At 34.2% G+C, this 142,852-nt stretch overlaps 16 protein-coding genes, 3 long non-coding RNA genes and 4 pseudogenes across 27 annotated transcripts; 14 read left to right on the top strand and 9 right to left on the bottom strand.

Annotated features, from left to right (window-relative positions):
- The first annotated feature begins 3,893 nt into the window (after nt 1-3,893).
- Nucleotides 3,894-4,866, top strand: LOC140828111 (transcription repressor OFP13-like). The gene has a single exon (XM_073191092.1). The coding sequence runs from the start codon at nt 3,986-3,988 to the stop codon at nt 4,514-4,516; it is 531 nt and encodes a 176-aa protein (XP_073047193.1). The 5' UTR covers nt 3,894-3,985; the 3' UTR covers nt 4,517-4,866.
- An 11,462-nt stretch (nt 4,867-16,328) lies between these two features.
- On the bottom strand, nt 16,329-17,357 carry LOC140828109 (transcription repressor OFP13-like). Its single transcript, XM_073191090.1, has one exon. It carries the CDS (start codon nt 17,277-17,279, stop codon nt 16,515-16,517), a length of 765 nt encoding a protein of 254 aa, XP_073047191.1. The 5' UTR covers nt 17,280-17,357; the 3' UTR covers nt 16,329-16,514.
- A 4,172-nt stretch (nt 17,358-21,529) lies between these two features.
- On the bottom strand, nt 21,530-23,940 carry LOC140828686 (jacalin-related lectin 3-like; annotated as a pseudogene).
- A 373-nt stretch (nt 23,941-24,313) lies between these two features.
- Nucleotides 24,314-25,432, top strand: LOC140825760 (uncharacterized). The gene has a single exon (XM_073187708.1). It carries the CDS (start codon nt 24,471-24,473, stop codon nt 25,317-25,319), a length of 849 nt encoding a protein of 282 aa, XP_073043809.1. The 5' UTR covers nt 24,314-24,470; the 3' UTR covers nt 25,320-25,432.
- Nucleotides 25,433-27,265: 1,833 nt separating this feature from the next.
- LOC140825759 (uncharacterized) lies at nt 27,266-31,553 on the top strand. 5 transcript variants are annotated; one of them, XM_073187704.1, is made up of 7 exons: nt 27,266-27,586; nt 28,714-28,855; nt 29,930-30,077; nt 30,356-30,431; nt 30,510-30,621; nt 30,717-30,808; nt 31,187-31,553. In XM_073187704.1, the coding sequence occupies exons 1-7, from the start codon at nt 27,554-27,556 to the stop codon at nt 31,256-31,258; spliced, it is 675 nt and encodes a 224-aa protein (XP_073043805.1). In that variant the 5' UTR covers nt 27,266-27,553; the 3' UTR covers nt 31,259-31,553. The 5 variants fall into 5 exon arrangements, 3 of the variants coding, with proteins under 3 accessions (XP_073043805.1, XP_073043807.1, XP_073043808.1); XM_073187706.1 differs by having other exon boundaries at nt 27,267-27,586; nt 30,717-30,846; XR_012116739.1 differs by having other exon boundaries at nt 27,268-27,586; nt 30,717-30,870.
- Nucleotides 31,554-32,945: 1,392 nt separating this feature from the next.
- Nucleotides 32,946-35,909, top strand: LOC140828685 (probable GTP-binding protein OBGC2; annotated as a pseudogene).
- A 3,633-nt stretch (nt 35,910-39,542) lies between these two features.
- Nucleotides 39,543-41,759, bottom strand: LOC140825758 (protein WALLS ARE THIN 1-like). Its single transcript, XM_073187703.1, has 6 exons — nt 41,439-41,759; nt 41,295-41,357; nt 41,040-41,156; nt 40,541-40,958; nt 40,296-40,447; nt 39,543-39,935 (listed from the first exon to the last, which is right to left on the bottom strand). The coding sequence occupies exons 1-6, from the start codon at nt 41,660-41,662 to the stop codon at nt 39,758-39,760; spliced, it is 1,152 nt and encodes a 383-aa protein (XP_073043804.1). The 5' UTR covers nt 41,663-41,759; the 3' UTR covers nt 39,543-39,757.
- Nucleotides 41,760-52,191: 10,432 nt separating this feature from the next.
- On the bottom strand, nt 52,192-54,405 carry LOC140828108 (protein EXPRESSION OF TERPENOIDS 1-like). Its single transcript, XM_073191089.1, has 2 exons — nt 53,183-54,405; nt 52,192-52,689 (listed from the first exon to the last, which is right to left on the bottom strand). The coding sequence occupies exons 1-2, from the start codon at nt 53,826-53,828 to the stop codon at nt 52,310-52,312; spliced, it is 1,026 nt and encodes a 341-aa protein (XP_073047190.1). The 5' UTR covers nt 53,829-54,405; the 3' UTR covers nt 52,192-52,309.
- A 9,024-nt stretch (nt 54,406-63,429) lies between these two features.
- LOC140828107 (S-type anion channel SLAH4-like) lies at nt 63,430-65,263 on the top strand. The gene is made up of 2 exons (XM_073191088.1): nt 63,430-64,379; nt 64,823-65,263. Exons 1-2 carry the CDS (start codon nt 63,531-63,533, stop codon nt 65,108-65,110), a joined length of 1,137 nt encoding a protein of 378 aa, XP_073047189.1. The 5' UTR covers nt 63,430-63,530; the 3' UTR covers nt 65,111-65,263.
- Nucleotides 65,264-68,658: 3,395 nt separating this feature from the next.
- Nucleotides 68,659-70,727, top strand: LOC140828105 (floral homeotic protein DEFICIENS). Of its 2 annotated transcripts, XM_073191086.1 has the most exons (7): nt 68,662-68,948; nt 69,054-69,120; nt 69,372-69,433; nt 69,509-69,608; nt 70,006-70,047; nt 70,144-70,188; nt 70,390-70,727. In XM_073191086.1, the coding sequence occupies exons 1-7, from the start codon at nt 68,761-68,763 to the stop codon at nt 70,558-70,560; spliced, it is 675 nt and encodes a 224-aa protein (XP_073047187.1). In that variant the 5' UTR covers nt 68,662-68,760; the 3' UTR covers nt 70,561-70,727. The 2 variants fall into 2 exon arrangements, with proteins under 2 accessions (XP_073047188.1, XP_073047187.1); XM_073191087.1 differs by lacking the exon at nt 70,144-70,188 and having other exon boundaries at nt 68,659-68,948.
- Nucleotides 70,728-72,027: 1,300 nt separating this feature from the next.
- Nucleotides 72,028-73,393, top strand: LOC140828104 (B-box zinc finger protein 20-like). The gene is made up of 3 exons (XM_073191085.1): nt 72,028-72,331; nt 72,420-72,833; nt 72,920-73,393. The coding sequence occupies exons 1-3, from the start codon at nt 72,146-72,148 to the stop codon at nt 73,148-73,150; spliced, it is 831 nt and encodes a 276-aa protein (XP_073047186.1). The 5' UTR covers nt 72,028-72,145; the 3' UTR covers nt 73,151-73,393.
- A 1,567-nt stretch (nt 73,394-74,960) lies between these two features.
- On the bottom strand, nt 74,961-77,881 carry LOC140825756 (pentatricopeptide repeat-containing protein At3g26782, mitochondrial). Its single transcript, XM_073187702.1, has 2 exons — nt 76,707-77,881; nt 74,961-76,614 (listed from the first exon to the last, which is right to left on the bottom strand). Exons 1-2 carry the CDS (start codon nt 77,643-77,645, stop codon nt 75,571-75,573), a joined length of 1,983 nt encoding a protein of 660 aa, XP_073043803.1. The 5' UTR covers nt 77,646-77,881; the 3' UTR covers nt 74,961-75,570.
- A 151-nt stretch (nt 77,882-78,032) lies between these two features.
- On the bottom strand, nt 78,033-81,682 carry LOC140825755 (SH3 domain-containing protein 2-like; annotated as a pseudogene).
- A 4,371-nt stretch (nt 81,683-86,053) lies between these two features.
- On the top strand, nt 86,054-89,740 carry LOC140825754 (uncharacterized). The gene is given in 2 exon segments (XM_073187701.1): nt 86,054-87,597; nt 87,600-89,740. Coding segments are annotated over 2 exon segments (3,384 nt in total). The 5' UTR covers nt 86,054-86,231; the 3' UTR covers nt 89,618-89,740.
- A 3,983-nt stretch (nt 89,741-93,723) lies between these two features.
- Nucleotides 93,724-95,651, bottom strand: LOC140825753 (V-type proton ATPase 16 kDa proteolipid subunit-like). Of its 2 annotated transcripts, XM_073187699.1 has the most exons (4): nt 95,415-95,641; nt 95,047-95,332; nt 93,974-94,137; nt 93,724-93,894 (listed from the first exon to the last, which is right to left on the bottom strand). In XM_073187699.1, the coding sequence occupies exons 1-3, from the start codon at nt 95,491-95,493 to the stop codon at nt 94,005-94,007; spliced, it is 498 nt and encodes a 165-aa protein (XP_073043800.1). In that variant the 5' UTR covers nt 95,494-95,641; the 3' UTR covers nt 93,724-93,894; nt 93,974-94,004. The 2 variants fall into 2 exon arrangements, with proteins under 2 accessions (XP_073043800.1, XP_073043801.1); XM_073187700.1 differs by having other exon boundaries at nt 93,724-94,137; nt 95,415-95,651.
- Nucleotides 95,652-99,978: 4,327 nt separating this feature from the next.
- On the top strand, nt 99,979-101,817 carry LOC140825752 (aldehyde oxidase GLOX1-like). Its single transcript, XM_073187698.1, has one exon. The coding sequence runs from the start codon at nt 100,005-100,007 to the stop codon at nt 101,637-101,639; it is 1,635 nt and encodes a 544-aa protein (XP_073043799.1). The 5' UTR covers nt 99,979-100,004; the 3' UTR covers nt 101,640-101,817.
- Nucleotides 101,818-106,439: 4,622 nt separating this feature from the next.
- LOC140828103 (uncharacterized) lies at nt 106,440-108,763 on the top strand. 2 transcript variants are annotated; one of them, XR_012117121.1, is made up of 5 exons: nt 106,440-106,573; nt 106,690-106,765; nt 107,095-107,513; nt 107,875-108,138; nt 108,266-108,763. It is a non-coding gene; the product is annotated as an uncharacterized lncRNA (long non-coding RNA). The 2 variants fall into 2 exon arrangements; XR_012117120.1 differs by lacking the exons at nt 106,440-106,573; nt 106,690-106,765 and having other exon boundaries at nt 106,905-107,513.
- Nucleotides 108,764-112,942: 4,179 nt separating this feature from the next.
- On the top strand, nt 112,943-120,272 carry LOC140825750 (uncharacterized). The gene is made up of 17 exons (XM_073187697.1): nt 112,943-113,146; nt 113,258-113,443; nt 113,585-113,646; nt 113,745-113,812; nt 113,968-114,089; nt 114,913-115,018; nt 115,464-115,515; nt 116,111-116,228; nt 116,351-116,381; nt 116,491-116,514; nt 116,597-116,721; nt 117,153-117,234; nt 117,941-118,063; nt 118,204-118,257; nt 118,331-118,400; nt 119,386-119,419; nt 119,699-120,272. Exons 2-17 carry the CDS (start codon nt 113,269-113,271, stop codon nt 120,037-120,039), a joined length of 1,587 nt encoding a protein of 528 aa, XP_073043798.1. The 5' UTR covers nt 112,943-113,146; nt 113,258-113,268; the 3' UTR covers nt 120,040-120,272.
- On the bottom strand, nt 118,416-119,223 carry LOC140825751 (uncharacterized). The gene is made up of 2 exons (XR_012116737.1): nt 118,620-119,223; nt 118,416-118,499 (listed from the first exon to the last, which is right to left on the bottom strand). It is a non-coding gene; the product is annotated as an uncharacterized lncRNA (long non-coding RNA).
- Nucleotides 120,273-121,944: 1,672 nt separating the features above from the next.
- On the top strand, nt 121,945-125,159 carry LOC140825749 (zinc finger CCCH domain-containing protein 6-like; annotated as a pseudogene).
- A 547-nt stretch (nt 125,160-125,706) lies between these two features.
- Nucleotides 125,707-127,189, top strand: LOC140825748 (uncharacterized). Its single transcript, XR_012116736.1, has 2 exons — nt 125,707-125,976; nt 126,301-127,189. It is a non-coding gene; the product is annotated as an uncharacterized lncRNA (long non-coding RNA).
- On the bottom strand, nt 126,804-132,995 carry LOC140825747 (auxin response factor 5-like). The gene is made up of 14 exons (XM_073187695.1): nt 132,036-132,995; nt 131,776-131,888; nt 131,200-131,298; nt 130,992-131,048; nt 130,764-130,916; nt 130,593-130,677; nt 130,341-130,431; nt 130,051-130,215; nt 129,783-129,905; nt 129,629-129,704; nt 129,393-129,528; nt 128,142-129,313; nt 127,795-127,982; nt 126,804-127,636 (listed from the first exon to the last, which is right to left on the bottom strand). The coding sequence occupies exons 1-14, from the start codon at nt 132,136-132,138 to the stop codon at nt 127,480-127,482; spliced, it is 2,718 nt and encodes a 905-aa protein (XP_073043796.1). The 5' UTR covers nt 132,139-132,995; the 3' UTR covers nt 126,804-127,479.
- Nucleotides 132,996-136,527: 3,532 nt separating this feature from the next.
- On the top strand, nt 136,528-139,913 carry LOC140825745 (uncharacterized). 2 transcript variants are annotated; one of them, XM_073187693.1, is made up of 7 exons: nt 136,528-136,735; nt 136,899-137,050; nt 137,143-137,252; nt 137,349-137,434; nt 138,339-138,443; nt 138,534-138,727; nt 139,654-139,913. In XM_073187693.1, the coding sequence occupies exons 1-7, from the start codon at nt 136,626-136,628 to the stop codon at nt 139,788-139,790; spliced, it is 894 nt and encodes a 297-aa protein (XP_073043794.1). In that variant the 5' UTR covers nt 136,528-136,625; the 3' UTR covers nt 139,791-139,913. The 2 variants fall into 2 exon arrangements, with proteins under 2 accessions (XP_073043794.1, XP_073043795.1); XM_073187694.1 differs by having other exon boundaries at nt 136,530-136,735; nt 138,534-138,779; nt 139,654-139,878.
- Nucleotides 139,914-142,852: the final 2,939 nt, after the last annotated feature.

Raw genomic sequence — 142,852 nt, 5'->3', positions numbered from 1 at the left:
CAAAGTAAAGCACTCATTTGATTTATCAGGTTTCACTCACTTCTGATTAAAATTTAAATAATTGTGTCATGTTCATCTGCAGGTTTTCATATCTATCTCCCTTATTCTTGGGGATGGTCTTTACAATTTTATCAAGACATTGTTTGTCTCAACTAAGAGCATTTACACTACATTTAATGTGGATCATCTTAAATCAGGTGAATCAGAACTTTTACTCACAACCCTTTCTTTTTTCCCCACCGCATAACGGGAGAACGGAACCGGTATGTTATAATTTTTAGTGTGTATTTCTTATCGTGCTATTATTGTAAAATAGTTTTGTATTGATATATCAATTTGTAATAACTTCATATATTTTATTTTTTAGTATGATGTAATTTATATTTACATTTTTTTACCAATTTTTTGAATTTATTAATTTTTTTATACAACCGTTCCGCAACATAACATTGGAACTAGAACGGTAGTTGACATTCCAATCACCGCAACCGTTCCGGCGAACCATGGTCCTTATGACCCAAGATAACATTGATGCTCTATATGCTAGTGTTACGTTTTGACTTGTTTATTGACAGCATGAGGGTCATCAAGTGATGGGATTTGGTATAATTATGACACATATAAATGACATACATTGTAGTTGAGGATTCATCATTCGTCTATGAACTAGATGTCATATGTGATCTATTAAGAGCATAGTGTATTTGTTGGGTGTAATAATTGTCCATGTTTGGTAGAGCGATCGAACTGTGGTGCTTGAACTGTTGTGCGGTTTAAAAGATTTGAGTTGTACCATTACTACTAGCTATAGCTATTGGTAAAGCGGTAAGCACTCGGTCCTACAATTGGTATCAGCGCCAAGGTCACGGGTTCGATTCCCATTGATCGCAAGGAGTGCAATTATTGGGAGGGAGATTGTTGGGTGCAATAATTGTCCCTGCTTGGTAGAGCGATCAAACTGTGGTGCTTGAGCTGCTGTGCGGTTTAAAAGATTTGAGCTGCATCATTACCACTAGCTATAGCTATTGGTAAAGTGGTAAGCACTCGGTCCTACAGTATTTAGTATCTGGTCAGAGTAAGATACGTTGTTTAGGAAAATGAGGTTTTCTAGTTGTAGTTGCGATGCCATTATGAGTGGGCAAAGATATATGCGATGAAGAGACCTTATTGTATGCTAATCATGATTGATTGATTTTGCAGACAATATCAGTTATACGTAGAAAATAATAAGACGCTGTTACTAGAAGCTCTTACTATTATTTGATATGTACAATCAGAAAAAAAGTCGATATTCTTAATAAAAAGCAATATGTTACAATTAGAATAAATAAGACATAGATCGGACTTTTACACACAAATATTCAAACACATGCATATTTATAAAGTTTCTATTTTTTTATAATTTCTATTTATTATTTTCAATAAAAAATCAATTTAGCCCCTCGGAACATTTCATGTCCATTGACCATATCGTATATTCCCAAAAAATACAAAATTGAATATGTTACGTACGCATTTAACATTTTTGTTTATTTATTATTTTTATTTAATTAATAAATAATTGATAAATAAATTTAAATATTTATATTTATATTCGATAAATATATGTTATGTTAAAATACAACACGTGATTATTTTTAGATATGCTATGATCCTCACTAACCTATCTGTCTATCTTATGTTAGGCATGGTCAGCTTCGAATTCAATAATTATTTCAACCATTATTTATTATAAATATTTGAAAATATATATAATATTTGAATATATATATATATATATATATATATATATATATATATATATATATATATATATATATATATATATATATATATATATATATATATATATATAATTATTTTAGCTCTAATCGATATACTTAATTATAGAATCATGTAATTAGATCGGTCTTTAAAAAAAAAACTTAGACTAAATGAGATTAGACGTTTTGAATGAAAGTGGAAAAAACTATCAAAGAGTCGATCATACGAAGAACGCGTCATAAGCAAATTAAAAAGCGCAATTTTTTGACAAAATAAAATGTTCACATTTTCAGAGTGTTCTAGACAATTAGAAATTCTTTAACCTGGGGCGAATTTCTTTTCTCTCAACATATAATATATATTCTTTTAGTCTTAAATTATAATTACGCTTATATAAATTTTTCTAACTAAAAGTATCTAATTTATTATCTATATTTATCAATTTAGTTATAATAATCTAACATATAATATCTACAAGTACATCAGATAAAATCTTAATAATAATTTCTATCGTAATTAAATTTGATTAGCAATTTTGAATAATATGTAACAATTTAAGTTATTAATTATAAAATTTCATGCATATATACAGTTTAATAAAACGTTCAATATATTTAATATACATATTCATTTAAATTTCAAAATTTATAATATTTGATCTCGATATTTCATAACGCTGTATATTTTATGCGAACCTTGAATCAGAGTCAGCCATGAAGGTAATTCCTACAGTACAAAGTTAAAAATATGAAAAAATTTAATTTATGTTTTGTCTAAATCATAGAGTACACTGCCAAATATAAAATGTCAGTTTTTGTCAATGAGTGCTGGTGACAGTGGATTTAATGGGATTTAATTATACTTTCTCAGACGTATAATAATTGTTTTCATGTGGGGATTAGATTCAAATTATATATATGTATATACACATATATAATAACTGCAGCTTCTGACAAAGAGAAGCTTCGTAATCTTAATTATTACATGTAATCTTGCGCGCGCGCGCGCGCACATATAAAATAGTCAACAGATCTGATATTTCTTAAATTAATGATCCCAAGAAAATCACACCTAGTTTAGAATTTCAACGCCTAAATTGACAGCTTTTCATATAATTTGTAATCCCGCCCTCTAAATTTGTTAATTGTGAACATGTTTCGATCTATCCTATATTTAATATCAAGAGACATTTTGTTAATTTCTAAAGTATAACTTGAAAATAAATCACATATTTTCATTAATTCATTTTCAAATAGTCAGTCAATACAATGTTCATAAAAATTGATGAAAACATACAATTAAACTATTCTTTAGTAGCATCATTCTTAATAACTTCATTTGTTAGACGATGAGTTGATTTGTTCGACGCTCTTCTCACATGTCGAAGTGATATAAAATCCGAAGATTCCAAGCAAGATCTGATTTCCATAATGATCCACTCATCTGGACTACAATCTTCACTAGATTTGATTACTGTCTGAACCACCTGAATTGAATATGAAAAAATTCAAACATTCCTAAAACTATTATAATTATCTAGCACTGAAGAGAAGCTCATCGATTATCTAAGTATCAACCGCGTGAGCCAAAAGTGATTCGATCCAAGTGAAATAACTTTAGAGTGAGAGTGGTGAGACAATTAATGACACAATGAAAATAATGAGAAGTTGAGGTAATTCTTGCAAGCCCACAATTTAATCGCTCAGATGCTCTGCAACTATATATGCAAAATATCATCGCTATACTTTCCAGTATTTTCCTGCTTTTCATAATCATGGTCAATCATTTTCCGATGTTGTTTTCGATCGATCAAATAATTTGTTTTATTTGAATATATTAAGTTTAGAAAACTATAACTGATAGTTGAATTTGATTTTCTCGTATTTAATTAGAAGATAGTTTTTTTTTTTAATAATGTTTTTCATTTAATTGGATAAATTGCACTTACACGTCCACATTTCCAAATTTGGAGTAAACAGAAATTAATCAAAACCACCCTTCCATTTGTATGAAAAACAATGTAAAAATAATATTACCTCACTCAATTTTCTTACACACAGACTTGCATGAAAGGGTCCCTCAAAGCTCACGTGAAGAATATAAGCATCACCACATGCACTCTCCAGACTTCAAGTTCAATGCTTTGCAATAACTTTCTACCCTTTCCACAAACTCTCACAAAAACACAGTGAAAAAGGCATCCATTCCTCCGAATTCCACAATGTCCGCCCCCAAGAAAAAGTACATCAACCTCAACACTGTGAGCGTCAACCTCGGCTGCAGCAGCAGCTGCAGAGGGCTGAAATTATCCTCCCTCTTCCATCCACGGCCACGGCGTCACCGCGCAAAATACCCCGGCCACCACCACTCCACCTCCTCCAGCTCCTGGGCCTCCACCACCACCACCTTCTCCTCCGAAGACACTGACTCGGACATCAAGAGCCTAAAGGCTGTCCAGGGATTCGGGCGATTCGGCGGCGAGAGCGTGGCGGTAGAGAAAGACTCCGACGACCCTTACCTCGATTTCCGCCAGTCCATGCTGCAAATGATCCTGGAGAAACAGATTTACTCCAGAGATGATCTGAAGGAGCTGCTCAACTGTTTTCTGCAGCTGAATTCGCCCTACTACCACGGAATTATTGTCAGAGCTTTCACAGAGATCTGGAATGGGGCGTACTCGTCGGCTAATTATGGCAACGGCGGCGGCGGCTCCCGTAACATGCACGGCATGTGGATGTATCAGGATAATTAATGACTGCTGGTAGTGATTATCGACTAACTCTGTTTAAATTGTCACATGATATTAATTAATTCGCCAGCTTTAATTATAGTTAATTACTGTGTTTATCCTGATGTTTAGCGTTGTATAATTAATTTAGTAGTCGAAGGATTGATTTTCACAGCCTTTTTTAAGACATTCAACTAGTTTCCGTCGTTATTTATCTTCCAATAATATACATATGGAAGATAAATAAATGCACATTAATGTCTTCAAAAATTCTGTGAAAATTGTAATCATATATATATCTAGCATGTTGTAACAGACAACTGTATTAATGAGCGAATGTTGATTTAAATTTTAGTCTATGTTATTTGGTTTGAGTTCTCGCGTGGGCATTTTCTTGATTTATCCATTCAGTTTTAGAAGATTAATACAGTATTATTCAAGTTCAATGAATCATTCTCGAATAGAAAAATTCGTGCTGAATTCGAAGCGATGAGTGTTTGGATAAATTCGTGTATCTAATTCATTCATTAATTACGAAATTGATTAATAAACATATACATGAAAATTAAATTATTTAATTCATTCATTAATTACGAAATTGATTAATAAACATATACGTGCAAATAAATCAAAATCAAAATCAATATTAATATTAAGAGTAGGTCTCATGTGAGACCGTCTCACGGATCTCAATCTGTGAGACGGGTCAACCCTACTCATATTCACCATAAAAAGTAGTACTCTTAGCATAAAAAGCAATACTATTTCATGGATTACCCAAATAAAGATCCGTCTCACAAAATTTGACCCATGAGACCGTCTCACACTTGCCTAATATTAATACATCAAAATATACGATTTGAAAATCTCTGGTCAAATAGTCTCTCGGGTGTGGAAAGATAGACGTTGGGATTGGGGAAAAAATTTATTATTTTCTGGAACCCCTCACCCTATCCCTACAGTACTGTCATTAACGTTAACAATTTGTCTTCATCCGGCGTATCCACGTGTCGAGGTCCCATTCGTTTATCTGCTTGATTGTTCTTAATCTATTGCATGTGAATAGGGACTCTCTCACTGTTCTGGGGTTTTTCTAGCAGTTACTTTGATTGATGGTTACCCCCCCACCCCCCCCCCCCCCTCCCCTCCGTCCAATCCCAACTTGGAATATAATGAATATATATACAATTGATCGAGACGAGAACCAAATGTAAAAATAAGAACTTTTAAAAATTTTCGTTTTTCCACTTATTGTTATTTTTTTGTTTGATTTTTAGTGTCTTCAATTGTTAAATTTGGTATTAATCTAATACGGTGTTCTTTTTTTTTCACTTTTAATTTTTTATTGATTATATATTGATATGACACCGATATTATTAGCATAATTTCATAATATTGTCAATATAACTGATACAACGTAAGTGATAAAAGGAAAAAAAAACTAAAATAAAGAAAAACTAAATATGTTAAGATTTAATAAATTTATTGTGACACCTTATTATAAATTAACACGAACGTTGTTCACAACCCGAGATGGAAAAGAGATAAAAACAGAGTAAATTATGATTTTCATTAGGTGTAAGATCGGGCAGGGACTCGTCTCGTGACTCTCTTGCTCATTTTTTGTCCTGATAAAAATTCAGAGTCTTTTTTCTTTCCGATCGCGTACTCGAAAATTGATGAGACCCAATCATTCAGGATTTCGTCGGGTGGGTAAAAATATTTAAATAAATATTTTTTTTAAGACGCAATGTATAATCCTGGTATCAACATATTTTTGGGCAAGTCCGTATAATTATTTTTCCTGCTCACTACCCACTGCCTAGGAGTGCGAATAGCATTGTGAGAAACTATATCTGTCTCCATGTGAAAAAAGTTGGAACACTTCGAGTGCACAACAGAGTCATAAAAGCTAGATTTCGAGAAAACTATAAGAACAAAAATATCAATAAAAACTAGAAACCGCAATAAAAAAGAAATTAATAATGGAAGAAAACAATATCAAACATCTCCATGACAAGATTTATGCACAAGTTACCAAGATGTTTAATCACAAAGATCTCTTTTTTCCTAAAAAAAAATAACCGAAAATATAATTTTAAAACAAAAATGAGTAGGAAAAACAACCAAAATTTGCACTTTGTTCATTATTTGATACGAACAATCATCTAATATAAATCTTCACACGATAAAAATACAAAAATACAAAAAAAAAAAAACACAGGAAAAAGATCTAACTGAGCGATAAATTTGGGAATCGATGACATTCCTTTTTCTCGAAACTAAATATTTAGGATAAAAACTGAATGTATCAATGTAAACTTTCTTTTATGCTAATGTATTTATTTGGATGAATTACTTAACAATTTAATATAAATGGTAAAATTTTCATATACGGACTAGCTATTTTTAAATGTTATAGCTAATTTTTGTATAGGCTTGGGCACAATAACATTATATTAATAATTATAATCTCCTAGTCCAATATGTTAATAATATTATTTCTAATTTTTAAAAAAGTTTCGGGTAGGGACAGAAATCCCATCGAGAAGATATTATACTCTCGACCCCTCTCCCGGGACGGGAAAAATCCTATATATTTCATTCTATCGATATCGATGGACATTTATTGCTTTTGATTGTGATTGTGTGAGAACCTGAAATTCCAGCAGTAGCAGTAGCTGGCCAATTTCAGCAGAAGCTAACAATTCCAGTAGAAAGATGACAAAATCCAGCAGACAGAATCCAGCAGATAAAATCCACCAGCAGCAGCACGAAATTCCAGCAGACAGTTACTAATTCAGCCATGACTTGTAACTGAAGCATTTAGCACGGAATAAAGATTGTTAATGGCAGATTATGGCCATTAATTGGGAGGCTAACAGTCAGAATTTTTGCCTATATATAACATTCTCAAACCCCTGAAATGGGTTACACAAATCTTGATATTATCATTTGAAAATTTGAGCTAAGAGAGTACATTTTCGAAGCTGTAAAATCCAGAAGCAAGGCAAGCAGATTTCAGAATTCAACCGAAACACTTTTAGCAAACTACGGTAAGTGGGATTATGTATAAATATCTTGAAAACTGTAGTAGCCCGAATTCCAGATTGGGTAATTAACGGATTAATGGTGATTAAGAAGGTTTAATGTGTAATTTTGACCGTGGTCATAATCGAACGGACCGAAGATGGTTCGGTAGCACCGAAGGGTTCGGACGATCCGAAGTGGGTTCGGTGGATCCGATCATTAGGTGTCAAGAGTTGATCGACACGTGGGAGTTCGGACGTTCCGAAGTGTAGGTTCGGTGGATCCGATCATGAGGTGTCAAGAGCCGATGGACACGTGGGAGTTCGGACGTTCCGAAGTGTAGGTTCGGTGGATCCGATCGTGAGGTGTCAAGAGCTGATGGACACGTAGGAGTTCGGACGTTCCGAAGTAGGTTCGGTGGATCCGAACATAGCCTATAAATAGTGCTCGGATTTCCTCATTTTGTATTGACAATCCTTGAGTTGTGTCTCATATTTGAGAGATTTGGAAGGTTTCTAGGGTTAGTTGCCGGTCGAGCGATAGCCAAGAGCTGCCAGGATTGGTAGTGTAGCGACGCCTGAGTTACGAGGCAATCGACATCAAAGGGCTGTCGACGGACGAAGGTAAACCCTAAACCTTTGGTAGTACTGGTTTTGCTAGTTGAGCATGGTAGTATTGTTCATTGGGTGCTTTTGATGCGTAGGCTTGTTCTAGACCTGATTAGCGGTGCTGCGTAAGGCTAGGCTTGCTGTGATAGAGGTACGAAAGTACTATCCGAGATATCCTGGTTGAGTATACATTCTTATATGTGTTGCATGATTATGTGGTGCATTGATATATGTCATATGATGCATGCTATTATGTCACGTTTATTACTGCACGTTGCATTTCATGTTGAGCCGTATCTCCTTCGATATAGCCTTTACTGTTGAGCTGTATCTCTTTCGAGATAAGCTATATATCTTGTGGGGCCGCTCAGCCCTGTCTTGTCTTGTGGACGCATGGACACCGAGAGTACACAGTGGCCGACGGGTCGGGAGGGCTTCGGTGATCCGGGACATTTTAGGTCCACGTCTGTTCTTGCAGTGGATGCAGTGACCCAGAGGTTGGACCGCGCGGCACTATCCACTTGGCGCCTCTAGACTGAGCATTTTGAGATCTTTTGTGACTCCTGTTTCTTGACTACCCTGGTATCATATCATAGCATGTGCATTTCATATAGGTTTGTATACTCATGCTTTTGTACTGGGCGTTCTTATCGCTCACGTCCTCGGTTTTGTTTATCTTGGACACCCCATTCCCACGGGGCAGGCCTCAGGTTGGACAGCTCAGGAGGAGGAGGAGGAGGACGTTGAGTAGCTGGTTGGTTTAGTTCTTCAGTACTTTTTGTTTCGATATGGTTGTACCGTATATTTCAGTTTAGTTGAGTTGTTCTGGATTTTCGATTGGGTTGTATATCTATCATTTGTTGGTATTTCCGCTGTTATCTCTGATTATTATTAATTAAGTTAAGTTGCATGCTTAGTTCTTGATTAGTAGGTGATTCTGGAACGGGTCACTACAAAAACCGTTTGATGATTTCTGTTTTAAAGCAAAGTATATTCTTGATTTCTGATATCTGATTTTGAAGCACTGAAACTTAGTGAACTAATGGTAGGAATATATATTCTGAACATTACTGATTACTGATTACTGATTACTGGCCTCACCCCTTAGAGGAGAGAACATATAGGGGACTGATATCAGTTTAGCCATGAAATTCACGAACGTGCTCAGTGCTTACTTGATAAATTTCTGATTACTGATTACTGAATACCGAATACTGATTACTGATTACTGATTTCTGAATACTGATTCCTGTTCTGAAAGTAAAAGTTCTGTATATTCTTGAATTACTGTCCTGTATTAAAATGATTTCGAAAACTGGGAGTTATTCCCGTCCCCCGCTTACTGAGTGACAATCATATCACTCACCCACCGAAATATATCAGATAAGAACGATGAGGAAAGGCTGGAAGAAGAGGAGCAGATCCAGTTCTGGGGCTGGTAAAGAAGATTGTTAATTCTCAGTTTTATTTATGATGTATTTCCGCTGCATCTGTAGTAATGTTGTGTCTGTTTTATATTTCCGCTGTAAAACATTAGTAATTCGAGTTGTATCAGACCATGAATATTTCATATTATGAATAAAAGATTGGTTTCTGAAATTCTGTACTTCTGAGGCTTTTTGTTTTCGAATATAAATTTGAGAGCAATGTCGGTGTCAACCAACTCCCGTTTCGGGGCGTGACAGATTGTATGTCAAATCTTTAGAACAAACCATTGCAACGTACAAAAGAGAAAATCTTTTTAGGTGTGAAAGGCTAATCCCGAATAATCATGCCAAATCTTTGGATAGGATACTCATTAATTAGCAAACAAAGTGACGCATATATATAGATAAAATATGCATCTATACATATATAATTTTATATATCTGATGGCAGTGAGGCTGCTTAATAAGCGTAGGGTTTTTACCTGCGCTGCTGGGTAAAGGTTCTAATGATACTCTCTGCACGATGGCTACTTATTGCTCTGCAGGCTCTCATTATGTAGTTTGCTCTCTTTTTTGTTGTCTTCGGACACAACCAATTATTATATTTTTGTTGTCTTCTTTTAATATATCTATATATATAATATAAATGTGATTTTTGTCTTTGATTTGGGTTCTTTTTCTTTCTCTGTTTCTGTTTAGCTTATTGTCTGTTTGAAAGATTTGTTTTTATTTGGGTATAATATTGAACCAGAGTATTACAAAGGAAAGTCCAAACAAGCCATTGTCAAATCACAAGAGCCATTCAAATTGTAAATAATAATAGATAACTAAGTGGTGAAATTGTGTGCGTGTGTATATATTAATATCGATATGAAATTAAAACAATAAGGATGACTTATGAAAACAAACTAATGATATTCTAAAGGATTTTTTTTTTCCATGATACGAGTCAAATTTTTTTATATTTACGATAAAAAGTAATATTTTTTATCGTGAAAAATAATTTTTTTATTAGTGATCCAAATATAAGATATGTCTCAAAAAATTAACATATGAAGAAATCGTCTATGAGAATTTTTGTGTAATTTGTATTACTCATATTTTAATAATGTATATAAATTTGAAAAAATGGAATATCTATGACATAAATATAAAAATAATATTTTATGTATCTAATACACTCTTCAAAATGTGCCGTCACTATCCATAATCAAAATATAGATTCCAAATTTTAATGTTGAGTGGATCCAGGTTGACTCTTTCTGTACAAACATTTTTTATCCATGATGATCATACAATGCACAAGTCAGTAGTTGCTAAATCAGCTTCAGTGAATGGACATGGAAAAATGCGACTTTACTAACATGAAAATTGATTATCATCTCCGGTCATCTACTTTTTCAATTTTTTCCTTTCCGAATCGAAAGAGCTAATACTGAGTATTTAGTATATTCTCATAGTCAAAACTTGTGTGAGACGGTTTCACGGGTCGAATTTGTGAAACAGATCTCTTATTTATGTCATCCATGAAAAAGTATTATTTTTTATGCCTAAATTATTACTTTTTATTATGAATATGGTAGGGTTGACCCGTATCACAGATTAGTATCCGTGAGATGGTCTCACATGAGACTCACTCATTCTCATATTAGGTAATTATAATTTTGGCTTTTATTTTTTATGTTAGCTCTTTACTTTATAAAATTATAATTTTAATATATTATCTTCATTTTTTTAATTGTAATTTAATTATTTTTTCAACATGACAACTGAAAAGGGGTGAGTTTTTATAAACTTAAACTTGAAGAACTTTCTTCTCTTTTTCTCTTTTTTCTTTTGCCCTTCATTGATACTGATATGTAAGCTGAATTTTTTCGTCAAATTTGGATCTCACATCTATTGGTTCTCATCCCAGGTCCGACTCTTACACGAAGCTTGGGTCACTTTCCTCGTCAATTCCCCACAAAAAAAAAAAACAAATAAATTACCAAAAATCGTTTACTGAATCATAATAGTGTCTCAGAATGAAGTTGAAAGACTTATCCCCATCGACAGTGCTTGCTTCCCGAATTTATGAAATTTGCCAATTCATTGTCTAATATTAATGCTGCATTCATTGTTTGCATGTTTGACCGATTGATATATTTGCCAGTGCAGCTGTCCAAATTAACAGTGAAATATTTATTGGTGTTATCATATATATGTAACCCGCTAAAAATATATATATATATATCTCGTTCGGTGGACATAAAATCATCACACATTGGAATTTGGAATGGTGGGGTCTCGGTTCATTTTTTCACTCAACATAAACTTAAATGTAAAATAGTGTAGGATCCACCATTTTTTGTTTCTTCGCAAATTATAGTAAGAAATTACAGTATAATTTTAATATTTTGTTTGTATATTTTTCTATACACCGTGTTTTGTTTACTTTCTCAATATAGATAATTATTGATTCTCAACTATATTTCTTCTAATAGTTAGATTATTAGAAGTGTTTTTTACTTTGTTAAAAATTATAATTGATAATAACAGTATAATCCAAATCTTTTAAAAACCACCACAACATAGGACAAATGGTAGTTGGAGTCAACAATATAACTCTAATATTTTTATTCGTGCATGGGTCTAAGCACAATCCTTCATTCGTTTCTCAATATAGATAATTACTTCCCGATAATCCTTCTCATAGTAATTGGATTAGAACACGTTTTCTTAAACTAATTATAAAATTGTTATTTGTCTCTATATTAAAAGTTACAAGCCACATGTAATAACGGAGCAATATTAAAAACCAGACGACTTATGTAGTATCTTTTGATCACTATCCACGACCTTAATATGGATAATTTAATTTTTCACAACAAACGGGATGATACGTACAAGAACTTGATTTTTTTATAATTCATTAATTATTGACTCTATTACCCCTAATTACAATGTAATTTGATATGGTTATAAATTTTTATAAAAATAAAACTTGCTAGTTGGCCAAATTGTTTTTGGAATTAAGAATTTTGTTTGTTTATGAAACAATGTTTCTTAAATTGAGGGCTTAATATTTTTCAAATTTCATCACTGCCTATGAAAACGAGTCGTATTTAAGACTGAACTTAATTTTTTTTTTAAATTCATTTTATTAAAGACCGAGCCACTAAAATAGGGGCCTTATTTTCGGGTCAACTTTTGGCGTTTCGGGCATGATTGGTTGTATTTGGGATATTCAATAATAAAAAAGCATTTGATATTTGATTATTTGTAAAAATATATACATATATATCTATACTATTATATTAAGTATGAGGCCTTAATAATAACCGCTCTATGAAGACACCAACTTTCTTTCCTGTTTTATCTTTTTTAATTTTTTATATTTATTATTTACTATTTTATTATAGTTGAGCCCTTAATAATAACCGCTCTACGAGGACATCAACTTTCTTTCTTATTTTACCTTTATCATTTTTTATATTATATATTTTCTTAACAAATAATATTATATTTACCGCCATAAGGAAATTGCTCACGTGAAAAATAATATTATTTCTTCTCCAAACTAGTCACCGTGAAAAATAAACTCTCTTCTTTATGTTGTGACGTCATTATTTTGTAATATCATGAATATTTAATATATTAGCCACATGTATTCAGGACACACACAACGCGTGTGCCACGGTTACTAGTATATATATATATATATATGTATACGCGTTAAAGTTTAAGTTTTGAACTTGATCCCGGGAGGGGGGGGGGAGGTCGGCCCATAAGATCCGACCCCATAAAGCTAGGTCAGTCCACAACCCGAAAAGCCAACCCGCTGAGTTTGCTTCAGTAGGTAGCCGAAGGAAGATACAAAAGCGATTGTTGCAGAACTTTTTTCATTTTAAAGAAAGTTTCATTTTCCTCATCCGGCCAAAGGAAGAGGTTAGGGGTAATCAAATTTTTTTACTAACCGTCCGAACCGTCCGAACCGAATTGTACCACATCGTGTTTCATAATATTTTATAAAAACCGCGATTAAAAATATTAATCATAAACCGCACCGCATACGCGATTCGATTATTTTTTTGATCAAAAACCGCACCAAACCGCACCGCCGAAATCGTTTGTCATAATATTAGGCCTAAAATTATAATAATTTGTAAATAACATATTCTTATAAATAAGTCATCATTCATTATATCACAACTCTATTCAAAATTATTATTTTTACAAATAAAACTTATCTTTTTCTTAATTATTCTTCAAATTAGTCTTTTATTAAATATTTATTTCTTTTGTTATAATATTTGTTTGAAGTTGAAAGTAAAAAATAAGATAAAATAGTATAAATGTCATTTTTGTTGTGAATGTGTTGTGTTGTTAAATTATTACCTTGGTTTTGAATCTTGATTATTGTTTTATCTATTTTGATTTTTATATGTTTTGTACTATACTTTATATTTGAAGACAATATATTGTTGTTGTTTTCAAATAAATTAGAATATATGTTCTAATATTTTAATTTTCATTTAAAAAACCGTAAACCGACCGCAACCGCTTGAAACCGCGCAAAACAGCAAGGCTAATTTTTCATGTAAAACCGCAATTAATTTTTCAAAATACTAACCGACCGCATATGTCAATTCGGTTTGAATTTTTTCAAAATAACCGCAAAACCGCACCGTGATCACCCCTAGAAGAGGTGATTCTCAATAAAGAGGTCGGCCTAGTGTCCAAAGCGCGACTAGGGACGATTTCATTGTCAAATTTGAATATTAGTCTTATATCTTTCAATTTTTGATAATTATAATTATTTTTCATCAGGATTGTGGACGTGACAATACACACTTCAACGTCGAAAAATATTAAATTTTAAAAACAACAAACAAATAAAGATACAAAATACAACTAAAATTTGATTACACAGAGTTCGTACCAAAATCACAAAGAAAAAAAAAAAAACTCTTTAAAAATGTCTTATCCTCATTATTTTATTATTGTACAAATATTTGAACATTATATTTTATACAATTGTTAACATCCAGCGCCGCCTGTGAAAATTTCAAATGACATAAAAACCTATAAGAAAAATTAGTAAGTTGTGGTTGAACCTCCAATTTTTAAAAAATTAGCTAAATATACCCGTGTAGTAAATTATGGCATCTTTTTTTATATATATATTTGACATACATTGACAAAAACATCCTCAAATTAAATTTATTTAATCAAATATTTACATCAAAATAATTTAATAATATTATTAGTTATAATAAACTTAATTAAGAGTAATAATATTTGTTTGTCTTATATTGTGGTGATAACAAATAGTTGATAGAACCTGCTGAATAATAATGTTGTGTTGCACTTTACAGCAACAATCGGAGCAAGCTCGATTGTGATCTAGGTCATCAAATTGGTCCATGCCAAGCTTGTTAGAAGATATATATATATATATATATATATATATATATATATATATATATATATATATATATATATATCATCAAGCTGCCTTCTGAAGATGTTGTTTCAAGATATTTTAAAAATTCACATAATAACAAGATTATAATAATATAAACAAAAACCATAATTAATGTAATATATTATTCGTACGTGATGTTTACGTACATTATTATTAAATTATTTTTTCTAATTTGATTTAATCTTTGCAATATGTTAAATCTGAAAAAAATTAAAAACAATCCAACTCAAAACCCTCTATTAAATTCCCCGGCAAAGGATTTTATCAAAAGCTAGAGGGTATACTGTCAATTTATAACAAAGAAAATAAATAGGACAATTTTCCATTCGAGGGTTTTCAAACACCTTTTTTAAAACTGCATATAAAAAAGGACTTGATGAATAGCATAAATATGAATTAGATAACAAAAAAGTTTCCAAATTTGAAGATCGACTAGGAAAAAATTAGATGTATTTTTTATTTTCAAACAATTTATTTTTATCATCATCATCATCTCCCCGCCATCAACTCATAATCCTCCAAGAAATGAATATATATACTTGATTTCTGTTAGTTTCATAGGGTTGAAAAATAATTTAACAGCTCCTTGATTATGTATAAAGACTGCCTATATGAATCCATACGTGTATGTGTCTTTTTCTTAATTTCTGCATTTTCTTTAGATTTATTTATATAGACAGAACCGCAGGCAGGCAGCACCACTGAAAACTGTGTGTGTATCATTCAGTACAGAGAACAGGCAATAAATTGACTTTCTGATGGCCTGTCGCAGACAAATTTAACTTATATTTTTATTATTCTGGGTTTGAATAACACCAGGACAAATATTGAGTGAAGCTGAGACAAGAGTTCAACTATTTTTTTTTATAATTAATCGTAATCGTGTAAATTAAATATTTTCATAAATTATCTACTAATCATGATTTGATAAATTCGGTAGAGATCAAAGACAGGTATTTAACTCTACTACCCATTATAAGTCGGATGTAATCTGTCTCACCAACACTACAACTATTGATACTATTTGGAAATTTATTTAAATAATAAGTATTTTATTAGACGATCTTTATCTATTATAAAATTAATTTTTTTTTTCTATATTATCAATAATAAATAATATTTTTGACATACACCAAATTTTTTGTATTAATTAAATAATTTCACAAAAATATTATAATTTGAGCTAGCATATTTAAAATATATGAAATTGTCAACTATATAATCAATAATAAAAAACAATCTAGTAATTAATCAGTTTTCATCCCTAAAAAAAGATTATTTGCGATCTCTAAATCAGAAAAGTGTTTCTTAAATTTTCTTTTACAGATTTACAAACAAAAATATAAATATAAAAATAACGTTTTTTTAGAAGTTCCATCGCTCCCTGCTGTAAAATATCATCAAACACCAGGAAATAAGTATGGCTGAACCGAACAATAATATTGATGGTGACCCATTGACGATGCGGAGGGCGATGGTGTCACATATCATCAAACACCAGAAAAGTTAGAAGAAGAAGAACCTCCATTTTTCTCTACACTGATTAACTCATCTTCATTTTCCAGGGAAGATAAACAGGGGCTAATGGAGGAACAGCTGGAAGAAGAAAACGAAAACGGGGAAGTGAATGAACCCAGAGTAGCATTTGAAGATGAAGAACAAGACGAGCAAGGTTCATCAACGACGGGGTTCGAAGCAAAAGCAAGATGCAACAGCAAGTCCACGAAAGCTCCAATAATGTAACCGTGGCTACTTCTGCCATTGATTCTGAGATAGCAAGCTAAAAGCTCCTCCAAACCTTCGCAGTCTTTTAACCCATGGGCCTCCACCATTTCGTCCATTGAAGCTCTGAAATCCGAGAACGGATCGGTGGAGTCCATGGCTAAGACTGACACACTGTCTCTGTAAGGGAAATCATGGGTTTTCGCTTCTTCTAGGATGGAACTCGTTTCCCCAGGCTCGAAGAACAGCCTGCCTGATCTCAGCCCGCGAACCACAGCGGACTCGTCGGCGTCAGACCTCTGCTCGCCGGAGAAATTTTCGTGAAGACTGTCACGCTCGAAATGGTTGCAGATGCTGGAAAATGAGTCTGGGGTGTCATCAAGAGAGGCGGAGTTTAGAGTTTTGATTATGCTGTCATTGTTGGTAGCACGGAAAGAGAGGGTTTTGGGAGTGGTGGTGCAGGGCGGCCACGGCCAGGAAGGGGCGGTTTCGGTGGCTCTGAACAGAAATGGAAACTTCGTTTTCTTGCCCATTTGGTGGGTGTTTCGGGGGGTTTGAGACTTGGAGGAAATGGGGTTCCAAACATTGAAATAATTCAAGTGTTTTCTGATTGATTTGGTATGGAGTATTAAAAGCTTAGCAGGCTCAGTTCATTTCAATATTTTTTCAAAATATTAACAAAATGAATTTTTCAGTGGTAAAACGTCAATTAGGGGTAAACAACGTACAGTGTCACGCTCCGAAACGGAGGTTGGTTGACACCGGTATTGCTGTCAAATATTAATTCGAAAACAATAAGCCTCAGAAGTACAGAATTTCAGAAACCAGTCTTTTATTCATAAAACGAAATAATTCCTTGTCCGATACAACTCGAATCACTAATGTTTTACCGCGGAATTGTAAAACCAAATATTACAGTATCTTAACAGATGCAGCGGAATAAAAATAAACATAAACTGAGAACAATAGTCTTCTTCACCAGCCACAGAACTGGATCTGCTCTTCTTCTTCTAGCATTTCTTTAGTACTCTTATCTGATATGGGTTTTGGTGGGTGAGTGATATGATTGTCACTCAGTAAGCAGGGGCTGGAATAACTCCCAGTTTTCGAAAATCATTTTAATACAGAAACAGAAATACAATAATATAGAGAAAAACTCGTATTTCATAACAGAAATCAGAATCCAAAATTTACAGGTTTCAGAACATAAATCATAATTAGTAAGAACTGAACACGTTAGTAAATTTCATGGCTAAACTGATATCAGTCTCCTGTATGTTCTCTCCTCTAAGGGGTGAGGCCAGAATCAGAATCAGAATTCAGAAATATTCAGAATATATATTCCTACCATTAGTTCACTAGGGAGTTTCAGTGCTTCAAAATCAGAAATCAAACATACAGAAATTGAACTTTAAAACAGAATTATCAAACGTATTTCAAGATATTTATATATAAGCACACTTACCATAATTTGCTAAAAGTGTTTCGGTTGAAGTCTGAAATCTAATTGTTCTTGTTACTAGTTCTACTGCTCGAAAATCAGCACTCTCTTAGCTCGAAAATTCAAGTGATAATCTCAAGATTTGTGTAACCCAATTCAGAGGTTTGAGAGTGTTATTTATAGGCCGAAATCTGACTGTTAGGCTCCCTAATAATGGTCATAATCTGCATTTAACAGCCTTGATTCCATTTTAAATGTTTCAGTTACAAGTCATGGGTTGGATTAGTAACTGTCTGCTGGAATCTCGTTCTTCTGCTGCTGGATTATATCTGCTGGAAACTACATGTCTGCTGGAAAAATACCAGCTTCTGAATATTATCTTCTGCTGAAAATTTTGCATTTTTTACTGAAATGCTTTTGCTACTGAACTACTGGAAATTCGGGTTCTCACAAACAGATTTGGATCTTTCTGATGTATTGAAAACACATCAATAAGTGCTGTGTATTTTTTTGTATGAGATGATCACATGATCATTTCGTTTAATCTGATAATTTTTTAAATTTATCTCACATGATATGATGTCTACAAGATGTTCATGCGATCATTTCGTGTAAAAAGTGCACAATATCTGGTGCTATATTTTGAACACAGTTGAGGATCCAAATCCGTAATACATAAATAATTTATATTATATATATTTAAAAATAAATTGATATTTTCACTATTTTTAAATTAGAAATAAATGTGGTAATTATAAGTGGTAAATAATATATTTATTGAAATATGAAAGAATTGATATGTTTGTCCATCTATTAAAATGACAAATTTGATTACTGTAGAGAAATATTTAAAATATGTGATAAACTTAAATAAAATACGAAAATAATTTTAAAAATTATAGTTCAACTTCGAATGCTTTAAGTTTGATTGATATAAAGCTTAAATTACTAGAAAACAATTCGAGTCGATAAAAAATTAGCTAGAGACAAACTTTTATATAACTATTCATGACTGACTCGATTGTACATTTACCATCTGAATAATCAAACTATTTATGAATTATCTTCGATTTGAGATTACCTATTGCCTTGAATAAAACAAGTATATAAGAGGAGGAAACGTGCTTTGTAACATAGAGTATAGATAGATATAGATCAAATTATTCATGGAAAAAATATCTGATTAAAAAAAAAGTAACATGCATATACTCAGCACAAAACATAATTTGTGGAGTGAGTCTCATGTGAGACCGTATCATGAATCATAATCTGTAAGACGAATCAACCCTATTTATATTCACTATAAAAAATAATATTCTTAGAATAAAAAGTAATATTTTTTTTATGGGTGACCCAAATAAAAATTTCGTCTCACAAATACGACTCGTAAGACCGTCTCATACAAATTTTTGCCTAATTTGTGATGGATAATTTCCAAATCTTAAAAACCTAAGTATTTCTTGATTATTGTAAACTATTAATTATATTATTTCTTTAATATTAAATTTTTTGGATGCACAATATCTTAAGTTTTACTTATATAAAATTAAACATAAATAACTAAAGAGTCACTAGAAATATATCTTAATTTAAGACACTGACTAGAGCGACAAATTCTTACGTGAGTTTTATATGACAATTTTGACATTATTTATGATCAATGATTTCGTTTTGATTTAATGAAAAAAATGCGACGATTTCTATAAAATAATAATAATAATAATAATAATAATAATAATAATAATAATAATAATAATAATAATAATAATAATTTAGACAGGTTGTTGACATAAGTTGGCCCATGCTAAAATAATTACAGTCCGTACCCCCAATCACTAAGTCATATCATGATTTATGAAAGGAAATACACTTTTAATATTCGAGGGAAATTTCCAATGTCAATTGTCAAGTCTATATCTTAGTCACATTATTAATTTTTTTTTAAAAATAACTTCTTTGAAACACTTAAATTAGAAGTATATGAAATATGGTAAATTTGACAAAAATATCAATGTCAATATTTGAATGTATCTAACCACAAATTTTTTGAAATAAATAGCTGACAATACTATAATTTTAGTTTTAATTATCTACGAACCCAAATTTACAATTTTACTCTTTTATTATTTAAATAAATATATTATTTTATTCGCCAAATTTACACTTATCTTCTCCATGTAAAATATGATTTTTAAAAAAATATTGTTTCTCAATTATCATGAAATAAGAGTAAATACTTATTTTGACAACAAAATACTTATTATAGGGTTTCAGATACTTGATTTCGCTCTTTGAATACTCAAAATGTATAAAAAAATATTATATTTTCGAACAATCACCATAAATTCAGTCATTGTTGGACTTTTAGATGGAGAATAATCACCAAAAAAATTATATTTTAGATGGAGAAAGACACATGTAATTTTTGTGAATAAAATAATATATTTATTTAATTAATAAATGATAAAAAAAAGGTAAATTTGAGTTTGTAGGGAGTTAAACTAAAAGTATAACATTGTCAGATACTGATTTTTAAAAAAATTGTAGTTAAGTACTGAATTTTAATTCAAACATTGACCGATTTTTCACAAATTTACCCTATAAATTAAACAAAATAAAATAAAAAGTATACAAAGTAAATAAATAATTATTTTTAAAATTAAAAATCGATTTTAAAAACAAGAATTCCTTTTCATAATAAATTAAGACCGATGACCACTTTCTTGCTGCCCATGCACCTGCTTCGTTTATGAATATTTAATTTTACTACATCAAATGCGCAAAATGAATGGCAATCATTCAATTCGGCACAGTGAGTGAAATTGTATTTTACAAATATACCATTCTTGCAACTATTTCATTGAGCTCACTAAGGGTAAATTTATATATTTAGAAGCATAAAATGTGAAAAACACAATATTTTGAGCGTGTGAATTTTCTCCAACTTTGTGGTATAGGATGGGTTTATGAAATGTTCTCCTTTTTTTTTTGGTGTGAGGTTGATTGATACATGATAGATTCTTGGATCGAATTGGTTAATTTAGATGCTGTAATAATGATTTTCCATTTCTGTACCATTGACTCTTCAATTTCTCCGTCTTGTTTTGTAGTTTTGTTGATCAATTGTTACCACCAAGGCCCACTCATTGATTAAAGTATCTGTACAATCTTGATGAGCTTCAATGGACATCTATATTTATTGCTCAATTTCTCACATGCCTACCAGTCCAGCCAAGATTCAAATTTTTTTGAACAAGGAGAATCAAACTCGGTGGAAAATAATGATACCCATTAAGCGTGAAAAGCAATTAAATGATAATTTGAACTAGAAGATTACTGTCAAATTTCATTATTTAGCCTAAGAAACATATGGTGGACAGAAAATATTCAACATAGTAGTGGTTACTTGGTCTCTGATATCCCAACCAGTGTTGCGAATGAACCCCAATTGCATCCAAATACATGCTGCTTCTACCATGGAACCCAACCACCATGCCTTCAGTAATCACCGATGAAAAATACCTGCCGGTTTCCTCCCCGAACGTACCATATTTCCCTCTACAGCTAGAATAAAAACTCAAGGATAGGATCACTTGTATTATTTTATGATCTTTTCTATCGGGATGTTAATATCCATTCATGCAAGTTAAAACTTCGTAAGGGTACTCGAATTTCACCTGCAAACGTTGGCAAACATAGTAAAAGCATTCAAACTCGAGTGTCAATGTACTGAATCAATGATTCTTGATTAGGGTGTTTGATACATACCCGAATTGTAGCTTGTCCGTTGCTGCTGCACCCGTGCTTAACCGACCGAACAGATTGCCCATTTCGTCATACTCGATTTTCATGCAACAAATGACATCTGTTTTTGTTAAAAACGATGATCTGTTTAACACCTAGTGAACAGTACTCCATCATCCCAGGGCTGCCCTCCATCCCCACCCCACGGTGCTGGTTCATATGGAGCGGGATCTTTCACACTTCGCTGGACCACGTAACAGTATGCGACGTTTGAAAAAAAATTCACTCGGGACAGCAACCAAGAATTCGATAGATGCATAATATATACTTAAGACGTTCTAATATTCAATCGAGGGATGACTGTCTTTACTCACTTTCTTTCTGTTCAATCCATAGATGCCACATCCAAGTATTCAACAGTAATACTCACGCATGCGTAGATTGTATATGCAATATAGTTAACTATGAATTATATACCTCAATAGTTTGTGTATTTTTATTTGATGCATACTTTTTGCTGCCAGGTCTAAGCAATGAAGCCATAATCTGAGCTTTTCCTTCGAGCTCGCGGACACCAATTGCAACGATAAACAATCCTTTCCTCCCATGAAATCCAACAATGACAGATCCTTCCCTTAACTTGGATGAGAAAAACTGACCTTGTTCTTTTCCGAATATTCCCTTTGTTGTGTGAAAGGTGAGTGATTTTATCACCTCTTGACCCAACAAGACTGCAAGACCATGATAGCCTGTAATTTGAGTCAAGAGTTCTGATGGCTAATCAAAGAATATCTGCACACACATATGGAAATACTTTCCGAAAATATTCATGAACTGATTAGTAAATCAGCAATATTTCTTTCACATAATACAATCACCTTATCAGATTTGAATGCTCCCGTGCCACCATTCTTGCTTCCCATTCTTGAATTGAAACAATCCCCACGTTTCGGGTTAGGATGATCTGTCTAAAGCCATCGCATGCTCCATCGTCGAACAGGCTACCACCGGTTACCACCCCATGTTCCAGACTTTACAATTCGTTTCACATTCTTGGAATGGTATCCATCAATCTTGACAATATGCAGATATTGCTCAATCAAATTTCGCATTTTGAAAATTGAACACAAAATAAGCGAAAGTTTAGTAAAGTTTGCAAATGCATATTACCTCATTCTTCGTTTCTTTATTTGAAGCAATTGGTGGTTGAATGGGCTCTAAGTGAACTCCAATGGAATCCAAGTACCAGCCACAGTTTCCATGGAATCCACAACAATATCTTGTAGCCTGTGCTTGGAATCGAAAAAAACGTCTCTTCTTCTACCGTAAGGTCCAAACGATCTTTTATTGCTTTCAAACGTAAGAGATCGAACACAAACCGGCCCCCATTCGTGCAAGTTACCATAATGTCCATGCAATGAAGCTAGGAATTCATCAGGCCAATCAAGCCTAATCTGAAGAAAATTTCAACTCGTCAGATTGATCGATCAACTAAAAAACGTCTTACATGTGAATATAACAAAAAGAGCTCGAATGTTTGTAACATGTTAATGAAAATTTTGAGTAAAAAACTATTGATTCACCTTGTCAATTTTAGTTCCTCCACCGCCCCCGTGCTTTCTTGACCAGACCGAGGTTCCATTTTTATCATACTCAATTCTCATTGAGTCTATATTGACGCCATGAGCTATCTGTAATTTCCTTACTGTCGAGTGTAGGCGATCGTCCCAATGAAAACCCTCTAGCCCTCCTCCCCAAGGCCCGATCGACATGGTACGTTTTCCATGTTTATCCAAAACTTGCACCCTCGTCATGCACCCGTGATTGATCAATCAACTATTAGTAGCGTACGGTGTGTTAAACGAAATTGGGTGGAATTTATATTAAACCATATGGAGGAGTTTCTGAAATGAAATTTGACGGTTCATTTGGATTCTTGAAAATTAAGCATATTCTTGGTTCTCCACTTCGGAGGGAGTGGATATATAGTAAAGAAGAAGAATTTGATTCCATTAAATTGAACGTCTAGTAATTATCAAAACCATCTGATACATTATTTATGTCAAATTGAACTTCAGAATTATTTTTTTATTAAATCTAATTTTCAGACCACCATCTAACAATTTGTAGAATCCGTACAAGTTACACCTTCATGCATGCTTCAGTAAAATGAAACTAACATACACAAACTAAAAATAAAATCATTTAATTATTTATCATTTGCCACCAACTCAGTTACTAAACTTGACCTCAAAGAAAAAAAATATTTGGAATTAAAAGTATATGAAAATTTATTTTGAGGTCAAATATTAAGAAAGACATGTTTGTACGTGTAAAGCTTGAAGACCACATGCCCATTGGCAGCATCTACCGTTATCCACAACCGAGTGGCAAACATTTTATTCACTTCACCATTTCACTTGGACTACCTCCACAAAAATCCCCATTTTACACGACAGGCCGCCGTTTCCCTTTCAATTATTGGCCTGTATTTTTGATTTCCCCTTTCTGAGACCTTTGCTTGAGTAACACTTGTGCAATGGCTCTGCCGCAGCTCTTGCATTCCCCTACTTCTTCCTCTTCCTATGCTATTTCTCGCAAACCGTGCTTAAACTCAGTTAATCACCTGGAGCCCAGTTATAGTTTTCCCGCTCCGCCTCGCCCCCGCCGCCACGGGCGGCGGAAACCCGATACGCTTTGCTGCTCGGCCTCGTCGTTTTCGGAGAAACATCGTACCAACTCCCCGAAATCTGATGATGTAGTTGAATTGCCGCTCTTCCCTCTTCCCCTTGTTCTGTTTCCGGGCGCTATCCTTCCCCTCCAAATCTTTGAGTTTCGTTACCGCATAATGATGCACACGCTCCTCCAAACCGACCTCCGATTCGGCGTCATTTACACTGACGCTGCCACGGGCACTGCCGATGTGGGCTGCGTCGGAGAAGTGATAAAACACGAGCGCCTAGTTGACGACCGGTTCTTCTTGATTTGCAAGGGGCAGGAACGTTTCCGGGTCACGAAATTAGTCCGCACCAAACCCTACTTAGTGGCGGAAGTGACATGGCTCGAGGACCGCCCCTCCGGTGAGGTGGAGGATTTGGACGCATTGGCCAGTGAAGTAGAGCTGTACATGAAAGATGTGATTAGGTTGTCGAATAGGCTGAATGGGAAGCCGGAAAAGGAGGTTCAAGATTTGAGGAGGAATCTTTTTCCGACTCCATTCTCGTTCTTTGTTGGAAGTACTTTCGAAGGCGCACCCAGGGAACAGCAGGCATTGCTGGAATTGGAGGATACTGCGACGAGGTTGAAAAGGGAGAAGGAGACGCTGAGGAACACATTGAATTACTTGACTGCTGCGTCTGCTGTTAAGGATGTTTTTCCATCCTCGTAACAAGATGGAGAGATAGGGGCCATGGGTGCTATTATATTCTATTAATGGTATTTGTGACTTCATATAGATTTTCAAATTTTATAATTTGTGTGGGAATATGTAAATTTTGATGCCGCGTAGATGGAAGTGGTAATCCTTTGGCAAATTTTTCTTCTTTTTATGATCATGGACGGGTTACACTGCCAATATGATATAGATTAATAAGAAACTATAGGGTGCATATGGGATGCTTAAAAGGCTAAAAATTTGACATCAAGTGGATGGTTAAGCTAGGAAAGTTCTTATACCAATATGTTACGATCTAAGGAGGGTTGAGATTTAGGAGCATGTTGCTTTGCTTATAATATGTTTCCTCTTAGCTGAGAATAGGATGTGACATAACATGTGTTTGAATATAGGACCAAACACTTATTGTCCGAAACTGTAGTTTATGGTTAAGGTATAACTCAATTTTTTTAACTGTGAAGTCTTAGCATCATATTTCGATTGTTGTGTCATGTAGAATAAGGTTCAATTGTTAATCTCTGTAAATTCCCCACCTCATAGTTGCACCAGTTGCATGCAACTCAGTGAAATTAAACACAGATGATTAGTTTTGAGGTTTGATTGCAATTACTGGACTGAGTGTTTGCGGCTATATAAAATGTTGTAGATAGTGTTTATGGTGTGACTCGAATGGCGAATGAGCACATCTCCTTAAGGATGAAGAGGTTTCGGAAAATGAATAGACATCTTATTCTCAGCATTTCCTTTTATGATGATTTGGTTTAAATTATCGTGTTCTACATCCGTTTCCCTTCACCATACCAATTATCATGTGGGAAGTTGAATCAGGTGTAATTTTTTTGTTATGTATAGTAAATTTCATTTTGCTATTAATATTAATGCACCATTATGTCATGGTGAACTCGTAAATGTATAAAGAATTGCCAGACCCAAGCTCTTCTCGAAGTCTAAGTTGTGCCGGCATACCTTTGGAATCAGTTACTTTAGAAAATGCTTGCTAATTACTTGTCCTTCTACTCGTTTTTAGCCATTCTATCATGCTCACCAGCATTCCCTATTGTTTAAAACAACACAAGATCATTTTTGGTCCAGTAAGTATGTTGAATATTGCTGGTAGACGTGATCGAATAGATTTATTACATGTCATACCATCATAGATTCAGAATTTCAAATATATAAAAACTATACTTAATATGTCTCAACAATTCATATGTGAGAGAAAAAGCGAAAGCAGCAAGTGCTTTTTCGCAAACTGTCATGTCAGCATTTCTGGCAAATGAGCGACAAACTCAAAAAGAATAACGGCATGCGCCACGATCCACACGCTGCAATAAGGAAAATATTTCTTAACTGCCATTTTCATTACTCTTTATGAACCCAAGTGAAAGATGATGGAGATCCGGACGGTACTGCTCAATAAAAAGCTGTCCCAGAGGCTATTAGGCACTTTGTATATTTTAAATTTAACGTTTTATGATTAGTAAAGGGTTTTTCAAATTGTAATTTTATGGAAATATTTTTCGTCATCTATTCTATTCTATGTTATTTTATGATTAAATTTGAGACATTTAGAGTCATCAAATTTTGATATCATGATCTGTTTTAATAATTATATATATTAATAAATAGTTAAAATTTTAATACAAATCACATGTGTATAAAATCAACTTCTACTTGTTTTTATTCTATTTATTTTTTAAATTCATATATCAAAATTACAATTAATATCTTTTTTTTTTTTTATATTTTGATACTTATTTAAATATAAATCAAATGAATTATAAAAAATATTATATATATATATATATATATATATATATATATATATATATATATATATATATATATATGAACATGTAACTTACGTCGATGTACTAATATAATATCATGTTTGAATATTTTTACATCATTTTCAGGAAAAACAAAAACAGTGTAGAAAAATTTGATTTGAAAATCGCATTCAGTAGATATTTCCACAACCACCTTACGCTTTTAGAAGGGCAGACAGGCCAGGCCTTCTCGCAAAATTCCTTTCCGTCTTCGGGCAGCGATCCCCTCCGTTTCCTATATATGTAATGTAGTTTTAGCAAACGCTTATAAAAGCTGCATATTCTGGAAGGTTTTTCAACTCTCGCTGTAAATTATCTGTCTCTACTTCCTTTTCTTTTCACTTTTTGGTTCTCTCCCACAAAATAAAGGGGAAAAAGTTTTCCTTGCGAAGCTTACAGATGGATGATGATTCTCGGCAATACGAGAGCATTGTAAGACACTCTAGATTGTATTGGCCTGTATTATGCAGTTTGTGGTGTGGAACAGAGTTTCTTTTTCTTTTCTATCATAGACAATTTCCTCCGAGGTTTGAGTTTTTGTCCCCATTTAAACTTTCTTGATGAGTTATGATTGTCATTTCAGTTTGATACATGTTTTCTGTTCATTCTTTTTAAATACATTGTGGAAGTGCTGTATCTAATTTGAATGAAGTTTATAGTAATTTCGTTTTGTCATTCTATTAAAGTAATTTAAAATTAGATGATTATGGGCTTTCAGCTTTATTGTAGTGAAGTGACTAATTTGGCTTACCCTTCATGGTGAATGAACCTCGGTTGGTTCGTAGATGTAAGGTTTTTTGGTTTTGTTTACTGATTTATGCTGATTTTTTACATTGTCTAATTCAGAAGTTCAACGCCAACCATCGAAACAACAATTTTTTTGACATTGGGTGCCTCGATAACGGTGGGAAGAACAGCATTTTTTAGGTTGCATAATATTTTTCTGAGTTGCGACAAAAGTCATTGTTTTTAACATAGATTTTATGCTTCACACTCTTCAGAGTCGTCTTAGATTGCATTTGGATGGAATGTTTTGAGTGGATTTGATTTCAAATATATTTCAAGTCCAAGAAAGAGGATTTGAAATACCTTGTGTTGCTCAAGTATGTGTTTTTGCTCTAATTTCAAATTCACTCACCAACCTAGTTATTTGAAAACAAATTCAAATCCTTTCATCCAAACACAACCTTATATAATTCCGTTTTCAGATTATTATATATGGTTGAAGACAAGCTAATGTCCATTTTCTTGATCGTGAAGGTGTCCATCAAACAGGGAACTGTGTTTTGCCAATCAACATTTACATAACAAATTGAAATTTTGCTAACCACTCTCATCTTATGGTGGCCTGATCACATATTAATTGTCCTTATCGCACTAGTTTATGGTTTTTACACGCACCAGTGCTTATGGAGTAAGATTTCTTCATTTTTCGGTATATTCTATGTGAATCGACAACATTTATTGTATGAATTGATCAGGGATTTACTCTTACTTCTTTTGTGTATGCTTTTAAATGTAAAATATATTATTGCATAATTGTTTTTATTTCCTAACAGGCTGTGAATGAAAAAGACATTCATAAGGTCGTTCTGTCATATCTTGTGCACCATTGCTTCAAAGATACAGTGGATTCTTTCATTACTTGTACTGGGATGAAGCATCCTACCGGTCATCTGGAGGACATGGAGAAAAGGAAAAGTAAGGGATCTCCACACCCCCTCCCCAACCCGACACAACACCACACCCTCCCAAACCAATCGGTTTTATGGAAAAATTTAGTAAAGTTCTAGTGGCTATCACTTTTCCAATGTATTTATGCTTCCTTTGTAGGAGTAATTGAAAAAGCACAGTCTTTAGGTGAGAAATGTTAAATCAGCCTAAATGTTAGCGTGCTTGACATCAGTGAATCAATTTCTCAGTAGAGGAGGTAAAAAAAGTTATGTTTCTTACTTTTGCTGGTGAGTTTCTTTCAGGAGAAATGAGTCAAGGATAAGGCATTTGAAACATCTGTCAACAAAAAACATAGTTATTTATCTCTCTCAATCTTATGCTGGGAGAAACTAGATGTGCCTGATGTCATAGCTGGTGTGGGTAGTTCAATTAATTTTCTATCCATTTCCGATACCGTTATCTATGATAATATATCCTGTACCTTCATGATTAAGTGGTCTTGCTTAAGGTTTAAAAAATTTGTACACAAGTGAATGCAACTTCAGAAGAAGATGAAAAGTTTGATGGAGGATGGTAGGGGTACTTTCTATGAAAACATTTGGATGTAAGGTAGTGTTTTTGTAAATATATTTTGAAATGATGGTCACAGTGATTTTGAAATTGATATGATATGTGTTATGATTTATGGTGTTGTAATATAATTTTATGATAAAGGTACAAATTGATATAAGGATAAGTTAAAAAATGGGGAGAAAAAGTGAGGGTGTCATTAACTTTATATCAACATTTAATTTGATGTGCGTAAGAATGCTTTGATTTAAATTTTTGAAACAAAATGAAATCATAGAGTTTTTGGTAATTCAATGAGAGGAGAATTGATCTTTAATTCTACACAGAGTCAATTCAAGAGGTGCAAAACGGTTGTTACCATTGCATGACTACTTAAAACGTACACTAATCTTCCCAATTCTTAAGTGCACGTGTTATCTTTGTAATAAACTTCACAATAACATTTTTCTAGTTTCAGCTAACTGAAGAAACTAAATGTGAGAAGAATGTCCCACAAGTATCTATTGCACTAATATGGCAGTGCGTTTACAGGAATCTTCCACTTTGCATTGGATGGAAATGCATCGAAAGCTATAGAATTGACCGAAGAATTTGTTCCTGGTGTACTGGAGGAAAACAAGGATTTGCATTTTGATCTTTTGAGCCTTCGTTTTGTGGAACTTGTGTGCTCTAGAAATTGGTGAGTATGTTGGGTCAATAAATGCCAAATTTTAATTATTTAACGGATAATACACTGAAAGCATGTAACATATGATATATGAAATTTGTCGATAAGGTCTAAAACACGGGGCGAGTGGCCAGGGGATAAATCTCTTGTTATTCTCCCGTAATTTGGAACTTAGGCTAAATCACCGTGAAATGGGATAAAAAATTTGCTAACATCTTAATAATGTCCAGTGTCGTTTTATGATATCATCTTTACTTTCACGCATATCAAGGTTTAAATTTTACTCGCAGTACCGATGCTCTGGAATTTGCCCAAACCAAGTTGACTCCTTTTGGGAAAGAACAGAAATACGTCGAAAAGCTTGAAGTATGTTGTTCTGTCTCTGATTTAATTGGTTCATACCCCGTGAATCGCTAAAGGATGGAGTAATTGTTTTGTATATAGGACTTTATGGCTCTGCTTGCTTATGAAGAACCAGAGAAGTCCCCGATGTTCCATCTTCTCAGCATGGACTACAGACAGCGTGTTGCTGATGGTTTAAACAGAACAATTCTCGGTACTTTGTTCATAAAGTTGTAGCCTGGAATTTTATTTAGTTTTTGTGAGTTATGGATTATTTCTTTAATATGTGTCTACACATTGTGATTTCAGCACATACTAAGTTGCCGAGCTATTCAGCAATGGAAAGGCTAATTCAGCAGACTACAGTTGTCAAACAATGCTTGGATCAAGAATCTGGCAAGGTTTGAAGTTTGCTGCTAGTCTGTTGCTGAGTATCCATGTACTTGATTCCTTCAGACGCTGAGTAATCCATGTACTCTCATTTATTGCACCTTGCTCCCTGGTTCGAAAAGTTTTTTACTCTATGGATTTGTGTCGTAGACTTGTATATAGTTCTTACCAAGCTTAAATAGAGCACTGAGGATAAAAAAAATTTAACCGTAGAACTCGTCATGTATAAATTCTCAACTCTGTTGATCCTTCCGTCTTTTGACAGCAATTGTACCTTTATACGTGTGCTTGCCGATGAGACAAATTTACACGCTGTTGGCCTTTTGTTTCTTCCAAGTCTCGTGCTCTGAAATTGCCTTCGGTTTTTTTTTTTTTTGAAATTTTTGCAGGATGGGCATCAACCCTTCTCTTTGAAAGACTTTCTCAAGAGCTCCTATTGGGAAGTCTTCACAGGAGACTGATAAAAGACAGATATTTGGTGCATTGGCAGATTGGCTTGTGGTGACTCGGGCACGGTACCCGTCGATGGAACCTTTGTATTTGTTGAATTTGTGGTCATACAAACGAACCATGTCTGTGTTTCAAGTAAAGGAGGCAAGATAGTATGTTCTTATGTGTAGATAAAATACTTTGGGAAAATGCCTTCGATTGTAATCTAGCTTTCATTATTAGATCATACTACTACATGCATCTTGACATGCTAATGTTATAATTATCAATCTAATTTTTATTTTTATCATAAAACAATTATTTTAACTAATTCTCTATCGTTAAGGAAAAAATTATGTGTAATGAAACAAATTTATTTCAATTATTTCGAAAAGTGATTATACTCTCTCTGAATTATAATAATTTATTGTGACCAGAAATGGGAAGTAAAAAATATTTTAAAATTTATTAAACTACAAAAGACTATATTGATAATCTGACATAAATAATAATATTTTTAAAACACAAAACTATTGTAACATCATTTTATAGATCAATTTTGTTTGACGTATGTTCGACTTAATTTGATCAATAAAAAATTATTATTTATTTAAAAAATATTATTTTTTTATTATAAATATAAAATCACATCGATTTTCCTTAGGAATATAAATATATATAGTCTAATGCCACTCGGCCACTCCCAAAATAAAAAAATATATCAATATAATAATTTTGTAAATTCACGTAACTAGAAAATATTGAATAAGTTTAGACGTCGAGTTTGGATACTTCCGCTGTTGAAGAGAGCTGCGGTGAACTCTGCTGACAAATTGTTAGCTTATGTATTAGGCAAAAACTTGTGTGAGACGGTCTCACGGGTCGTATTTGTGAGACGGATCTCTTATTTGGATCACCCATGAAAAAGTATTACTTTTTATGCTAAGAATATTACTTTTTATTGTGAATATGAGTAGGGTTGACCCGTCTCATGGATTATGACCCGTGAGACGGTCTCACATGAGACTCACTCTATATATTATATATAAGTGACACCCACATATGTAGCTGAAGATAAAAATGCTTACATGGACTCCGCAGCAGTATTCACTTCTCAACTTGTATGATAAAAGATTGCGGGCCTTCGGTTTCTGCAGTTTCCTTGTTAGCGGGTATGTAATATCTTCTCTATCAAGAATCCAAGGCCAATGCTGCTGGGTTTTTCCCCTAATTTTGCCCCCTTTCTCTCTTTTACTATACTGATTTCTTCATAATCAAGATTTTTGTTAATGAATGGAAAAGGAAAGAATTGGCGACTGTTATGTTTCTTTTTTGTTTGGTTCTGTTGATTTTCAAGGGCTGGAAAACCGAAATATGTTTTGCCTCCACCGTGTGATGAATTAATTCTTATCTTTATGTTGATCTGCATATTGTTGTTTTATTTTCTTGTGATATTCCTTCACTTCTTATATCATGGTTTTGGCTATTCTTCATAGCGAATATAATTTACAGCTCCATTTAGGGAATTGGAATGCCCAACTGTCTCAGTAATTGAAGATTATTCTACTTCATATACTACTGGGAAATTATTAAGCTTATTGTTTGCCTGTTGTGTGAGATTCACTTTGTGTTGATTAATTTTTATGAAATTGCACACTTTTCATAAATTTTGGGATGCTTTAGTAAGTTGCGTTTCGTTAACTCTGTTGTGTACGGTGACATTTGTTGTATTGGTTTCTAGTTTTGTTTATAATTCACAGCAACACGGCTATTCTTAGTTTCCGAAGGGGATTTTCAATTTTGTCTTCTTGTATAGTCCAAAGCCACTGTTTTCATTACCGTTTTCATAGGAAATCAACAGCGCAAAAGAAACATCAATGCACAATGCTGAAAAACATGCTTACTAAGACAAAGAGTCCTCCATCTCCAAGCCAGGAAACTCTGGTGAAGGAAGGTCATAAACATTTTGACGAAGTGATTGTTTCTGTTCGAGCTGGAGATGGAGGATATGGTGCTATTCTTAGTCTTCCTAACCAAAAGGCAACTTCTAAGTCTCAAAGAACATTCGGAAAGGACAAAACAAAGAAAGGGGATTCTTATAAGCGAGATTTTGATGGTTCACTTATCCTCCTGTGGACGGGAACGGAGGCAATGTTGTGATTTATGTGGATGAGTGCACAGATACACTGTTGGAGTTTCACAAAAAGAGTCCGTACAATGCAAAACATGGTGGGAATGTCGATTTGATGGGTGTCTTGTCCTCTCAGTTGCATAATGGACTTGCTGCCCCAACATTATGTATTCCAGTACCTCTAGGTTTGTTGTCTGTTGAGTCCATAAATGTCCATTCCAGAATGCTCTTTTTGCAGCAAAAATATGTAATCCAAATATGAAATCACTACCTGTGTATTTTGTGAATTATATCAGGTACGGTTGTGAAAACAAAAGAGGAAAGCTTCTAGCTGATTTAACCCATCCAGGCAATGAAGTAGTTGTTGCGAGGGGTGGACAAGGAGGGGTAAGGATCCATGTTCTTGACCTTTTTACATAATTTTTAACTTGTAAATCTTGTGAATATTGGGGAAAAATGTAAATCTTGAAAGCATTCTCTGCAACTTACATGAAGCTTGTAGCAACATATTTTTCAGACGTCAGGGTTGATCTGAAAATCCATGTTTTCTTGAATTTTGTTCATCATTTGGTTATGGCAGATCAGTTTGCTGGAAGCACTTGAGCACAGGAGGAAAAATTGATAAATTTAACCGCCAATTTAACGCGAGATGAGAGCTATAAGGTGAGGATTTGTAAAAAAAATTGTATCATCTGTTAAGATGTTGAATACAAAATCTCTTTTTCGCTTTTTTTTTTGTTTTTCTGACTACTCCCAAGACTTTTTGTTCATCTCATCGTCCTTGGTGCTATTTTCCTAAGAAGATCAGGGAAGTGTGAATGCAATTCTGTTAATACTTTAGTTTTCTCGTCTTGACACTTACTCAACTGATTCAGGTTATAGTTCTTGGTCATCCAGGAGAAGAGGTCACTCTGCAGTTGATACTAAGAATCGTCGCTGATGTTGGTCTTGTTGTAAGTATAACTTGTGTTTATGCCCCAAATATCCCTCAATTTCTCATTCTTCTCAAATTTTATGGAATTTTTATAAATTTAATGTCGAACTTTGATAAATATCGTTTTCTTAATTTCTAATTTGATGCCTTGTGATTTTAAGGGACTCCCGAACGCTGATAAGTCGACCCTACTGGCAGCTATCACATTTGCGAAACCTGATGTAGCAGAATATCCATTTACAAACTTGATGCCTAATCTAGAACGTCTTAATGGTGATCCCAGCTTGGGGGCTGGGCAGTTTTCATCTGAGGCGACTTTGGCAGATTTGCCTGGCCTCATTGAAGGTGCGCATTTGGGAAAGGTATTCATTCTAGTTGTATTTCTTTTACAATCTTGATGTTTACATTTCGTACTTTGCATATAAAGTTTCTCGTTCTTTAGTATCTGGTTTTGTAAATTTTATTTCTTTGACTGTGTAAATTTTATGCATTACTCGTTAATTTCCAGGGTCTTGGTCGCAACTTCCTGAGGCATTTGAGGAGGACTAGGACGTTGGTACATGTTGTCGATGCAGCTGCTGAGGATCCTATACATGATTACAGGACACTGAAAGAGGTAAGACACCAATCTCTACAAACCTGTGAGCAACAAATTCTCGGTACTTCACCAAATCCTAATGCTTTTTACGGTTTAAATTGTGAGTGCTTATACATTTTCTTTTTATATGGTTGTCTGGATAATTTTTGTGATTAGGATTCTTATGCGTTCCTATTAAGTTCTGAAAACCTCAATTTTGCAGGAACCGCATATGTACAATCCTGATTACCTTGAACGACCTCACATTGTGATTCTAAATAAAACATGAGGTATGTGCTTGGGTTTTCTTTGCATGTAGAGATGTTCTTTTCTTAACGATGAAGGAAAGTTGAAGGAAATTGATGAATACCCACAACGTCTTTCAGTCGTCGGTGTCAGTGTTCTGTATTTGAGTTTTTTAATATCTGCACAGCTTTTACTCAGGCTCATTTGAATTCTTGATACATCGTATCTTGTAATTTTCTTTATTTCCGATTATTGAGCTATAAAACGGTGATGCTTGGGGATTTTATTCTGGTTTTGAACAAGTCATAAACATTTGTCTGTGTCATTTGATGCAGGAAAGTTATGAAGGTTAATGAAATGCCGAAGGAGATAAAGGCTGCCTTGCTTGCAGAAATGCAGAGATAGTAGTGAATCAGAGCAAATGTCAGCAGCACCTTCATGAATCCCACCAGCAAACGGGGTGATAGATGATTTCAAATTTTTGGTTATGAAATTCATTTTTCTCACACCTTGATCGATCTGGCTCTCACTAGAATTTTCTGGTCCACAACTCGAGACTCACACTTTACTTGTTGGTTCGTTGTCTGTCTGACAATGCTCGGATTTGGATGCCTTGAACCAACGCCTTGATAGCCTCCACGAACTTTTGAGGGACATTGGTTTGGTTAAATGTCTTGTTGGAAATGAGCCATTTTCACTATATACGTGGAGAATCAATGTATTTAGTTTGATAGTAAATGAATAGATAACTACTGTCTTAAAAATGCGAACTTTTTAATATCAAATATTTCTTATTTCGACAATGATTCCTCGTTATGTACTAGGTAACTGTACCAACGGCAGTGATATCTCATCATAGTAAAATGATGAAAAAGTGTCATAAATCAGGACTTTGCCCTCAAGAGTTAAGTTAAGGATGTCAATTTTCTCCACGGGTTTGGGGCCCCGCGGGGAAAACCCGAAACGGGGATGGGGATCCTCGATTTTTTCGATTTTGGTTTCGGGTTCGGGGATTTTTTAAAATCCCCGATATAGTTCGGGGCGGATATGAGATTATTATCCCCATCTCCGAAATCCCCGAACCCGCCCCGAAAATAATATCAATAATAAAATAATAGTATTATTAGTATTAATAATATAATAATAATATTGTTTTTTAAAATATTAATAATATTATTATTATTAATATTGATATTGTTATTAATATTAATATTATCTCTAATAATAATAGATAACAATAAATTTTGGTTTGAGAAAATCTTCGAATCCATCATCGTCTTGTCATATTAATATTTTTGAAACGGAGATGGGGACGGGGATGGGGGTGGAGATGGAATTCGGAGATGGAGATGGGAATGGCAAACCCGCCCCGATCCCGGCCCATTGCCATCCCTAAGTTAAGTTATCCTTGTATGTCATAAATAATTTAATTCTAACTCGGAAGCATAATAAATATTTTTAATATATATAATACTTTATAGGGTATAATATAGAAATATATGATTTTGATCTTCTTCTTTTTTTAATGAAGGGTTTCTAGAAGGTGTTAAATGCTCTTTTTTGGTGTCATTTCTGAAATTTTCTTGTGATAATTAATACATCCATATATATATCCTACCAGGCTTTCGAAATATTTGAATCACTTTCCATCGTTGTGGGCTGAGGCTGCCAAGGATACCTCCTCGAGGAATGTGGAAGATCTCGGGGCTTTTGGGAGTTATTTGGACTCGGCAAATGGTGTGCCTTCCGCGTGGATCTTTAAATAACTCTACATAATAATTTAGACTATATAATATAGGTTTATATGTATACGAAGATTAGAATTGTCAAAAATAAAAATATACATAGTCATTATTTAAATAAAAATATTAGAATTGTTAAAAAATCGAAATATACTCAACGAGAAGAGGCTAAAAAATTTCTAGAAAAAGATACCAGATAAAACAAAATCAAAATAGCTAATATTTCTTCTATAACTAAAAATAATGAAAAGCAGACTCAATTTATATTACATCATAACATTGATCTGATATCGATGTAATGCAGACAAGACATCAATGTGACACTTACATATGTTGTATCACATCGACACTCCGGTAGAATAAATTACTAAAATTGTTAAAATTAGAAATACATAATAAAAATGAAATTTGACGATATCTGAAAACGAAAATCGCAATGATGCAAACATACATGTGACATTCTAGACATCTTGTAGTCTTACTTTCATTTTCTTAGTGCAGAAAAATTTATATAAAAACAAAACATAATGTATCACAAGATAGATACAGAAGAAAAACATATGAATATCAAACATAAAAAATCATTTTTTAATGCTTCTAGGCAGCAAGGGCATCACCCCGACCTCCAAAAACGGGCAGCCCAACGCCCTGGTCAGCTTTGGATTAGCCCCCTCTCCCGAGCTCATCCCGGAATACTATTCTCGTGGTATCACTATAAGGCCATGTATAACATAAAAATATCTTTTTTATTGTCATATCTCTCATTCCATATAAAAATATATAAGTCGTGTAAACCAATATTCATGCATACATATAAGGAAAAAAGAACCATGTTGTGAGAACCTGAAATTCCAGCAGCTAGCAAATTTCAGCATAAGCTAAAAATTCCAGCAGAAGCTAATATTTCAGAAGCTGGTATTTTTCCAACAGATTGGAATCCAGCAGCAGACAACAGATAAAATCCAGCAGCAGCAGCAGCAGCACGAAATTCCAGCAGACAGTTACTGATTCAGCTTGAACTTGTAACTGAAGCATTTAACACGAAATAAAGATTGTTAATGTCAGATTATGGCCTTTAATGGGGAGGCTAACAGTCAGAATTTCACCTATAAATATCACTCTCAAACACCTGAATCGGTTTACCAAAACCTTGAGTTATCACCTGAAATTAGAGCTAAGAGAGTGCATTTTTGAAGCTGTAAAATCCAGTAGCGAGGCAAGCAGATTTCAGTAGACTTCAATCGAAACTCTAGCAAATTACGGTAAGTGGGCTTATATGTAAATATCTTGAAATCCGTTTGATAATTCTGTTTTAAAGTTCAGTTTCTGTATGTTTGATTTCTGATTTTGAAGCACTGAAACTCCCTAGTGAACTAATGGTAGGAATATATATTCTGAACATTTCTGAATTCTGATTCTGATTCTGATTCTGGTCTCACCCCTTAGAGGAGAGAACATATAGGGGACTGATATCAGTTTAGCCATGAAATTCACTAACGTGCTCAGTGCCTACTAATTCTGAATTCTGTTCTGTAATTTCTAAATTCTGATTACTGTTCTGAAAACAAGAGTTCTCTGTATATTATCGTATTACTGTTTCTGTTGAAAACGATTTCGAAACTGGGAGTTACTCCCGCCCCAGCTTACTGAGTGACAATCATATCACTCACCCACCAAACCCATCTCAGATAAAAACGAGGAAGAGTTGATAGAAGAAGAGGAGCAACGTCAGTTTTGGGGCTGTTGATGAAGATCGTTGTTATCAGTTCTTATTTATGTTTATTTCGCTGCATTTGTTAAGACGATGTTGTAATTGGTTTTACATTTCCGCTGTAAAACATTATTATTGAGTTGTATCAGACAATGAATATTCAGTATTATGAATAAAAGACTGGTTTTTCTGAAATTCTGTACTTCTGAGGCTTGTTGTTTTCGAATGTAAATTTGAGAGCAACGCCGGTGTCAACCAACCCCCGTCCCAGGGCGTGACACATGTCCTATACGATTTTCGTAAAACGTAGTCATGTGTTCGTAATAAATAAGTTTATCATGAATTAATGGGGAGGGAAAGATGGGGAGAAGTGGAATGTTGAATGGGGAGGGAAGGGGGAGGCTTTTTCTTATATATTTGAGAATCAACTAATGCAAGACTGTAGGCTCGTGAACTGGACATTGAGTCCATAGATCTTCTTTTAAAGAAAACAGGTTTTTCTGCCTCCGAAATCTCATAAAATAAACCATATTTTTCTCCCATAATTTTCAATTCAAAGACACGTTTGACTTCTATAATTCAGCACTCTCATTTTATAAAAAAAAAATGAAATATTTTTAGTTAGTACCCGAAGACTTGAAGTTAAAATATTTGGAGATTTGGAGATCGAGATCGATTTTCAACTAGTCTAATTTTTACCGCAAAATGATTCTTTTAAGCATTTGGTCATGCTGATTAGAGTATAAAGATTTGGTTGGTGAATTTCGACAAAAGAAAGACCACCCATCAGTCTGATCACGTCGCCCCATAATTTCAACTTTGATTTAATTGCTATTTTGTGTGTTTTTTCGTCTCTGTATCTTTTTAATTTATTCCGAAAATTTCACATTAAATAAATATCTTTTTTCGTCTCTGTATCTTTTTAAAGCTTTAATTACCATATTAAAAAAAACAATATCACACTTTAATAATTAGAGAAATCCAATTTCACAAAATCATAATATATGATTAATCAACATCACATGCAAAAAAACAAAAAACAAAGAGAGAGATTAACCCTGATATAATATAACTAATACACAATCCAAGCCATATTATATATAATATTATAGCATATATATATAGCTGAACTGGATTGAAAGATCGTTGATTCCAGAAAAAAGGTCGTTAAAATCAGGAATTTTTCCCGGTCAAACATTTTCGGTTGACTGAGGGAGAAGTGGCTGGGTGATGGAGGACTTGATTTGAGGGGTTGTTCTGTCAATCCCGTGCTCCGCGGGGGATTGGATCGCTGCCAACTTCCTTTCCTCATTTTTGCCCCACAGTACAAAGTACAATCCTGTTATAATCACCGCTGCGCCAATTATCCTGTGCAACATAATTAAATATTTCACAAATTAGAGACAGAGAGTATCATTATCTAAATGAAATTTTAGAATACTTTATTTTCGAGGAGGGGAATAAGTTTGTAATAATTGGTAACGAACGCGATATTTCGTCTATTATACTTACATTCAAAGATATACTATATATCTGGTTACATATGAGTTTGCGGGATTTTAAAAAAATGCACGATTGATCATTATCTTACAAATGAAAAATGGTGATCCATATATGTAACAGTTTATGAAAAAACAAATAAATAGTACATAAGCCCAGGTAGCTATTTGAATTTGGAAATTAGTAAGACGAAAATATAATAAGAAGAATAATGATGTAAATATGTACCCTCCCAGGTAAAATTCCTCCCCCAACGCGACGGAAGCCATAATTGCTACAACGAGTGTCTGAACCGGCTGGTACACAGCTACGAACACCGGGCCACCCCTGTCAATGCACCATATTTGTACAGCGAATGCGATCCCCGAAGCCACAACTCCCTGCAACGACCATTATTAATTTTCATGTGATCGATCGAGACAGAATATTGATATAATTTTGAAAGCGATCATGTTTATATTTCAGAGTCTTACAGCATAGAAAACGCTGAAAAGCTCAGCGCCAGAATGCACGAGCCAAGCCTGAGGATCCCTCTCCACAAAAGCAGCGATCACAAGAAACTGGATGACCCCGAAGAAACACTGGCAAGAAGTGAAGGAGAGCCGAGCCGGGTACTTCTTCAGAACCGGGGCCTGTAACACGAGCCACCCGGACCAAGACAGGCAGTGGCCTATCAAGAATATGCACCCCAATGTCCAGTTCTTGCCCTTAGCGTCACCAAGAGCAACCACCGCCGGAGCTGCCACCTCCACCGCCCTGCGCAGATGGGGAGCCGGGCTGTAGATTGTGGGGCCTTTGTATAGTGTGATGACGGATGCCCCCGCCACGCAGAAGATTGTCCCGGCCACCTTTGAGATGCCATCTTTTCGATCCAGTCTCACTTTCTCTATCCTGAAAACTAATATCATTGCTCAACAAAAACGACTTTCTTGAAGTTGAAAGTTTGAACTTTAGTCGGTTAATTTTGCTTGCCTGAGTAGTGCAGCCATGAGAAATGTAATGGCTGGAACCGAATTCTGGATCGCAGAAGCAAAAGTCGGTGATGTGTTGTCCAGTCCCAACAAGTAGAATCCTTGGTTGGCTGTAATCCTGCCATTTTTTGTAAAATAATCCCTCAATTTTTTAATACATGCATTATTTTCTATCAAGTAAAACATGGCATGTTCTCTCTCTTCTCTCTCTCACAACACATCCGTATATCATATAAAAAAAATAACATAATCATACCCAACAATGGCAAGGAGGAAGAACTGGAGCAGTAAGTTCCAAGAAAGAGGTGGTCTTTCTTTCCTGAGATCATTCATCAAACAAAGTAAGAACCCTTTACTCGAAAATAATTAGGATCAAACGAATTCAAGAAAAGCCACCTACTTTTCTAGAAAATAGGCAAAAGGCAATAGAAGAAACAAGGCAAGAATGTTTCTGTAAACCGGGAACACAATCTTGCTGATGCCCATGTTAAGTGCAGCTCGTGAAACCACATGAAATCCCGCGTAACCAAACTGCAAGGCTAACATGGCCAAGTGCAGCTGGAACTTTTCCGGTATGGAGCACATTCTTTTTGCCACCGCCGAGCTACCGCCGGAATCCGCCATTATTGGACAGATACGAAGAAGCTTGCAATAATGAGTGATTGAGGGTATATAGTGAGAAAAAAGAGTGGTGCTGAATTGTGATGATTCTAGGCTAGAGGTTAGGGTGATATAAATACAGTTGAGAAGCAGAGGAATGTACCCTACCCGAGGGCCCAAAAAAATTGTATTGTCAATCCGGATCCAAAATCTTTTCGGACGAGTTTTTCACACCAGACTTATTTAATGTGGTTTACTAACTAAAAAATTTGCAGATTATTTGTGTTAGTATGAGGGTTTATCATTGCGATATATATATCAACTTTTATGTATTTTCATCTGCCAATAACTTTTTCAGTCTTCAAATTTCCCCTAATGACTAAAGCGCATCTTTTTTATAATAAAATTGAAGATGTGGGGGAAAAAGAAAAGAAAAGATTTTGTTTAGTTATGTGTGCAATATATCAATCGAATTTTTCGATTTCAATAGAGTGAGAGATCCTTTTGTCTTTTGAGTTATTAGGGACCCTAATTAGAATTTAGAAAAGTAAACAAATCATAAGGAGATATCATATATATTCAAATTTAAATTCACAAAGCGTTTGTGCTTATTAATTAATTTTTTTTTTTTTACAGAATACCTTTATCTACTTTTGAATATTGTCGGGATCATAAAGCATTTCAATGATATAAATGTTTATATTCTACTGTTAATAAACAGTTCTTAAAATTTTAATTAGTTTATGATTATTTAATTCGAATTTGAATTTGATGTGATAAATATAACTTTTGGATCCTCTATCTAGAGGTAAAGCCTCCGTGTGATATATACACTCTTTGAAACCTAATAACCAAATGTTAGATACATATAATGTAGAGTAGGTATCTTATGAGATAGTATCACGAATCTTTATCTGTGAAACGAGTCAATCCTACTGATATTCACAATAAAAAATAATATTCTTAATATAAAAAGTAATATTTTTTTATGAATGACCCAAATAAAAGATTTGTCTCACAAAATACGACTCGTGAGACCGTCTCACACAAATTTTTGCTTATAAAAAATGTCATACTCATGAAGTATGATTATTAATATTTATGTTGTGGGACGGACTAGAAAACCCTCCAAACCACAAAAAGGAAATTTTGGAGCTCACATTCACACAACTTGCGTACATGTATCCATTATATTGGCATCCTTAAATATTCGAAACTGCAAATAATTAAATAGGTTGTGATTAGATTAACGAGTTTCAGTCGTGTGAATTTAAACTTCATGATCCAAATATATTTTGCAACGAGATATTTACCTTGTAAATACCTGAACACAAAAATCATATATGTTTCACGTGTCTTTTGCCATACTGAAATCATGTGTTCAGGAAATGGATTAAATCATGAGTTTGAGACCTTATAAACCTCCTCTCCCAATATCAAAATAATAATAATAATAATAATAATAATAATAATAATAATAATAATAATAATAATAATAATGTGTTAATGAATTTAGTGAATATATAATATTTAAATAGTAGTTGTCCGTCTCACATTGAAAAACGTGTCAAAAATAGTCTTTTTTAATAGCTCCAAATTTGAGCTAAGGGTTCAAGCCTCAAATGGTATCAGAAGTTTTTAAAAAGAAGAATATGTTAATAGACTGTGTCTCGTTGAAATACACACGCGACCGGCCGGCTCGACCGGGTGTGGTGTGGTCTGGTCTGTTGACCAAATTAATCTTTTTAGACAAAATTTATTTGGAAAAACATTTTTTATTTTCAGAATAAAGACTGCACCCGTTTGGAAACAGTAGCTTATCACAGTTCGGTTCGGACCAAACAACGCGTCTGTCTGGATACAAACAGTGTGTCCGTCCAGAAAGTTGCGTTTGATCCAATGCGTCCATTGGCCTTTCATAGAAAGTTGCACTCCTTCTATGCAACTTGTGGACTACTACAAAAATCCCTCCCTCTGCATTGATCACACTTTTTCACTCTCGCATCTTCGCTGCATTCTCTTTCTTGTTTACAAAGCTTCAAAGTTCAGACATATTTCGTTTTGTGTTATCAAGAGTCATCGAGCTGCGTTCTCTTGATTCGAAGTCATTATATTTTGGAGACGATTTCCGACAACGTACAACACTGTTATACCGACAATTTCGTGTTGTGAACAAATAATACATTCTTACTTCGATTTACTGTTGTTCTGTTGCTGCACATTATTTCTATATAAGAGATCTAGAGTACTCACAGTAGTATCTGTTTAGAATTAAGTGATGGAGGCCACTATTGGGAAGCATGCTATTAATGATGAAAATTAGATGGTTGGGAGGTGGTGAGCCGCCATCAATAGATAACGCACACGAGTGTCGAAGGTGGGTTACCCCATGCCCGCTATCAAACCCCCACTTAACCACACATTATTTTCTATTGAATTAAATAACATAAAATACGATTGATAAAAAACAAACAAACATTAAAATAAAATTATATGTAAAAAGTTACTTTAATATAAAACACTAAGTTGGGACAATAACAACCCTCTCTACAATCAACCAACCTTTTTACAAAAAGCTGCAGCCATCTAAAAAGAAACCATCACTTTTTCTTCCCCATTTTATGCGATTTAAGTGGTGATCATACGAAATTAATAAAGAGCAATGAGGGGAGATGCGCTTTTGTTTCACGAGGGACAATAATTAATCATCTTTTACTTAAAGTAAATTATTAGTTTAATCCCTTGGTTTTCCACTAACAACCCACTCTCTATATTTCACTCCATTTTCAGAGTGAGTCTCATGTGAGACCGTCTCACGGATATTATTATGTGAGATAGGTCAACTCTACCCATATTCACAATAAAAAGTAATACTCTTAGCATAAAAAATTATATTTTTTCATGGATAACCCAAATGAGAGATCCGTCTCACAAATTCGACCCGTAAGACCGTCTCACACAAATTTTTGTCGCATTTTTAACTCCCTTGCTTTAAAGGACATTGTGTCCCCTCTCTTTTGACACCATTATCATCCCATTTTAATATGGGATTAAAATTTTTTGATAAATAAATATCTTCAAATGAGTGATTCGGGGGCAAGAGATCATATATACTAGTGGAGATGAAATTTATATTCTTTTTAAATTCAACTTAATCATGTGTACGCAATTTCAAATACATCTAAAATAAACGTGAAACAAATGATAAGAGATGTACAATGAGAATGTATCAAATCGATATTAGTATTAAAGTTGTCGACTAATTGTTTCCAATAAATAATGTAAATTTAATTGCAAACATATACTTATTGGTTATTAAAAAATATTGTTTGAAAATATAAATTTTAGACAGAGTTAAGAGGGTTTAGGTAGAAAGAGGAGAGTGTAGGGTACATGGGCTGACCCGAGCAGACCAACCAGGTCGGACATTTGCCTGACCAGTACAGGTTGGAGTCTTGATAACCTTCTCCATATCTTATTCTTCTTCTTTTAATGGGCCATATTCGCACAACTACATGCTTGACAGCTTTATTTTATATATATATATATATATATATATATATGTATATGTATATATATGTATATGTATATATATATGTATATGTATATATATATGTATGATTTCGATTGCAAGAGAAAAAAACTAGTGGCCAGGGCTTGAACAAGGAGATGGCTCCAATTTCAGTACTTCAATAAATTTTAAAAACATATAGTTTAGATAAAAATAAAAAATATATGTGATATCGTCTTTCATGTCACTTATTGCAGACAAATCTTCTATTTAATTCGATCTATGAAAAAATTTTGTTATTTTATGTTAAAAATACAACTTTTCATTACATGTATAAATCAAGTCGACCTGTCTTACAGATATCGATATGTGAGACCACATACTTACTGAGTTAATTATTTAATTATTATATGCAATAAATTAATAAATCCATAATACAATGCTTACACTCTATATACTCATACAATATATATACGTATGTATCATAAGGAATAAAATTTATGACTATTATTAAGGTTAAATATACATGCTTGTAAGAATGATTAGATATGAAATTATAATTATCAGATTGATGGGATTTGACTGGTGATATCTTGGAGTAGGAAAAATAAGTACAGACATGGAGATTCGAAAATCAAGAGGCGTGACACTTTTTTTATTTTTACTATTATATTTTCCTATTACCACCATTAATCATAACTTATATTCTGCAGCAGAGAAATGAAGAAGAGAAAGTAAAAAAGAAAACACAGTAATATTCCACCTGCCAAAAGAGATTAAAGTTCATCCATTTCGATTACATCAATTGATGAAGGCGTGCATAAATTTAAAAATGAATATGATCCAGATTTTTGTTACATAATGCAATATAATACTTAAATCACCAACCCAGTTCACGTAACTTAATATAGAAAAATAATCTTCAAATTTTAATAATTCCAGCAGATGATGCATATATTTTAATTCTTTGAACTCGTTCCCTTTCCGATAATTTCGAAAATGGGTGAGCCCTCCTCACTATTAAAGATTCCCTGGTTTTTTAGCTAGTCTTCGGCATGATGAATTTGCCAAAAAGTTTTCTTCATATTTTTCCACAAATATTCATGCAAGATTTTGATACCAAGTTTGAATTTTTTTGGGTTTTGCAGATCATGTATAAGCCCCTCCATGCATTAAAAATTTTAAAACTTGTATTGAAGTAATGATAGTCGTTCATAGTGCTATGTCCACTTATCCTCTGTCGTTCATTTGCAAAGGAGCTAGTGGGTCACAATATATATAGAATGCAGCATTGTCCAATTAGTGGCAGTTGCCTAAATCTTGATTCACAACTTTGTTTCAACTTAGCATGTCTACTCACCCGATAAGTTTTACTTACTATTTTCATTAATAATGTGAAAAATTATGGTCATTGCTTTGAGATTATTGGTGGATGAGATCCAACAACTCTATGATCTTGTTGAAAATTTCAGATTAACGATATCAAATGAACAGAGGTGGAGCTCTTTTGACACTGTTGCTGCCGTCTCCTACAAAGGCACTTCGAGCTCTCTTGCGAAGCTCGAATCCTCCCCGAAATCTGTACTTTAAACATCAAATAAATGGAATCAAACTCGTAGATCTCAATCGAACATAAAGTGATGAGACAACATAATACCAAACATAAAAGTTTGTGTTAAGACATGTTGTTAACCCAATTAATAATGTTACTTTTATCTCCGATTGATATATCAACATCATAAAATATATGATTTCAACTTCTCTTTCCGAAAAGGATTTGATATTTTTTAGAACTCTCTTTTTGGGAAGGTTTTGCTTGACTTCATTCAGTTTGGCCACTTTCTGGTATCGACCTACTTACAGGAAAGATGCACTTCACCATTCTTCAATGCTTTTGTTTGGCATTTTTTTACACAGAGATTCCACCCACACCCAGAGATTCCACCCACACCAAAAACTAAACCAGAAATCAAGTAAAAACACTGATTTTTTTCCTTGTAAAATGATGTGGTCAAGTTTATATCCTTCCAAGTGTGTATTTTGTGACCATTTTTCCAATACAGAAGGTTAAAGTATTCATCAGAGGTGGATAGAGTGAACGGAGATCGCTCTTTCCTACTTCGAACCCAAAAACATAAAAAAAAAATCTGCCAGTCGGTTCCCAAAGATTGAAAGCCAAAACAACGATTCACTGAAATAGTGAATACTCTCATGGTACGAGCTTTCTAAATTTAATTGTCCTAAAGGTTGGATAAAAAAAAATGGTTCCCCCATATAAAAAAATAAAGACAACGGTTTTTTACCGTATCAAGGCAAAGTAACTCATGTTATAATTCCACCGTTTTAAGACAGGAAACAACGCAGAGATATATCAACAAAAGAAATATTTAGAAACCAGTTAATTGCGCCTACGTTTCACAAATAAAGTAATGCCCCCTTCAAGTTCTCACAACGGTAGGGTAGATAATGAGTTTCCTCAATTGTGCATATATTTCACAAAAGCAATGTTTAGAAACCAGTTAAGAATTCCAACCGCTCAAAGCATCATACTGACGGAGATGTACACATATCAACCTCCAAAATTTTGCCTTTGAATAGCATACAAACAAGAACACTGCAGCCATGGAACAAGTAGCGATGGACTGCGTCCAGTAAAGTTAACAAGACTGACATACTAAGTTATTAGCAAAACCATCACGGTAATCATAAACTTGCCTAAAAAAGAAGAGTTTTTGAAGAAGCCATCGATGGTAGGACCTCCACTAAGCTCGATCAATAATCTTGACAAAATTTCTCAATTATTTCATTTGTTACCCATTTTTGACATCCACGTTCATGGGAATGACAAGTTCTACATTAACGGTCCTTTCACAATGCACCATTTGGAAAAAGGGGGTCCCAAATCAGGCAGCCCCTGGAGCCACCATTACAAGGTATTGATCAAGAACAGTTCACCCTACTAACAAATAGAACAGGTGAGAAGATAGTGCAAGTGTTCTTAATCCTAATAAGCACTAAAGACCTTCCAAATGGGACAAAAAGATTCCTCGTTCGTTTTCATGATACTAATGCTGTTACGCATGCATAATACAAGCTATACGAGTGGGAGACACAAGCACTCATTCTAATATCTAGGTAATTTGCTTCCCACTTCTCTTGATGAGACTTGTTTCAATAATAGATTCATGTGAAATAGATAGATGACATGAATCGATGAAAATCCCAGAAACTTAATTCAGTATGTGACATCCAACATTTGATGATAGAGATATTTATCTAGAATTTACCCAGAGAAAGTGATAGTTAAAAAGAAGAGAGAATCCAAATGCTGTAAGGATCAGGAAAAGGCCATCCTAAAAAATGAGAGTTGAAGATAATGTTTCAAATTTGTCAAAAAAAAAGGGGGCAGTGCTATTTTTAATTTTTCACATAGTGAAATCTTAGGTTTACACAACAACGACAACTATAGTAAATATTTTTCGCAACCGAGAGTATGCTCTTGTTATGCGCAGGATTCCAAGTTTTCCTACTCCGAGAAAGAAACACGGCACATCACAATGAGGCTCCCTAAAATAAGTTATCCCCTAGGCATCAAGTAAAAATGGCAGGTTCAACTGCACGGGCTTGGAAATATTAATGGAATCAATCAAGATCAACGCATTGGAACCCATTAAAGTAAGCATATTCAAAATGGCGCTGATTGACACAAATGCCGCACTAACACGAAAATGCACCTTGGAACATCAAAGAAAAGGACCGCTACTCCCATGATGAGTTTTAGAAAATAAGAGGCAGTTTTGTCGTATTGAGTAATCTCAACGTGATGCTCTGAAAAATTGAAATAGCCATAAAACAAAGAGAGTGAATCTTCCACCAAAAGCCGCCACACCCATCCCGTCCTCCCAAAAAGAAGTCATATGTAGTAGAAAAAGATCGAGCAATGGGAACTATTTTCAAGAATTTATCATCCTCAATCTAACTCCTTTGCTCTGACGTAAGGATAAAGAGCAACCATCTCCTTCACTTGATACTATTTGTGCCTTACTCGCAGAGCATTATTTCGTTAAACATTCTAGATTGGGTTATCTCCTAATCGATCATTCCAAGAGAATTGCAATGTTTGTTGATACATCAAAGGGCCTTTTTAAGAAAACTTTTATTGGGAGGCATTGGGCCTTGTCGGGTTTCTGTAGCATCTTTTTTTTTTAATTACTTTGGGCCTTCCTGTAAATCCTTCATGTAAATAGACTATTCATATTATGATTAAATAATATAGCCCGTAAGAAGTAATTTAAGAAGTCACAAAGAATTTCATCATTCGAAGTTTTCTAATAAAAACAAAACATTTTTATACAAGTCTCTGAAAAAACATAATTAAGTATAGACCTAACGAAGAGTCTGGTTAATTAGCCAACTTTATCTTGAACATCTTATAAGTTTTTAGATCCTAATTACAAAGTGTTTACATTAATTATTTTGAAATTAAGCTCTTATTAAAAATAAAATTCATATAGTCTTAACTCGAAAGAACTAACAAGAACTTATATTAACTTCTTTGAAAATATTATAAGATTATTTATTAAAAAAATGTTTATCTAGTACTTATGTATATCTCATAAATTCAAAAATTAAACATCTTACAAGATCCTGCCAAAAAAATATCTTTAGTACTACGAAATGCACATAATAAATGGTCTTATGCAAGTGGACTAAACAAACAATAGGTCGAAGCGTCAAAGGGAACAAGCATGTCTACGTTCACTAGCCTGGTCATCGTATCTCCGAGTTACAAAGTATCCAAGGGCGGAGACATCTTAAAAACCGCGCAGGCTTTTTAGTTTTTTATATCGAGATTTCGGTCCAAACTTGTGCGTAGCCCATTTAAAAAATAAAGATGCAAAAGTTATAGTTTCTGTACTTAGTCCAAGTATTTCAAGTAGAATAAAAAAAAAAGACAGGCAAGTTAAATTAAATTTTGGTTCAAGCATAAAGTTAATTGACATGTTTTATTTTGTATTTAAAAAAAATAGTCTCAAAAAATATATTTAGTATGAAGTTAATTGACATGCATTATTTGTATTGGTAAAAAAAAAAAAGAAGCTCGAGTAGTATTAAATTTATGGCTCCTTTACACTAAGTATCAACCCAATATTTATAATATATATATTATACATACTTCTTTGACTACACGTACGTATACATATCGTATGGGTTCGATTACAAGTGGTGTATATATATATATATATATATATATATATATATATATATATATATATATATATACTTCTTTGACTACACGTACGTATACATATCGTATGGGTTCGATTACAAGTGGTATATTAGGACCACATAAACAACCATGAAAGCAAACACCATAACTAAGCACGCGCCTGTGCCCCTAAACCACCCTATCTTCCCAGAAATTTCCACACCCTAGAACCCTAGTCTAGGATCGGTTGGCCTTTTTCTTCGTCAATACCCGAATTTAATTCAACCCCTATTTCTTTTAATAAAAAAAAAGAAAGAAAGAAAAATAAGATGTCAATCCTCATAAGGTGCATGTTGACACATGATCTCGCCAAAGGAACCTTTTGATCGAAACATTTGAGAAATGAAATACTCTCAAAAACATGTCTTATCGCATTCAAATTTTCTGAAATACACACACATCATATATATATATATATAGCATGCATCATATATAGTAGCCATCCAACCAAATATTTATTATAATTAATTGATTTAATAAGCTCTACTTTGATCCAACCACTTCATTTGATGAATGAGATTTATTTCACATTAAAGTCCCTATATAAAAAAGAATAGCGCTGGAGTCACTGCTTGATTCAGTCTCCCAGTTTGAGTGTATTCATGAAAAAAAATTCAACTAAAACACCAACACGTAGAAGATCAACTAACAACAAGAAAAGATCGAGAATATATTGTACGTATCATATATACACAAAAACTAGAGGAAGTATAAGATATAAACGTGTTGTGTTCTTAATTTCTTGTCTCAACTCCTCAAGAACCGAGTAGACCATATCTTAAAAGATCATGGTACTTTTTCTAAGGTACAGTGATTCAAATAATAGTAACTTCTCAATTTTTCTGTGTCCTACACATGGTACAATATCTTGAAGGCCCATAAAAAAAAGTAACTTTAATCTTGCCATATCATATGTACCTTGATATTTACTTCCATCACCATTTATGATATATATCATCACATGCATATATAGTTGCATAAACACTAAACTTCAACATTTGATTACAATATAAACTATGAGATTAGCATGCATATATATATATATATATATATATATATATATATATATATATATATATATTATAACAGATGATACACAGAATCGATTGTTTCGGATGAAAATTGAAAAGTTGTCTAAGGAGAATACTGAATTTCGTTGCACTCTATATTGGGGAATGAATTATCAAAAAGTGGTATTTGCAAACGAATGGAAAACTAGCAATGCATAGGATCGCCCACACTGTATGAATAAATTATTATTGCCACTCATTTAAAAGAAATTACAGGCGTCATGTCATGACAAGATATAACCTAGACATACAAACTTCTTGTATACTTTTACTATTTTTACAATGTAACGCAAATAAATATATAAGATAACTAATCGTGTACCCTAGAATTTATTATTATTTGACAAGACATTGACCAATTGAAGAAAATGGCAAGCAGCATAGAATTCGAAGACAAACAAGAAAGCAGATAGGTGAGAAAAAACCCCAAGGTAGGGAAATGGCCGGTAACATAGATTTATGAACCAAATTAAATAGAACATGCAAAATGAATAAATCTTCATGCCGCAAAAAATGCAAAACAAAATATTTAAACCAAGAGAATAAGGGGAAAAAAACTAATATTTAGGTTTAATACTAACACAAACATGTTTCTTGAAATTCCAAAAAAAAAAAAAGTAGCAAACATCCCAATGGCATTCTCCACTGATCCATTTACTCAAAACACTACTCACATTTAATTTAACAGATGTTAAAATGAGAGTAAAATATAAAGGATAATATATATCCACTTGAACTTGAATAGAAGAAGCACTCTAAGGTGAGAATAAATCTCTCAGCCAAAAACCCTTTTCAAAAGCTTATCAGATACAAGTTAATTTTTAAGGCCTTGGCGGTGGGAAGAATTGCGTACCAGCCATGAAAGCGCTAAGAGGAGCCGGGTAAATGGAGGGGTCAAGCATCGTAAAATTAAGTTGGCTGGTGGTGGCTGTAGTGGCGGCCGAGGTGGTGGCTGACGCAGCTGCGATGAAATCTAGAGGTTGCTGTGAAACTCCGCAGCCGGAAGAGCTCTCCCCGCCACCTCCAGGGTACCGGCTTTCGAGTCCTTGATCATATAGAATTCCCTTGAAGACATGGCCTCCGATGCTTACAGCAGTCTGATAAGCCAAATGTTCCTCCGCGTCATCCATTGCACTAACTCTCACGCAGCGGAAAACTGCTGGAGAATTAACTTCTGGTGGAAACTGTCCCAAATCAAACCCTAATCACAGACCAAGAAAGTATAAATAAGAAAAAAAAATTCTTCCAGACACAGCTTTAAAAAACAGAAATTCTGAATAAAGAATCAATTAAATTTTCTGCTGTAGTAGTTCCTTTAGAAATTTTCACGTCAGTTTTACTCGGTAACAGTAAAAAGAAAGTGAAAGTTAAAACGAGTGGTTGGACGATATGGAGGTTAGAGTTCATCGCACGTAAATGATACATATGAATATATATTTATTGATATTATGATCATCATCAAATTGCAGTTAATATCGTTGTTGAATGACCTAATAGTGTAGGACTGTTTTGCATTTCTTTGCTGTCCCGCAGATTTGGTAAGTATTACAGTTCTTGAATGAACATTACCTCAAATCGTTCGACACCATTAACATACAACTCAAGAATTCAAATCCATATGATCATTACTGGCCCCTCTTGTTTCAAAGATCCGAATTTTCTTTAATGACTATTTGTAGTTACGACAGCACTACCTGATGTGGTAACAGGCAAACGTGTAGTTGAAGCAAGAATCGAAGATCCACCTCCACCAGTACCTCCTCCTCCGCCTGAATTCTCTCTCAGCCGCTTTGTATTCTCCCCTCTGATCGTCAACTGCTGCTGTTCCTGCTGCATAGCGGAGATCTGTTGCTGCCTCTCGCGGCGTTTAGCGGCGGGAACCCACGTGCTTTTTACATGTGTCTGGCACGGCAAGCCGCGGCTCTTGCAGCAGGTCCTGCATCTCGAATGCGTGCAATCTTTCTTAGCTTGGTTCCCGCAATCTTGACAGTTTATTCCCTCGTTTGCACCTCTACCTTGCCTTGCCATCCTAAACCCTGACGCTGATCTGAAACTATTACTCGTAGAATCATCACCAATATTACTTCCGAATATGATACTGTTCCTTCCGATGCTACTACTACTTGGCCCAACCGAAAAGCACACATCTTGAAAATTGTGGTGCTGATTTTGCTGCTGCTGAACTCTCTGTTGATGCAGTTGATGACACTGTTGCCATATCTCGAAACCCTTGTTATAGATCTCTTCGTTCTTGAACAGAAACGAGCTATTGTTATTAGTATCTGTTTGTTGCTGGTCTTGTTCTTGGTCCTTACCTCCTAGTGAGAAAAACCCAGACATTTCGCAACCCAACAAGCTAAATCTAAGCTCAAGTTTGAAAAAAAATCCATAGCCAGCAAGAACAAGACCTCAAGCTAAAAGGGCGGAAAAGGGGTTATTGTTACCCCAGAAAAAAACCAAGAAACTCGGTGTTTCCGGGTGGGTTGAGTGGTAAATTCGCAATTTATGTAATCACAGCGATAAAAGTTTATACTAGGAAGCATGGGGCGAAAGATGCGACTGACACGCTGTGTGTGTTTTGTGTGTGATTTTTTGGGGGGTTGGTTCTCTGATTGCAGCCTTTTTTCAGAACCAAAATTAAGGAATTCTTCTAGGGTAAGAGTGAGTGCATAGGAAAGGAGAAACAGATAAAAGAAACTCTTTGATAGCGGCCTCCAGAGAGTGCTGGATTAAATTCTTTTGTCTTTCTTCTTTTTTGATGCATTAACTAAACAGCCCTGCAAACGCCGCCATTAGCCACCTCCTCTGCAACCTCAATTTAAGGCATCCTTGTTTCTCTCTCACGCCAGGACTCACTCTGTGTTTCTCTCTCACGCAGGACTGACTGTGTGGTGAATCTTGAATGGGACTGCCACTGTGCTTTATTTTATTTCTTCTTTTTTTCCTTCCCAGAAGAAAATCTTGGCCACTTCCTATACAGTTCTCTCAGTTTGCAATGAAGGAAAGATTCAATCCCAGCCCTTGCATGTTCATCAAAGAGCCCATCATTCACCCACGTGTCATTGCATCAGCTTTTGCTTATTCGTCCCTTCACCGTAAAACACGCTCGCCCTTTTTCCCTCGTTGACCAATTATTTTTTTAGACATATTCGATTTAAAGAAATGTGCAATTAAGCACTTTTAATCAAAATTGAACGGTTTTTCTCGAATTTGATGGTAAATAATTATTTTAAATTTTTGATACGATAATTCGAACACCAAACTTCTAAAGTTGATGACTTTTATAGTACTACTCAGGCAACAAAATAAAAAGAACCCATAAAAATCATTTTGAATGTATTGATAATATTATGTGTTATACAAGTTAATTTGTAATTAAACAAAGTTTTTTCACTCAATACATAAAAATAATAACAATTTAATTGTTTCGGCATGCAACATACAATTATAGCAAATATGATATCAAAAAGGGGCAAATTATTGGAGTATATGGTCAGCATCTTTTTATCATGTGGTAGAAAATATAATGTAAAAATCTTTAAGAATATTTGATAATCATTAACATATATATACTAAGGCATATCATAAGTACATCGATAAATATGTAATGACTCGATTAATTAATAATTTTGCTAAATAATTTTTTTAAGCTCGACTTGGCTGGTGTACAAGTAATAATTTCGATAAATTAATAAGATAATAATTTGTTGTGAAACTCATATATAAAACTATGGTATAGTCAAAATCATAAATTAATAATTTTCTAAAATTACAAGTATAACTATGAAATTTTAATAAAAAATAATGCTACTGTTGTTTTTTTTTCATGAAATTTAATTTTATTTTTGTTTTTTTCTTTGTTTAATTTATTTGATTAATCAATATAATAAATATTATTTAATTATTAAAATAAATGAATATCACTTCCTTATTTTATAAATATATATATATATATATATTATATATATATATATATATATATATATATCTGTGTGTGTGTGTGTGTGTGTGTGAACAATGAATTATTTTATATAATAATCTAAAATATGATACAAACATTGATGAATATGATGTAGGCCTTTTAATGTAGTTAAATTTATTTTCGTTGAATAAAAAAATTGTTCTTTAAAATAATAAATGATTAATATATCAATTAATTAATTAATTAATAACTCGTTCAATTAATAAATTTTAGTGATCATTCCAACATTATTAATTTATGGAAGTTTTATTATATTATATAACTCGAGAGAAGGTTGAGATTTTAAAGGATAAATTAACATTTCAATAAATTAGAAATATATAATTAACTTTCTTGAATCCCTTTGTGTTACGTACCCTCTGCCAATGTGATAAATTAATATTTAACTAAACTCATAGTTCGAGGATTTTAAAAAAACCTACTTTTAAAAAAATTATTGATAAAATATATTATTATAATAAATAAATAATAGCGCATAAATTATTGTACTGGACGTATCTGTGGTTGTGAACGTAATAATCAATCAATTGCTGTTCTTTCAATTTCAAAAGCAATTAACCAAATGAGGAAACACTGGCAGCTATCGAGTAGGAAAGCCTCGCATCACCGGCTAATCAAACAAGCATAATTAGGCTTTGTCATGATAAATACGTCACAGTCAGTGAGATTAACCCAAAATTTTCTTTGCTGCTTTCGGGAAATTTAAAGAATCCTCGAGTGTATAAAAACCAGCAGACTGTTTCCTTGTATGCTCATTTCGGTACTATATATAATTTTTTTTTTATTTCATTACCCTTAAACGCCTCGTACTCCACCAATTCTTCCCCTAATCATTTCTCTTTGACTCGTCTTATTGTTTATTATATTATATTATATAATTTCATGTTCTTTTTTGGGTAATATAACACTACCAATTTGTACACATAGGCACTTTTCAGTGGTAAATCACCTTTTCGTAGCAACACCAGAATTGATTTAATATAGTTGAATAATTGATTAATATTGAATGATATTTAATTAATAAAAAGAAAATAAAATATTTAATAGATCAAAAAAATTTGCTGCGAGCCTCTACCGATTACAAGGAAAAGGGTTGCTACATTTACACATGCAAGGAATTAGTGAGATTGTGAACTAGTGGAAGCTACGTTAGTATTTATTTATGGAAATAAATGGTCACCCATTGTAAAAACATAAATAAATAAATAAATCGTCAATATTGCTTTAGGATATCCTCAAAAGGGATGAATTTCTCGTGTTAATTTCGGACACCAAGTTTCAGAGAAAAGTAAATAACTAGCAAATATTCATTTTTACAAAGATTCTAAATACAACGCAGGTTTTTTCATAGTCACTCTGTAAGCTTTCTAAAGATATTTGAATTTTTTAAAAAAAAATGAATGGTTTTGAATGAAAATTTATATTATTAAATTAAAGGTTGGTTTTAATTTTCAAATATAAATGTGGTAATAAAAAATTATACAGTCAGCCGACTGACTTTTCAAAAGGCGGTATTAATTATTTATTGTATTGCACAAGGTTTCCAATTACGGCAGTTTAAATTGGAACATAATAATTTTCTTACAAGTAATTCACCAACTTCGTCGTATTAAATGTTTTCAATGTCACCATTTTCTAGTTCCATGTGATGATTAAATTTTCGATTTATTTCATGAAACTAGTGTGCGCCAAATTATACCAAGTCGTACATTGTCAAGTTGCAAACATCGATCCATTAATATTCTTAACTCGAACTACTTCTTTGTATAGCTAGGTGTCATAAATATTGAAAGATGACTATCGATATATCATTATTACATTTAAAAATGTTGGGTTTTTTTTTACCAGAAATATTTATGATATTGTCCGGTGAAGATTGTAACATTCTATGAAGGAACAAACATTTTTCGTGGTGATGGGATTGTGGAGTAACTTTTTTATTCCAAAAAATGTAATTCATTGAGTCAAGTCGGAATTTAAGGAAAAAAAACCCTTATATTTGGTGGGAGATTTGTGGTTGCAAATGAAGAAGTTTTCTTTTTGTATTCGATTTAAAGGTTAGTAGGAATCTTTTACTATTTATTAAGTTTAAGCATATTAGAATAACTGTTTTTGGTGTCTTTGGTCTGTTTTTTGGTTTCCCTATTTTGCCCCTATTTGATATCAAAATTACATTTTTGTTTTTTTTTAATTTCAAAAAACATTTTTGTTTTTATTTTTTTTATTACAATTATTCAAATAGCACTTTAGTACCTCGATAATTTGTCAAATTTCATTTTAGTCCATAAATAATTATAAAAAAAATTGTACACACACGCACCGCGTGTGCAGAGTAGCTAGTATTTATTATGTAATAGACAGACATGCGTAGCATGTGTTGTAATAAGGGATACAGTAGCTAATATTTTTCAAATAAACAAATCAGCTGAAATAAAATAAAGTAAGACATTAATTCATGAAAACTAAAGGATAAAAGCGATGCAGCCGTTTGACAAGACTTACTCGGAGAGAGGAGTGACGAAAAAACAAAAATAAATAAAAGTTTGAGAAGACGAAAAATTTATAATATTCTTGCGTATATTTTAATATTCTATTAACTAATTTACATTAAATTTGATGAGATATTATTTAATTTAACAAAATATCTTTATACTTTTATTTTATTTTAAACATTACCAAAACTTATCTTTGATAATATCTCTTCACTTGTCTGTTATAGTTTATAAACCATCACCTCTTTAATCAAATCTCTGGTTTTTAAAAATAATCGGTTCACTCCCACAAGGAAGAAGGGGGAAGCGGAAAAAAAAAAAAACAAACTCTTGTAGTGTCACGGGTCGATATTGTGGGATATATATTCTATTTAGATCACCTATAAAAAATATTATTTTATATCAAAAATATTAAAATTTATTGAAATATGAACATAATTAAATCGTAAAAGGAAAAATAAGAAGCTTTATTTGGTGAACTCATTTGGAAAGACATATACAACGGGTATATTAGTCTTAAAAAATTTAGAATGATTAAATGGGGCTAATTTATAAGAACTAATTTATAAGAAAGCACATTAAACGTAAAAATGGAATATGAATATAATATTTTGGAATGTAAATATCATTACCATTATTATTGCTCAAAAGGTGAAATCGCTCACCTTAGGCACCCCTCACTCCCGGTCCGACAAGAATTTGACATGAGGTAAGTCATGGTGACTTAGCGAACCAGCAGCAGCTAGACCTTATGCTACACCGCGCACAAGAAGCTCCCCCTCATTGGAGGGAATTTAACTCCCACACTGCCGCTTGCGAGACTCGATCCCTGGTCATTGCTCCAAGATTCACTGTTGCTGACCAACTGAGCTAAGCTCATGCAGGTTCATTACCCTTATTATTACTAGCCTACTCAGGCACGTATTATAAACTTAATAAAGCATTATTTTGTGGATGATGCTCCGGAGAATAAATTTATATCTATTAACTTTTGGGTATGATGTTGCTGAAATTCAGGATGGTAGTTGGGAGGTCAGATCTTCACTTGGAGAGCTCGGTTCAGACTTTCGAAATCTAAAACACAAACAAGAACGTTAGAAGAGGGCCGAAAAGTTGTTCCGGTGTAACCCCTCCGCCACTGAAGTCATGTAATAGAAAACAGAAAGAATACTGTGTGTATAGAGTGAGTGAGTATATGAATGAATAAACAATGAATGAAACTTGGTTTTATAGGAGAAGAATAAAGTCATGATTTGACAGGTATTGATTCTCAGAATCTCGAACAAGATTAGATTAAATCTTGTGAGCTTTTTCTTTTTGAGCTTTATTTCTGTGGACTACCCGTTAATGTTTGATAAACTCTCCTACGCAGGAGCCCGTCTATAGTCTGGATCCTGTGGGAACTCGGCTTGGGAGCTCGGCCGAGACATTTCTAATCAACACGTTACCATAATCTGAGAGGTCGGCTCGGTTCGTGATGGGAGGTCGGCCACCTCTTTCTGATTGACGAGATCACCGACGTTTGGGAGATCGGCCTAAATGACCTCCTACCAGCTTCGTGTGAATGAGGTGATCTCATGATTGGCTCTGTCATGAAAATGACCTTCCGGAACTTTATGAATACTTTTGTGAGCTTTCGAGAGTAAGCAGAGCCTATCCCATGAGGTATCAAGGCCCTAGGACAATTTTCTTGTATAAATACGGGATAAGTTCTATATTTTATTAATTTTTTATTTATATATTTTTTAAATATTCTAAATATTTTTATGACGCTTTTTTGTGTAGCGAAATTTTAATATAATCAATTGATTGTATATTTATTTACTCAAGAACAAACTCTTGCTTTTGAAAATATTGGGTTTAACTTTTTCCTTTTTGTCTTCCGGTTGTCCACAGCAATGGATATACGGAACACGATTATGGCAGACGAATTCTTTCAAAAACCTTTTTAAAAAATTATTCTTTTTGGGTTTTAACGCGTAAAAAATCTATTTCTTTAATTTAAGATGCATCCCATCCGCCCACCACAATAACGTGTAACTCTAATTTAATTTTCACAAAAAAAATTTGTGAGACGGTCTCACAGATAAATTCGTAGGTCGAATCTTTTATTTGGGTCATTCATGAAAAAGTGTTACTTTTTATGCTAAGAATAATACTTTTTATTGTGAATATCGGTGGGGTTGACCCGTCTCACAGACAAAGATTCGTGAGACCGTCTCACAAGAGACATACTATTTTACCCTAGCTAATAATGGTAAAACATGTTGGTTAAATATTTTATCCCATGTTTGGATGAAATGTTATGGAATATTTAATTTCAATGCATATATATCAAGTACTTATATTCTATATCCATGTATTTTTTCCAACCACATATGAGTCATTTTTTATCTGTGGTGATTGAGTTCATTGAAAACTTGTTCTTTAAGATGAACTCCTGAAAATTAGATGTTTTCATGTAAATTTAATTTACTTCTAAAATTTGGCCTAAATATTATTGAAGTGGGAAAAGAGAAAGAGTCCTGATCTATAAGATGAATAGTAATTGCAATAATCCGTTCAAAAAAAATAAAAATAGTAAATGCAATTATTAAAATAGAATGTCGCGTGGCATTTTTATCCCACGATATTCTCGAGCCCCGAGTTCGATTACCTTTCTTATGGGGTTGACTCTCTGCCTGCCCGATCTGTTCTTTTTCTAGATATTTATTTATTATATTATTTACAGGCAAAAAGTTATTTTCGTTAAAAAAACTTTAAAGTAACAAAATCATTACACTAAAATTCTTAATTATCGTCCTAAGCAGGTCAAATTACTGAAAACGAGGAATCATGGGCACATAAAGATATGCGAATGTGACAATATAAATCCTACATTGTATACTAATTACTTTACTGTATGCGGCTAAGTGTATAATAAATTGTCATGACTTATGATTACCATTTTTTTACAATAATTTTAGCATGTGATCTCGATTAATCATAAAATATTGCCATGAGATATAATCATTCCCGGTACGACAAATAGAAAATAAAATGATTATCAATCACCTTAAAAATTAGTAAAATCGGGTTGTCTCGATTTATTAGAAAAATATCCCGATACCCTCTAACCCGATCTATTTTCAAAACTTAGGCTTCCTTGGCACAGAAGGAGTGACTTTATGAGGGAAATGATATGTCACACCAATGAAATTTGTTCGGTGTTCAACAGGAATACGAATATCATGACACGTCAGATGTAACATATGATTTATCATGAGAAAATGTGAAATTTGTTAGTTAAATAGATTAACTAGATATGTTGGTGAAAAGATACTTGTACATGTATTTTGGTTCCAACAAGAGGTTTTTATAAAGTTGGTTTCGGTTTTGATAATTTATATTATTAAATTTTAATTTTCTGTTCAATTTCCTCCGGTTTTACCCTTGCAAGATGTACCAGTTCTATAATAATGTTTCATATAGTGAAGTTATATTTGTACACAATTGATGTCTGCTCGTGTTTCGTTAGTCACAATCGCACGGATGATAGCCCTTGCTAACTAGCAATTTTAACTAATTAATTGTTGATTATATGAATGAAATATTTGGATGCAATCCTTGTCATCACATGGTGGGTCAATGTGAACTTTTTTGGGTCCTTTCTTGCCGTCCATATGCCAAACATCATTCCAAAATAGATCACACAGAGAATAAAAAATTGTGGGTAGTTTTTTGTACTCGTTATACATTAAGTATTTGTTGCATTTAGGGGTCATTGTAGGGGTACCTAGACCATATTAGGTTTGGGACATAGACATTATGTTATACCAACACTCTCATGAGTTCGAATATGCTACCAATACGTCAACAATTGTCTCGATATTAAAATTGAATTTTGATAATATAAAAGATCATTATCATAATAAATCAACATGTAGACGGCCAAAATTTCAAATTTCCCAATCTAGGATTTTTCACGTCGAAAACTATCATCGTTACCCGGCTTAAACCTTTCTTCTACCGGTTTACGCACCAATTATGTTTTTTTTTTGGCCTATTATTATTATAGTTTAAATAGGTGTAAATGATCATGTACGTTAAAGAAAAGTATATTGATGGTGCACTCACGTGGATTCAACTTTCAACAGCATTTGACAACCCTTTATTTCAAATATATATTTGACCATTTTCCAAATTGGTTCTCATGGTATATAGAAAGTTGCAACATAATTGGGTCAACTGAAAGTTTAGTAAAGCGTGGACCTAGAACTTGGACCTTTTCTTTTTTGGGCCTAGAACTTGGGCTTTAACAAGGCCCAGAAAGGTAGTCCGTATACATACTCTCTGAGCAGAGCAGGCGAAGGAAGGGACAAGAGGAATTGAAGACTACAAAAGAAGTTGGAAGATTACATGATTTAGTCATAATATTTTGGTTGGACGCGTCACCCCGTAACCTGCTGCAACTCGTCCTTATGTTGGCGTGGTAGGACGGGCCAATCCAACCCGTTTTGTACCGTTGGTTAGGTGGGTCGGCTTACCTAATTTTTTTAAAAAAATATTTTTATTAAAAAATTATAAAAACATTTGAAATTCTGAGAAAAATCGAAAATAAATTTTATTCAAATGATCCAACTTATATTTAAAAGGATTATTTTAAGAAATCAATAATGTGTAAAATTAATTAGTTAAATAAAAAATTAAAAAAAAAAACCACGACAGTCGAACAAAATTTGAAAACATATATTTCTAAAACATAAAAATACAAATTTATTATTTTTTTAAAAATAATAAATTCATATCCGCCCTGGCAACTCGCACTTAAAAAAATTCATATTTTGTGGCCCTCCCTAACTCACACAAGCTCAACCTGTTTGGCTGCCTACAAAAGGGTTGAGATTTCTTCATCTCAACCCGTCCTATTTATATGGTGGGGCAGGTCAATAATTTTTTTTATTTTTATTTTTCATTTTTATGTTGCGCACTCTATTTAACGACGCTTAATATAATGATACTTTCAATCTATGTTTGACGGGTTTTTCTTTTACTGATTTTTAGCCAAAATCAAAGCATATTAGGAAAACTTCAAACCTAGGTGTGATAAAGCGAAGATTAATTAAGATTTTATAACACTGTGACTTATATCTACCTACACAAATTCTCCGGCGAGTATGTCTCTTGTTTAGACGGTTTCACGAATCTTTATCTGTGAGACGGATTAACCCTATCGATATTCACAATAAAAAGTCATACTTTTATATATATATATATATATAGACACACACGATACTCCTCTTCTTGCATGTTTTGGAAATTGGGGCCCAAATCCCCAAATCGATTACTCTTGATATCCTAATCACAATTGAATAAATAATTGATGTTATAATAAAATAACATCGATAAACTAAAAAATACAAACACGAGGTTTAGTATTTAAATTAGTAGTATATAATTGAATAAATTTGCATCCAACATCATCCAAATGATTCCCTTCCCCTCTCTTTCCATCAACTATATGACCAAGAAACCAGATAACCCTCAAACTTGAAATTTTATGTATCCCCCATAGTTAGCCACTTAATAATGGAAACCCAGAAATCGCAGCCCCAAATCGGACTCGAAATCCATGAAATCACCATGCTTAAAGGCACCTTAACCTCATCTTCCAACCTTGTGATTCTAATATTAACTAGGATCCATGCAGGTTATTTCAGGATCTCTCTTTCCCTAGGTTGGCAAGCTCTGTTATGGAAAATTCTCCTTCACCCCTCTCAAAGTTCGCCAATCACATTTCAAGTCCCCAAACTTTACTACTCTACCATTTTGACCATAATATGGGCTTTCTCCTTATTCACTCTTGTTCTCCTCTCCCTTCTTTACGGCCTCAGATGCATCCTCCGATTCAAGCTGGTGCAAGCGGAGTTCATGCACCACGTCGGAGTGAATTACTTTTTTGCCCCCTGGATATCCTGGATATTGATCCTTGAATCCGCCCCCTTCGTCACCCCTAAGCACGTCTACTTCGTCGTCCTGTGGTGGTTTTTCGTTGTTCCCATCGTGATCCTCGATTTGAAGATCTACGGTCAGTGGTTCACCAAGGGTAAAAATATTCTGACGGCGGTGGCGAACCCGACGAGCCAGCTGTCGGTGATCGGGAACTTGGTGGGGGCTCGAGCCGCCGCCAAGATGGGGTGGCGAGAAGTTTCCACGTTCTTGTTCTCGCTGGGAATGGTGCATTACCTGGTGCTTTTCGTGACGCTTTACCAGCGGTTGTCCGGTGGAGATCGGCTTCCGGCGATGTTGAGGCCGGTCTTCTTCTTGTTTTTTGCTGCTCCGAGCGTGGCAAGCTTGGCTTGGTACTCCATTGCAGGACGCTTCGATACACCCGCGAAGATGCTTTTTTTCCTCGCACTCTTTTTGTTTGCGTCTCTGGTAAGGCATTTCTTTGTTTTCGAAAGCGACATGTTTTTAAGATATACGTACATGTATACACACCCGGGCGCACACATATATAATACATGCATACACCGATACACGTAAATATAAATAGATATACATGTAGTCGAGTTGAAATTAAATTGTTTGTCCAAATACTCGACAATATGAGAGGCGACACAGTCAGTAAATTGTTACTTAATACCCAATATTCAACTTACTTGTCGCCTTGATCGAATATCAATTTCGAGCACATAAAATTGATATCGAATTATTGATTATTATGTTTCCCGTGATTAGCTAATTATAATCAAACGATTTTTATTAACAGATGAATGCTTGATTACTAATTTGATTAGATATATATTTTTCCTAGTATCATAAACTATCATGTCATGAACTGCTAGTATATAAATATATTTTTTTCTTCTCGAAATTAGATATGCAGGCCAGCCCTTTTCAAGAAAGCAATGAGAAGATTCAACATAGCGTGGTGGGCATATTCGTACCCCATAACAATTCTGGCTCTGACTTCGGCCAGGTACGAACAGGAGGTCAAAACTGGAGTCTCTCACGCCATTAGGCTCGCCCTCTCTATTTTATCTGTTTTGGTCTTATTTGGACTCCTCACTTACACCGCAGTCAACCCTAAATTGCTTTTGCCTGCCGAAGACGATCCACTTATTGTCAACACTCTGCCCACCCTACAATCCGAGGAACTGAATTGATGGATATTATAAATTTCTTGAAAAATTAATATTATGTTCTAATTAATTGGCAAATAATCGAATGAACTTGAGGTCGAGTTTAAATTGTTAAGGTTTGGCAGAAACTGATGAGTTTTAAATATATGAGTTAGATGTTTCACAAAGTTTGCATTGTGATACGTCCATATACAGTACTAAAAAGTCGTCATTTGATATGACTAGCAAATCAATATAGGTCGTGAACTTAAAATAACTTTTATATACAAATCAAGAAAATGATATTATTAATATAAAATAATTTTGAAATCAGGAGTATCTTGACTTCTGACTATAATACAAATATTCAGAACTCCTTGAAGACAGCTCAACCGTTGACAATGTCAAAATTACAAACAAATACAAAAAATAATAATAAAATCACCGTCGAAAGATGGAAAGTTGTCAAATATAAAGAGGACATGACATGATGTGTTCGGAGGCAAAGTACGTACACCGTTGAGTCCATTTGATCTTTGATGAACTCAAATATTTGTATAAAACTACGGAAACAAAAATGAAAATTTGATACGTCAAGTTTGGTCGTAAATTTAAGGTTTCTTGCGTTCAGAACATCTACTTGTCTTATAACTAGAAATATGATGTCTTTGCATGCATAGAGTGCCTTATTATACACGAAATTAGATATATAAATGAATCAAATCGTTTGTGAGCTATTCGAAGCTCGGCTCGATAAAAAGCTCATTTAAGTTTGTTTGTTAATCATATCATGTAAGCTCAAGCTAAATTTCAAACTCGAAAGTTTAATCAACCAAGCTCAAGCCTAATGATATTCGGCTCGTGAGTTCGCAAACATGCTTGATAATAGGCTCGCAAACATGTTCACTAGTAGACTCGCGAGCTCGAGCTCGACTTGTTTAGGTTGCTCGTAAGCTCGAACTTGGCTCATTTGTTGAGTTGACAAATAAAAATATTATTACGCATGTCAATGAAAGGAATTGAACACAAAATATAGTTGAAAAAAGATGAATTTATTTCACATAGTCACAATTACATTTTTAATCTTAATTACATATCATTATAATAAAATGTTCTTTAAAACACAATAAATTAACATAAATACATCAACTTATTCTTTTTCCCCAAAAAAATGTAATCATCTAGTTATATACATGTTGAATAACTACACAAATTATTATATTAAATTGAATATGATGGATTTATATTGATTAAAAATAAATTTAATTTTAGAAATTTTTTTATGAGTTTATGATGGTTAACTAAAAAATTTTAATAAAATTTTCACTAATGTTCTCTCGACTTTCTCACTAGACGTAGCTGAAATATTAAAGAAAAGAAATTATTGTAATGTTATTTATATGGTGATATAAGCGCTGACAAATATTTTTTATTTGGATGCTAGATGTATTATTTTGAAATGTTCAATAATATACCGAGTTTATGCTTACATCCCTAGTTTCGAATAAAAAAACTTGGCGCCAGTGGGTATGTAGCTTGTAGGTGCCAAAAAAGATGTATTAATTTGTCAATTATTGTCCATCGTTGTTGAGATATAACTATAACTATATGGAAAAAGTAGACAGGAATTGGCGAGGAGTCCTCGGGAATGAATCATCTCAGCCACACACACACGCAATTTGACAAAGCCTCGCATCACAATTCGTCCATCGATTATAAAGCATGTTCATAACGCTGTACTTGACATTAAGAACTTTAGTTTGAATATTAAAATATAAAAAAACTAATAAATTTTGCTTTTATACATTTAAATTACATAAATTAGATCTAAATGACGTATTTAATGTTTTTATAGAATAACGCTCTCCTAAATATAGGAGTAGCACCTAAATTTATTTTACCCTAATGGCCCGGTTTCCCTGATTCTCTCCATGGGCTGGGCTTGGTCTTATTTTATTTGGACCCAACAAATTTTAATTTTCCTATCTAACAATAGCAAATATTTGTAAAAAAATTATAAAAATGTTTTTTTTTTTATAATAAGTTGTTCGAACATATTTATTCTCAAAACAATTTTAAAATATTTTAATTTTTTAAAAAAACACATTTTATAAAATCGTTTTATAAGTAATTGACCAAACAGAGCTTGCACTTGTTAATCGTGGCATATATAATTTGTACACATTAAATATTATTTTATATAAAATTTTAATAATTTGAAATAGAATTAAAAAAAAAAACCCTTTTTTGTGCCAACGAATTTATTTTGTATAAATTCGACATGGTTTTGAAAAATCATATACATATACATACATACATACATACAAAAAAGTGAAAAATAATTTGAAAATTTAGTTATCGAATTTAAAATCTAAAATTTAACTTTAATATTTCATTTTCTATAAAACTTGTAACTTGTATGTACTAGTTGAAACTAACATAATGTATCTTTAAGGAAATAACAATGTTACATCTAAATTAAAAACGTGTTATTTTAGAAGAATTATATTTGATGATAAAGATAGTTTTTTTTTTGATGATAAAGATAGTTAAAAAAAAGGTTTGACATTTCATATAGAAACAAACATATACATTTCTTAGCCGGTTAGGTATTGTGATTAGACCCTCCTATGTATAGAACAAAATTTGTATCCAACAGTATATTAATTGATAGGAAAGTGGTATGAACCAAAATGTTGAACTAAAATATCATAAGTTAAAAAACCTTGCACTAATTTTTTTTTCATTTGGAGCAAAATGAAACAATTTCAAACTAAGCAAATTAGTGTAAAAATGGGTTCATCAATTAATGATTAAATCATATCTAGAATAAACTCTAGTGTAACATATGCTCTTCTGTAAAAATAAGTACCCTCTTTGCTAGCTAGCTAGGAATATATATATTCCCCGAGCTCCTCTTTCGTTGACAGTAGTGAGAGTGAAATATCGGGAAATCAAAGCTTCAATCAATCAGAAGCCAGAGTCCTGGATTTAAGTAACGAGCTATAAAAATGATGCATTATCACAAAAGTGGCGGTGGAAAAAAGAGTTAGGTTAGGGGACCCAAACCCCAATAAATCAGAATACTGTGCATTGGTTGTGGTTGATAACAAGAATTGACTGATTCTTAAATTACTTTATGTAATCCTGCCACCCCTTTTCACCATTTAAGAAACGCTTTCCATTTTTGGTATCATATGGTCCCTCCGATTCTTTAGCTTCAACCCCCTTCCTCTTGTACTTATTGTTACTATTACAAAAAAATGTAGGTAGGGAAAAAGATATCCATGGACATATATCATAATTTCACATTGTGAAAGTGGAGTATAAAACGATGTTAGAATATTCGCTAACATAATCAAATTTATAACAAATATAATTTATCAATATATATATGTATTTATGCGCGCAATAATTTATATACTTAAAATAGACACAAATCACAATTTTGATAAATATATATCAATTTGGGTGGTGAAAATCTCAATTTCTTTAAGATAAGTGAATCCATGTAATGTTAATAATGAGTCTGAAATGGACATGCAATTTATTACAAGAAAAATAAAAAATTCGCTATTATTATTTCGGACAAATTTTAATCTAACAAACATTTCCTTTAATATCTCCGTTCATCACCACTTAAGAAAAACTTTGGGAGAGAAACAGAAGAAATCAGGAAGAAGAGCAGAAGAAAGATGGCTCGGGGCAAGATCCAGATCAAGAGAATAGAGAACCAAACAAACAGGCAGGTGACGTATTCCAAGAGAAGAAATGGGCTCTTCAAGAAAGCTCACGAGCTTACTGTTCTCTGTGATGCAAAGGTTTCCATTATCATGATCTCAAGTACTCAGAAGCTCCACGAATACATCAGCCCCTCCTCCACGTACCTTTTAAACATTCACTCACCTTTTATTTTTTTTAATATACAGTTCGAAATCTTGATTTAATTGCCTGTAATCCTGTGCTCTTTCAATTTTTTTGAATGAAGAACCAAGCAGTTGTTTGATCAGTACCAGAAGGCTGTTGGAGTCGATCTTTGGAGCTCCCACTATGAGGTTTCTTGTTGTTGTTTTCGATTTACATATTTTGACATGAAAGTAAAACAAGAACAAGAGAACTATATATATAATATTCTATTTGTCCAAACAGATCGATCCCCCAAAAATGAAAAATTAGTATATAGATTTTATATTTTACTTCTTTGCAAATTTATTTTTTATGGGTTAAAATCAAGACCATCATTCAGTTTCGTAGATCTGCTGCTCCACATGGATAGACATTTTTGTTGTACAATTTTTTTTTGCAGAAAATGCAAGAGCACTTGAAGAAGCTTAAGGAGGTTAACAGAAATCTTAGGAGGGAGATTAGGTATATATGTCAATTATTATTTTTTATATAGTTGATTTAAGAACTAATTTATGTTAGTTTGAATAATAATTTCAGGCAAAGGATGGGAGAGAGCTTGAATGATCTGGATTACCATCAAATGGTGAATCTTATTGAAGACATGGACAACTCTTTGAGGATCATTCGAGAAAGAAAGGTTTGCTTTATATTTTCTTTTACTGTATACAATCGAATTTTTTTTTTTTCACAAAAAAAAAAATAGGGTTTTCTTTATCAAGGTGACTTGAGTAAAAACCTATGGACTATTTGATTAATTATGGTTATTTAGCACTTAGATCTGATACTTTGTCGAAAAATATGAAAATTTCCCCTAGCAAAATACTTAAAGCCATTAAATTAGAAATTTATGAGATAAATAAGTTATTTGTAAAGTATGTGGACTGGGAGAACAAATCTTCCTGTAATTCATATAAAACGCGCGTACATAATCCATTATGAATGTTTAGTTAAGAATTTCAGTTTACCATTTTACAGAAATAAATGGATTTATTTTTAATATATATCCACTAATTCCAACATTTTTACAAATTTAGTACAAAGTTATCGGCAACCAGATCGAGACTGGGAAGAAAAAGGTACCATAATATTGTTACACATTGTCTTTTTTTTCTCTCTATATATTTCTCTTTTATGTTTTACTGGTTTACAATAATTTTCTCTGTTTGATTTAGTTAAGGAACGTGGAAGAAATACACAGAAATCTTGTTCTCGAATTCGTAAGCATATTCTTTGCTCAATCAACTACGTTTAATGAATTCATGGATGCACCATTAACAGGCTTGCTTGCTTGCTTGGAATATGACAAGCAATATATATTAACCTTCACCTATAATTTCACATCCTATTATAAGAACAATTTTTCTTTTCTTTTCTTTTTTTTTTTTTTATCATGAATGCTTGATCACTTATGTATTCAGGACGCAAGGCAAGAGGATCCACAATACGGATTAGTTGACAATGAAGGGGATTATAATTCAGTTCTTGGATACCCGAATCGTATAATCGCTCTACGCCTCCCGACTAATCACCATCCAAGTCTCCACAGCGGCGGGGGATCAGATCTTACCACTTTTGCTTTGCTCGAGTAATGTCGGTTCTATTACTAAATGTTTAACAAAGTTTGGAGAATTAAAACTAATTTGTATGTGGTTGTTATATGAATATTTTGTTTGTATTTTGTGGGTTAAGATTTCTGTGCGACTAGTGGCATGCAATGATGACTACTATTAAGATGCTTGGTACTTTTTCACGATAATCTTGCTTCGAGCTTTGGTGCGTTACATGCTATCTAAGCTAAAACTTGTGTGAGATGGTCTAATGAGTAGTATTTTATGAGACAGATTTTTTATTTGAGTCATCCATGAAAAATTATTACTCTTTATGCTAAGAATATTACTTTTTATTGTAAATATCAGTAAAGTTGACGCGTCTCATAGATAAAGATTCGTAAAATCGTATCACTAAAAACATACTCTTATTTATGAGTTTGTTGAATATTAATTAATGGGTACGAAATATTTTCTAGAGGAAAAAAACATAAGAAACTTAAGAAATTTTTTTTTTTTTTTGGGAAAATGGTATAATTAAAGGTCGTGGGCTATATCGTATGCGGCTTATTGGCCCAAATCGACTGGTTCAATATAACAAGCTTGATGTTTGAACCGTCTGCAGATCATATTTAACTCCGATTATTATTATTAGTATTATGATCAAACCGTGACTTTACGATGTAAAATTTGTAAATTTTAAATTAAATCCATTCGATAACGTTTCGAGTTATTCAACCTCGAGCTCTATACACTCGATTTCGAATTTATTTTAATTTTAAATGTATAAATAATAAATATATATAATATAAATAAATATACATGTAATCCTGAAAGTTGCTATTTTTTGAACGACAGATATCGATATGTGAGATGGTCATGAATCTTTATCTGTGAGACTGATCTACCCTACTGATATTCACAATAAAAAATAACACTCTTAGTATAAAAAATAATATTTTTTCATGGATGACCCAAATAAAATATATGTCTAACAAAATACGACATGTGAGACCGTCTCACATAAGTTTTTGTTATAGATAGAACATGTGCCATTATTTGTCAACAAAGTGGTCAGATGTTATATATGCTCGACTCTATCTTTAACTTAAATCTAGTGCAACTATTGAGTATTAAAGGTAATTCGTCTCAACATTTGCAGAAACTAATTCATCTAATTCAATTATCTAAATACTAAAACCATGGCTTATTTATTTCAAGTTTGGTCAAGTTTTTTAAAAAAATTTAGAAAGTATTTTGTCTATACAAATGTAAATTACTAAAAATGATTTATCAAAAAAATATGATTTAGAAGAATTGAAGGGAGAAGTATTGAGTTCAACTGATCTCTAGTGCTCTTCATTGGAACATTTAGTAGAATAGAATGCATTGATAAATATAAAAGTTTCATGATATCCATATCTTATAATTATATTATATTATTATATTATTGTATATTTAAAATTATTATTATTTTGTATATAAAATCAACTCCGAACCTCCAATCCACACAGTCCACAATTCAACTCCATAGATATGGGATTGACGTGTTTTGCAAGAATATCAGAATGAAATGATATATAAATAAACAAAGGGAGAACGAAAAACGAAGCCAAACATCAAGCAAATGAAGATCCAATGTGATGTATGCAACCAAGACGAAGCATCCGTCTTCTGCTCGGCGGATGAGGCCGCCCTCTGCTCCGCCTGCGACCGTCGGGTTCACCACGCCAACATGGTCGCCGGGAAACACCAGCGCTTCTACCTCGACCAACCCACCCCCAAACAATCCCCTGTCTGTGACATCTGCAAGGTATTACAAAGTTCTGCGCCACTTTACTTTGGCTTCATTTTGTGGAATCAATTTCTCATATCTGTGTTTGATTCGATGGCATAAATAGGAGAAAAGAGCTTTCTTGTTTTGTCACCAAGACAGGGCTATTATGTGCAAAGATTGCGATTCTTCGATACACAAAGCAAATGTGCACACTCAAAAGCACACCAGATTTCTACTAACTGGTGTCATCCCTTCTGCAAGTTCTTCCCTTTATGATGTTTCTGATGCAGTTCCAAGTTATCCTAAGCCTCAAGACTCCAAAAATATGCCGTTTACTGCTAGTATACCCGTCACCTCGAAGATTACAACAGTCCAATGCACATCGCTAGAATCTTGTGATGAAGGTCATGATGTTCAGTTTACGAACTTAAATGGTTCGGTTTCAGCTAGTACCATATCAGAGTATTTGATGGAAACCCTTCCTGGTTGGCATGTTGAAGACTTTCTGGATTCCACTACTGCTTACGGTTTCTGTAAGGTCTATATATTGATCTTAATCTAATTCCAAACGTGAAAAATCTGTATTTCAAGAAAATTAGTTAATTTGCTTTGGTCATTTTGCAGGATGGAGGTAATTGTGTGCAGGTGCAGCCCTTGTTTGGGGGTGATTCTGAGAGCAAAATGATTGAATTTTCAGTAGAAAATATGGGATTTTGGGTCCCTCAAATGCAGCCCACAAATGGGGAATTTGCTTTAAATAGTATAAAATCTAGCAGAAAATGGAGCGAGGATGATACTTTCGCTGCTGTCCCACAGTGGATTTGTCCACCCTCGGCTGCTTCCAAGAGATATTGAACTCCCTGATTGTGCCTGCCATTAAGAAAACAATTATCCTTTTAGGAACCCATTTTCTAGAATCGTTTATTTGATCAATTTTGTATTTTCTTCTCTTTTTTAATGAAGTAGTTTGATATTATGACCCATCTTTTGTCCCCTTTTTCCTCCATGTTTGGACTTGATGTACCTTTTTGTCTGTTAACATCTATCGTATATTGCGTCCAATGAAAAAATCCATTGTATCAAGTGAAGTGTTTTTAGCGTTGCACTTTCAAGAAAATTCATGCCATTCGATTTGAAACTGTGGAACTTGCAATGAAAAATGCGATCTTTATCTCCATTGTTCTTAAAAAAGTTCAATCTTTAACAAAATTTTCTTTGTTAAATTTAAAGTGACTCGGATGATGTCATGGTATGAAGATCTTTATGAGTTGTAAGATGTGGACTACCGACAGTCACCCATTGGATAGGCTTTGTTCAGTTTAGTTCAAAATCCCCTTTGTGAGGACAAAAAAGATTCATGCCTTTTGCAGCCTTCCATCTTTCCTTTTTCATTATATATACACACACACAAACGTATGGGCGTATGGCCTTTATCACTTTCACGTTATCCATTTGGGTTTTCCTCCAAAAATCTTGAACCTTGTAAATCTTCTTAAGTAACCTCAATTTTTTTTTTTAAATGTTTGTATTCTTGAATACTGTCCCTTTTTTGTCATCAGTTTCGTTTCAATATCTATGGTCAAGTTCTTTTACTTTTCGACTAACGATTTAGCTTTTATATATTTATTTTATGATTTTCTTCTTTCTGACATAATTATATGTTTTTTTTTTCCCGTTCGTCTTAAATATATAGTTCATTTTTCATATTTAATAAACTATTTTAATAATATAGTCTATTTAATGTTTATAATTGTATTCAATTTTTATTTTTTAATATCATTGAATAATGGTGTTTTAAAAAATTTGCATGTATAATTTGTTTTCCCAATAACATGTTAATCTGTATGAAAATAATAAGTGAGACGGATGAAGTATAATTTAAATTAATTTTATATAAAATACGAAGTAAATTGACTCAATTGTCTGAAGTTACTCTTCGACATCGATGAAATTGATTGGTCAATTGCTTTAAACGTAACATTTGATTAGGAAACAAAAAAGAGGATAAACTTTATAATACGCTCAAAGACCAAACTAGACATCCATGTTGAAAAAGAACAAAAATGAATTTTGAAATTAAGAGAAAAAACTAGTGGAATTTTGGCTGATAAATCACACTTTCTTCGTTAACAAACATAGATCCTGGCCTCATGGTGGGTTGTCAAATGGAGTGTAGAATGGAGTAAGTCCGTCTCATGGTGGGTTGTGACGGGTTGCAAGTCAGTTAGCTACAATAGTCAATATAATTATAAACAATATCGGTAAGTTCCACCCGTCACATAAAATAGATGATTGAATTGAAAATGTTTCGACATATCAAAAAATCATACCAGCTGATCCTTGAATCGGTTTTGACATCTCTAATATATCTTACCATATGTGATTGTAAAAATATGATCGACAAAAAGCGCCGAATCATGAGTTGATATTAGATTATTTTTTTTCCCTTTTTGTTTTTCTGTGATCTCTTTTTAACCACTTAAAAAAAATATGGGAGTCCAAATGCCAGGAAAAGGGGAAAGAATCGGTAGTTGGATTTAATTTGAAGCTGACATATAGATAGGAACAAAGGAGGCAAGGAAAAAAATTGTGGGCCAATTGTGATATCCAAGACATGATTTCCACATAATTAAATCTTTCATGGACCAATTATCCAAACCTGTCCATCAACCCTTTCATATCCAATGCTTCAAAATTTTTTTATCATATAGTAATTTGTTATTAGTACAATAATATTAAAATACAAATTCCTCAAGTGAATTCATAAAATATCTCATATTATAGGAGTATCTATTTCCAAGTCTCCTTATGTTTGGAGGGAGGGTTTAATTCTAATTCTTCACTATCTGACAACGAAGGTTCTGGAATAAGCTAGAAAGCACTTTTCCAACATCAATCCAGTTGGATAGAGAATATCCAACATTAGTGATGATGGGAATGACGGGTGACCGATCAGATTTCTATTCCTAACCAATCGAAATTCTATCCCCATACTTCAGCCCTGTAAATTGAAAATTGAACACACTTTATGGATGGAATTTCTATATTCGTAAATAGAGGACAGGAAAACTCTACCAGCTAAAACATGAAACTGGCTGAGCATTATAAGCACATTGACCGCGATTCTTGTGGCGCCCCCATCGGATCTCGGGTTCATCATCAAGAGAAGTGAAGTTGGATGGAATTCAAATTCCCCTAAACTGAATAGCATGTATACGCAATCAATAAGTTTGTTAGCAGATTCAGGCCGTTACTTCTTGCATTCTTGTATAATATCACCAGTAATCCCCACATGAACAAGTACCGTATCTGAAATGGTGAAACCTTTTTGAATCTCTTATAATGATTTCACGACCAGTGATCTTGGATATCAGCTTAACCACAGTATGACAGTCTTCGCAAGTTCTAAGATTTTTAATAACCTGGATGGTACTCCCTGCCACGGTGTTCAGAATCCCAAAAGCCACAGCAAGCTTCTCGCTGTGAATTCGTAACACAATTTCCTTCTCTTCCTCGTCGACATCGTGAAGCACTGATGCTACAGAGGGTACATATCCAACCTCTAACAGCTTCACAGATAATTCATCCAGATAATCGTAAATCTTCTCGTGCTGAGGATGTTTCCTGTCCCCAGCAAGAAAAGTATGAACACAACCCTTAAGTTCAACGAGACTAAATCCAGGTGATTTAACAAATCCCCGGTTTTTCATTAACAACCTCATTCTTTCTACATCTTCCCACCTACCGGCATCAGCATAAATATTTGAGAGTAATGTGTAATAAACCGAGTTGTTTCGATCCAACTCAAACAATTTATTTGCAGATATCTCCCCAAGATCCACATTTTTATGGATTCTGCAGGCAGCCAAAAGGGAACACCAAATAACAAAATCAGGTCTCACCCTCATCTCTGTGATCAAATTATACGCCTTTGTTACATAACCTACACGACCAAGAAGATCAACCATGCAACCATAATGTTCTACACTTGGTTCTATATTAAACCTATGTTGCATCGCGCAAAACCAGTGCCACCCTTCATCTACCAGACCACCATGGCAACAAGCTGAGAGGACTGATACAAAACTGATGCTGTTTGGTTTTACACCTGCCTGAATCATACCAGAGAATACTTCAAGCGCTTCCTTCGCTTGACCATGCATCCCGTAACCAGCAACCATGGCAGACCAGGACTTTACATTCTTTTCATTCATCCTATCGAACGCTCTTCTTGCCATATTTACTCTCCCACATTTGCTATACATGTCAATAATTGAAGTGCCTACGTAAACATCATTCTCAAGATTCTTCTTTATAACCTACATAGTCAAAGAAACCCAAAATATTGCTAAAGTAAAACAAACCAAAACATAGCGGAAAATGTATCATCAATTAGTAAATTTGAAGGTACCTGATCGTGCACACACTTGCCAATTTGCAGCGCTCCACAATTCGCACAAGAAAACAAAACAGTAGACAACGTCACTGCATTATACTCAAGCTCTGCACTCGTTACCATTAAACGGAAAACTTCAATGGCCTCTACAGCTAGCCCATTCTGCACACAAACGGCAATCATAGAATTCCAAGAAATCAAATCTCTTTCATCCATATCATCAAACACCTTCCTAGAAAACTCTACGGTGTCACACTTGGCAAAAGCCTCTATCAAAGTATTGCCGACAACCAAAACTGAATCCAATCCTCTTTTGATCACAAAGCCATAAACCACTTGCGTGACATACTTCTCACAAACTCGAGAACATGCTGAAAAAATCGAAGCCATGGCAACCCCGTCAATGCACTCTTCTTCCTCCTCAGAGCTGCTTTCGATATCTTCAGCCAACTGCTTTTTAAAAAGCAACAATGCTTCGCGGGGATAATCATTTTGAACATACCCGTTTATCATAGACGTCCAAGAAACCACGTTTCTTCGCGGAATTTCGTCAAACACTTTTCTTGCATCGTCCAACTCTCCGCATTTGGAATACATATCAACGAGTGCGGACGTTATAAAAACATCAGAACCATAACCAAAGACGAAGGCTTGTTGGTGGGCTTGCTTTCCCGAACTGAGATCACAGAGCGCAGAGCAGGATTTGATAGCACAAGGAAAAGTTGAACGGTTGGGTCTGAGTAATGATTTGCGCATGAAAGAAAAAGCTTTGAGCGCTTCCACTGGGTTGCCACTTCGAGCCAATTCGCCGATGATGGAGTTCCAAGAAAAGATACTACTCTTGTCCACATACTTGTTGAACAGATTTGCGAGATTTGCATTGGTAGAATAAAGACAACGGCGTTTGCATGACAATATACGTGATTTCCATCCCCAGTACTCAGCTTTGATCATTCCTTTGCCACCCTTTTTGTTCAATCATTCGCAAACTACCCCGTTGATCTTCAATTCCGCGACACCTAGCATTGCAATCTGCGTTTTAGTGAAGCGGGAGGAGACATTTGGGACCTTGCTCAAATTATTTTTTAAAATTCTTTTATTTAAATTGAATTTTGGACGGAAGAAATTTACGACAAAAACAAGTTGAGCAACTTCTAATTTTGTTACTAAATTGGAACTTCGCAAACAGCTATTACTCCATATCGATGACACATTTCTATAAATAAATAATGTTAAAGCTTTTAACTGAAATTATTTAGCAAAATATAAAGTTTAGTCCTCAATTTTTCATATAATGAATTTTTCACATTTACTAAGTATTTTGTTCATAACCCCTTGATAATCCGTGGCGTGTTTCATTACAGGAGAAGATTACCAATCTGACGAAGAAATACTCGACATTTATATGAAAATATACATGATTCTTACGTTGAACATATATTAGATCATTTTAAGTTCCAGCATTGATAAGACCCATTTTCAGTTGGGCATGCGAATAATAGTAAAGATTGTGTGGCAAAAAAATGCGGAGGAACAAACGAAGGTGCCAACAATCAAGCCTAAAAAACTTCAGCTACTTTGCTAGCAAGAACACGTTCTCGTCTCTCGACATATCCAAATGGGAACCACCCTGCTTTCCCTTTGCATTCGCCTTCAGCCCAACCATTGTTGGTCACCTGCAAATCATCAAACCATAGTCGGCACCATAAACAAAACGAAACTAAGAACAAACACCACATTAATGAATCGTCAAGAAAATTGCATGTGGAGCTTGATATAATTTCATATGGGATCCTTTACGCTATAATAATGATACATTGGTGAAGGCTAATGTGTCTTCATCAGGGTTCATCAGATCCCTCACCCCATGTCCCGAGTTCTTTTTCAATGCATAGAGGTAGGAAGGAATAACGTTGGTCCTCGGTTCACATTAATTGCAAAATATACCATCAATTATGGGACAAAAAGTATGGTAAAACATGACTCTTCACACACAAAATACTATTACAAGAATAAAATAAAGTTGAAATACAGACCTTTCGAACAACAACATAGTCACCGATTGCTAAAGTCAACTCTACATCAGACTCAGCTTCATATGAATGAATGACCTACAATAAGATGGATGCATCATGATCAGACACTTAAAATGACAAATTAGAAACATGCACACTCAATAATCATGAAGAGGCTGCACGATCAAGGGTCTGCCGACATGATAAATCAATTTTTTCATTGCAGAGCCGCTCAAATGTCACTTTTTTTATTATGGTATCACATAAACAGCCATATAAGGCATGAGGGGCCACAGACAAAACAAAAAAAAACATCAAGTACCTCGCCCAAGAAGTATCCCATGCCATCAGTGAACCCATTATATGTCTGAGAAGCAAATAAGTTTTCCAACTTGTTGTCTGAAACTGGAGGGATCGTGTCATCTGCAGCTGAAATAGGGGAAGCTTCAAAAGATTGACGGTCAGACAACATCTGCCCATCCACAAAATATCAATCAGTAAGCAGACAACCCTTATCTCAAACTAAATAAAAAGACGTTATTTTACTGATAACAGATACTTTAAGAATGATTTGATCGATTTGTACCTCCTCCCGTAGCTCATCAAGTATCAGTAAAACATGCTGGTGATAAGTGCGCTCAGCTGCAACCTTGAATAAGAGAAAATTTATGAACCGAAGAGTTAACAATGCCAATCCCGTGGATACTTCTATTTATCTGGAGGAATTTTTGTCAAAAAATAGAGCACAAACAAAATACATTACCATGGATACTAGTCGCTGGAGAGTCAATCTTTGCTGTTGACCTTCTACAGCTGCCATTGCAGCTCCAGCTTCTTTACCCAGGCTAGTCATGTTTGACTTGAGCTCATCAAGTTTCGTTTCTGCAACTTCCAGCTTTAACATGTTATCTGAATTTAAATTTGGTTCCCTCAATCTAACTTGTCGCCTGGAGACTTCAACAGCCTGTCTGGGACAACCCCAAATGAGAGCAGCAAATGGTTATGTGATGCATCATGGAACTTCGTAATATGGCATATGAAAACGTATTTTTCTTCAGAAGGCATTGCCGAATTTTGTGAAGAACAGAGTTCATCACATGGCATGTGTCGCATTTCAAAGTATTATACCTGAGCTTCAGCTTCCTGTCTTACTCTATCATATCTCTGTGCAAGTTGTCTAGCATCCTCTAGCGGAGATCCGACTACCATGGCTCTTAAAGGCTCTGCAACCTGGAATAATTATTTTCATCACTGGATATAGTAATAGCGTAGGAAACACAAATTTGCTTCGAAATGAAATCGTTAGATACAGGATAGAACTTAGAACAGAAAATGCAGCACATATTATTTGCCAGATATATTTTAATTGTGCAGTAGATCAGATCTGGCAAAACTGGCACCAGATTATATTTGGCTAATCATGTCACAGAACCTGTGTTCCCAGGGCTGTTAGAAGATTTTTATACTCTTTTTCTATTTGAAAACGAGCTCTGCTAAAGCTTAATGCCACTTTGGATAAAACACTGCCACTGGTGCATGTGTTTTCAGGTACCATATTTTCTGCTATCTTCGGATAATTTTGTACCTGTTGAAGAAATGACCTCTTCATTAGCCATGATTCTGATTTCTGGTTGTCGTGACGAATCACTGAAGATGAGAAATTTAAGAAACTTTCTTAAAATTTTCATCTTAAAGAAACTTACCACTCTGAACCAGCTTGGTTCCAGGTCACAATATAACCATCGACGCCACGACAATCTCTCTTTGAAAACGCTGAGAACAAAAAAAAAGGCAAAAAATATAGAATCACATGGTTACAGGAAAATTCCTCACATCTATAGGTAAAGACAATTGAATAACCTTGGCAGCACGAGTCGATATATATAGATTCTCCAAGTTTTGATGCCGTTGAAGCTCAGTCTCATCAGTCACAGTATTTTCTAAATCACCAAGGCCCGCCACCAAATTGTTTGAGAACAGCCTTGTCCACAACAGATCCCAATAAATAAAGAAATTTGTCATTATACAAGAATAACTACAACCAATCAAAGCTTATTCAAGCCCACAAGGCACAGCGAGGCTCAGCCTTTGAACCAAGAGACATGCCAAGCCGCAGCCCTTTAAAGATGCGTGCCTTGGACATGCATGATCAATAAAGCAGTGACTTGGTGCATCTCTAAGGCCCACTTCGCGCCTTAAAAGAAAGCATTGTGTGTTTAACGTCCATTCAAATTTGCTTTTTTTTAAAACAGAAATGATTATTTAACTTGTTACCATTTAGTTTGTGAATCACATATTAGATGCTATGACATAATTTTATTTCATATATACAAATTTGAAAAAATTATCACACATTGGCTACACTTACACATACATTGCAGATCATTTTCGTCATCTCCAATGGTAGCAAGTAAAAGGCCATGGCCACTAGTTAGGAAATAGGATTTATTTATTAGCTCAAGAGAACAATAATTCTATGTTTGACACTGCGACAGTCCTACTAGTGTTTGTTTACCTGGAGTTTACTTCAACTCCACTACTTGTCATGTTTAATTTATAAAGAAAAAACACCAGAATCCTCCGAATATTCAGAAAAATGTGAAATTTTCCACAAAATACAGAAAGCCGCACAAATGCTATATCTACTAAAACATTCATTAACGGTAGAAAACAACTGAACATCATTAAAGATCGCATATTTTAAAACAGTAAATGAGAAGTACTCCTCTGAAACTGGGTAAAACCAAAACTAATTGAACAAATTCTGTGTGCGTGTGAAAGGAAGAGATGGAATAGCGTACTTGCTGTTGCTTGGCTACTTGTTCTCTGAGCTTCGATGCTTGTTTTCTGAGAGCTTCCATGAAATTTGTGCAAATGTTGGGAGAAGGAGCTTTTGAATTTGTTGGGTCTCTTCAGTTCACGCTCTACTCTCTTTCTTGATATGAACTTTAATAAATTAAAATTTTAAATTTCTACTGATATAATGTTTGTTTTCCATTTTAAAAGATAAATAATGGAATTTAATAATTTTACCTTACATCTCTGTTTGATTTCATGCAAAAGTGATTTAATTAAACAAACTTTCATGTGATTACATTTATTAATTTGATTTTAGATTACCATCTTTATCACAAGAATACACGGTCATAAATTATTATATACTTTTATCAATTTTGATAATGATCATATTACTCAAATTCTATAATAAATAAATATTAATACTTATATTGAGATATTGAATGACAAATTTAAAAACTATCGATACACCGATTACAAAAGTTGTCGAAACTAAAAAAAATTATTAAAAAATTTGATCATACAGACATGCAATATCGTATATAATGGTGTTAGTATATATAACATGTCTCTTATCAAAATTTTGTGGTTACACATTTTCTTGAACAAAAATATTATTGAAGTTAATTTAACTCAATTAATTGCATAAATTGTAGAGAGTTAAAACAATCAATTAATCTAGATTTTTAAGTGTTTTTTAAAAGTAGAATTAATTTTATTGTTTGAATACAGTAGTAACAAAGAATTTTCTTTTAAAAAATACCCAATTATTATCAAATACTTTATTTTAATTTTTTTTTAAAGAACATCTTAATTATATATTTTTAATCACATCTACATAACTATTCAATTCAAATATAATTATTTAGTAAAAAAAAATTTCATAATTAGATGTATGTGTATATATATTATTAAAAAAGCTTATCTATCCAAATATCATAGTACTCCAATATTATTATTTTACTCTGCGCCAAATGTGGCGCAGAGCAGAGAGAAGCTCTGCGCCAAATGTGGCGCAGAGTGGTTTTTTATTTTTTTTAAATTTTTTTTTGTTTTTTTAATTATAAGTATTTATATTAAGAATTATAAATGTTTTTTATATAATAATATGATATTATTATATTAATTTAATAATTAGATATATTTAAATAATAGTATAAAATTTATTATATTATTTTAATAATTAGATAATATTTATTATATAATCTTAATAATTAAATATAAAATCATAAAAATTAAAATATTAATTATATTAAATTTACAAAGTATTTTATAATTAAACGTCTAACACACAAATTTATTGAATAATATTTAAATATTCAAGTATATATTTAATAACTTATAAAAAAATGAAATAAATAAAATAAAAAGAATATTCCGAGAATATTCTTTTTTAGAGTAAGATTTGAAGTAGATGGGTTGAAGATGAATATTGTATTTGATGCAGAAACTGCACTATTTTAGAGTAGAGTTGCTTTAAAACAGAGTTTTGGGTGGAGATGGCCTCATCAACGGTAACTAGCGGATTATATTGGAACGATGATCTTCATAATATAATTGTATATTAATTAATATACACATGATTCTATATGAATATTATCAAATAAAAATACGCTCATAATCACGAGTTTCACATATATCACTATTAATTAAATCATAAATCTCAATGCTCAGATGCTTCATCTAATTCCTGGAAGTACGAAGAGCAAGATAGATGGGGGAAGCAGGCAGCCATTGCATGAGGAATGAGACCTCCGTAGTCTCCACCACCAAAAAATGGAGACGGATTCCATATCCCGTAGTCCTCCTCCTCCTCCATCACCGCCGCAGGCGGACTGGGAGCTCGGAGGAACTCATCCGATGATGAAGGTGGCGGCGCCGGGAATGACCCACCTGAAACTGCCAACACCATCACCAACAAGACTATAGAAATCGACCTCATGATCATGACCTCTGAGTTTGATTCAATATTTAAGGATGCTTTTGTGATATTTTTCTTGTGCGAATAAATCCCATAAATTAAGTATGTATATTTTGAGCTTCAAGTTTGATTATGTTGTGCATGCTTGTTGTATGACGAAATCATGCATGTTGCGTGTCTTGGTTTCGATGGCACAGCTCATATGTCGTAGGAGGGCGGGCGATTTCTCAAAGTTCTTCAAATATTATTCAGCATCCAAAATAAATATAAATTATAGTACTGCCGTGAGTTTCCTCCATTAATGTTCGAACCAGGATTCCGAATATTAAAGTTGTGGTAACAAAAATATGAACAAAGTGATCTCAAATGATAGCGTCAATCGAAGACAAAAACTTGTGTGAGACGGTCTCACGGGTCGTATTTGTGAGACGGATCTCTAATTTGGATCATCCATGAAAAAGTATTACTTTTTATGCTAAGAGTATTATTTTTATTGTGAATATGGATAGGGTTGATCCGTCTCACAAATTAAGATCTGTGAGACGATCTCACATGAGACTCACTCTCAATCGAATATTTTCCTTGTAGACTCATTCAAAACCCCGCATTCACATCCACTCTAAACTGTCCTATTCTTGGTAAATCCCACCTGAGATGTGTAACATTACCAAAGCTAGCTAGTATCCGGCAGTACAAAAGTATCTTATGCCCTGAAAAATTCAGTGATATAAAAGAAGAGATCAAATTTATTCGAAAAGGCCGATGAGAAGAATTTGTTTCATGCTTTCTACAACAACTCTCACTCCTCGCAGCCCAAACAACACAAAACTTTTCCACTTCTTGTTTCTCAAATTTCCAACTATTAATCATTCCTCCAGCCTCCAACTTTCATAATAAATTGATATAATGTTATTTTAGCATATGAATATTTTACATTAAAATGTACATCAAATTTTGACAGTGCCCGATCTGTTCGAATTAAATGTGATCTCAATGGCATGAATTGGCGCTCTGTCTTAAATGTGTAGACTTCGTCTCACTAATCCTACAAGATAAACAATCTTCCCTAGCTTGCTCACCCTTAGGATGCAACATACATTTGACTGCCAAAATTTCAAAGTGTCTTTTGGCGCTCTCCTCGAAGCATTCCTATTTACGAATCATTCATTTTACGGGAAATTGGCCTTCAGTCCTCAGCCGTCGATTTTTTTTATGTTCAGTCTCTGAGTACTTTTTTAGTACCACATTTCCACATAAAGTGTACCACATTTTGTATGACATAGTACCACAATTTTGTGAGTAGGGAATGAACCCAAATAAATGTTTTGATTGAGGATTTTTCACCAACTTCCTCTTCATTTTACGAGAAGCCTGCTCTACTCAAAAATGCACAAACTAAATTTAAAAATAATGTTCTCTAATAATCCAAGCAGATCTAAAATTAAATTGGTCAATTATTGAAGCAATTTTTTGGGTGACACAATAAACAAAATTTTCAAAATATTAAATAATTTATTTTTTAAAAAAAAATTAGTTGAACTTCAACCAAACAAACAAATCCACACAACACCGTTTCCCATTTTGTCGCTTTCATGAATATCCCGCCAACTAAAAAATCCTTTTTCTGTTAAATCTCCATCTTTTTCCAACACTTTTTTTCATTTTTGAAGCCACATTCAATTCAAAATCGAATTAAAATGGATTTATTACGGAAGAAATATTCGGACGCACATTCATAAAAATTCGAGTGTAAAATTTTATTTCAAATGATTGTTTTCTATCATTAATAGATACTGGTGAGTTGTGAAAGTTATATGCATGGAATAATGAAGACTCACGACGACTATATGGAGGGGTAGGGACATTTCAAAATTTAATTATTAGTATAGATATATATGAAACAATTTTACCCCCATATTATATGGAGAGAGAGTGGTCCAAGTGATTATTTATTTTATCTTATATGGTCAGAACTCACAGGTCATATAGTTCACAATAATCACATAAATAATCAAATATACCATTTTATAATATTTTTTGATATTTATTTACGAAATTTATATTCATTATCGGAAAACAATATATATGGAAAATATAATATTAAATGTAACTTGTAATTCTTGCGTCATTATTAATAGAGGATGAATTTTGGACATTTATATAGGGGACATAGCCCCACTTGAATCGAGGGAGTTATGCTCAATGAATGACTCCATAAATAAGGGTTTATTTTGTATGCAATAAGTTGTATTATGAACTTGGAGAGTCCGCACAAATTTATAACCCTATCTTCTTTCAACCATAAGATATATGGCTACTTTTTTATAATAAAAAAATTCATATATATCATTATTTTAAAAAAGAAATGTATTTTCGATGTATGATATATTGATTTATAAATAAATTATTTTAATAAAACAATTGAACCAAATTTTAAAAAAAATGTATAATTAATTAATTTCTTATTAAATATAAGAAAGGATTAAAGAATATTAGAATGTAATAATTGTTTCCGACAGTGAATTAAGTACAAAAATGGTAATGGCAAATCTTGAAACCAAATAAGAAAACATGGGAAAAAGGGGGTGTTGGACTAATGATGCCTAAATTCCAAGAATAGCGACTTTTAGAAGAAAGTGCAAAAAGGCGTTTCTTTTTATCCTTTTCAAAAATTGACTCCAACTCGAAACATTCTCACTACCATGGCCTTCCTCGTTTCGATTTCTGCTCTGCTACTGCTACAATACGCTCCCTTTGCGCATTCCTAACACTTCACCTGCACATCGTCGTCATTCTTCGTATCTGCCCATGTCAACGGCTAGTAACCTCTTCGTGGTGGTGCTCTGGGCAGCCGTTACCGCCTCCGTAACATGCGCCGGCATGGACTCCGAAATCCAGGCGTTACTTTCATTCAAAGTCAATCTACACGACCCTCGCGGCATGATGGATGGCTGGGAAGCCTCCACGCCAGCCGCACCGTGCGACTGGAGCGGCATTCTGTGCGCCGATGGCAGAGTGCACGAGCTCCGCCTGCCGCGGATGCAGCTCAGCGGCCGGCTCAGCGACCAGCTCGGCAACCTGCGCCAGCTGCGCCGGGTTAGCCTGCATTCGAACAACTTGAATGGCTCGATCCCAAGCTCGCTCTCCGAGTGTTCGCTTCTACGTGTTATCTATTTGCAGTACAACTCACTCACTGGAGAAATTTCCCCGGCATTTTTCTCGAATCTCACGAATCTCCAAGTTCTTAACCTAGCTCACAATTACATATCCGGAAGAGTCTACGGGGAACTTCCGGTGAGTTTGAAAGTACTTGATCTCAGTTCAAATTCGTTCTCCGGTGAAATGCCAGACGGTTTCTCGTCGAGCCACCGGCTCCAGCTCATAAACTTTTCGTTCAACCTTTTCTCCGGCACAATTCCGGCAGATGTTGGAGCATTGCAGCAGTTACAATTCTTGTGGCTCGACGATAACGAATTATACGGCACTATTCCATCTGCCCTAGCTAACTGTTCTTCGCTTATCCACTTCAGCGGGGGGAATAATATGCTCTCCGGCGTAGTGCCGGCTACCTTGGGGTCACTCAGAAGTCTTCAAATCATCTCCCTACCGGGTAATCAGCTCTCCGGTTTGGTTTCTTCGTCACTTTTCTGTAAAATCTCGGCATTAAATGCTACAGTCAGAATTCTTATCCTGAGCTCTAACGGGTTCACGGGAATTGACAGTAATGATGGAGGAACGTGTGTTAGTGTTCTTGAAGTTTTAGACCTTCACGAGAATCAGATAAATGGTGTGTTCCCTAGGTTTTTAACCAATATTTCTACACTAAAGAATTTAGATATTTCAGGAAATTCAATTTCTGGGCTGTTGCCCGACCTCATTGGGAATTTAGTCGCTTTGGAGTTGTTTAGAGTGGGTAATAATTCTTTTACTGGGGGAATTCCTGAAAGTGTGACAAAATGTGTTTCCATGAGAGTTCTCGATCTTGGGAAAAATAAATTTTCGGGTTTGATTCCAGATTTTTTAGGAGGAATGAAGAGTTTGAATGCTTTGATTCTTGGTGGGAATTCGTTCACAGGTCTGGTTCCAGTGAGTTTAGGGGGTCTTTTTTTGTTAGAGTCGTTGGATTTGAGTGATAATAAGTTGATTGGCACTGTGCCAACGGAGTTGATGAGACTAACAATTTGAGCTCTCTGAATTTGAGCAATAACAAATTCTCAGATGGAGTGCTGCTGAACGTTGGGGAATTGAAGGGGTTGGAGGTTCTGAATATGAGTGGCTGTGGGTTCTCGGGTGTGATTCCTTCAAGTATTGGGAATCTTTTGAGGCTCAAAACCGTTGATTTGAGTAAGCAAAACTTGTCAGGAGAGTTGCCTGTTGAGCTCTTTGGGTTGCCAAATTTACAAGTTGTGGCTTTGGATGATAATTCTCTGTCTGGTGAAGTGCCTGAAGGGTTCAGTAGCTTGTCGAGTTTGCAGTATCTTAATCTTTCATTGAATAGTTTTCATGGTGGGGTTCCGATTACTTATGGATTTCTGAGATCATTGGTCGTTCTCTCATTATCACACAATCGATTGAATGGTACAATTCCCGTCGAATTGAGCAATTGTTCGGGTCTCGAAGTTTTAGAACTCAGAGAAAATGGCATAACCGGTGATGTTCCCAGTGAATTTTCCATTCTATCTGATTTACAGAGGCTTGACCTGGGCCAGAACAGTTTAACAGGTGATATCCCAGAAGGAATTTCCAACTGTTCATCTTTGGTTGCTTTATTATTGGATTCAAATCACATCTCAGGTCACATTCCCGAAACATTGACAAGGTTAACGAACTTAACAGAACTTGATCTCTCTTCAAACAATCTGACTGGATTTATCCCAGCAAATCTTTCGTCAATCTCTACCTTGCAGCACTTAAATTTGTCAGTTAATCATCTCGAGGGTGAGATTCCAGGGGCCTTAGCTTCTCGATTTAGTGATCCTAGCATTTACGCCATGAATGAAAATTTGTGCGGGAGGCCTTTGAAAAAGAACTGCATTAGCACGAAAAGACGGAAGAGGAGATTGATTCTTTTTATAGCTGTGGCTGTAGCTGGGAGCTTGATGATGCTGTTCTGCTGTTGTGGGTACATATACAGTCTACTAAGATGGCGCAAGAAGTTGCGAGCTGATTCAGCTGGAGAGAAGAAACGGAGCCCGAGTCCCGGTTCACAAGGGGCACGGGGAAGTGGTGAGAATGGGGCTCCGAAGCTTATCATGTTTAATAACAAGATTACATATGCAGAAACTGTGGAGGCCACGAGGCAATTTGATGAGGAAAACGTGTTGAGCAGGGGTAAATATGGGCTGTTGTTTAAAGCCACTTATGCTGATGGAATGGTTCTTGCAATTCGTCGTCTTCCCAACACATCTATCGAAGAGAACACCTTCCGTAAAGAAGCTGAATCTCTTGGCAAAGTTAAACACCGCAACTTAACAGTTCTTAGAGGCTATTATGCAGGGCCACCTCCTGATATGCGACTTCTTGTTTACGATTACATGCCAAATGGAAACTTGGGCACTCTTCTTCAAGAAGCATCACACCAAGAAGGGCATGTCTTAAACTGGCCAATGCGTCATCTTATTGCCCTAGGAATAGCTCGCGGTCTATCATTCTTGCATTCTGTCTCTATAATCCATGGTGATGTAAAGCCACAAAATGTCCTCTTTGATGCTGATTTCGAAGCTCATCTTTCTGATTTCGGGTTGGATAAAGTAACGATACCAACTCCCGCTGAAGCTTCCACATCCACCACACCAGTCGGTACTATCGGTTATGTAGCACCAGAAGCCACACTAACAGGGGAACCGAGTAAAGAAGCGGATGTATATAGTTTTGGGATCGTGGTGTTGGAAATTCTAACCGGGAAAAAACCGGTGATGTTCACTCAAGATGAGGATATTGTGAAATGGGTGAAGAGGCAGTTACAAAGGGGCCAAGTTTCGGAGCTTCTCGAGCCCGGTTTGCTGGAGCTCGACCCCGAGTCATCCGAGTGGGAAGAGTTCTTGCTAGGGGTTAAAGTTGGATTGCTCTGCACAATGCCCGACCCTATGGAGAGGCCTTCTATGAACGATGTAGTTTTTATGCTCGAAGGTTGTCGGCTAGGTCAAGAACTTCCTTCCTCAGCTGATCCCACAACGCTTCCTTCACCCAACTGAAAATCGATGTTCTGTCAGAATTCATTCATTTTATGTAGTCATGTGTGTATTCTTTTCGTGTATGAATCATGATTAAGATCGCATTGCAATTTGTTGGTGATTCGATCGCTTCTTGTGTCAAACTCTTGCTTTAATCAAATTTCAAGTTTTCCATTTGATGAGCAGTGGTGAAACGTTCATGTTTTCCACAACCTATTCGTTTATAATTTATTAAATCAGTTCAATGTTTTAACATAAATTCAGCTTGCTCAATTGTCCGAGCCACACTAATTTTGCTTTCAAAGACTATTTGGTCTTGCATTTAATTATATTAATTAGTTGTTTTTATATAAAATTTATAAATACCTTCCCACGACTGTAATACCCTCGAATTTTATATTACAAAAATGCCCTTGCTTTCATGCAACGTATTAATTATGCAATCTAAATCTAAACATGAAAAAGGACATAAAACTGAAAGGCCGTCTGGCATCTTCCCATGTGTATTCATTCATTCATACATACGAGAAAAATAGCCGTTGCTTTGGTCAGTGTCTTGAAACATAAAATATGCAGACAAACTTTATCGGAAAGGGGTCTGTCTACATTTCATTGGTCGAGTTTTTTGGGTCCTATTATACGGAAATTAGCAGTTTGACCAGTAATGTGGGGCTCAATCTCCTCGGGTATCAGGGAGTTGTTTGGCGATATGTCATTTGTATTAGAGACTTTGTTATTTCTTTATTGCATTACTTTTTATTCCAACCAAAAGCTAATAATAAAGAATTTACGTTAAGTTATATAATATGGAATGGGATGACCATGTTTGGTCAAACTAGGTAACTCACAAAATTTTATTGAATCATCATGTTTATTATATGCAGTGAGTCACCCGGATGGCCCATTTTTTTTTAAATAAAAATTATATGTAAATTTTGTATAATTTTAAATTAAATTTTATGAATTTGGGTATATCAATTTAAAATATTTAAAGATTTTAGAGTTCAAGATTCTAATTCAGGCCCGCGACCGATGATATAAGTCTTAAATTTGCAAGCTCTTACAAAAAGTAGGAGTATCCTGTTACACACCCCTCTCACGCCCAAGAATGAACATCTGGAGCGTGGAGTTTACAAAATGACCCAATTATGGACAGAACGGGTGGTCCAACACATTACGGTGGAACCTGAACTCCGATACCATGTTAAGATTGGAACTTGGACCTAACTCAACCCCAAAAGCTAGCTCAAGGAGGGAGGATTGTCCAAGATCATATATACAACTCTCAAATTAGTAATCCAACCGATGTGGGACATTTAACATATCCACTTATATAAATCATGGATCTCGTATTTTTTACAAGAGTAGATCAGACACTTCACCTTCTGTATCAAAACATTAGTGTAAGAGGATTGTGCTACATGGGTGTAATCCACGCGTTGACACATTTAAAAATTTGGGCTCGTGAGGTGGTTTCAGCATTCATGTGGTGCCATGGTCTCTTTCTTCCCAACTGCCAAACACTCCTCCGAGACAGCGACAATAAATGAAGATAGTAATGAACTACAAAAAGACGAATTGTACTGTGGCAACTTCAGAGAAAATGAGTAGTTTTGAAAGTTGTGAATCGAGTGAGTGATGGAGGGAGACACGACAGTACTTGTATTGAAAGTGATTCATCAGTCATCTCGAACCACTTTCTTACCTTTTACAGACGGTGAAAATTAATTTAAAGAATAATTTTCCACTCGTCGAAGAAATATGTTTAAAAAAATAAATAAATAAATAAGTATTTGATGAAAATTTAAAATAGTACTCCTTACTGAAATGACTGAAAGGATTTCAGCTGGTATTGTTATCTTTATGTATATATTATTTTCAGTAATTTAAGAAAAATATATAAGGCGTTTAATAATTAAGATGATAAAAAGCTAATTAACATACATCAAACAAATGTTTGCTTGCGAATTCAACATTTGTACTTATTACTTAAATAAAACTAATTTTGATAAACTTTTATGACATTTACTTATTAAAAAAATAAAATAGATACGAAACAAATAAATACGTGAGAATTACTTAAATGTTGAGTAGGATGAAAAATCTATTTCTACCTTTGATCTCTTTTTGTCCATTGTTTTATGAAAAACCTCACAAAAAAGATTGACACAAACTGAAAATAATTCTAAACAAGATTGGTACTTACACAATGAGTTTAGGTTTAACGGATACCACCAATATGAAAATTGGGTACGAGTATTAAATTGGACACTTGTGGGCACGGGTCGGTTAACACGTTTATAAGACCCGGCCCGGTAAGATTTTAATACCAGTATACATATATACAAACACACACACATAATATATTTAAACAATGTATTTGTATTCTTTTTTGTTATAAAACACAGAACGATTGCCATGGTAAGTACATTTTTTAAATTCTAGATTTATAATAATATACCAAGTTATATCATTAAATAAATTTCATATAATTCTTTTGAATTTAATTCCTCGTTTTATTTATCATTCCCATTCCTTATTTCCAAATATCCGGATTTGATCACCTCGTAATTTATTTAAGGGTTAAAATGAACAGAATTTCCCATATGATGGTCACAAGCTGAAAAGATCACCTAAAGTCTCTCTTCTTCTCTTTCCCTAAAATCAATTTTCTTTTGAAAACCCTAATTTGCCTTTGTATTTCCTCCCTATGTTGTCTCCCCTTTCCCCTCACATCGTTGAACAGCACTCCAATTTTTTTCTCTTTTGAGGAACCAATCAAATACCCTCCCGGCATTCAGATCCTCGAGCGGGCATCCCTCTTGCTCTGCTACCACTCCCAAGATTCAAAGATGATATCTGAATGCAAGACATCCGAAAATAGACGAACACAGATACGATTTTGATTTATAATCAATAATTACTTCTTAATTAGTCATTGAATTGCTTTGGAGAGTTCATAAAGGAGGGTCTATCCAGAAAACACACGAAAAATGGAAGACCAGTTCGATAAAATTGAAAAATAAGAGACTAAATTAGGAACGTGTCGTATAACGAGAGATTAAATTGAGCGTTATTCCCGTCCTTTTAAGGTGTGTTTGATTGAGTAGATTAAATAAGGATAGATTAATAATCAAATATTTATCGTTAAAATTTTAAGATGTTTTAATAATCATTTTGACCCGGTTTAATATCCAATTTTATTAATCAAATAGTTATCCATAAAATTGAATCTTAAACCGGGTCAAAATGATTATTAAAACAACTTAAAATTTTAACGATAAATATTTGACTATTAATCTATCCTTATTTAATCCACTCAACCAAACACACCATTAGTTTATTCATAGGTAAAAATCCAAACGTAAAAAATACGCATCTTACAATGTTTGACAACGGGGGAAAATTTCAAGGAGAATTTTTTGTTGAGTAATAAGAGTCTTCAACTTGAACCGGATTGTTTAGTTTTTGTTATGATTGTATTAACTAAAAATTAGAGATGCAAATAATATAACATAAATATAATTGTTCAAAAATGTAACGGGTCGAGTCTCGAACTTTAGTGAACTCAACCTATTATCATTTCTAGTATCACACAATCAAGAATCACTTCAGAAAAAATAATAATAATAATAGTTGAAAGAAGGCACGTTAACGATGCATCACGGTACTAGTAACTTTTTATTTAAAAAAATATTGTATATTAGTAACTTTTTTTTTGACATGGCATACTAGTCACTTTAGTATCAAAAGGTTGTGGAAATTTGTCCTTTCAAGCTGGTCGACTGCGTAGTTTTGACTTTTGTGTGAGCGTTTAATCCCACTTCATCGGATTTATCATTCTAATACCCCTCCAAGGCTCCAACAAATTCACTTTTTAACTACATCAATTACAATTTTTTTAAAAAATAAACACTTCAAATAAAACATAATATTAATTTCTAGGAAACCATTACGAGACACTTGTTAATTCAAACACGACTTGGCTTTTAAAAATTAACGGGAAAAGACGTGCTTGCAAGCTCAAAAATTATCGGGACCTATGATATTCAGTGCCAGTATTCCCCGTGAGAAAATTGCCGAACTGTTGGGGATTTTGATCTTCGCAGCCATGTATACTATCATAGTAAACAAGAAGAATAGAGCATACATAGCTTTTTGACAGGAGGGGTTTTTACATAAATCACATCTTGTTTTAGTAAGTTAAAGCACCGTAAGAACATCATGAACTTTATTCAGGGATAATCAAGCTTCCCATGTAAAATCTACTTCCATAACATATCAACCACTCAATCATTCTGACATAAATGAACCTAAAATCAATGCCACGGCTAAAATTACCAGGGTAACCAAGGAAAAATAAATTATGATTCTTACTTGAGAGGGACTGTCAAGCAACAATACTCTCTTACTCTGCTCGAGATTGACCAGCACGAGAAGAAAGAATGATGCCAACAATGAGCCCATAAAGAGCCAGGGCTTCAGCGAAAATAAGGATAAGAATCATCCCAACAAAGAGCTTTGGTTGCTGAGCGTTAGCCCTACCAGGGAATAGATACGATGGTAGTAAATGTCATTGCATCTCATAAAGATAAAAAGACAATCCAAAAGGAATAAACCCAATCAGTATCTGAATAATACAAAAGGTAATAAAAGATAAATCACAACATAAATGATCCTGCTTCACAACGGGAACCACATCCTCTGATTAAAATAATGATGAAATGCAAGAGCACTGAACTCAAAGTTGCCTTTGACTCACAAAGAGATAGACATCCTTGCTTTATCTCACAAAAGATCTCAGAATAGAACATTTCAGCTTGATAACTCAAACCAGGCCCATAATGCTTTTGCCTTCATACCCATGCTCATGAAGAAATAAAACCACCGATTTCATTATATGTCATAGTTAATTTTGTAAAAACATCAGACAATACAAGAAGGCTTTCTGGAAAATCTTTAGGTCAATTAACAAATAAAAGGCATCTAGTAACCGGACAAGCACGACAACTTCTTACTTTTCGTGCCAAACGTTCAGTTTTCACTCAACTCTCAACTCGAACTTGTCTTGGAAGAATCACCATAACACTATAAATAGTTAGAAGAACAATTCTCAATCGAGAAATAACATTATGGTTGCCACATAAACTAAAAGACAAATGAATAAACAATTAAAACAACCAATGACACAACCAATTTTTTCTGTAGCCCATATTGACAAGTCACAGTGCACCCTCTGAGAAAATCCAAACGAGTGCACAACGGAAAAAATCATAGTGATAAGTCGCAACAAAAAGAATATATCAGGTTCGGGAAAATCAAGCTCCATAACTGCACGCAAATCGACATAAAAATCGAACAAGCAAGTTCATTCACAGTGCTTCATCATCCATATCTAATACCAATAACAAACAATTGGAAAGCCGACGAGTTAAGGCAAAAAATAGCACCTGACACCGGCATCTCCGACGATGCCAATGGCCATACCAGCAGCCAGTCCAGCAAGCCCACAAGAGAGTCCAGAAGAAAGGTGCGCATATCCATCAAACAAGTAGTAAGACTTGGCCTTAGGATTAATACCGGTACTGATGATCACGGCAATAATCAAACCGTAAATACCCAAAACACCAGCCATAACCACCGGCACAATAGACTTCATCACCAACTCCGGCCGCATCACCCCCATCGATGCCACCCCGACACCGCTCTTCGCCGTTCCGTACGCCGCTCCCATACCTACAGAGAGATAATTGAAATATAAAACATAAACATCCCAGATCCGTGGGAAAAAAGCGATGGATCGCGAAAAACAGCTTACAAGAGAAGACCAGAGCGGCAGCGGCGCCGAGGAAACCAAAGAATGGGGCCGTTTCATCGCCGGCGAACGTTGACGACATCTTTTTATCAATAATTCGGATTGGCTTCTGCGGAGATCGGATCTGCTTTGCGAAGAGGATTCGCGAATTGGTGAGCTGGATAGAGAAACCGATGCCCCAACGAAGTCGAACGCTTTTCTGTGGTGGAGTGAGATTCGAACTCCATTTTACCTTGCTGCCCCATTGGGGTTGTTTTGAGTTTTGACTTGTTCAGGGGTGGTTTTGACATTTGAGTTAAGAAATACTTTATATATATATATATATATATATGAGATGGTCTCACGAATCTTTATCTGTAAAATGAGTCAACCTTACTGCTATTCACAATAAAATGCAATACTATTAGCATAAAAAGTAATATTTTTTTATGAATGACCCAAATAATATATTGGTCTCACGATATACGACATGTAATCGTCTCACACAAATTTTTGTCCATATATATAATATAATATAAACAAGCAACAGTTTGACACATACTCAGGTCATATTTGAAATAAAAATAATATTTTTAATATAAAAATAATATATTTCATTCATACCAATATATAGAGCATAAAATAGTTTTTATTGACATAACCAATAAAAACTTATATTTTTACGGTTAAAATTTTTTTAAAAAAATTTTTTCACATAAAGAATAATAATTTTCTTATGTCAAATTGTATATTTGTCTCGCGGAATTAATTCGTGAGAAAATCTCACATAAGTTTTTATGTTTCCAGAAAAGTATCAAAAGATGTGTTTCGAGTTTTTAAATAAATACTTAAAAAATAAACAAATAAATTATCCTGTGCATATTTAATTCATAGAATATATGTAATCCACCTTCAGTACAAATGTTGTTTATTTTGTTTTTTTCACGTCTAATGGACAACAGAAGTTTAAACATTTTATCATATACAATAGCTTGTGTATATCATCAAATACAGTAAACAACCATTCATATGATTTTTAAAATTTACTCCAAGCTAGTCATGATTGGCCATGGCTCCAGCTATGCCAATTTAAGCGGAGATAGTACTTTTATATATCTCTAAAAAACACGTCTTTCTTTATCTCCTTGTGAACTCCTCATTTGGTTCAGGATCGGAATTCAAATTCTCTCACTCGATGTATTAGAAAACAAATGAGGTTGTGTGTTTAGACGAAATCGAAGCTCGCACATCCTTACATATTAAAGACAAGGGTGCCAGAATTTTTGTTTGAGAGAGGAGAAATTTTCAAAAATCAGTTGTGAAAATAATGTTCAGTAATGGTCTTAAAAAGTCTTTTAATTTATAATTAGTCTGAACGGGCTCCGAAGTCAAGTGGGAGCCTTACGTATTCAAGTTGGATTACTTGGGCTCTCCAAACCGATCAAAATTCTCCACATGTTTAATACCAACATTTGGTTCATTAATCATTATCATAATCTAATCGATCATTCCCTATCATTGATGTGGTAGGTTTGTTTTTTGACTCAGTACCGGACTCAATTAAAGAGACTCACAAATTTAGACCACTTCCACTCTCATTTCACAGTCGTCGTACTCTCTTAACTATTATATGTTTGTATTTTTTAATATAATTTTAAAATCACTTTGTATTATTTTAAATCAATTCTTCCTTTACCATCACAGCTAGCTTGTCACAGAGAATGTAAAACATTATCAAAGGATCTTTAGATTATATATCAATATGTTACATCTAATGCTATTATTTTTTAATCGTTTAATTTGATTATATTTAACCTGAACTTAATTTTCAAACAACAAAATTTGTACCGTTTATGTACTTAAGGTCTGCATCGCATCTCCCGATCATTCATTTTTTTTTAAAGAGAATAATTTTGTTTGTTTTTATGTTATGTCGACAAACGACAATCCCGGCTATAAATAAAATGACTTGATAGGTTGACTTGTTGACCTCCCCCACCCCAAAAAAACACACACGAGGAACTCGCCCAATAAACTAGATGTTCCCAGGATATAAATACATTAGTTTTCAATTTTTTTGCATATTTTGACCTAAAAAGACTTTCATGTTTGATAATTATTCTCTCTCAAATTCATTTTATATTCCCTAAAACAAAATGCATGGTCGGAAAAAAGAAAATGTCATGAGTTATCGACATCTTATTTTCTATTTTTTTTCCTTGAAATTCATTTTTCTCAACATAAGTATGTATTCTGTGTAACGATCTCACCAATCTATTAACTGTGAGACTAGTCACTCTGGTCTATACACGTAGAGCGCTGATATGACACTATACATACATCAGTGTCACATTAGCTCAACTTTATATAAAAAAAATAACTATTAATAAAAAAACAGGAATAGATGACTAATACTAAAATTTTACAAAATAGAATACCAAAATAGTAAAAAAAATAAATAAATAAAATTCCCCTGATTTGAATATAGCAAGACATTACACCGACAAAAAATGCAGCACTCTTGGAAAATGATATTTGTGGATCGGAGTCGGAACTACAGGCAACATATTCACTTCTCTCATTTTCTTGCTGTCATTCTTCTCGTATTGAATTTCACATGCCTGCGAGAAAATATATAGTTAGGTTATTGTCTATCATTTTCCATGACAGAGTGGAACTAAAATAACACCTTAATTTTTTTTAACAAATAAAAAAAAAATTAACAGGGAATATACAAAAAATTTCAGAGCAAAGCTGCACTTTCAAGTTCCATTCTATTTTTTTTCGATTAATCTAATTTTTCCCTTGTCCAGAATATAGTTTTACTCCCTCTTTCTCCATGCATTAGCAAGAAAAAAATATTCCTTAACTATAATTTCTAAAAATCCTCAGATATTTCAATAATATTCTCCAAAACTTTCTATTAGTGAAGAAATCCATTCTTATCCATATTTATTTATTTAAGAAACTACTTCCCTAGCCATGGACAAATATTCTGCATAAAAGAATGTACTTTAGCATGCAAAAGTACCCTAACTTTGCAGCATTAGAAACACTGATAAATGGAAAATGATATAAGTTGGTCGAGATCGTATAGCTAGGAATTTGAACAGTATTTGATGTCATTCAATTAATACAGAACTAAAAGGTAAGAAATATTTCACACATTGATCGTATAACACAAAATTCTACCAGTTGAATTGAATTAATAACAATACCATTTTATTTATGAATCTTCGAAGTTTCTAAAGTAATTAAACGATAAATACTCCCATATATTTTAAATCTATCTTCGTCGGAGAGGGTAAAAGAACAGAAAGTTCCTTAGTTGTCTTATTGGAGAAATAGGGCCCCTGTCCCAATCTAAATTAAGGACCACTAAACAAGTTGGGCAGCAGGTACACTTGAATTATTTACGTTGTAGGGCATCCCCAGCATTAATTTTGACGAAGAAGAGGCATATATATTGGGAAGAATTAACTGATTGATGATAATAAGTAGTTTCAGATGCAATGTGTAACAAAAGCAACATGCTTTCATACCCATAAATATTAATAAAAAGAATATGGTTCCTTATACATAATGATAGGCTTATATTTTGGAATTATATACATATACCATATGTTTCTCGTGTTTTATTTTGATGAATAATATTATATAGTTTTTACTCCTTTGCTATTTTAGGGGAATAAAACTAAAAAATATATTTTTTAAGAAACTCATATGTTGAGGAAGGTGAATTTACATTTTCCTACGATTACATTGAAAATATATATACTTGATTAAAATTCAATTTAAATTTCTAGTTCTTGTGGATCATTAAGAACTCAGTGCATGTTTATACTAATTTTTTCTGTTCAATGTTTAAAACAAAGATAATTTTTTTATTATGTGCTGTAAAACCCAAGAAAATTAGAAGATACCACCATTTTTTAGCGAATTATAGATAATGTCACAAATTTTTTACATGATTCACTAACGTAATTTTATTTGGATGTGTGTTTGAGTAAACTAATAATGATAAATTTTGCATATATTAATTATACTCTTTACCAGAATTACGACTTACGAGACACGAAAAATAAATTTAGTTGATTAGAATATTTTACTTTTCCGTTAACGTAATAAAATACACAACATAATTAGTTTATCATATGAATCATCACAGTCATTAAAATTTTAATTATATTTATATTTGAGAAACTATACTATATATATATAAACTTGTAACAGCAAATTAAATAACATTTTCTCGAAATAATATTTTTTAAAAAATTCAATTCGTCTAAATAAGGGATTATGCCGATGCGTAATCGCTTCAAATCAAGAATAAAAGCATAATCTACAATTGTAAATCACAGCCATATAAGTGAGATGACAAGGATAGCAAAACATATACAAAATGGTTAAGAAAATAATAACAATATTTCCCTCAAAAAATTGATTATAATGAACATACATGTACGTACGGATCTAAGTAACAAAAAGTAACCTGCAATATTTATTTTTCTCACGCGTATATCTTACGTGTGGTGCTTTAATTTCATTGCTGTGTCCAGCCTCAAGGATTTAAAGGCCCCCAAAGAGAGCCCCCAAACCCTCACACGCAGAAAAATGAATACACCACTCATTCTTCCCTTCTTCCTACCCCAGCTGATGATCATACTACTTCTGATATCTAGCCGATATATTCTCTCCAGCGCTGCCGCTGGGAAGTGGGATTTGCTTCAATCCGATATCGGAATAACAGCCATGCACATGCAGCTCCTCCACACCGACCGCGTCGTCATTTTCGATAGAACTGATTTCGGGCTGTCCAACATATCCTTGCCGCACGGGAAATGCCGCGACGACCCGAATGAAAGGATAGTCAAACATGACTGCACCGCACACTCGGTGGAGTATAGCGTCGCTTCCAATTCCATCCGCCCCCTTATGGTGCAAACAGACGTGTGGTGCTCCTCCGGCGCCGTCACACCCGACGGAACCTTGGTGCAGACAGGAGGGTTCAGAGACGGGGAACACGCGGTTAGAAAGTACAGACCATGCAGCGATGATTATTGTGATTGGGAAGAAAATGGAGGGGGGCTCTTGGTGAAAAGGTGGTACGCTACGAACCATATCCTGCCGGATGGCCGGAGTATTGTTTTCGGCGGGAGGGAGACGTTCAATTATGAATTTTACCCGAAAAGACGTGGAGCGGATAAAGTTTACGAATCGCCGTTTCTGAGGCAGACGAATGATCCGGGGAGCGAGAACAATCTGTATCCATTTATTTTTCTGAATGAAGACGGTAACTTATTCATTTTCGCGAATAGCAGAGCTATCTTGTTTAATTATAATAAAGGGGTGGTGGTTAAAAACTACCCGACAATTCCGGGTGGCGATCCTCGAAGTTATCCGAGTACCGGTTCTGCAGTTCTGCTGCCATTGAAGAAATATGGTAGAGCTGAAGTTTTGGTGTGCGGAGGGGCCCCCAGAGGAGCATTTATGAAGGCAAGACATGGTGCTTTTGTAGGGGCCTTGAATACTTGTGGGAGGATCGGGATCAACGATGCGAATCCTAGTTGGTCCATGGAGACCATGCCAATGGGTCGGATCATGGGGGACATGGTGTTGTTACCGAATGGCAATGTCTTGATCATAAACGGAGGGGGTTCGGGTACGGCCGGGTGGGAATATGGTCGGGACGCGGTTCTATCTCCTGTTATTTATCGACCTTATAATCGTGTAGGGATGAGGTTCGAAGTCCAAACCCCAAGCTCTAGACCTCGAATGTATCACTCGACCGCAATATTGCTACGTGATGGTCGAGTCCTGGTCGGAGGTAGCAATCCCCACGAGTTCTATAGGTTCACAAAGGTTCGTTTCCCCACGGATCTCACATTGGAAGCATTTTCTCCTTCCTATGTAAATGCCTTACGTCCGAAGATAGTTGCCCCCGTTTCACAATCAAAAATCACTCACGGAAAACCTGTCCGAGTACGCTTCACACTTCCTCCAGGTCGGGTAGATGCATCTTCCGTCATGGTAACGATGGTTGCACCGTCGTTTACTACACATTCATTTTCGATGAATCAGAGGCTGTTGATACTTAGTAGAATGAATATGGCGATTGTCGCGGGGCGCACACATGAAATTCAGGTCACCGCGCCGGGTTCTGTCAATTTGGCGCCGTCGGGATATTATCTTCTATTTGTGTCTCATCAAGGCATTCCAAGTGAGGGCATCTGGGTCCAAATCACATAACTAAATTGAACACACGTGATTGAATATAGCATATATATACACATATAAAATTAAAGCATAAATATAAGCATGTAACAAAAATAATATAGATTGTATATATTCTTGGTTTCTTTTCATTTTTACGTTCATGAAGGTCTCAAGAATTCATGCGAAGAAATTGTATAAAGTCGTGAATAAATTTGTTGTGTGATTATTTATTTGTGATGAAAAATATTTTCTGTAAATAATAATATCCATTAATTCAGTCCCCAAATAATATATATATATATATATATATATATATATATATATATATATATATATATATATATATATATATTATATATATTATATTGACGTTAATAATGCATATAAAAGAACGTTGTGTGACAAATTAAAAATGAACAAAACTATTTGTTCATTAACTCTTTCTTATTAGTATTTATAGATAAGTATAAAGTTATTCGCAAAGTAACATAAATTAATTTGAACAGTAGTTTTCAATTCGTGATTTTAATTAATTGATCAGATTTTTCGAATATCTTTTCGGTTTAATGAATTTTAAAAGGTTATTTAATTTTGAGCTTCATGTTTGGTCAATCGCATGGTTGGGCTACGATCCTTGGGGCAAAAATATAAATGATATTATTGCTGATAGAATATATTAAAATAAAATAAATCCATAAATTCTCTATATCAAGCAAAATTAGGTCGTTATATCAATTATTCCGGTCTGATTCGATCGATTCGGTTTCAAATTATTAACAATATTTCAAGATCTTGAAGTCTATACGAAATTTATTTTAAAATAATTCCCAATAGTTAGAATAATTATCGGTGATTTTTGTTGTTGTGGGAAGACTTCAACTTACTATTGTTGACTTCCAATAAGAGTGCCCACTCTACTTAATTATGTTTTAGAAAAATTATCAAATCTTAGATTTACTTTTTTATAAACTTTTAAAATATTTCCTTTATTTAATTTATTTTTTATATCTGCTTGAATTTTAATACTACAATTTAATCTCTAACCATAAAAACGTTTTTGTCTTTATCAGTTGATTTTTGGCTCCTAAGCTTTCACTCCAAAACAATACATTTCTCTGATCACACATAATTTCTTCTTTACGTAAATAGCAAAACAAAAATTCTTCTTTTGTCTCTCGAGAAAAAGTAAATGAAACGGTCTCCACCACGTAATTGTTAGCTACCAAATGGTTTCACCAACATTTGTTTATTTGTTTGAATTGACTGAGAAAAAGGCATTAATCTCATTCTTATAATGTTTGAACTAAATTATTTTTTACAAATTTACACATATTTTATCAACAGCAAGCGCGCACGCATAAATACGTTTTATGCATCAAAAGTCATATAATTTCTTTTAATTATTAGTTATTCGTTTTTTTATTAAAGCGAATTATTCGTGTTTCAGAATCTCACAAGCAAGTTATTTCTGATTAGAAACCATAAACAAAGATTGGATCAACATACACATTATAAAAGTTATTTTTAGTTTACTTTAAAAATAGCATAAATTAAACAATATAATACTATTTAATTAAAACACTTTATCTTCAGATGTTTAATTTTTTTTAAAAAAGTTATTAATTTTTTTATATAATCTACCAAACCGTTCATACGGTTCATTGAATGATTCATGTTTTTGGTTAAGTTGTCACTAATTATGATTACGATAAGTCTTTGCACAAATTATTTAATGGCATATTAATTATAGTGCATGGAATATTAATTATCTCCAGCATAAAAGTTAGTTACCTGTCATTTCATACCTTGATTAAAGTTGTTAATGAAAGGTAGCACCACACATATTAGCGTATACGAACTAATGACTTTACTTTAAAGTTGTATGAATTAATTAAAATATAAATGTAAACTCCCTCGAACCTATTCTGGTCTTTCTTATTATTTTTTTAAAAAAATAAATAAAATTATAGGATATCAAAAAATTTGAAAAGTATAAATTTAGAATTGAATAATCGAGCATGTTAAGATTTTAATTTGTAGCTTGTATAACTTGTATCCTAGCTCGCGACATACTTTTTTGGATATTTTAGTGATTAGAATTGGTAGTATTTGTATTATTATCATCTAGTATGCCCAACGTGTTTTAAGTGAAGTCATTAAGCCATTGAAAAAAATATCCTGGACGTAATAATATTAATGTTTAATCGGATTTATATCACCGATAGATCGATGAACAGTAATGCTTAACTTTGTTCCAGACTCTCTATGATGGTCGTGGCGAGAATGGGATTGCTAAATCGGCATGCTCGAGCCATAGCGATCGAGTTCGTTTGATCTTGATTGATTACAATTATTGTTACTTTATGATATCTTTTGGGTCTTGAGATGTGAGCATAAAGTTTATATGTAAGGATAATAAATCAATATATATATATATATGTATGTCTGTATATGTGTGTGTGTGTGTGTCTATATATATATATATATATATATATATATATATCATAATGATTTAATTAAATTCTAATTGTTTTAAAATTTGAGTCCAATGTTGAATGAAAAACAAATGTGGGTAATTAATCGGTGTCTTTTTTTTTTAGAGTGAGGAAACGTTACTTTTATATGCCCACAAATGAATGAACAATTTATGGCCGCCATGGGCCATTAAGCTTTTCATAATTTAGGACCATTGTCGTACAATAATTGAGATTCATATCCCTAACTTTTGACGTTACCTGTTCTTTTGTTTGTGTTTTAGGCCGTTATTGCATGGTTGCAAATCAAAATGACCTTCAAGCTAGCATGGAGGAAACAAATCAAAACCCAAACAAATATTAAAAATTGTTGAGGTTACATTTTTCTTTTGTAACAAATAAAATTTGAAAATCATCCTACAATAATAATTCATTAATCCGAAGTGAATATCTCTATAACCCTTTTTGTTAATTAGAACAACCTTCACGTAAAGCCCCACATAAGTAAGAAAAAAATTTTAATTTTGCGGGAAAAAAATTTAATTTTTCTTCACAGTAAAACTTATTATCATTATTAAAAAGCTATTTAAACGTAAATATAGTTTATTTTTATACTATCCATTAGAAACCACTACAAATTTTTAAATATATTAGATAGTGATCAAGGGTTCCTCCTTACGTAGCTTACCTTTTTATTTGTCAAGATTATGTTTTGTTTTGAACTTCAACGCAAAAAAATTTGGAAATTTTAGAACATAAAACATTTTCCATGGTTTTGAGAAATCGTCATTTGTTTGCTTTAATAAATGCAGAGAAAGCGACAAGTTGTAAGAACATGTTACGTGCTTCTTTGGATTATATAATTTTGTTGGTTTCCGAAATCATTTCACAAGATATTATATACTATAACATTTGAAAAGAAATAGAAAAACAATTAGGGCAACAAATGATCACTGTCTCCTTCATTAGGTGGCTGTTCCTGTTGGACTGCATTTTATATCAAGCCGATCAGCTTTATTGCTACCCGCCTTAAGCTAGACACAGTCAGATACGATCTCTTGCAATTCTGTCCGCTGATAGTACAAAAGTCAAAAGTTCTCACAAATGCTAATGTTGAATATGTCGATTATTTAAAGACCAATCTTTTCAACATTGAAGATATCCAAATGATCATTGAATAACTGCATTCTCATTTTCAATTGATTGAGAATGAATTTTGATGAACCATGAAGTTAGAAATATAGACTTACGAAAACAAAGAAACAAGAAGGCCATCAGACTCATCATCGTAACAATCCATGTAGCTCAGTGAGTGGTGTGACAATTATAGGAGTAGTGGGCTTTGTGGATCTGAGTTTTGGACAATATGTATACTAGTGTAAGCTCCATGCCCGTTTAGCATAAAGCCCAACTAACAGGAGATCCGTTAAATCATAAATATAGCTAGCACATTTCGCTGACTGATATATATAATTTTTTGTTGTTGTTGATGGTTATTGTTATATTGTTAGATTATGACAAGATAATAATATAAAGATATGTATTATATATATATATATATATATTTTTTTTTATAATATGACAAGATAATAATATAAAGATATGTAATATATATATATATATATATATATATAGATATTTTTTTATAAACAGAATGATTGAGTATAATGAAAATTGTAATTGAGTATTGACTTGTCTATTTTTTATCGTGTTTTGTAAAATGTTATTGGTACCAACTAAATCTTATTATGTCATTGTTCCTGAAATAGTACATGTTATCAATATTTGATTGACAAAAACTTGTCTGAGACGATCTCAGATGTCGTATTTTGTGAGATATATATCTTGTTTGGGGCATCCATGAAAAAATATTACTTTTTATTGTTGATATCGACGGGTTTGATCCGCCCCACAGATAGTGATTCGTGAAACTGTTTTACAAATGATCTACTCTATTTGATTTTACAAGATATTAATTGATGTTTTACTACAGCACTATTATAGTTATATTTATGCATCGGTGTCCGTGAAAATCATTATTCTGTAATTTGAATGTTAGGCTACGTTTGATACGTGTGTTGAGATAACGAAATGATTAGTAATTAGAGTGATGATTATAAAATGATATATGTGGATTAAAAGTATACTGAGATAGATAACATGGTGTTTGGTTTGGTGTATTAAAATGATGTATTAAATTTGGTATTTATTTGTAATGACAAAAACGCCCTTCGTACATATATTAAATTAGATATTTGTGGTGCTTGTTTGGTACACTTCTGCAGACATGTACAAGCAGTGAGTGTAATTTTAATTTTAAAACCAGGATCTCAAAGACGGCCCACGCCTTTTTCTTCCATATTCCAATCTTTAACACTTTCGTCCTCTGTGGGTTGAACACTATTTCTCCCATTTTGAATTTGTTCACCGTGGCTTCGCACAAACACATACAGCGACGAGTACTGAGAATTTCAGTGTATTGCACTTGAAGAGGTATAATTTTTTCACCAAATCTCATTTCTTTTCCTCCCTCAAATTACAGTTGTTCAACGATTTTGTTTAATTTTTGTTTATGAAAGTGAGTCGTTGTTGTGCATCGTATTTCTTAGGGTCGTTCAACGGTGAATCGAAGGCTTGTCAACGTATTGCCCGGTTTTGAAACAAATGTCTGCGAAGATTACCATGGTGATGTCTTCTAAGTATTTATCCTTCGCCGTTTTGCTTTGTAATACTAAATTTTGTAGATCTGCGTATTGGCAGCTCACATCTTTTTGTTTTTTAAATTTTTTCTCAATATTTGTGTTTTATATGTAAAACGTGAATCCAATATTTTTATATGTCATTCACTTAACCATGATGTAGAAATAGTTTCAGTATCTTATTTAAGAAATGTTGTATAAGAGCGTTTATGGATTTGTTTGTTTAAATTATGTACAGTTGTTGAAATTAGTTATTTGTAGTTAAATATACACTTAACTCTTCCCGGGCTTGCGATGACACATGTTTGAATGCAGCCTAAAACTTATGTCGTTTTTGTTGGAAGAAAACCTGGTGTGTATGACAAGTGGTCTGAAGCCAACTCCGAAGTTTATCGATTTCCTGGGGCTTGTTTCAAAGGATACGAGAGTAGGAAAGAGGCCGATGATGCGTTCGAGAGTTATTTGAAAAAACCATCTGTTGGAAGTACATGCACAGAGCCTAATTTGTCCACTTCAAATCCAAATGTTACTGGTGACAATGAACGTAATCCTTGTAATAAACTCGGTGATTTAATGGAAGCCATATCAGATTTAACTCGTGAAAATCTCAATCTAGCGAAGAAAATGGAGAAGAACTCCCAAGAGATAGCTATGTTGTTGGAGAAAATGGAGTTGAGCGACGAGAAGTAAATGATATGTGATTTTGAAGTTTACTTCTTGCTTAGTATTTCGACGTAAGTCTGTGTGGTACATTTTTTTGGCTTTTGATCAATGTCTAATGCACTAAACTTGTACGCACCTATTACGTAAGTGTCCGGTAGATTTTCATGTTGTATAATGATGTTGAAAGGATATTTCATGTCTGTACTTTGTTTATGGATATTTTGTGTTGAAAGGATGTTTTATGTAAGTCTCCGGCACTAAACTTGTGTATACTCATCATCAGCACAATTTTGTGTAATAATCCTTCCCTAAGTTGGCACTGAATCAGTTCATGTCGTATTCAATAATTCAACCAAATGCTACTACTGTCCACTTCAACTATCTCAAACTTCGGTTATGCATGAGTTTAACTATTTGATGATTTATTTGCAGATTAGTCCTGAAGGTGTATGTATTCAATCCAGTGTGCCCGCAGAGGTATAGCCACATGTACAATAGGCCCGACAACAACAAATTTGGTTGGTTTTCAAACATTAATTGTAATGTTACTATTTGAGTTGCTTATTAATTGCTAATATCTACCCCACTGGGACCTGTTTTTAATTTTTGATTTGCATATCTTCGTTGGAGTCCACGTACGAAAAAGCTTAAGTTAGGGAACATGTTGGAAGACTTGTAATTAATACAAGCGGTTGGGTAAGTTGCTCTACCTTAACTATGTATATATAAATACAACTTCTTCTTCATGCACGCATGCACAGCGCTTCCAATTTCATGTATAATTCTAACTTTTGCGTAAACATGTATGTTACTTTTCACGTAGGTTCTGAAGATACTGTGACTAGCCCCTACATTGTACCGTTGATCGATCTGTGTTCCGACGATGAAACAAACAACGTACCGAAACGTGAGAAGTGTGAAGTCAAATACCAAGGTATTGAAATGCTTCACCCTTCATCTGATGTGCCCAAGCGTAGGAAGAAAATGAAGTTATGTCACACAATAACGAAGATACAACCCGACTGTGAAGAAGAAGACGACCGTAATAAGGTGAAAGTAGATCGTGCAACAGAAGGTGAGGAGTACAAGATAAAATTGGCTGGGCATGGCAAATCGAACATCGTCGTCATTGACCTCACCACTGAGTCCAGTGGGTAGGAGGTGTAACAGTAGAATATGTTTCGTTCTTCCCCACACTTTTGAATGCATGGTATAGTACTATCCTTTTTGACGCCATGTTCGTAGATTGGTCACGTTGTTAGTACTGTTTCCAACGTTGGGGAAGATCGGACTTGGTATCCAACTTTTGTATATGAATGTTGCAAAGTAATGATAAATGAAGGTTTTAGGACTGTTTCCTGGGTTTGTTGTCTACTTCTTCTCTTTAACCTCATAAGTTCAAAGTGTACATGCAACATGTGCCTTTTGTTTCATTATATGTTCTGTATGCGTATGCATTAACTTTGACGAAATTAAAAAACACTCACACTGTCAATAAGTAGAAGACTGAAGTTCAAAAGTTACCACAAATGCATTAATGGGTCTTACTCGAACACCTACATTAAATAGATAATACACAAGGCAAAGGTGCTTAAACATGACACGGACTTCAAATGACCAAAAAACGTAACCAAATCAGGTACAGGTTCTTAGCCCGTCAAAAATAGGAGAATCATAGACGTCATACATGTACGTTCCAAAATGATTCACCTTCACAAAATGAACAGGTTCTTGACCCATTACTGCTCGGCCAGAAGCCTATTCACCAAACAAATCTTTCCGCGATGACCTAATCGTTGAAACAGAGCCAAGTCGTTGTGGTTGTTAAACAACAATTTAGCAGCAAGCACTTGCTCGTCCTCCGACAGATGAGTCATCTCGTCCAACGCATTCAACACCTGATCTTGTGCATTTGAAAGCTTATTCTCTTAAGCAAGCTGCTTGATCAAATCGGTCATTGTGTTTTGTGTTATGTCGGCGAGGTTTTTTATGGCTTCAACAATTGACTGTTCGTCGTCATTGGCTTTCTTCCTTTTCTTAATCTTCGAAGTTACACAGTCCTTAGGTTTCGAGGACGGCGTATTAGTATCAGATTTAGAGTCTTCTGCAACATCAAATGTGTCAACCGCAGGTGTCTCGACAAGCCACACAGCAGTACGTAGTTCATTACCTATGTTTAGCACCTCATGCAATGCATTCTCGAAATTGATTGTGCGTTCACCTGTAGCACGATCATTTCCAAATATCTCACACCAGTCATGGTAATGTGTCCACTGCTTGTGTCTCATTGAACGTAACGTTGGCTCGGTCTACGACAACTCGAAGAGTTAGAGTACGAAATTCAACTATGTACCAAGTATATCAAATAAATATTCAAAACAATACCTTGACGATTGTCTCCCATGTCTCATCCGTGACATCGATTGTGTTATTAGAATCGTTCCACCCCACACCACTTTTGCTTAACAATGTAACAATAGTATCATATGTTTTCTTCCATACGTGGATCTTCGAATTGATATGTGGATTTCCACGCAAGCTATTCCCGGGGATAGATTCCTGCATCGCATTCTCCAACAAATTTAAATAACCAGCCTTAAATCCATTCTCACTTTTCCATCCCTTTGTTATCACATCTTTCAGTGCTTCGATTAGTACTTCTTCTTCGCGAGCATTCCAACTACGTCTTGTCTTGTCTTGTTTTTTGCTCTTACCGACAACACTCGCCGACGATGCTCCACTATCCATGTACAGTAGATTGACTTGTTTCTCTGCCTCTGTGCAAAACACAACATATTTCAATGTGTCAGAATTATTGACAAAGTAAACAGCTACGGATATATGAAGCTAAATATAGTGCCAAAGCTGTATGGATTTGTTTATAAAAACATACGTGGTAGAACAATAGTGAATAACGTCAACACATTGGTTTTCTTGGCGTTAACAAAACAAATTCAAAGAAATTGAAAGTACAGTAGCTAACAATTTAAATGAAATACAAGCAAGTTAATTGTTCGTGTTCCACATCGACATTGCTAACTCGTCTCTCCAAGCATCCCACCCAATCGAAGACTCCAGAGTGGTGATGAAATCATTTTGTGTGTCATTAGCCGGGCTGCCAACATATTCATCGACATTGTCCATGGGATCTTCATCCATTTGAGTTCGTATGAAATTGTGTAATAGAATGCAAGCCAAAATAATATGGTTCTGAACTTTGAGCGGGTAAAACGAAGGACTTCGAAGGATGGCCCATCTTTTTTTCAACAAACCAAATGCTCTTTCGATTACGTTACGAGTATGAGAGTGTCTCCAATTGAACAACTCCTTGTAATCTTGTGGACCGCAAGCACGATTGCCCCAAGCATCACGATGATACCTAACACGCCGATACGGCGTCAAGAAACCCTCAACATTTGCATATCCATTATCACATAGATAATAACACCCTGCGTTTTCGGAACAACAATAATGAAAATGTTGACAAATATTTGTAAGTAAATCATTACTTCAAACTATTACTACAAAACGATAAAATAAATAGAAACATAAAAATTAAAGATATAACCTCGTGGAACTCTCAATGAATCATCTCTGTTCAGCGCATCTCTCAAAACTCGAGCATCTGTCGCGGATCCCTCCCAGCCCGTGAGAGCGTATATGAAATTCATATTGCGGTCACATACCACCAATACATTCACTGCAATTGTACCTTTTCTATTTCTGTATCTTGTTTTTTCTCGGCAAGGGACATGTACACTAATGTGGGCTCCATCCAATGCGCCGAGGCAACCCTGTCAGCAATTTTTAAGTAACATAGATATATTCGAACCACATACTTAGGAAACCAAACTACCAAAATGAAATAGGTACAAATGAGGTATTACCTGAAAACACCTCCATGCTTCGTTTCTACAATCTTCATCGACAGGAGACGGCTTGACAAGGAGTAGTGGATGTAAATTTAGCAATGCTTTAAGAACATCATGGAAATGAGCACTAACTGTCTGTCCACTACGTATGTAATCATGCCCAGCCACCCGATTCTTTTTATGATGCGCCAATATGGACAAGAACAATGACACTTTCTCTTGGACGCGTACGTATCTTGAATCACATAACCCTCCTAAGTTTGTTAACAAATAACAGAGTCGTCCAAACGCGCTTCGATTCATCCTTAGGCTATTCACGCATTGGATATCTCCAACCTCGATAATCCTATGCAGATTGGTCAATTGCGCATTTACTCTTTCGATCATGATGTACGAAGCAGCTTGTCTTCGACGGACACGACGGGTTTTTGAGACCAATCGATTATGCTCTCGTATTAAGAGGCATAACATCAAAAACGATCGACATAACGTATGGTTGACCAGCAGAAAGATTACAAATTTTCTACTTTGCTCCACGTTGTCAGTAAACTCACCCGAAAACTGGAAATTTATGTGTGAATAGCAAACAAATAACATAAACTTTTTATACTAACAATTGTGATTTAATGGAGACAAGATTGACGGACATGGATATTAACCAAAATGAACAACGCAAAATTGTATTTGCAGTATCAGTTCAGAAATTTTCCATACTTGTGTGAAGCAAACTTTTTTCCGATATTAAATGTGAAGTAAAAGAACTGAAGACACATTTACGGTAGAGTAGAGAGAAAAGAAATACAATTACTTTATATCCGCGCTCATAAACTAAATCCACGCTCATAAACAAAATCCACAAAAAAATGAAGTTTAAAGTGTTGGGGAACTTCACAACTAACCAAACATCACATCCACAGCATACCACAAGCTTCCACAAGCTCGAAATAAAAAAAAAAGAGAGCAAATTTGAGCAGAAGTGCTTATTGTGAAGAAGGAAAAAAATGAGAGAATGAATTGTACTACCAAACAAAACCCATTTGAAGAAGTACAACAATTACCTCCACAAATTTTAATGGACTGCCGACTTCAACAGAGAGGACGCCTTCACGAAGAGAGATGAGAGGAGGGTGGGTTTTTATGTTGGTGGGACAAAGGGTAAATTGGGGAGAGGGAACATTAACATGTGGTACTGTTCACGATAGGATTGTGTATACCATCTCCTAGTTGGGACTGTTTTCTCGTTTTTTCATGCTCAAACAGTGTTGTTGTCACGGGCCGGGAGTTAACAATGATCGTGTGAAAAACCAGCCAAACAGCTGATAAACCAGTACGGCTTCATTAGTCCTCCGATAATCATTCTAACCAAACGTGGCCTTATTGTCTTTGGAATGGTTCAACCTGATTTCATAATAAAAATATAAAGAAATTGGTGATTAAAATCTGATATGATATTTGTCTCAATCCGAATTTACTTTGCCAATCAATATAATCACAGACATGATGAACTAACCAAAATCTTATGAAAACGACCTTAAAACTGTTTTCGTGTATATATATATATATATATATATATATATATATATATATATGTCGATTTAATCATTATTTATTTATGTATATTTTAAGAATGAAGGATAACAAAAAACAAGTAAAATCACTTTGGAATCTCCCACCAATAAAGTGCAATCCTGGAAACCCTAATTAAAACCAATCTGCTCTAAATTAAATTAATTCGCAAGTGGTACTAGGGTTTCCATCTTTCAAATTTTCTTTGGAACACCCGAGTATTCAACATTCGGCGACTATTTTCTGCTTTTTAACCCTAAACACAGGTGATCAAGGCTATCTATTTTGTGCTCGGATTTTTTGTTTTCTGCTAACCCTTGGTCTCGATCTGTGGTTTTATTTTTATTTTATTTTTCTTTCGATTTTTGTTGTTTTAGTGAAGGTGTAGATGGAGGAGGAGAAGAAGGCGGAGGAGTTAAAGGGTGGGGAACTGCTGTTCTGTGGAACAACAGCCTGGGATGCCATTGGTCGGCGGAGAAGCTTGCCGGAGGAAAATTTGGTTTCTCCAACGAGGCTTAGGCCTCTTATGGGGGTAGACATTCGATTTGTCTTCTCTGGTTGCGGTATGGAGATAAAAATATAGGCTTTGATTTTTTGCCTTTGTGCAGTGATTAGATTTCAAGTTGTTTGGATTGGTTTCTTGCTTTCACGTTTCTGTAAGATACGAGTGTTGAAGGTTCACTTTATTTTTTGTCAAAATGTAGTGTCTTGTCATTGCGTGGCGTTGGATATTGAAGGTCGCTGTTACACCTGGGGACGCAACGAGGCGTGTTAACTTTTATTTTATTTTTCCAGATGGAATTAATTATTTTTCTTGTGTTTAGGATAATTCTTCTGTGTAATTTTTGTTTTAATAATACACAGAAGGGACAGCTTGGGCATGGTGATAAGATTCAACGAGATAGACCAACAATTGTCTCCGCATTGTCCAAGTTTGTTTCTTTTCTTCTTCTGCTGTCCTATTCCACTTTTCAGAAGCACGCTTTTTAGAAAGATTGGTTTATTAGGGACCATGCATTTATGCTGAATGGGCGTGCATTTTATGCGTATTATCACCCTATGTTAAATTTCACATTCTTCCTCCCAGGCACAAAGTTGTCAAGGCAGGGGCTGGTAGGAGTCACACAGTAGTAGTGACTGAGGATGGTCTCTCTTTTGCTTTCGGCTTGAACAAGCACGGGCAGCTTGGTTCAGGTTCCGCAAAAAATGGTGGGTTCCAGTATCAGATTACATCATCAAGTTGTTCGACAATTACATGTTCACCGCTAACTGCTATAAGGATTGAGATTTATTGGTGTAGAAAAATGGCCCATTTGACTATATTGATTACAATAATATGTATATTCAGATATTTAAAATATTTTATTGCAACATTTTGCTTTTGTCTGTTTTATTTCTAATGCCTGTCAATGCCCCACTTGCGCCGTATAGGTAATATTCTCAGTCAATATAATCTATCTTGGAATAAACTTGAGGAAATTTAACTACCTTTAAATTTAATTGATGGCTTATTTTTTGTTTTCTTTGTTTTTTCAAGTATCTATATCCTTATTTTGTTTAAATCTTTAAATTAATTGATTTACACATAATTCACATCGAAGGCAAATTAATGAATTGTTTGCAGAAGGCTCACTTTAATATATTGATTGCCATAAAATGTTGCGAACATGTGTTCTGCAGGTGAATTGCCCTTGGCATGTTGTTCTTGACAACCATATTACTTTCTAGGAAGCTTGATTGAACACTTCTTCCATTTCAATCTCGTGTTTAATCTTTTACGCTTGAATTTGATAATATATTATATTCTGAACTCACCATTTGGGCAAACAAGTACAAGAATTGATCTTCAACATAGATAAAAGTTTAATCATGTAACTGTCTCTATTCAAAGCACTACTACTTTGCTAGTGGCTCCTTTTAATTGGACTATTTATTCGCTGTTAACACACCATAATTGTCGATAGTGTTATTTCCGTGTTTATCTATTTGTGCTACAAACTTGGTTGGTGATTTATTTTTCCTTTTATGGCAGAGGTTGAATCTTCTCCAGTGCGTTGCACAGTTTCTGAAGTCAAAGCAGCTGTGTGTGGTGGTGAATTTACTGTCTGGCTAACATCAATCGAAGGATCTTCTATTCTGTATGGTTTGTGGACCTCATTATGAATGTAACTTAATAATGTGCAGTTTGTGTTTGGATGGGAGCCCAAAAGTCCATGAGCTTTTTTTTTCAGATATTCACGCAACACATTTTTATGTTACAAATTAACACTCAAAACACAATCAGTACACAATTGCTAATATGCCGCACAATTATGTTTTCTTGCTCTTCTGTTTACAATCATACACTCTTTTAATTTTTTCACGTGATCTTTTCGCCTCTCGCTGTATTGCAAATAACAGCAACTACTAAATCTCTATCCAAACGATATAAACTGTTTTTTAATATTTTCTCCATAACTTTTTTAAATTTGTTTTAGTTGATTATAGGTAAAAAGGTCCGATCAAGGAATGGACAAGTTTCTTATTGTTATTTTTTCTATTTATCTGTTCAAAATACACTGATTTTTAATCTATTTCTCCAAGAACTGCTGGTCTTCCTCAGTATGGACAGCTTGGGCATGGTACTGACAATGAGGTGTGGGCTTAGTGCTACTTATCTTATTTTTGTGCTTTTGTAGGCATTTATGCCCAAATTTGTCAGTTGTTTCATTAAATTTGTAGACATTCTCGGCTTTTTTTGTTTATCAAATTTGTCCCAGTCTTAGAATTTCTCAAGTGGTTAGTGTACACATCTAGCTTGTGAGATTAGACAGGGCGCCATTTTACCCAAATAAGATCTATTTTCCAGTAAATATCGGTTTCAAATCATAGACTTCAAATCGTCTGTCTATGATGGGTTCTTTGTCAAGTGTGCAGAAGCCCTTGTATTATTTTGTTTTGCCATGAGTTTGAGGTTGCTAGTGCAGAAAATTTTAAACCAAAACCTTGATTGAGTAAAAAACTGAATGATGCTCGTAACTCTTGTTTCATTTTGGAATGACTGGATTGTTTCTTGTTTTTCTAGTTAGGAACTGGCTCATAATTTAGGAATTACCTTTTTACAGAAGATGCTTAATCTACAATTTAGTTAGATGTCTTGACACTGAAATTTTAATTTCTTAGCAATTTATATTATCTTTCCTTTTTGCTTGTGGGTTTCAGTAATTTAAGAACATTCTTTTGTTTGACAGTATAATACCAAAGATAGTTCTGTGCGGCTTGCCTATGAAGCCCAACCTCGCCCTAGGGCAATAGCGTCTCTTGCTGGAGAAACTATAGTCAAAGTTGCTTGTGGAACTAATCATACTGGTATTCACACATCTAGTTTGCCTGCTCATGACGTACCTATATTATCATGTCATCTTGTAACTTGCTTATCATGTATACTGTTAAATAATCATTCCTGATTCCTTGTTTTTCTTTGGCCTCAGTGGCAGTCGATAAGAGTGGTTATGTTTACACGTAAGTTTTGCATTTCATGGATTTTGTATTAGGTTATATGATTATTTGCGAGACAATCACGCCTGCATATTCTATGTAATCTGATTTTCTTTTGTCGATGAATGATTAGGTGGGGCTTTGGTGGTTACGGAAGGTAAAAAGTAACCTCTATTGTCATCTTATTTTGTGCATTTTTTCCATTATTATGGGCGTAATCAATTCGATTCTGGAGACAGGCTTGGACATAGAGAACAGAAGGACGAATGGTCTCCACGGCGAGTTGATGTTTTCACAAGGCATAATGTTTTACCTGCTGATGCAATTGTTTCTGCGGGTTCTGTCAATTCTGCATGTACAGCTGGTAGGTTGTGCCATGTTCTTTTTGTAGTGTGCTTTTTCCAGTCCATTTTACGTGTAACAATTGATTTCTTGTGTCCCATAATTTATCTCCATTTTTTATTGATTTATATTTATATTGAAATACAATTGGGATACTTGGTTGGGCTTAATTTGTTTGTGGGTGTGGCATAATTGAATTCCATGGAATCTCTACTGTCTTTACATGAGGACATATTGGATTCAGTTAGTGAAGAACTTTTTTTAGTCAATTGTAATGTTCGGAAGCAAGTTATTCTCAAAACTTGATATTTATTGTGCTCTTTCTTAAAATTTCTCTGGCTGCTGAAAAACTCCATATAGTTATTCACCAAGTTAGTCGTATGATGGTTTCAGGAGAACAGGATTTCTTGTTAATTTTACACTCTGAAAGTGCTGCAATTATTGATTTTGCAGGAGGTGGGCAGCTTTACATGTGGGGGAAATTGAAGAACAATGGAGATGACTGGATGTACCCTAAGCCTTTGATGGATTTAAGGTCCTATTTTGTTTTCATTCATGTGAATCAATGCTTTTGTTTATTCGTCTTCTATCGGGTCTGGTAAAGTAAAGTGTTTGTATCTTCTGCGGGAAGCTACAAAAGATGTGTATTTGGTGATATCTTCATATTGTTTCTACTATTCTACGTGTTTGCATTTGGAAAGAGCTGTCACAATATACAGAAGTAACTGCATTGGAAGGAACCGAACACGTCTTTACCCCCTTATGTTCAAAAATTTGTCTGTGCAGTGTTTTCCATTTTTAGATGCTGTGTTCTTTGCTTCTCTTTTGAGCCCCTCAATCCAAAAAAAAATTAGAGATAAAAAGTAACCTTCTAAAACCTGAACCACTCCCTTTGACTTTGTTGTAATAATGATTAACTGTGCTCTTCTAAAACCTGAACCACTTCCTTGGACTTGTTGTAATAATGATTAATGATTAATTATACCCTTCTAAAACCTGAACCACTTCCTTGGATTTTGATGTAATAATGATTAATTATACACTTCTAAAACTTGAACGACTGCCTTGGATTTTGTTATTATATTTATTAATTATGCACCTAATTGACTCTATTCAAGACAGTTCCTCTCTTTTCTACCTCAATAGTATGACACTTATCTTCTCATATTTCTTAGTATTTTCTTTATTTGAAAACATTTGGTAATCTAGTTTTAGCGTTTAATACTTGTGTTCTTCTACAGTGGTTGGCATCTACGCTGTATGGATTCAGGCTCTATGCATCATTTTGTTGGTTCTGATTCTTCATGTATAAGCTGGGGCCATGCACAATCTGGCGAACTGGGATACGGACCTCTTGGACAAAAGTATTTTGTTTTACTAAGTAATTTTTGCATGCTGCATATGCAGGCTCATGCTCCGCAATACAAATGTTTTTATCGAAATTGGACGTGTCATTGTATTTTGATGCCTTTGTTTTATCTTCCATCGTGTTTCTACCCTGCAGATCTTCTGCAGCGCCTAAAAAGGTGGACTTGCTAGAGGGCATGCATGTTATCAGGTTTGTATCATCTTGTGGATATGGAAATTCTTCTTGTCATTTTTGATCACACCTGCCTTGTTTTTTGGTGTAGTGTTGCCTGTGGATTTGCCCATTCATTGGTGGTTGTTGATAGAACCAATGTTGCTGATCGTCTTGAGAAGGTATATGGTTAACTCTTCACTTAATTTTCCAGTATGTCTGGCATGACGAGGCGTTGACTTTCTTTATTCTTCTGCTTCTGACTGTGTTGTGACCTTGTGCTTGGAAATATTTAGTGTCATGTAAAAATCAATAAGCTAAAATTCATTTTTGTTTTTAAAATTGTAGCTGAAACACCTGCAAACAATTTGTGATACGCATGTTTTCAAGTCCCTTGAAACTATTGCGGAAAGTATCAATATGAATATAATGAAAGCATAATTGTGGTTTTCTAAACAAGAAAGAAAAGAACGTGGGAAAGATTTTCAAATATTTTTATGGAGAGATTATGCTAAAATCATGATCGAAAAAATATAATTATTTTTTATGACACTTGAAATGATTGTTCTAATTCAGGGTGATTTCATCCCTTAGCGCATAAAAACATGCTTACCGAAAAAGAAATATTTTTGTCTGCATGGGGTACTGAAAACCTTCATTAGCCATGTTTGTAAAATTTATCTATGCTAGTGTCTATATAGCACACATTACTTGTATATACTGTATACAAGCAACGTGTGTTTCCTAAATGTTTGCTTACATAGTTCTTTTTGGTAGATTTGTTTTGAAAGTTGTTTGGATACATATTTTTTAGTGGTTAGGAATATTGATATAAAGTAAATGTTTGTTTAAATAAATTTTTTTTGGTTTGTTATTTCGTTTGATTGCTTGTAGATCCTTTCGGATTTGTTTTTTTAGTTGTTGGGAATATTTATATGAAGAATTTTTTTAGTTGAAATAGGTTTCGCTTTTGTTTGTTTTTTTCTTGTAAGATAGATTTTGTTTTTTTAGGATTTGGGTTGTTTGGGGTTTTTGGTTTTAAGAGGCAATTTTGGGAAATGAAGTTTGGTCAAGGCTTGAGAGATCAAAAGCCAGCATCAAAACCTCTCCCTTGATAAGATGGTAAGATTTCAAAGTCCATATGATTTTTTCTCTCTCTCTTGACAGCTTGAAATCCATGATGGCAAAGCTACTGGTGAAGGTATGCTGGCATAACATCTTGTATGGGCTCTGCCTGCCCTATTTTGGAGGCGATGTTTGAAAATTAGTAAAGATCCTCAAAAAAATTTCGCTACTATTTCAAGTAGGAAGACCAAAGAGAATTGGGTCTATTTTTGAGAACCAAGAGTCAGTTTCCAAAGCCAATAACTTTTTTGGGTGATGTCATATTTCTCCCAGTAGTTCAACTTGTCAATGTTTCAACACGACTTGGTTTGGCAAATTTTTACTGTATGTTGTTTCTAAACTTTCCATGGTGCAGGCCTTGAAGATCCCAATAATAAACCTGAACCCACAATAACAGAAAAACTTCCTGATAGAAGTTCTGTGAAAACCTCTCAGAACTCGAAAAAGCGAAAGAAAGGGAAAGATTCTTCAGAATCTGAGGGTGAGAACGAGGAGAATAGTGATTTTGATGACAGTGACGACAGCGACAAAGAAATGAACGGAAAGTACTCCGGTAGAGGACGAGGCAAAAATTCTGGTAAATCTACTCCAAGGAAGAAAGGTCGGGGTTCTGGGCGTCCATCAAAATTGACAGCTGCTCAGAAATCTGGTGGAGGAAAAGGAACTGGGAAGAGGGGAAGACCTAAAAAGACCTGAGCTTCACCCTTGTTGAATTTGATTGATTGATTTTTTTACCTCTATTGTTGAAGTGTTGAGGACTCCTCATCTTAATTGTACTTTTATTTCATTTTAATTTTCTGGATGCATTTTAATTTTGAACCCTTTCTAGCAAAATGCCATCCTCAGATTGATGTCAGTTTAACTCGAACGCGGAGGGGGAGTCTGTGTATTAAACCAGAATCTATTTAAAATGCCTTTTTCTTGTTTTCCGCATTTTTTATTTCTCTTACATGTGCACCCATATTTTCTGATAGAGTAATAGGAATTATATTACGATTGATTCTGGGCTGTTTTTGTATTATGTTAATTTAATAAATTAAGTACGACAAATTAAATCTGTTTACAAGAACACATTTTTGCATATTATTACTAATTAATTAAATTTTTTTAATATATAATTTAATATCGTACAAATTGGTAATATAGACTTGACCAATTTCTGATGTAAATATTCACTTACTTAAGCAAGAAGAAAAACATTATTACCTCCCAACGGATTCGATAACTTTTCAATTCGTTAAAATCTTGGAATTAATTTTCGAGATCAAGCTAAATATTTACTCGGTTTTAAAAGCCCATGAGTATGATGCGAAATATACAGTAAAAAAATTATTTTGGTCCATCGAAATAATTTTAAGTTGTATAATGATCATAAGCCTTTGAAAAGTTCAACAATTGTTCGATATTATTACACCTTGTTTACCGAAATAAAACAAGGACAAATGTGAGCATCTCATTTTTAATATGTATTACAAAAATACAGTAATCAATTCCCACATTTTCCGATGTAATGACATTTAGTTTAATTCTGATATAGTGACATTTTAGTTTAATTCTTCGGCAAGATGTGTGATTATTAATATTGATTTTGGTTAATATTTTTTTAAGGGATTTTGGGTGTGTGTGTGTGTGTATATATATATATATATATATATATATTAGAGTTGGGAAATAATTTGTTATAATTGAATTTCAAAAACGATCGGATCAATATTTTAGTTTTTTATATAAAAAAAATCAAAAATTTAAGATCGAGTATTCTAGCTCACTTTCAACAAAAGAGCATTGAGTATTCAGAGACGCAAATACTAATTACTAACTAATAAATCAAATATGTAAAGTACTCTTTTAAAATAAGTTTAATAATCTAGTACTATTATTAAAGCTGAATAATAAATAATAACAATTTTTGGACTTTCATTTTATATTAATTTGTTCCTAAAATACATCTTCTCCATAAATACTATTATTTTAACATAAAAAATATAATAAATTATTTATTAAAAAACATAATAAATTAGAAATTCAGATATTAATTTTAAAATAAATTATTCTAATCTCGTTATATTTCTATATAAAAAATTAGTATAAAATTATATTTTAATTGAGTAATGAAAGAAAATTCCGGGCTTCTTCAATTCCTCTCCGCGTTCTCGTGATTCTATAGGTCACGGATCGGTAGTTGTGGATTTGATGGCAAAAGTCGATCGAATTTTTAATATAAGATAAAATGTTAATTTTAATATTGTATATATTAAGATGTGATGTTTTTAGTTTTTATTGAATCAAAGATAATATTATATTTGTGTTTTAGTAATTAGTTTTAGTTTTCCCCTAAAATCATTCGATTAAATGGTTAATATCATCATTAAAATTTAATAATTATATTGTTAAACATATGTTAGTGTTTTTAATTTTTTAAAATCATTTAATTATAAAAATTTAATAATAACATTATTATTATTTATTATTAATCACAGTGATTTTTTTTTTTAAAAAAAGTTACTAAAACTTAATAAAAGACGATAATTGATCCGACAAAACCTAAATTACCTTGATACATAAGAACACTAAAATGGACGTTCTGCCTTAAATATTTTCATATCACCAATCGAACGTAATTGTAAAAAATGAGAAGATCGAAGAAATCGAGAAGAGTTGCTTTGGCTTCCGACGATAATCTTTTTCAGGTATATCATATCGAGAATTTTAATATCTTCGTTTTGTTAAGTGATTGAAGTTGGTCACAAAGTTGTGAATAAGGGTAAAAAAGATTTGAGTTTTGTGGACTAGAAAATAACAGATGGCAAGAAGAATAAAAGACCTTTACAATTCAATTAATGGGGATATTTCATCATAATTCAGTTGGGACATTCTATCGAATGAGAAGTAACTGGATAACTCTTCAGCCTTAATTCATTGAAATATGTGAATCAAATTGATTGCTGACACTTTTTTTGGGAATTTCGTGCCATTAATCATAGAATGAAAGTAAATGGATTTCGTGCACCTGGAATCCAGGTAATTTCAAATTCATTTGCGGGGTCTGGATGATATTGATTTAGGGCTCATAATATAAAATCTTATATTGATAAATGAAACCCAACTGGTGATTTTGATCAAGGGAAAGTTATGATTTATCCAGTCATAATTTAAATTCTTATATTATGGATGGTTGGATCACACGACTCATTCTGTCAATCCTCTCCATGAGATATCTGTATTATATTGTACCAAATTGATGCAAGGGTGGTTGTATCCCCCGTTTCTTGCGCCGTGTATAAAATATGAAGTATTGGGTTAGCTTTCCGTATCAAACTTCGTCGGTCAGAAATTAAAGAAGTGGATTAATTAATGGATCACAATGTACATGGGTTTGTGATTTTTCCTGACCATGCCTGGGTTTTGAAAGCTAAATATTAAAAACAAACAGGTATATTTGTCTGGTTAAAAACAAACAGCTGCTTTAGCATGCCTCGACTTCCCCCAGTGAAGACACCTGTGGAGAGCGGGACTCGAAGAAAATGCAAGGGAGTCGAAAGATTGTCCCTCATAAAGGAACATTCAACTTTGATCAATGGAGGGAAAATAGGACGCATAGATTGAGAGGGGGTTTAAAGTTAATTTAAAGTGCGACCAATGGATCATTATAGTTTAATTTAATTTAAAACGTACGAATTTTTTATCAGTTCCTTTGGGTAGCAAAAGTCTTCTTTGATATGAGGTGCTCATCCCCTCTGGTCGTACATGTTATGATGTTTGCATTTCATCAAACCCGTGTATGTAGTTCACAGATTTGCATCCTTTTTTCCAAAATGTTGTAATTAATAATGACATTATGTACACATAAAGCATGTGCTCGTGTCACTTGTGTAATATTTTCCCAGCAAAGTTCCATGATCCCAGCAAAGTTCCGTGATGATCTTCTACCGAATAATTCACATAACTGGTTTTTGGTCATTAGTTGACTTGCAATTTACGTATTTGAGGTTGATCCTAAATTGCTGCATGATGAACTATATTACATTCCTTTTTTTTGTTCAGAAGAATCTCCCGCACAAGTGGCTGTGGGATTGGGAAAACAGGACCACCTCCAGGCAAAGGCATTATGGCCACTCCAGTCAAGGGGTACGGGAATTGATGACAATTTACCACCAGGCTTTGAAGGAATCCAACCTGCAAAGCTCTGGAGGATTAAGTTGTCTCAAATACCATTAATTACATGGAGATGTCCTTCCAGCGTGAGTCTATTGCTATATTATTATTTATGATCGATCAGTTCAGGTCACTTGAATACTCTTCTGCATTTCTTCACTTGTTTTGCAGTTCGAAGTAAATAGTTCATGGAGAGAGTGGTTGCTGGAGAAGAGAGCATAGAAATGGAAGTCCAGAAGCAAAGGGAGATGACAGTGCTGGAATCAATATATCCTCGCTCATCAGTTATTCCTCCCAAGTATGATTCAGTACTATTTTTGAGTTTCGTTCTTTTTTTCTTTCTTCCATATCATTTTAGGCTCTGAAACTTTTTGCAATGTCATTTTTCTTGAATAACGATAGCATTTTAAAATCCCTTACAGTGATCACAAGTAAATTTTACTATCTTTACCAATTTTATTCGAATAAATTATTTCATTTCCTACTTTATTTATTGAGTGATTTGACTACATATTGATCTTTCGTACTCCATTTTCAATTCTCGTGTCCATAATTAATTGAACATTTATAGCCTCTATCTTTGGGCAGCCCCTCCACTTTAGTGGGTGCGGATGAGTCGGCTATTAATGACCAAAACACCCCTTTGATCCCCGTCACACCAATTGAAAATGAGGACATTGCATTGGATACAACATTGGGCTCCATTGCGGAATATACCAACTGTGCAGATAATAAAATTGCCTCGACAGTCGTCCGACCTGATACAGTTTTAGCAGCTCAAGTTGCATTGAGTTTAATCACATCAAAAAGTTATCAAGCAAACTTGATTGATCGGGAGCTACTCATAAAAATTCTCTGTGACCCAAAAATGGTCGAGCTACTTGTTACAAACCCTGCTGAACGGTCCAGCACGCAGAACATGCCACAATCATTCCACGTTATTAATATGCCAACTTCCAACTTTCAGACCATGCCAATCATGGGAGCTAGTACTTTCTCATCGACCAGCACACTGAGTGTGCCCAATTTGATGTCTCCTCCCAAGAATTCATTTAATCCAGTCAGCATTGCTGTGAATGGAAGAGATCCACTCGCTGATAACTTTTCCAGACCAGAGCTCACCACCCCTTCGATGCCTGCAAGTAATTTACCTTTTTACCTTCCAAGTCGGAATCTACAGTCATCTGTACCTGATGTGGCCCCGGTGCCCCCTCCCGCAGTTCCCAATGCAAATGACAAAAACTATTACAAGAGCCTCATTCAGCAACATGGAGAAGGAAAAAGGGAGATTTTGCCTCGATATTCTCATCAAACAAACGAAGTGCAGCCGGGAACCAGTCAAGAATCATCAAATAGAGCGAAATCAAGAGACTCAAAACAGAAGATAATGAAGTCCTGCATCTATTTCAATAGTTCAAGGGGTTGCAGGAATGGAGCTAAATGCGCCTATCAGCACGAATTATCAGCCCAGCAAAGAGTCATTGGTATTCCGGAGGTTGAAAGTGCAAAGAGAGTGAAGATCAATAGATAGATTACTGGTTCATATCAATGCTATGAGCATCTTCATCCTTGCATTATGTCTTCTTGAAATGAGAATAAATTTGTATTCGTTTATTCATGTTAATGAATTTTCCTTTTGATCCAAGTTTTGGATCTTTCGATTACATTCTTCTTCCTTCAACTTTGATTCGTCTCCTAAAGATTAAGTTTGGGATGCCCATTAGGGTTTTTGACCTTCCAATATATGAAATTTGTGAAGGATATTTTGGCAGGCCATGGAGTAATAGATCATATATTAATTTACCCTCTATGTTATGATTAATATTGGACCATTATTTTTTTTTAATGTAATATTGGACATTATTTAATCATATACAGAAAATTCAGGACATTTTTCATGAATTCCACGACTAGGAAATTCAGAAGTTGAAAATTAGAATATATAGAGATTGGTCAATGGCAGTGAAGGTTGTTTATAAAATTGAAATTTAGATCTAAATCAACCCAATATTTAGCTCAAGATGAGAGGATTGTCTAAGTCCATATATGAAAATCACAAAGATTATATTCAATTCAACTAATGTGAGATGACTAGCACATTCGTCCGAGAATGAATATCTGGAACAAAGGCTAAGTCCTCTCCAGCTTAGGATATCCACAACTTGATTTTCCATCAAGAAGGAGCAGATGTTTGCGAGGCCGGTGAGAAATGGCTTGCAGTTATCCCAGAAAAATAGATTGCATCTGGGACTTGTCGAATTTGTCGTGTGAATTTTGGTTTTTGGATGAGTTTCCTTTGTGCTACACTGCTACAACGTGATCGGAAAAGGGTTGCTGGCCCGCTCGATAGTCTTATTGTCGTATACAATACACCAAGTGCATGGGTGATGCATGGCTATTTTCTTGGTTGGATATGATTTCATTATGCAGCCAAGAAATTAAAGCGGACGAGAAGCCGTATTAACCCTATTCGTCCTGGTATAGTTTGTGCCATATTTGTTCTTCTTGCATTCATTTCTTGAACTTCTCATTATTCCTACATGTTTGCTTCGTTTTCTTTCGTTTATCGAAGAGATTTGCATATTTATTCACTGTTATCATCATTATATATATTTTCAATAGATGTTGTTTCGGGGAACATTATCATGATAATAGTATGATATATCAAAATTGGACGCCAACAAAGCATCAGATTTACTGTCACGTGATAACCCAATGATGTTTTTTGCTCTACCCCATTCTCACGCCCACACCCACACCCACACCCACACTGTATTACAAGTTTTATTTTTGGATTCGAAGGTCGAAACAGCTGCAAGAGAAAACGTATGGGTTCTGTTTCTTTGGCTGTCGGGGATGGAAAAGCAAGATTCAGCAAGAGGTTCAGTTTGTTCCTCGGCAGTAAATGTGTTGATGCTTTTTTTCAGTAATCACCACAAATCTTTTTGCTTTTTATTCTTTCAGTTACCACCCCACTGTCCTAAAACACAATTAATCAATTACCACAATCCCGGGAGATACCCTTATTCGTAGGAATTTTATATGTATACCCCTGTTTGAATTCACTTACGAATATCTCTCTGATCTCGGAAAAAATTAGCGCAATCCTTAAAGAGATTGGATCTTCGCAGCGGAAGCTAGCCCAGATAGAGAAGAAGCTTTTAGGGTATGAAAGCATCGATCTTTCAAGAAGAAGCTTTTAGGGTATTGAACCACCACCAGCTGCCTTTGGGTAAAGATTCAAGAACTGGGATTACTGAAATGGTGGCATCCGTTGAGCATTCTTGTTACAATCGGTAGATTTAGTCTCAATTCATGAGCTATAAAGTTAACGGCGTGTGCCCTGATGATTGGAGCCTTGGTCAGAAACTGATTCTCCAGGGATGTGAGCCTATTCCGAGAAGATGCTTCACGAAAACAGTTCCTAAGCTCAGATTAGATTGTAAGCAGATTGATTGAACGGTTTGGATATAAGAAGTTGAAGTGGGTTGTTGGAGAGAAATTTGATGGATCGAGAAAACTAGAACTTTACTTGTCCGCTGTTCTACAGAAACCAGTAAGAGTATGATATAATATATGTTTTCCATAGATTCTTGTCGTACACAATATGATTCATCTAAGTGAAATGATTAACATGATAAGAGTTCTCTTTGTAATGTCAAATAAATGAACGACATCAGAATTTTCTTTTTGTTGATCTTTTTGTGCTAATTTTAACCGATCATTCTAGATCTGGATCGATCATACGCTAAAAATGTGATTTTTATCTGAAGAGTTCTACTCATACATTACAACAATCAAATCTTCACAAACATGCTAAAACTAAATATCTATTACAGTTGGCCTAGGTTCTTTCGACTGTAATTTGCCAATGCTTTTGTGGAACTGGATGTGAAGATGCAAGTTGAGACTCGGGCAAATTTATATTGAACGCAGGCCTTTTGATCCTATGATCCATAGGGAAAAAAGGTTATCTGGAAATCAGTTAGAGCCTTTTTTACCGCATCCATCTTCAGATACTGAGCCATTAACTGCCTGCACCCCAGCAGAGTTTAAAAGCTGCATTCCCTCTTCTCCCATCTGCTGAACTTCCGACGGTGATAGAATTCTGATGCATTTAACACAGCCCACGAATTCCCTACACGAGTCAACATAGAATTTAGTCTCCAAGAATTTTTGTCTGCTCTGATAGAACAGATTTATGAGGAAATGTTTTGTATGAGCAGTTTGTTTGATGGGATTAATTGATTAATTACACACAGGAGGTACTGAGGAGAATAGAGTAATGGTACTTACTCCCAAGGATCATCTCCGACAAGAAGAACATCGTTTTCGAAATCCACATAGACCAGTTTCCATCCAGAACCCATGTCATTGAGCAATCCCTTGAGACCAAACATGTGCTCTATTTCCGCACGTAGCTCGCCGTAAGTTTTGAAACTAGAGACATCGATCGATCTTCCCACAGATCCGACCTTTTGTATCTGTCACAACTCATCTCATCAGCATAGAATCATATATTTGAAAATATATATTAACATTTCAATGCCATCAACTTACTTATGGTGTCAAATTCTTGTGTGTGCAATCGAATGCTTTTTTAACAATATTTTTTTGTACGAGAAACAAGAACAGTTAGTTACCTTAGTATAAGTCCGGAATCTTGGAGTAACTTGCTGCCACGAGCCATGATGCAAAATATTTTTGTCATCAAAATCCACATTGCTTGAAGATGCTCCTCCCGAGTTATCTGCATATTCTTGGAGAGAGAATGTCTGAGAATCTGCTAGGCTAGCTGATGTAATCTGGGATTGGACATCTTGGTTTGGGCAGAAGTTTCTCACAAGGTAATCAGACTGATTTTGTAAATCATTGTTCTTTAATGCGCAAAAACCATCCAAGAACGTGCTAGAAACAGAAGGATCAATTACTGTACTTCCATTGTTATTCTCACCAAGATTGAAGCAGCTATATATGTCACTCTGATTCTGGCTCTCATCTGATGACAAGTCTTTCAGACCACATGAATTATACTGAAGAGTCGACATTTCTTGATGAGACAACAGGGTCGGGAGATTGGTTTGGGACATGCACTTCGCATTGTTAAAATGAAAATCCCACGATTCTTGACCTACTGAAGGCGGCAAGTTGCTCACAGTTTCTGGTAGTGGAGAAGGCTGACTGGATTTCTTGAACACAAATGAAGATCCCGGATTTCTAAACATGCCAGATGGGGAGGAACATATTGAAGGATATGTATTAAATTCAACCTGACTAGGGTACTGGAACAAGGTATTAAGACAATCGGACTGTACGTGGGATGGATCACTTTGCGGAGTTTGAAAGATTTGTGAGTCCAACCTTGAGTGTGTGATCACTGGACTCATTTGCATCCCATTACTCTGATTCATGACTGGAACATCATGTTTGTTATCATAGCACTGCTCTTGTGACTGAACCTGGCTAAGCTGATCTATAGTCAGTGCAGATCCTACTGTATCCATAGAAGTTTGGTGCACAACTTTTTCTGGTGCCTCTGGGATTGCCGGCAGTAAAACATTTGAGCTCGTGACATTTGTTCGGCTGCCAACTAATCGTCCGGGATAACTTTCCACTTCTGGAGGAATAATCTGTGGAGGAGTCGGTTTATTTGCAGATTGCGCCAAAGATTTGGATTCTTGGAGTGCTGCGTCCTTTACTAGCATCTTTGTTAACTGATCCGACCATAGGCTTGATACCGAGGAACATTGAAGATCCCCAAGTGGGCCGTGGAAAAGAGAACGATTTATTAAAGCTTCCCATTCTGGCTTTGCCCCTGATATAAGAAAAGGCCCTACTGCTCAATACACGGAAAAGACATGAAACAGAAGCTATTTCAAATGAGAGAAAAATACCTAAGAAAGCGGAGTGGTAAGGACGCTTCAGATTGCCCGATATAGATGGAAATATAAAGAGGCTTTCTGGAGTTTCAATTTCCCAGGGGCTAACTCTACTTTCCTTTTCACAGCACCCAGGCTCATCCCACTCTACCTGTCACCGAAAATAAGTATAACGTTAGTCCAACAAGATCACATTTTTATCAAAATTAGAGGTATCCTAGGTTCTTACACTTAATAAAAGTAACAAATACCCGAAGACTGCGCCATTTGGAATTTGGCCATCTTAGAGGATCCAAAACGCTTATACCAGTAATGGTTCCCATATACCTGTGTAAATAGTGAAAGAGAAGTCAGATAACAGAATATGAGACAGCAAACTCAACCAGGTAAAATTTGAAAGTTTACCTCCGTTTATTGGAATCTTCTGTTTCAAACATCATACCAAACCTCATACCTATGGAGAGTTGTGTACCATACAATGCTTTTCGATATTTAGCCAGTGCAATGACAAATTCTGAGGGGCATGCTCTAGAAAATGAATAATATTGCAAAACAAACAACATTTAGACTTGTTTTTTTGTTGTTGCAAGAATACGACATAACTGCTCAGTCAATCAAATGGATGTTGTATCTGAAAATAAATGGAGTAAAGTGAAAATGTATCTCATAAAACCTTGGATTGTAGAAGATTGTGAATGGGGTTCTGTTAGCCGCAGCATGAGCAGCAGCAGCCAGGATTCCGATGTGCATGCTATCAGCAGACAGAACAGAAGATGGCAGAGCTGCTTGCTGACGATTAACACGCCTCACTCCCAGTAATAGCTGGGACTTCTCATCTCTATGTATAACATCCATAAAATCACAGCAAATTTAGAAAAATGCTTTGTTTCAGGAAATAATTCCAAATATGCATTGTTGACCATTACTCGACTTTTTTAAACAAACTGCAGGAACGAAAACTACCTGATAAATAGAACTGCATCGCCTGCTCTAAGCCGCTTTGCACCAACAAACATGCTCCAACCAGTTGTTAGAAGGTGCCGCTTTGGCTGTCCTAAATAATAATGAAATAAGCAGAAAGGTAAGACTTGAAAACTGTTGTTCAGTCTCTGGTTCGTTTGGCGTAAATTTATGTCTCAAAAAAGAAATTACAACTCGAACAGGAAATTTCTACATAAATAACTTAAACAATGAAAAAGGAAACAATTTATTTACCCCTGTATACATGTCGAAAAGTCCAGGTGTTTTCATGCAAATCTCGAACAACAAGTTCTTGAGTGGGTGGTTGCACCGAGTAATCCTGAAAAGTAGCACAAAAAGTATATCAGTTAAATCTTATATTTATGAATAAAATGTAAAAAATAACCAAATAAACCAAAACCGAACCAGCTGTGGAAAGAGCTTTTCTGCAGCTCTTCGAGGAACCGAGAAGCCACCATGTGTGCTAGTATCACTGGCCGTCAGTGTTTTGCAGAAAAATTCAGCTGGATGTTTACTGGGTCTTACTCGAAAGTCGGGTATAGGAAACACATCTTTGTCCTAAAAAAAAATGCAAAATATGAAACCACAAAACATAAGGCAATTAAAACTAGTTTGCAATGGTGTATATCATACAGAATTCACCGGCTGAAGGCTCATTTGCGCATAAATTTCATCTGTGTCTTTGTCTGCCTATTGATCAAAAGGAGGTTAGCTAAATATTTCTGATCAAAAGGAGGTTAGCTAAATATTTCTCTTCCAGTATAGAAATTGATCTGTTTATTTCAGAACAGCCCCTTTTTCCGTGTAAAATCAAGCACACAAAAATGCTGCAAGGACATACATGGAGTGTAACATTGTGAACTTGACACAACAAATGAGACGGGAGATTTGGGTAGCTTGGTATCTGTGTTGTCGCTGATCTATTTGTGGACGCAGCAACCTGAAACACACAGATCCGAAATACTATTATGTAATATGACCAGACGAATTTTTCGAAAAAATCGCCATATACACCAAAAACGTTAAAATTACACGCAGCAACGATCACTTCAAAAAGTAATATCGAGGTTATTTTGGACGCATTCAAACAACTTAACTTTCTTGATGACTGAAATAATTCTATAATTGATCGCAAAATGGTTAAATTGGCAATTTTTTAACAGAATATGCATCAAGTACGTGTAATCTACACAATTGTTTATACTGAAATGAATTGCCATAATGATCCTAGTTCAACTTTATTCTTGACATTAATGAAGCTTGTAAAGATTATGTGATCCCAATCCTAAATCCTCCTCTAAGTTTCACTTTACCTGCGATTTCGATCTTATCCAGCTCCTTAGTCCACAATAAAAACAAAAATACGGTGCTCAACGACTCCAGTTTGCAATTTGCTAAGATGAGGAAAGAAACTCACCTGTTCACTGTGCCCTTGTGGAAAATAGTACACTAGGCTTCCAACCTGAGGCAAGGTAACCAGCGGACCAGCACAAGCATGCCACAACTCAGAATTCATGGGCTCCTTTGCCCCTATCGAGAACCATGATCAAGTAATTAAAATTCTACCCACTACCCAGTACTACAAATTTGAAGAGATCTTAGAAAATAATCTAGATTTCTTGGAATAATGTAAAACAAATTTATACAGCATCATAAAACAGAGGAATTATAACAGACCTGTATGATCCTGCATTTCTTTCAACAATTTCATCCCTTCTAGTATTTTATGTCCACCATTGACCAAACCTTCGGGTTTGAACTTTTCTTCGACAGAAGACATATTGTATATGTATTTATGCTCTATTTTTCACTTACTTTAATCGTAAAAACATCCCATTTTCAAGAAATCATCACACTCTCAGAAAGATACAAGCTTTCCATCCAAAAACATCCACTCACATGCTCTTGAAGACCTAGACGAAAAGGGAGACGACCCATTTCAATGAACATCACCTTCCCATCACTGTTTTTATTGGAGGTGATGAAGACTAAGGCCAATACAAATATTCAACAAGAATCTAGTACCATGAGAGGAACCAATCCAAGAAGCCTGGCCTAAAAATCCAAAACACTGCAAAAAGTCGCTGAAAAATCTACTTGGTCTTCCTCTTCCCCTTCCACTCTACGAAAAACAACCCATCAGCAGCAAAAGCCAGAAAAAAGCAAAAACTAAAAATAAAATAGAGGGGTCCGTTTTCTTGCATAAAAGCACGCGGACCGTGCCATGAGTGGTCGGATTATCAAGTGTTTCGCCCTTTTTCCCCGTCTTTTCTCTTTAGATTTTTTCTCAAAAGAAATCGACCTTTCTCAATCAAAATAACACCAAAAGTAATTCCAATCTTTTGTACCCTTTTCCTCTCTCTCGCTTTTTTTCACTCTTTGTTCACACCTTCACTGTAGTTGGTATGCTGATTTTTTTAAGGGTGAGGAGGGTAGTGCATGCTCTTATCCTGCGCCCACACTCTTTCTGAAAATAGTAGATTCTGTTGCAGCAGCTTTAGGCCGAGAAATTGGTGAGCTATTGAAATAAATAACAAGTGGGAATTAACAGAACAAAGCCATTCCCACACGAAATCATTAGCATACGCGGCGAAGAACCAGTCAGATGAATTAATGAAATCAAATATGTAAAAGGGACAGTTGCTTGCATCCATAAACTAGCCCTATGGATAAACAACAATGAGAATGTACATTACTTATATACTATTACACTCGTTGGATATATATATAATATATATTATATATTATGTACATGTTACTTATATAACTATTAAAACGAAACTTTGTTGGATATATATGAAAATATATATATTCATATCATATGAACTTTATGATATATCTCAAATTAAAAAATATAAATTTTCATCCAAATATAATTCACAATGGGAAAACAATAAAAATAACATAATAGTAAATTTTATCGAAACCAAAATCACGATGTACTTAAAAGGACTAAACATAGACAAAATATTATCAAATAAAATTATCTTAATTAACTAAATTAGCGTAATAATGTTAAAATAAAATCACTACTAAATATTTAGCAAATTAAATATCAATTGTAATTTTGCTAAATAAAATAGATATATAAATTAGATAACATAAAAAATTTTGTGAGAGAGCCCCACAAGTCATTTTATTAGACGAATCTCCTATTTGATTCACTAATGAAAAAGTATTATTTTTTATGACAAATATATATATATATATATATATATATATATATATCCACAAATTAGGGGAGCGTGATGTCAGTAGGCCAGAAAACATTTGTCTCATGTGTTTTGAATCGGATGCGAATATTATTGTTGATATGTCTCCATGCATGAAATTTTTTTTTGTAGTTATGAAACTGTCTATGATTTCCATTTTCTTCCTATCTTTAAATTAAAGATATTTCTTATTGTTTAAGTCAACAGAAATCCAGTGGAATTCGAATAGTACCTTTCTTGAGCTTTGCCTCAATGAAAACTTCGATGCTCGAACTAGTCTCTAGTAGTTTTCAAGTATATCAGTCGTAGTTCATGTTTGATCATCCAGCAGTAAAATGTTTTGTTTTGTTTTGTTTTTAAAGAGAATATGCAGACGCTATACTTCGAATCTACGCTAGATAAACTTTCGAATAATGGTAAAATGTTATTTTTTTAATGGTAAAATGTTATTTTTTTTTTAATGGTAAAATGTTATTTTGATTTTATGGATGATTGTCATAATATGTGATTAATTAGTTTGCGCACTTAATTTGAATTAAAATAAAACTTAGGGGTGATTGGCGAGATGAAAGTAGGGAAATCAATTATTAGGCGTTGGAAACAAATGGTTTTCCTAACCATTTCCTAAAAGGAGTAGGGAATTTGTTTTCTCTCAATTAAAGGGAAAGAAAAAACGTTGGTCCTTTTAAATTTCAAGAATTCGAAAAACATGGTTTGGAAAAGTTAGCTATTGAGGTCATGGTAAAATATAGAAATTTTGATAAAAACAAGACAAAGGCGCATTTTAGCACGTAGATTACGAGGTTATCACAGAGGAGTCATTTCTTCTTATGTTTAGTTGGATCAAGACTGGACCTTTCGTGGTAATTCGTAATATATTAATTCATTCTCTCACTTTCATCGGGCTCTGTTGCGAGTCGGATTTGTTGACTGTTCGTCACGCGTGAGGGTCACGACAAATTAATCATACGGACGCAAGTGAAGACCAGCCTCGACTTCCGTGTACTTTGTTTAATTACAATAATTTTGATGTCTATTTATTTTATAATAATTTAGGATAACATTTTATCTTGTTTGTTTATTAAATGTGTGTGTATATTATATATATATATATAGACAAAAATTTGTGTGATACGGTCTCACGGGTCGTATTTTGTGAGACAAATATCTATTTGGGTTATTCATGAAAAAGTATTACATTTTATGCTACAAGTTATACTTTTTTATTGTGAATATAGGGTAGAGTTGACTCGTCTCAAAGATAAAGATCCGTGAGACCGTCTCAAGAGACCTACTCATATATATATATATATATATATATATATATATATATATATATAATATTATATTTATAGTTTTATATATGCACACCTATCTCACACTTTTATATATGTGTACTCATTCATGGATTACAATTTTTCTATATTTCACTATCAGTGTGATATTCAATAAATATTTCAATTATAAAATTTGTTAATAAAGTAGTATTATTGTTTACCTCTTTCAAATTTAATAATTGGCACTATATATCTTGAGTTGAGATGATAATTTTCCAGAAAAGGATTAACTTCTGAGACTTTCATGAATCGTAGTATCTATGGTTTTCTTTTTCATGCGTATAGTTTCTTTTTACGTATACATATATATTCTTAGTTTCAAAACATCCATATATAGTATGTGTAAGATCTCATATGCGTGATGAATCAGTAATAATATTTAGATTTTAGGGCTCCTCGGTCAATTTTTTTTTTTTAAAATAACATTCTCAAATGTTAAATTTCAAAAATTTAGTTTGATCAAGGTTGTTTTTAAATTGTTTCCTCGATCTACATTTAATATTGTTCGCACAAACTTAATGGATTGCAAGTGTGTCAGATGTTTAAAGCACCGATTTAGATGTCATTTACATTATGAAATGAAATGGATGAAATAATCTAAAGAGTTTTTTTTGTCAAATATTTTGCTAAATTATTATTATATTCTTAAAAAAAATCCAGTAAAAAAGGATTATCGATTGATTCCTTGCCATCGGATTATTATTTGACGATAATAGAAGGATAAAAGAAAGAAAGGTATTCAATTTATGGAAGCGAATGAAGGACACGCACGCACGCGAGACTATAATCAATTATGGCAAATATATGGTATCATGCACGGTGCATTTGCTTTTTAATAACTTCAACTATGTATACATTATAAATACAAAATAATTAATTATATTTGATCATCATATTTTAATATTTTTCTTTTCCAAAATCTTTATTTTAAAATCCCTTCTCTTGTACACGAATGTGAGATCGTGTATTTGGTTTCTAGTCAGATTCAATTCACGGAGAGGACAAAATAAATTAATGCCCATCCAAACTTAAATAAACTACATAAGAAGTGTGTCATATTTAAGGATAAAGAATTAAATCTAGTCTTGATATAATTGGGGGGGGGGGGGGGGGGGGACCAACACCATATTTATAATCTCATTATCGTTTTTTGAGTAACAACAAATGATTAAGATTTCAAATATTGTTAACATATTCGTTAATAATGGGATTTAATAGGGCTAAAAAATTGCAAATAAAAGAGAAAAAAATATAGGAAAATGGGGCCCAAATACGATGATGGAAAGAAATGACCAAAGTAGGCGTGGATAAAGAGAGGGACATTATGACAGAGTACACTGTAGGGAAATAAGGGCACATTTTCACACATGTAAGATATTCCCCCTCTTGTCTGTTCGTATAGTGTGGGCCGTTTACCTTTAGGCGTTTTGGATTTTGGATTCGAATAAACATTAAGGAAAAAGATATTTGTTCGTTCTCTCACACAAAAAAGGAATTAATTTTTATTATGATATTTAAAATATTTTTTTTAAAACAAAACAATTGATATATTGGGCCTATAGAGTAAAATGCAACCAATGGGCCCAGCCCACCAAACTCCTTGATCGCCAACCGAACCGAAGGAAAGGGCAGAGGGTTATCCGCATCTTTCGCACTCTAAAACCCTTACACACACAATCAAGAATCAACCTCTTGTGTCATATTGCGAACCGGTAAACATGGAGGGATTGAAAGAATGCGAAGCTAATATGGTGATGTATTTGCACCCATCCAAGGCCAAAACCCCCATGGACGCCATTCTCAGCGAGCTTAGTTCTTTGCTCTTCACGTTAGTTTTAGTATAGCCTTCTTGTTTTTGTTTCTTGTTACTGATTTGGTCAGTTTAATGTCCCGTGTTTTTATGCTTTGAATATAATTGGAGTGATTGGCTAATTATGGAATTTGATTTGACTGAAAGATTTTTCTTTTGGTTTTCTGGCCCGTCTGTGTAGGTATAGTGAAACTTTTGATGGAGTGGTGTTGGCATATGATCCAAATGTTCGTAGTATGTTGGCAAGGATACTACCCGGAATTCATCCATATTTTGGAGTGAAATTAAAAGCTAGATTGTTGCTATTCAATCCCAAGCCTGACATGATTTTAGGTAATTTTCCCCCCCTATTTCCTCATAGAAAGTATCATGTTTTTTGTAAGAGCTACAACAGAGTGACACTGGCATACTGGTCTTTTGGACAGAGGGGGAGGTGGTTAAAATCACTAGAAATTCGATTCACGCCGTGGTTCTTGGTTTTTCTGCGGCTGTTATAGGAGTTGAAGACATCCGCGAAGAATTCAAGCATAAAAGTGTAAGTCTCTTGTCTTGAGGTATAATGCATTTGCGACCACTGTTTAAGGGGACAGATTTGTACTGCTTATTCATATTGTTTTCACTCATTTTTCAGAAACGTGGAGAGGAAGTATTTGCTAGCCTATCCTATAGGAAACACAAGATAAAAGTTGGAACTATTATACGTTTTGTGGTGAAGAGGTGATCTTTTGTATTCCCAGTCTTGTTACTGAGATTAGTTTGTGTTCGGTAGCTGAAAATTGTCATAGTGGTGAATAAAATGTATAGTATACACTTTGTGATTCCCGTTAAGAAAAATTCAACCATTCATGTTGTATATAATGAGTTGTAAAGTCAAACTCTATTCGTACGTGTTCAACAGTAACAGGGTCTGTCTGTGAGTATTGAAATATGAGTTTGATGGTCTAGGTCAAACTATAATTTATGGGGCATATTAAGTTATGAAACCTTTCTCATGTATTAGTCAGGGATTCAAAATGAAAGAAGAACATTTTGAACACACTGGTTGATGAGATTTATTCAAATATTGCTATATTTTTCAGAAAGGGGCTTGTGCACGTAACTTCTAGACTCTGTATATATTTACAGTTGAAAATAGACAGGTTAAAGTTATTTATGGCTCGATTTTAATGTTATTGTGCTTTAATTTGGTTCAGATCATAGTTCAAGCCCAGACAGAGCCATTCAAGCACGAATTAAAATTATATTGCATATTGTTGTAAAGAGACGTTGAACTTATTATTTTCTAAATATATTGAATGAAGAAAATACAAATTTCTGGAAATGAACAACAAATTGTAGAATGGCACTATTGCATTGCTAAATTCTATAAAATTCTGGGTTCTTGAACTTTCCAAACCACTATGCAGTTAATGGTTGCCTTCTCCTGATTACTTTGGCTTATGTAATCTGACCGAGCGAAGTTTCTTGCAATTTCATCGCCTGGATTTTTATTAAATGTTTATCTGATACAAAATACCAATAGGAGACAGGAACATAAATAAGACGGCATCAGTTGCAGAATATTTGGAAAGTTTTTGAAGTACTCGTCTTATTGACTTCACCAGCATCATTTTTATTGTAGTTTTGATGAAGAGGTGCTTCATATATCAGGATCTTTGACTGCTGAAAACACAGGATGTGCTCGATGGTTGGATAAAAATTTGGATAAATGGTCTCAAACTGACAGGTTAATCTGAAAACTGTCTATGTGGAAGTTTATTTAGAACAGGTAGGATTTATGTGTTCGAGTTTTCACCGATCCGTGTTTGTTTCACAGCACCTCCAAAAAGAGGAAAGTTATTGAAGAAAATGAAAAGCCAGAGGGAGATAGATTGATGATCAAGAAGAAAATTATTAGAGAAGATGAAAAGCCGGAGGAAGTTGTGTCAATGGTCAAGAAGGAAACAACTTCATTAAAAATGACCAGCAGATTAAAAGGTCTAAGAAAGGGAGAAAAGATCATTCTTGAAGGTTTGCTTATGAAGCTTATGTTATTTTAGAGACAGAAGGCTTTTTGGGTTCTGTAAGTAATTTTTTCTCCTGACACGAGTTAATTGCTTCCCATCTTCCATTCTCTCACATCATTGTTTACATGCAATAGTTACTTCTGGGTCAGATCCCATTTTGGTCAGACTTCATTTTTTTCTGTATCTTTTCCTTTGTATTTCGTTATCTGTGTTTTGTTGATGTTATCTTGCATATACATTTCATATTTGGCGCAGTCCGTCATAATTTGAAATGCGTGCTCTCCTCCCGTTTGATTCTCTTTGAAATGAACTTTTCTGTGGTGATTTTTAGATGAGTAACGAGTTGATGTTCCTATAAATTATAAATCTTTAAAATGCTATAATTTTTAAAAAATTGTTGATTTTCTTTGATGAGTTTTTGCTTGGCTTGTTACCTTTTTGTGTTCATGTGGTAGATTAGTTTGGATAGTATTAAATATCAAATTGATTTTAGCAGGAGTCTACTTCCTAGATGGATATGATTTTTCAAAGTTTGCACAAATGCTTTCTATGCCTTAATTCCAGTTTGACTTGCACACAGCTGAAAATCTTATAATATTTTGACTCCATTTGTTCTGCAAAGTTCATTTTCTTGATATCTGATGTTAGATTTTTTTATTTGTTGGCCTCCCTCAAATGCTTACTCTTTAAATCCCTGGAACACTCTACATAGCTATCTTTTTGTAACTGCTTCTTATGTTCCCATGTCATAAAAATCTTGCAATCATCTTTTCAAAATCTTTGATATATGCTGCCGCATGAGGCTCCTGTATCCAAATTGTAGGCATTTATGTTTTGTCACTAACTGTGACATGGTTTCAAAACTTCATTTTCAGGGGTGATAAATGTTTGAGATACTGTCATACTGATGGACCGTAATGATAATTGTAGGAAACAAATTGTGGTCCATCATCCATGTGGTCGGCAAGTATTCCCAAATTACGATGGTATTGCAGCCATTCAGTAGCTGTGATTTTAACCAGTCAAGATTTGTAATTGCTTATGTAATTAGCTTTAGAGAAAGCTGATCTAAAATAATTCTCTCAAATACATTACGCGGCCCTTTTAAAAGGTTTATAGAAAATCATTATTATGCCGAGTTGATTGGGATTTCTGGGTCTGTAGCTATTTCAATAATTCTAAAGATAAGCTGATGTACTTGTAGGCTTCCAAATGCAAATGATATTTGATAAATACGCCCATGAGCGTGCCTCGAATAATATGGAGGAACGGAGTTTCTAAATTCTTTATAAATAGAATGATTATATGCTATGTTATGATAATCATTTGAATTTCGAAACTTTTACTTGTCTGAAACAGTTGATTTTCCATTCTCAGTCTCTTCCCATTACTCAAATTCCACCTTTTCCAAAGTGTTAAATTCCTAGGTGCCTATTTTGTTCTTATGTTTGGTAGTTGGTATAGTGGAAAGGACTATGCAGGAATCAAATGTGTTGAACGGTCGTCTTATTATGTTTGGTACTATGAAAAAGATTATATAGAGTCGAATATTTTTCGTTTTTTAAAAAAATATAGTTAGTAATAACAATGTAAATCTAAAATTTGAAAACATCTTAAACCTCAAATGACGTCCCGATAGGTTAAACTATTACATCCTAAGAGACTAGGAGGCAAAATTTAATTTGTTGAGTAAATTTATTTACATCCTACTAATGTCATGTGATTAATCCATCGCTTCGTTAAAAGCAAGAAAGAAGAATAGAAGTTCAACTACAGATAAATTATTAACCACACAAAATGGAGGTAAGGATCTAATTTGGCTGGTGAGGAATGTGGAACGTGGGTCACCTCCCCAACACAACAACGATGGTGTAAAAAGCTCCAAAAATTGGAAGCTTTCGGTTGAGGAGTGCGTTGACTTAAAGTCATTCACGTTATTAAATTAAGCATGATAAAGATGCTCTCGCAAACTTTATGTTTTGGTAGCCGATAACATAATAATATATACTGCCTAGAAATTACAGAAATGATTTTATGGATTTTACGTACCAAAGCCACCGATATTTATAATTTCCCTTTAAAAAAATTTGGCACAGGAATAACTTGGAAGTTAAAAAAAAGAGGTAGAGTTATTTAAATTGTATTTCAATACTTCTTATATGACACGTATACAAACGTAAAAATAAAGAACTGGTTTTCAAAACTCAAACCATTTAAGAATTTTTTTAGACAAAAACTTATGTGAAACGGTCTCACATGTTGTATTTTGTGAGGAGTGGGTCTTATGTGAGACCGTCTCACGGATCTTAATCCGTGAGCAGGGACGGATCTAGGACGTGGACACGGGGGGGCCACTTAATTTATTTTGCGACGGATTTTTCACAAAACCGTCGCCATATGGCGACGTTTTAAGAAACCGTCGCAAAATTTGCGACGGTTTTAGTTACACCCGTCGCTAAAAAAAATTTTTAAAATTTTTTGGGGGGCCATGTTGCGACGGTTTTCTCAATAACCGTCGCTATATGGCGACGGTTTTTGCAACAACCGTCGCTAAAAATTTTTTTAAAAAATTTTGGGGGGGGGTTGTGGCCCACGTTCGCCCTACACTAAATCCGCCCCTGTCCGTGAGATGGGTCAATCATACCCATATTCACAATAAAAAGTAATATTTTTTCATGGATTACCCAAATAAGAGATCCGTCTCACAAATATAACCCGTGAGACCGTCTCACACAAGTTTTTGCCTTTTGTGAGATGATCTCTTATTCGAATCATCCATGAAAAAATATTACTTTTTATTATGAATATCGGTAAGATTGACTCGTCTCATAGATAAAGATTCATTAAACCATCTCACAGATTCAGGAATTAAAAAACAAACAAACAAACATTTTATTATACTTTTTATTGACTTGGAAAATTTATACATTCTAATAATTGCTCCATGATTTCAGCCATGAAAAACTGAAAAAGTGCTTTAAATTTCAGCCAAGGCAAACCCCACAGATTAAGGTTCATTTCATCCGAGTCTTCTTATCCATTTAACTCGTAAAGGTATCTGATCATATGAATAATAAATGATTTTAGATTTGATTGTTTTATCTAACTTTTATTATCAAGACCTACATCCGTAATATTCCAAGTATATTTTTTTTATAGATTTAATCAATTTAAAATAAAATCAATAATGTTTGACTAAATTTATATGTTAGAACACGTTCTATGGCTAAAGCACATGCATGCACGTCAAACAGGGTCGATGATTGTCAAGATCTACTATACCTTAAAACTAGTTAGAAGTAAATACTATGGACTAACAACCTTAATATTTATTTAACATAATATAGGATTACGCGAGACATGCGTTGTGGCAGCTTCTTAGCATAAATCCAAACTAATTGCACGCATTAAAAATTCAGGTCTCGGAGAATGTTAAATGCACCTGTCTGTTTTTTCGGACATAAAATGTTATTAATTTGCACTCATATTTTATGCAAAATGACAAATGATAATATACGTGCATGTAAACACACGCGCACGTACACACAAATAGATAGATATGTGTGTGTGCGCGCGTGAATAAACGATTGCCGAAACCACCATGTTTTAATTGTGATACCTTTGTCCCACATCGAAAAAATAAATGATTTAAAATGAGTTTATAATGGCTTACAATGGACTTCTATAGCAACTTGGGTTAATCATTTTCGTAAAGCGAGGACGAATACGAAGTAGTTGCTATAGGGGCCCATTGTGCAGTCACGCAAGCACGGGCCCGGGCTCGGGGCATGACAGAATGGTATCAGAGCCGGTCACTGGCATGGAACACCGGGAAATAAGTGCTATGCGAGGTAAAGTGCTACGTGCATGAGAGGCACCTCTTGAACCTGCCGGGCAAAGTGCTACATGACGGGAGCCACCTCTTGAACCTGTAGGAGCCACCTCTAGATTCTCGGTGCTGGTGGATCGAGGGGTCAGGCCGCGAAAATGAGTTTATAATGGCTTACAATGGACTTTTATAGCAACTTGGGTTAATCATTTTCGTAAAACGAGGACGAATACGAAGTAGTTGCTATAAGAGCCCATTGTGCAGTCACGCAGGCGCAGACCCGGGCTCGGGGTGTGACAT

Source organism: Primulina eburnea, chromosome 3 (assembly GCF_022965805.1).
Source record: "Primulina eburnea isolate SZY01 chromosome 3, ASM2296580v1, whole genome shotgun sequence".
Lineage (NCBI taxonomy): Eukaryota > Viridiplantae > Streptophyta > Magnoliopsida > Lamiales > Gesneriaceae > Primulina > Primulina eburnea.
The sequence above is the reverse complement of the archived record's forward strand: the minus strand, read 5'-3'. Positions and strand labels throughout refer to the sequence as shown.

Excerpts from the sequence above, each read along its gene's own strand:
- LOC140828111 (XM_073191092.1), top strand. The coding sequence starts at position 3,986 with ATGTCCGCCCCCAAGAAAAAGTACATCAACCTCAACACTGTGAGCGTC.
- LOC140828109 (XM_073191090.1), bottom strand. The coding sequence starts at position 17,279 with ATGGGCAAGAAAACGAAGTTTCCATTTCTGTTCAGAGCCACCGAAACC.
- LOC140825760 (XM_073187708.1), top strand. The coding sequence starts at position 24,471 with ATGGCTCTGCCGCAGCTCTTGCATTCCCCTACTTCTTCCTCTTCCTAT.
- LOC140825759 (XM_073187704.1), top strand. The coding sequence starts at position 27,554 with ATGGATGATGATTCTCGGCAATACGAGAGCATT. Across the intron at positions 28,856-29,929 it reads GGACATGGAGAAAAGGAAAA|GAATCTTCCACTTTGCATTG; the intron begins GTAAGGGATCTC and ends GTGCGTTTACAG. Across the intron at positions 30,809-31,186 it reads TGGATCAAGAATCTGGCAAG|GATGGGCATCAACCCTTCTC; the intron begins GTTTGAAGTTTG and ends AAATTTTTGCAG.
- LOC140825758 (XM_073187703.1), bottom strand. The coding sequence starts at position 41,662 with ATGGCGGATTCCGGCGGTAGCTCGGCGGTGGCAAAAAGAATGTGCTCC. Across the intron at positions 41,157-41,294 it reads TTCCTCCTTGCCATTGTTGG|GATTACAGCCAACCAAGGAT; the intron begins GTATGATTATGT and ends AAAAAATGGCAG. Across the intron at positions 40,959-41,039 it reads CTCATGGCTGCACTACTCAG|GATAGAGAAAGTGAGACTGG; the intron begins GCAAGCAAAATT and ends ATTAGTTTTCAG.
- LOC140828108 (XM_073191089.1), bottom strand. The coding sequence starts at position 53,828 with ATGTCTGGGTTTTTCTCACTAGGAGGTAAGGACCAAGAACAAGACCAG. Across the intron at positions 52,690-53,182 it reads TTTGCCTGTTACCACATCAG|GGTTTGATTTGGGACAGTTT; the intron begins GTAGTGCTGTCG and ends GTCTGTGATTAG.
- LOC140828107 (XM_073191088.1), top strand. The coding sequence starts at position 63,531 with ATGGAAACCCAGAAATCGCAGCCCCAAATCGGACTCGAAATCCATGAA. Across the intron at positions 64,380-64,822 it reads TCTTTTTGTTTGCGTCTCTG|ATATGCAGGCCAGCCCTTTT; the intron begins GTAAGGCATTTC and ends TCTCGAAATTAG.
- LOC140828105 (XM_073191086.1), top strand. The coding sequence starts at position 68,761 with ATGGCTCGGGGCAAGATCCAGATCAAGAGAATAGAGAACCAAACAAAC. Across the intron at positions 68,949-69,053 it reads TACATCAGCCCCTCCTCCAC|AACCAAGCAGTTGTTTGATC; the intron begins GTACCTTTTAAA and ends TTTTGAATGAAG. Across the intron at positions 69,434-69,508 it reads AATCTTAGGAGGGAGATTAG|GCAAAGGATGGGAGAGAGCT; the intron begins GTATATATGTCA and ends TAATAATTTCAG.
- LOC140828104 (XM_073191085.1), top strand. The coding sequence starts at position 72,146 with ATGAAGATCCAATGTGATGTATGCAACCAAGACGAAGCATCCGTCTTC. Across the intron at positions 72,332-72,419 it reads CTGTCTGTGACATCTGCAAG|GAGAAAAGAGCTTTCTTGTT; the intron begins GTATTACAAAGT and ends TGGCATAAATAG. Across the intron at positions 72,834-72,919 it reads CTGCTTACGGTTTCTGTAAG|GATGGAGGTAATTGTGTGCA; the intron begins GTCTATATATTG and ends GTCATTTTGCAG.
- LOC140825756 (XM_073187702.1), bottom strand. The coding sequence starts at position 77,645 with ATGATCAAAGCTGAGTACTGGGGATGGAAATCACGTATATTGTCATGC. Across the intron at positions 76,615-76,706 it reads GCAAGTGTGTGCACGATCAG|GTTATAAAGAAGAATCTTGA; the intron begins GTACCTTCAAAT and ends TTGACTATGTAG.
- LOC140825753 (XM_073187700.1), bottom strand. The coding sequence starts at position 95,493 with ATGTCGTCAACGTTCGCCGGCGATGAAACGGCCCCATTCTTTGGTTTC. Across the intron at positions 95,333-95,414 it reads TGCCGCTCTGGTCTTCTCTT|GTATGGGAGCGGCGTACGGA; the intron begins GTAAGCTGTTTT and ends ATCTCTCTGTAG. Across the intron at positions 94,138-95,046 it reads GTCGGAGATGCCGGTGTCAG|GGCTAACGCTCAGCAACCAA; the intron begins GTGCTATTTTTT and ends ATTCCCTGGTAG.
- LOC140825752 (XM_073187698.1), top strand. The coding sequence starts at position 100,005 with ATGAATACACCACTCATTCTTCCCTTCTTCCTACCCCAGCTGATGATC.
- LOC140825750 (XM_073187697.1), top strand. The coding sequence starts at position 113,269 with ATGGAGGAGGAGAAGAAGGCGGAGGAGTTAAAGGGTGGGGAACTGCTG. Across the intron at positions 113,647-113,744 it reads ACACCTGGGGACGCAACGAG|AAGGGACAGCTTGGGCATGG; the intron begins GCGTGTTAACTT and ends AATAATACACAG. Across the intron at positions 116,722-117,152 it reads CAATTCTGCATGTACAGCTG|GAGGTGGGCAGCTTTACATG; the intron begins GTAGGTTGTGCC and ends TTGATTTTGCAG.
- LOC140825747 (XM_073187695.1), bottom strand. The coding sequence starts at position 132,138 with ATGTCTTCTGTCGAAGAAAAGTTCAAACCCGAAGGTTTGGTCAATGGT. Across the intron at positions 130,432-130,592 it reads TTTTCGACATGTATACAGGG|GACAGCCAAAGCGGCACCTT; the intron begins GTAAATAAATTG and ends ATTATTATTTAG. Across the intron at positions 129,314-129,392 it reads TTACCACTCCGCTTTCTTAG|GGGCAAAGCCAGAATGGGAA; the intron begins GTATTTTTCTCT and ends TTCTTATATCAG.
- LOC140825745 (XM_073187693.1), top strand. The coding sequence starts at position 136,626 with ATGGAGGGATTGAAAGAATGCGAAGCTAATATGGTGATGTATTTGCAC. Across the intron at positions 137,435-138,338 it reads ATACGTTTTGTGGTGAAGAG|TTTTGATGAAGAGGTGCTTC; the intron begins GTGATCTTTTGT and ends TTTTTATTGTAG. Across the intron at positions 138,728-139,653 it reads AGAAAAGATCATTCTTGAAG|GAAACAAATTGTGGTCCATC; the intron begins GTTTGCTTATGA and ends TGATAATTGTAG.